This window comes from Dermacentor variabilis, chromosome 7 (genome assembly GCF_050947875.1).
Source record: "Dermacentor variabilis isolate Ectoservices chromosome 7, ASM5094787v1, whole genome shotgun sequence".
NCBI lineage: Eukaryota > Metazoa > Arthropoda > Arachnida > Ixodida > Ixodidae > Dermacentor > Dermacentor variabilis.
In genome coordinates, this window is record NC_134574.1 from 78104987 (window position 1) to 78248433 (window position 143447).

The following is a 143447-nucleotide window of genomic DNA, read 5'->3' on the forward strand; positions in this document are numbered from 1 at the left end:
CTCATCGAATTGGTGCACCATCTTTCGGGGACAGATAAATATGATCTTCATGAACTTTGCAAAAGCAATCGATAAAGTGTCTCACAATGAATTGCTACCAAAAGTTAAATAATGTTTATTATGCTATCATTACAAATGGTTCTTATCCTGTTTTCATTCTCGCGAGTAATATGTTGAGACTAGAGGCACGAAACCTCGAGTTTCAGCCGTTAAGTGAGGCGTACCCCAAGGTTGCGTTCTCGGCCCCTTTTTTATTTCTTTTATTAGTTAAAACATCCCGAATGACACAGACGTTCGCACCAGGCTCTTTGCACATGACTGCATCATATAACATAAATTATAAACACTAGAAGATCGGAAAACATTACACGGAAGTTTCCGGAAGATAAAGGAATAGTGTGGTCGATGGAACTAATCCACTAAATAGTGTAGTCATGACAGCCTCTAGAAAGAAAAATTACTTAAACTACTCTTACTACACTGATAATTATGAACTTTAAAGAGATGAGCAGCACAAGTACCTCGGCTTGATTTTCTCAAATGTTCTTCGCTGGGACGATCATATAGATTACGTTTGTTTTAGTGCCAGCAAGTCGCTCTGGTCTCTATCCTTCGCAGCGGTCGTCATAGAGCCGTCAACCGGCGCCATGAGGACGGCAGCGAGCGTGAGAAGTGCCGGAGTGGAACAAGCGGAGGAGGTAGCCATCGCCATGGCCATTGCCGACGCAGACGGCCACACGGTGCTGAGCGACTAAAGACAGGCGGTGCGAAACTTTGCCAAAGGCCAAATCTGCAGGGTGGCTGAGTGCGTACTGCAAGCGGTCAAACTAGAAGAACGAAAAGTACGACTCAATTGGTTCCCAGCACACGCGGGCGACGCGTCGGAACGCAATGGGAACCATAATGAGACGGCACACGCAGCGGCGCTAGCGCTAACCAACCGAGCCCCGGCGACAGACCGTCCGGCGTGGTTCGGAACCAAGGACCGCTTGAAGGATTACAATGAAATCACGAAGGCCTACCGCCTGGCTCACAGGACTCTCCCACCCCCGCACCCGAGACTGAGTCGAGCGGAGGTGGTAGTACTGAGACAGCTCCAGACTGGATCGCTACCAAGCCCGAGATTGATGAATCGCATGTACCCCGAGACATATTCGACATATGTGCAGAGTGTGCAGGACGGAGACCGCAGACTACACGCACATCTTGTTGGACTGTGTTAAATATCCAGAAGAAGCAAAATCGAGAGTGCTCCCACCGCGGCTCGAGGCAGCCGCGAAGAGCTACGACCGAGACGATCAGCTCTGGGCTGTCCAGCAGGTCCTCGAGGCGCTCGAAAGGCACGGACCCAGCGAGCCGACAACAGCGAGCGGAGACCCGCGCCGAGTAACGGCGACTAAGAGGATGACGTAGGCCCTCGTCGGGGCGCGCGAGCACCCAACTGCAGGCATAAATAAAGTTGCCTCCAATCCAATCTGGTCTCTAAGGCCTAATTTGCCCTTTGCGACACAAGAAACAAAATATTTAACGTATAAACACTAATTAGGTTAATAATTGAATATGCAAAGATTGTCTGGGTTCCTTTCCCTGCTACAGACATATAAAAAAAATATTCAACAAATACCGGTGGTCGGACTTTCCTTCCTCAATCGTGTCTACTTGCAGACCTACCCACATTACAAGGTAAGACCAACTACGAAAGCTTCAAATATGTTTATCTAATTATTAATCATGTTCACATAAAATACGCCAACTATTTTGAAATTCTTCTCAGTGAGACCTCTAGGCACGGCCATTGAATGTTAAATTGTGCTCCTGCCGTTCGTACTGACTGTTTTAAGTACAGCTTCTTCCCAAGAGCTATCAGTGAATGGAATTCTCTGTCCGAAGAAGCCATCTCATCCTCATCAACTGATTCATTCATAAAAGACATAGCTGACGCATTGAGTTGTAACTACTAACACAATTGTTTTTCTTGCCGATATGTGACTTGGTACGTGCTAACGATCGGCTTACTCGCTACTTGGTGCTATAATTGTGTCCCTTCACTTGCATTATTTGAATGGAAAATGTCTGATGTGATTGTTTCCAGAATATACTCGCGGAGAACATTCTGTGGCAATGAAGGAAAAGCTACGGAGGCAAAGCACGCACAGGTGAGAGCGCTTCTGAGAAGAGTGCAGCGTTTGAATCCAGGTTGGTTTAGGCTGGGGAAGACAATATATAAACACGTTATTCGCAACTGGTAAATAAGACAGAATACACCACTGAGTGTACAGTTTACTTATTTTGCTGCTTTTCTCTTCCGCGTCTGGGGAATCTTGAAACAGTCGCACGTGGAGACTGCGTCGACGCAGCGTCTGTTCCGGCTATCCAAAAGCGCTGTCAAACGCTGGTGAACTACTTGGGGCCGTAACACACTTGCAGCAGCGGTACACCCGTCGCATGACAAGAAAGAACGTACGATAATACTTTCTTTCTTCGTTTTTAGACTTGCATTTGCATTTCAAAGCTGAACACGTGTGTTGGGTTTATCAGCCCAGAGCTAATAAGCCGCCCTTGAGGTACAGTTCTGCACACTCAAAACACATAAAAAGAAGTATCGTACGTTCTTTCTTGTCATGCGCTCTTTTTAAGTCATGTGCTCACTTGCTGGATGAAGGCCATAGTAAGCAGGTGGCTCGTCTGGAAGCAGCGAACTATCCGAGACATCATTATCTTGGTTGCTGAAAGCCTGCATCGTCGAAGGAAGCTAACTTCACGCATGAGCGATGAGCAGAAAGCGGATGACGAAAGAGAGGAAAGAACAAAAGGACAAAAGAAAGGTGGCTGCAATTCCCTACTTTCATAAGGTTTCCCACAACTTAAGAAAGGTTGGGCCAAGGTCTGGTGTAAACGTTGTTTTTACAGCATCTAACAAACTCTTGAGATGGAGTGTGTTGAGCTGTCCCATGAGGAAACGAAAGCCAGGTTGCACCACCGCGCACAACGATCCTTTCGTAACATGCGCTTGCAACGTGGTGTATAAGATTCCACTTTCGTGTGGGAAGTACTACGTGGGTTAGACGGGAAGATGTTTAAAAGTGTGTCTGGCGGAGCATAGCAATAAAGTGGAGAGCATCGCAATAGATTGGCATCTGGCTGCCCATTGCAGAAAATGTGACGCGAAGGCACCATGCTTCCCTCTCTTAAAACAAACTGTTGTTGTCTATCGCCATAAGAATAAGACAACGATGGAAATTGTCGAAGTAGCTGAGATAGCTAGAGAAGGTGACGATTGTGTTAGCACGCCGTTTATTCTTTTATCTAAGAAAGAGCTTGAATTTTTGGGCATAGGAGTCACATGACTGCTTTTCCTCCTTCCCTTCAGTGCGTCTGTTGCAGTGGAGTCCCATTGAGTATATATATGCTCATCAGCTGCAATAAATAAACTATTGAAAGTTAGCGCTCGTCTCGTGCTCCTGCTTCGTCCTTGTGTTATTCTTCCACTATGTATCCAAATTTATATGTATCTGACCAACACGCTCAAACTTCTTCCCTCCCAAGGCACCTTCGCTGCACGCAGCTCATTCAATGGATACAGCACGCTAAATTGTCCAGGCAGAAACCTGTGGTGGAAGTTGACTAAACCACCATAACTCTGCAGTGACTGGACAACTTTGGGCCCAAGGGCATTCAGCACGGCCTCTCTCTTCTCAAGCTTATTTTGAAAACCCTCAGAGGTGACAACGTGGCCCAGGTACTCAACTTGTGGTATCCGGGGAGTGCACTTATGCAGCTTCAGCTTAAACTCAACTAGCGTCCGTCGGCTTAGAACTCCGCCCAGGTTTGAGTTTATTAGGCAGGGGGAGTGTGTCCAGTACGGGCTCCTCGCCGAGGCGTTTTAGAGCGCAGCACTTAAGCGCCTGTTCTTGCTTTGAGAGTCCGCGTGCCTCGGCGTTATACCTCGTAACTCAGCGAACGGGGAGCGCAGCGGCAGATGAAAGAACAGTGCGCGAAGAGGAAAGCGGAGGTATAGCGGAGTGGACACAGCCTGTGCATGCGCAGAGTTGGCGGCGGGCATGGTAGCATTTGATAAGGCTCGATGTGACCCTCCCTTGGACGTTCTTGCGGCTTACACTTGTGGGACGATATCCTCGCAATGAACGGCCTGCTCTTATCGTTGGTAGAATGAAAGCGTGCGAAAGAAAGCGTAGTACCACGCAAGACGAACTGCGCGGTGACGGGGGGTACAATATTGCACCCGAGTAGCCCACGTCATCGGTATGGAATCAAAACGCAGCATTAGCTGCAAGGCGGCTGCTGTGAGTCGCGCCCACGCGTCAACCACGTGCTGCCTCTGGTGATCTCCCGATCAGCGAGGCAATCGCTCCACACTTCGCTCCGTTTGGAATGTGCCACGCGAGACAGATTGTTCGCGCCAGCTCGTTACTCGCGGCGTTCGCTTCCTAATATAAAACGTCAACCTATATAATCATAATACAAAATATTGACATGCGAAAGGAAGACACGTTTAGAACTGCGCTCAAAGTCCGCATTAGGGGGTATCGTAATCGTCGGTGAATTTTTTTATTTACATGTTGGTGGCGCCACAGTCGACTTCATCTTAATGTGTGGGCTTGCGCGCCTGCCGGGCGCATGTCGGGTCGAAGACCGTAGCGCAACCCCAGGCTGGCCCTTTCCGGCCTTTGCAGGCTGAGACGAGCCGCCTTGGAGCCGGAGAAGAATGCGGCCGGGGTCACTGGCTGCTGCTCCGTGAGTAGGTCGACGGCAACGTGGAGGCCTGCTACCTTCACCGCCGTTGATCTCGCGTTTGCCGGGAGGTGACACAGTTCGCTCTTTTGCAGAGCGGGTGCTACGCAGGCTACCGTTGATAAGCCTGTTTCTGGTACCACCGAGCCGTCGACGAATATGTGGAGGTCGACCCCGCGCCTCTCCTGGGGGAGAGAGGCTGCCGTCCGCTGGAAGGAACAGCTTGGGGAGCGTCTCTTTGAGATAGCTGGTAGCTATGTGGTTATATGGACAGGTGGTCGTTGTAGTGGGGATGGATGTACTGCATTTGCAGGCGTGTTCCCTATGGCCTCCGCATAGCGGTAGCACAGCCGCCCCATCTGTGACAAGGGCCGGGAGTGTAGGCACACCGGAACGGTACGGATATCTGCGGCATAGTGTAGGCGGACGATGTATCCCAGCCCATGTTGCAAAAAGAGGAGAGACAAAGGCCATGCTCCTGCCTCCACAAGAGTGGCAGCCACCTTCGAGGTGCGGGGGAGTCGAAGGCAGAGCCGCACTGCTGACCTGTGCAGCATCTCTAGATTCCTCAGGCGTGGTGGTGGTAGCGCCACCAGTGGAAGGGCGTACCGCATGCGTGATGTGGCCGCGGCGACATGAAGCCATAGGGCCCACCTGGATGTAAAGCCCTGTTCCCGGGCAAGAAACTGAGATACTGCCTTACGGAACCGGGCAGTGGTGACAAGCAGCCCCTTGGCAGCGGGGAGCCACGTCAGCCGGTAGTCTATCCGTAGACCAAGGTAAATGACCGCCGTGATCCATGGGACCTGCACAATCTCCAGTAGCATGGCAGCAGTGTGGCGGCCAGCTGCTTTCAGATGGAGCGAGAGGGCCTTTGTCTTGTTTGCCGAGATGGTCAAACCAATGCTGCTCAAGTAGGCGGCGGGGGTGTCAAAGGCTCTTGGGAGCGTCAGGCGGGCCATGATGAGAGACTCCAGTGGTACACGCACTCACAGGGCTATGTCATCCGCGTAGACGGATGACTCGGCGTGAAAGGGGAGGGTCAATCAGCAGGGCTACGGGCAGCCAAGAAATGGTCAGGGTCAACAGGAAGGGAGTGACAACAGAGCCCTGCGGCATCCCCGCAGCCACTGAACGAGGTGAACGCCTGGATCGCCACACCGTACCCTGAGAGTGCGGTAATGGAGGAAGGATATGAGGAAACCCCGCAGGTACCCGTTGATGCTCACGAGGTCAAGGGCCTGCTGGATGACTGGGTGGTGCAGAGGCTCTCAAAGGCCCCCTGGATGTCGACCAGCACTAGAAGCACGACGTCACCACGGGCCTTGGTATCCTCCGGAGTAGAGATCACGTCCGCGATGCAATCCGCAGTGCCCCACAGGCGCCGGAAGCCCGTCTCTTGGTCAGACAGGAAGTCAAAGGGGCGGGCCACCCAATCCACGCGGACCATGACAATGGCCTCCATCACATAGCAGGAAGTACAGATGAGAGAGACTGGCCAGTAGTAAGTTAGTTCTGCAGCCGCCTTTTGGCTTTCAGGATGCGGGTCACGATAGATCTGCGCTATGACTCTGGCACCTGCCCTGATTGCCAGATATCCTTCAAGCAGGCGCTCCTGCTCTCCAGCGGCCAGGTTGTGACGCATTAGGCGGGGCGGGGGGGCTTGGCACCATCGGCTCCCGAAGCACTGCGATGCTTCCCTTGCCTCAGGGCTGACTGGAGCTCGTGGAGTGTAAGTGGCTCCTGGCAGATGACGGCTACCTGGCTTGCCGTCCCTTCTGGGTGACCCCGGCAGCCATCTTCTGCGACTCCAAGGCGGCTCTTTTCAGCCTGCAGAGGCCGGAAAGGGCCAGCCTGGGGTTGCGCTATGGTCTGCGACCCCACATGCACCGGGCGGGCGCGCACGCGCACTTATTAAGGGGAAGATGACGGTGGCGCCCCCAACATGTAAATAAAAAATTCACCGACGATTACGATACTCCCTAATGCGGCCTTTGAACGCCGCTCTAAACTGTGCAGGCAGGTAGGCAGGCTGGCAGGGAGCAGCCAGACGGTTATGATGGCAGCAGTTCAAGGAGCAGGAGGAGCAAAGTGGTCGGCCAGGAGCTCAGTAAGGGCCTCTTCGCTGATCCCCAGCGTAATGGCCACAGCGAGAGCAGGCTCGCGGCACGCACCAGTGTGCGTGCCGGTCAGTGATTTGAGGAGTCGCCACGCCAAGGTGCCCCTGGACCTGTCCTCGATGAAGGAGAGGCTCCTCCAGCTCCTGCATCGAGTACTCCTGCATCGCGGCTGCCGTCTGTAGCGGGCATCCTCTCACCTGAACATTGTCCAGTGCTCTGCCTTGCACGTGCGGATTGCTTTGCGCTTTATGCGGCGCTAGGCAGCACGGAGGTTCAGCAAATGCAGATCCGGAGCATGGTTATCTGGTTGGGCACATCACCTAACGATGGCTGCCCGAGCGCACTCTGCGATGCTACTCAGTAAGTCACGGCCATCGGCCACCTTGCTGCAATGCTTCCAGAAGAGGGACCAGTCTGTGACATGGTATGTTCTTGTCCTTGGCCTCTTCCTAGACACGGGTGTTATCACAATGGGGAAGTGGGCAGACCCCCACGTGTCCGTAGCTCTGGCCCAGGAGTAGGTCCACTGCTGTGTGGTGAGAATGAGGTCGATGGCTGTAATCAACCCACGGCGTACGTAGCTAGGTTCCACTGTTGAGGATGACAAGTGCAGCTCCGCTGATGGCGTCGGTAAGGTCCTTGCCTCGGCGAGTGCTGGCTGTGGCTACCCCAGTCTATGTGGTGGGCAGTAATGTCTCCACACAGGGCTGCCTACCCGCCGAGATGCATAGCCAGCTGGATGAGTCTGGAGGGTTCCCAAGTCTTCCCCGGACGAACGTAGACGGTCGCCACAGTCATGTCCTGTCTGCCAAGACGGACTAGGATGGCACAAAATTCTATGGGGCCATCGGCGATGTCGTACACGAGAACCACCACGTGAGCCAGGCTGCTGCGGATGTAGACAGTGGTCCTAGGTTTCTCGGGCTTGTGGTCACCCACCAGGCAAGTTGCAGTAAAACAGTTTCGGGTTAAGCAGGTGGTAGCACCCGAGTATCCGAGGTAGCCAGGAAGCCGCAGGTCTACGGCCACGGCATATACCTCCTGCAGTGCGAAGACGTCAAATTCGCACTGCAGGAGCAGCTCGCACCGCTCAGTGTGCAGCCGCCGCAAAGAGTTTGCGTTCCAGTGGAACATCCCCTGGAGACGGCGGCTGTTCGTCACTGAGATGTTAGCCATGTTGGGGATGTACAAGAGGCATGCCTCTTGCTTGAAGGCAGAGACCTAGCAGCGGCTATCAGCCGGCAGCAGATACGCGTTAGCTCTCAGGGTGTGCTGCAGACTGACGATGATCTGATAGCGTAGGTCAGGACAAGGCTGCACCAGGGGTGTCGTAGAGGCCTCTGTATCAGCCGCACTAGCAGCAGCAGGCGGCCGGTGACACAGGCTTTGTGGGGCTGGGGTGGGCGGCCGACCATGAGGCAGTACCATCGCCTGGGTCTGGTGCGGGTCACCAGGCGGCGCTTGTGCGTATGAGTAGGCGTGCGCTGGTGGTGGCGCCCTCGCCTGGTGTGTATCCTCTCTTACCGAAGAACAGGCAGCATGTCAAGGAAGGGCAGTAGGGGCTGCTGCCATGATGATCGCCACCCTTCGTTCCTCCTGCCACTTAGGGCAAGCGGGAGTGTTTGCAGGATGTCTGCCACCATAGTTGATGCAGTGAGCCGCATTGGAGCAGCTCTCCCTGCTGTGATGCGACCTGCCACAGTGTCGGCAGTTGTTGGCGTGATCACAGATGACAGTGGCATGCATGTATCGGCCACACAGTAGGCACTGCAGTGGGCGTGGCCTGCCACGTCGGACATGTAACTGGTGCTTATGGATAGTCACATACTCAGGGATAACCAAGCTGCCGCAGCGGAGCGCCACCGTGTTTAGCAGGTGCGAGGCCGCCAACATATTAACGCTCGACCCGATTGGCTTTAGCAGTTCCTCGTCGGAAGGCCGTCGACACTTTGCAAGTACCCTATACTTTGCCCATGAGAAGCAGGCATGGGGGTAGCTACTGGGATTTCCCAGAGCTCAGTGATGGCGAGTAGCTCCTGCAGGCCGGCCTGTGATGTCGCATCTGCAGCCACGATGTTCCGGCGGGTGTTGACACGCATCCAAGACACGTCAGGCCGCGATGAGAACGCAAACGCGAGCGCCATGCACAATTCGCTCTGGAAGGTGCCCCTCGGTGGAGATTGCCGGAACAAGGCCGTCCCCGCCAACCGATGGATTAGCAGGTGCGACAGGGGCTTGCTCCTTAGCCCTGGCACGTAGGCGGGCGTTCTCGAAAAATACAAGAATGAATCCTCACGAGCTCGCTCCCCAATCTCTGGGGAAGGAGAATCCGCGAGCAAGGCACCTGAAGCGGAGTGGTCCGGTCCAGCCTGCTGCGGTGCTACCGGTGCGGTCGTGGTAGCGTTCGCTGCGCCATTGGAGAGCACCCAGCTTGTTGTTGTTTCAAAACATGGCTGCTACCCACAGGGGCGATTGGTCATACTAGGTTGATTGAAAACGAATCGAATAAAAAGCTAAAATAGGGTAAAGGCATACATTCAAGACGGGGGTATGCTTGAGAAAAGAAACTGCTTGAGGGCCTATATGTCTCTTACTGAAATGAAAATAAAAGAAAGAGACATAGTCACCTTATAATGGTGAAGGCTACTCCTTTTCGCATAGCGGAAGTAACAATATAAAGATTATATGTGAGAAAATGAAAAGAAACCACGTCATTGGGTAAGAAATCCACAGCATACAGTAGTATACACCCATGAACATATCAATATAAATGTCAAATTCAAGTTGCACCACAATGAGTTTCTAAACATACTCACGAACACGCACAAGCGGCCGTGTTGTAGACTGCGATCAGGTTATAAACAGATGAGGAATTACACAAAATTAAAATAAGGCACGCATAGAATACAACCAAAAAATATAACACGTAATATACAAGCGCTAATAATCAGAAATAATAGAAGCAAGTTATAGCAGCATCGTGTGACTATTCAGTGTGATGTCTAGTAGTTAAGGAAGAACCACCTGCTTTAATACCCACAGATCTGCGCGATCTAGTCACCAGAGCACGCCTATGCGCATATCATACCCACAGATCTGCGCGATCTAGTCAACAGAGCACGCCTATAGCATATATAACAACACTTGTGATAAGAAGACGTGGACCAAAACCACCCGGTCAACATAAAAACAGTAAGGGGCATGAAACAACAACTTACAATAAAATGCGTTAAAAATGTGATGACAGAAGCGAATTATCTTTATCCAACAATGAAACAGAAGGATGGCTGATGCATTTTTCCTTTTGTTTTTCAATCCAGTGTGCTTCCACAATTTCTCTCGCGGTTTGATTCCTATGCCTGTATAAAATGTCGGTGCTACGTCGGTGCTACTAAGGCAAGGTGAGCAATCATGTTCTTGGCAATGCATTGCCAAATGCGTACTACGGCGACCTTTCAGACTAGACAAGTGTTCCCTTAACCTCGTATCAATGCATCTCGCAGTCTGCCCTACGTACACATGGCCACACGTCATAGGAATCTGATAAACAGCGATCTTCGCGTAATCAACAAATCGGTTCTTGCGGCGATGTTTAACACTAAATTCTTTCATTACATCATTCTTACTTTCGAACTTTTTAAACTTATAACGCACACTACCTATATTGTTTTTTGCTGGAAATGCCACTTTTAGTTCGTAACTACCGGCCACCTTTTTAAGTCTCTGTGAAAGGCCGTGCACACGTGGAATCAATGAAACCTTCAAAACTATATCCTTCGGCCTTTGATCCTTTCTGCATTGTTCTTTATGCTGTTTAAGTTTTTTAATTAGTGTAGCGCATGACGCCAGCATCACCGCGAGTGGGTACCCAGCCTTTCTCAACCTATCAACTTGCTCGAAAAATGCAATGTTTACAGTGTGGTGACACAACTTCAACAACGCTGACAGTAAACACAATATGACTATCCCATTCTTCACAAGCGTGGAATGGTTTGAGGCATAGTTCATTAGCGGTTTTCCAGCTCGGGGCGAGAATGAACAACACACATGCTCCAGTAGGGATTCTGACTACTTGACATCAAATTTTATGTCAGGTCGGAATTCCTACCGGAATTTACTAAACACTAATCTCCCTGCACCCCTTTCGGACGTGTTGAATGGACATACATTTTTCGCCACACACTTTTGTCAACTGGGGATGAATATCCACGGGTGGAGCCTCTTTGACGCGCAAAAAACCAATTAGGAAACGAATCTCGCATTTGGAGAGATCAAGAATGGGAACCTCTATATCGGACGGCTGCTCAGCCAAGAATGAGAGGCACAGCGAAGCACGGCCGGGGTGGGGGGAACCGAGATTGGGGGCAAAACAGCGCGCAGCAGTGTTCTTGGATTTCGCCTCACACCTTCCCTTGTGGCTGGAGCTTCTCGGGAAACTCATTTCTGGATCAACCCTCGTCCGTAGGTACGTTTATGTCTGCTGGAAGTACTGCTGGTAAACCTGCTAACGCTGCATTGAAGAAAGTTGGACTTAATGCACTTCCTTGCCGAATTCCTTTGTTTATGGTGTATGCATCGCTTGTCCGTCATTTGTATTTATATATACCTTTCTGTCTTTCGAGAAGTTAGCGATACATATGAGAACCCGGCCATGCATTGCGAGCGTTGAAAGTATAAGTAGAATATAAAGGTGACTGGCCGAGTCAAAGGCCTTCTCATCATCAATAAACACAGAAACAGCAACGTTCCCACGGCTAGCTAATCTCGTGATCAACAAACGTCATTAAGTCAAAGATGCAGTCCATTGTACATCTACGTTTTCTGAAACCAGACATTTGATCTGGTAGACAAATGCTGGATTTTATCCACCTTTCCACCATTGCAGTCAAATATCGATCATTTTTTACATCAGCTTTGAAACTGGTTAAACTCACAGGATGGAACAAGTCAAGATACACAGTAGCGTTTTACCAGGTTTTAGCAATACGACCACGATAACGATTGTCCAATTCATAAAAAACATGTGTTTCCTCCCACATCTTGTTGAAGACGTGTAGAAGAATGGACGTGCCTGTTGGGCCAAGGTTTTTCGAGGTGCAATAACAGATGCTGTTCTTTGTTGCGTCTTCGAAAGACATGCTGCAGTTCTTTCAGAAAAGAATATCCATCTTGGCATGATCTTAATTGCAAGCATGTTCAATCTGTTACTGCACCGAAAAAAATAAAATGATCTTGAATGGATATAGGCTGTGCGGAAGTTACTAATACTATAAATAAATAAATAAATAAATAAATAAATAAATAAATAAATAAATAAATAAATAAATATCCTGTGAAAGCGCGGCGCTGCCCTTGCATTTCTTCTTCTCGAGGGCAGGCCACGTGGTCACAGACGACGCGGATTTCTCATCGGCTGTGCAATTTCCCGTGGAGCCTCGTCATCGCTGTTGTAGCTGTTGTGGGAGCGTTTGCCGCAGGTCGAGTAATCGATTTCTTCGACGTGACGGTCACCAGCACCTTCGGGGGCGGCAGTAGAAGTGGCCTCCAGGGACTCAGGTACAGCACTTGTCGACTAATTTAATGAAATTTTTTTTTTAATTTGGGTTATCTGAGAAACCTGACACAAGCAACACTGATTCCACGTCATACATTACGCGTTGTGCGGTGTCGTCGCTATTCCTCACTCCTGCTACTGAATAAGAGATTAATGACCACCTGCAGAAAATAAAAAAAAATGATAGCGCATGTGGCATAGACGAAATCAAACTTCAGCCTATAAAAGCGATTTCTCACGTCATTGTTCGGCCACTGTTTCACATATTCAACTTCATTCTTTGTACCGGAACGTTTCCTGATAAACTAAAGATCGCAAGGGTGACAGCAATTTTCAAAGGAGGCGACAAAGGCGACCTTGGCAATTACCGGCTGATCTCAGTCTTGCCGATATTCTCAAAAGTTTCTGAACAGGCTATTTATTACAGGTTTCCTAAGTTTTTCCAAGAAAACAACATAATAGCGAAGCAGTAGTATGGCTCTCAAAAACAAAAATGTACTGAAGCGACCCTACTGGAAACAAAAGAGAAAATTATTGACAACTTAGAGCCCGAACTGCTAACTTTAGGCTTCTTCCTTGATTTCCGTAAAGCATTTAACTTGGTAAAGCATGACAAATTATTAGAGAAACTGTATAAACATGGAATTAGAGGAGTAGCTTTAGATCTGGTTGAAAGCTAACTGAAAAATCCCGTTCAATACACTGCCATTGACTTCAAATCTAGGATGGGGCATATGACATGCCGCGTTCCTCAGGGGTCAATTATTGGGCCGTTTCTTGTTCTAATTTATGTGAATGATATCGTAAATTTATCGCACACGCCACATTTAACGTTATATGCAGACGACACTAGCGCTTTCTTTACCGGCACGGAATTAAAATCATTACATAATCAGGCTAACGATTGGCTGCAGGAACTGTCAAAATGGCTTAAAATTAACAGTTTAGAATTAAACATGAAAAAAACAAAGTATGTTATATTTAAACCTCGTAATAAGCCAGCTCCAGGCGAGAACTCTCTTCACTTTCGTAATCAAGTACTCGACCGAGTCACATCGTACAAATTTCTTGGTGTACTTTTTAATGAATACCTAGATTGATCTGTGCATACAAATATTGTGCGTGCAAATGCGTCGTGAGGGATTAGTATTATATGTAAATTGCGAAGCTTGATTCCAGTGTGGTTAAAGAAACAGCTATAATGCACTTTGGAACGCTCACACATTCATTACTGTCTACTTGTATGGGGTACCCAGACAAAAACTAACATGGCAAGTATACTGGTGCTCCAAAAAAGAGTATTACGTATTTTTGGAGGTGAAGCATACCATTGTCACACAGCTACAATATTTAAAAAGCAACACATCCGGACTATTGGTAATATACTCAATAAGAAAATAGCTACTCTAATATATAACCAAATAGTATCTCATCCATCTGGTTTCACAAATAAATACCTTCGGAGAGAACACTGCGACGAATTGCGACATGCGTTTTATAAAAAGGAAAAGCTGCGCACAAACTACGGCACCCATAAGCTTGATTACATAATACCAGATTTCTTACAAAAACATCCTAATGCATTGCCCATTATCGAAAGAAGCATGTCTCTCCACGCCCTGAAAAAGAAGTGTGCATACCTACCTATTATGATTTCAGTAGGGACGAACTATTTAGGCAAGTGAATACCTTTGTTGTACGGAATTGTTGTAGTCATGTTTTCAGTGCTGTTCATTATATCGTCTAGTGTATGTATAATTACTATTGAAGTCATCATATTTTACATATATTGTGTATCCTTGCAGTTATATGTGGTTTCCACAATTTTAAGCTATGAATTGCCATTTTTTAATTGTTCTCTTTTTTTATTCTCACTGAGTGTTGGTGCTTATGGGTCGCTGGCGCTTTGTCAGACATTTATTTGCCTTTTCGCCAGCGTCCGCGGAAAATCTGTACATGAATGTCCAAAATAAATAAACTTCAACAACAAAAAAACGGCCTGCAGTGACAATGTCCCGCCTACAGTGGGCGAGACATTGCCAGCAGGGTGCTTCACGAGCCACGCGTCGGTGATGGTCACGTCTTTGGCCTGAATGATTTTGCGCGGGTGATCAACATAAAGTTACTAGGCAGCGGGAGAGCCAGCGAGGCACTCGCCGTGTGATGGTGGCCCTTGCCGGGAGGTCGGCGCGAGGGATCCTCAGTCATCCATGACAGTCGCAAAGCTTGCCTTTTAGCTGCAGCGCCACCGAGCGCTGAGCTCTCTGGCTTACAGTGGACGTGCGGCAGCGCGTGCTGTCTACAGGCAACGGGGCTGCAACGCCCAGCGACCTCCTGTTCCTATCACCGCTCACCACCCCGAGTTCTCCACAGCCTCTTCGAATTTAGGGAAGCGAACGGCAACGCGCCTACCGATAAGCGACCGCACCACGCCAGCCACTGCCTTCATCATCGGCCTCCTCCATGAACGGATGAGACTCCTGCTGCTTCTCCTTCGCTTCCCTCCCTCTCATCTTTATTTCCTGTTTCCACTTCCTCTGACGCTGCGCCATATGCTCCTTATAGGGCGGCAGATTTAAGCGTCATTTCCCGCATTAAACCACTACTACTACTACTACTGTCGGCCTCCTCTCCCTGCGCACCATGGGCCTGTTACACGTGCGACGGCGGTTCTCCCCTGTGGGCCGGTATGGTCTCGCTCGGCGTTAGGCTTAGCAAGGAGGGATCGTAGGTGAAGATGAAGCATGAAATCTAGACGAAAAACGCACTCAATTTTAAAATAGGCGGTATCTGCTCATTTCTGGTAGCCTGCCGATTCTGTCGGTGCAAGATGGAAAGAGTGAGTGGTCTTTTCCCTGAAAATGAGTGTAAGACGCAGGAGCCCATGTTAAGCACGTCAGTACTCCACGGCGCCCAAGCGGATTGTTCGAGATCAACGTAGCTTCCGCGACCACGTTCTCGCCCTTTCCGTTTGTGCTTCGACACCACCGTGCTCGCTGTGGATGTTCGCGGCGTCTCAGCGATGGGAGACCTTGCTGTCCAGCTCCGACCTACCGACCCACCTCGCGTTGGCGGCTAGGGGCCAGGAACTGCTAGACGGATATGGGACCTGAGAAGAAGGTTCCACCCCATCTGGTGCCAGCGCGCACCAACCGTCACTAAGAGCTCAGTACAAAAGTTGATTCTCTCTCTCTCTCTGCATGTGTAGCAATGTGCGCTCGACCAAGCAACGCCACCTATAGGAAAGCCGATACTCTACCTCACAAACTGGTTACAGCATTGTAGAAGCTACACGCATTCTTAGCCAGTAGAGAGGTCGAGTGCACTTCGAGATATGCTCATCCGTGGCGCGTCGTCAGCTCCGCGTCTGCTTTCCATCCTGTTACAAGCTCCATGGTTGGTGTATTAAGACAAAAAAAAATGTTTTGATGCCGTAACCATAAGCTGCTTTTACATGCATGCGACAGCAGGGCTTCGCTTTTCCAGTACTTTCCCTGCAGTTACCTGGCAGCCTCCATAGCAAGTAGTACGGGCAAATGCCCTTACAAATGTTCACCTGCGCCACCGCGTATGCTAGGCGTATACATGGCGTTTGTTTGCTACCTTCTTCACGTACCATGCTACCCACAAAACACAGAACCTCATTCAAATATATTGAAAAGGCTAGAAACAGCTATAGACGTCTTGGTCCACGATAAGATTTAAATTGAATTTGTTCTAAACATAACCTAAGCGCCTAAACTGTACTAGTATGTATTCTATCTGCGGTAACAGCCCACCCACTATAATGGTGTCGCCATAGTCTGGTAAGCGCATCCAGAACTTCTAACTGAAGAACTTTCTTAGATGTTTCTGTCTAAAAGTGCAAAAAATGTCAAACGGCCTGTTAGATGTACGGTGACCGTCGGCGTTAACGAACAAAAGACGCAAGAGGCAAACTCCTAAGAAGCAATATAATAAGCTGGCTTCATTGTTGAATAATTTGATACCGGAACTTCAACAATCAAAAATATATTAAAGTTTTCAATCAAGGATGCGCACACGACACCTGGAAACCATTATTCCATGCTCAAGCATGGAATAATGGCATGCTCAAGCAGCAGGTGCTGTTAGCAGGAGCGAAACGCCGGTGTCACATTGATCGCGGCATGACGGCTGTCACCGTAGTGGTGTCTCAGTGCTAGCCACCGCGTTACGGTGACTTCTGCCGCATTCATGTAGACAGGCTCGAAGTTTTTCAGGCATCTCATTCCATGCGGGAAACACTGGGAGGCAAGTTTGAAAAAAATAACGGTGGTTGGCGCACGCAATGTCGCTGTCGTGGGTTCGTACGTTATGCTAGTTGTGTGCGGTTCTAAGCTATTCTATGCATTTATTTGGTCTCAGCTGGAGTCATATGCTGACGCTGTTTGACATGTGTTTTGCATCACTGCTTTGTAACATCACCTGTGTTGTGTGTTTTCGCCGACGGCTCACTACCACAATGACGGAATCTGCGATCGCCGCAGTCGTTCTCGATGCGCCTTTGTGAGTCGCACGTTCGGAGCATGTTTTTCCGGTAAGTGAAATACTTCCCATTTTCTTTTTCGTGATTTCTTTAGGTGTCAACCGTAACGAGTATTGATGGTTGGGCGCTTCTGCCTTGTAGGTTTTCGTCAACCTTTATTTTTATACGAGAGTTCTGCTTGTTTACAGTCTTTACAGTTAACGCAGCATGAATTAACGGAAAGAAGTTCTTTGAAAGAGGACACGCTCGCCGTAATCATGAACCAGAAAGTACTCGACCTACTTTGCGTCCTTTTGTTCTTGCATAGGTTACAGCTTTGCATGCGTGTGAGCACGCATGTGTGACTATACGGCTTGTAGCATTCCCACTTTATAGCAAAACAAAAGATTACTACAATGCTTACTTGTTTTATACAATGTTAAATGCAATCGGCTGCTGATGTAAAAATGGCACTGGAGCTTTGTTCTAAATGAGCTGCAAACATTGTAGCTTAGTAAATGCCACCTCTGGGAGTGAAATCACGACTGCTTGTCATTGATTAATGGACACCTAATTTGTGATTGCAAATCTGTCTTTGAACTGACTTGATGCTCTCTTATTTTGTTCTTTTCACTGTATGGACGGTTGTACAAACTTCTTGTCTGTTTGCGCTAGCGGGATGACAGGACCTCATCATTATTATACGTGTAAGCCAATGTACTGTACTCTGTCTAGTTCTCACAATGCTTCGTATATCAGATAAGACCAGGGAGCACGTCGCGATAAAATATGTAGCACTTAGCAAAGGGGCAATATTTTGTACTAATCCATAATAAGCGGCCACTATTGTGCCCAGTTTCTCAGCACCAGTGTGCACAGGTTACTTCTACTACTACTCAGTTTCCCTAGACCTTACCAAACCTCATAACTGTAGGTAGTCAGTATAGTGTAAGAACTCACAAAGTAACTCTGTTGTGTCATGTTTCAGTATTTCTTACATGAGAAGATTTCTGCTATAACAGTGTACGCTGCGACTCGCATCCCTAATGCACGAATGTGTTCAAGTCAGTATGTGATGAGTTCTGTATTTTAAAAGGCTTTTTGTGTGATTTACATTCTTTACAGGAATTTACTGCACGGCATCAGCAAGGAATCTAACTGCCGTTCTTTGTGTGCGCTGCAGGATGTATGCTTCGCTGCTTTCATTGATAAAATATGGACTGAGGCTTCCATGCAAGAATGAATTTTAATTTGGCTCTACCGCCGTCGGCATTTGTCTGGCGCCTACCGAATGAATCATCTCAGATAGCTTGCGCAGACTATTATTTAACCTTACTCTGATGGGATCGCACAATGGTGTGTTGAGGCACATGCGTCTGAGATAGAGATTGTGTTGTCAAATGCGCCTGGAGAACAGACGTACATGCTGCTGCGGGTTCCAGGAGTTTGCAGAGGTGCTTAGCAAAAGTTTGTGATAAGTCTAATTTTTTCTGTGCTGTTGTTTTTTCATCTATTTCAATAATATCAATCAGACGTGTTATCAGAATTGAGGAACTCATTTTTTTAACCCCTGACTAGGCTGCCAAGTTTCACCTGTCGGTAGGTGGGCAATTATTCAGCATGGACCATTACTTGAATATATTTTTTTTGTGTAGTGGTTCTGTATTGCTAGACAGCGCAGATGCTCAAAATTACGAGTGGCATTTCGAATTACGAAAATTTCGAAAGAACGCTTCCTATCTAGATGCACTGATATCATAAATTTGCAAGCTCTACAAATTACTTTGCACTTTCTGGCGCATCCACCACGTTAGCACTTCAAGACGGGGGGCAATGTTCTTGTGTTCATCATGAGATACTTTTAATTTTGTATGACGGATCAGCCAAGGTGACACGTTATTGGCGTGAAGTATTGCCTTAAGCCAATTAGGGTGCGATGAAAATATATCAGTAAAAGGCATTGACCCAGCCCTAGAAGCGTTGCCTTGTGGTACTTTATCCCCAGTCCTTTGTATGCTACCTGCGTAACGTGTACTATGTCATGTTTGAATATGAAAAAAGGCGACATCTAGAAAGTTCAAAATGCCAAAGTTGCTTTTGGTTTAATATCAAACGCGATTTATCTTGTTAATGTAGCTAGCACCTTGTTTACTTACAGAACGGCTAACTATCTTAAACTCATTATATTTTGCAGAGAGGACTTCAAAGAGTTGTTCGACAAGTTGAAGTGCCTCCTTTACCCACGAAACACTGTATAATAATTTTAAGACACTTCTCTGTCTGAATCTGCTCTGCATTTTAATAATAATCTCCCAGAACTTATACTAGTCATTTTAAGCATCATCAGTTACACAGCTAAGATTCCAGTACTTTGAGAAAGGAGGACCAAAATTTATTTTTTATGTGAGTCAAATTTTGTGCATGGCACATATTGCTAATTGAAGTTCCAATTTGCACATTCTCATTTACTCCCTGGCCTTTTTCTCCTGTTTGCAGATTTTGCTTGCTTGTGTCTCGAAGAACTTTCACGCCTGACCTACGACAGCAAGCGCTTGTGGGCAGCCAGTACTCTCCTGTGACGGCTGGCCTGCTCTGGCTGTGGCAGTAGTGACCTTCAAGATCTATGCGTGGCCATCTTTGCTGCAATTTGCCACTCTTGTTAATTACACATTCGGCATCTTTCCTAATTTATTGGGTAATAACGTTTGACTAAGTAACATGGGGTGAAGCAGATATATTGCAGAATATTATCTTGCAATCATGTTTTATGCAACGCGCTGCACTAGCATGAAAAGCTCATCGTACAATATGTGTAAAAAAGAGCAGCATGTTCTGATTTTATCTTTAAGTTCCGCTAGCATGCAATAAGCAAGGAATTCACTAATGGATGAACTGTGTATTTTTATCCCACCACCACCACCACCACACCACCAGCGCCACTGCGCTGCCACTGAGCTCAAGTGTCCGCGCCGCTCGGGTGTCCGCGCGCCAAGTGAGAGACGCACTCCAACCACAGAAGTCGGCACACGGCCGATCGTGATTGTGTACCTATACGAGAATTAACAGTTGTATCTCAGTATAAAATGCGCAACAGGATGGTATGCCGAAGAACTAGTCATTTCTTCTGCATGATGCTCTACAAGCATATGGGATACCCACAAAATAAGTAACAATTTACTTTTAAATGAGGCACTGAGATCAGAAAAAAAATATTTATATTACCGGATAAGGTGGTGTGCCGAGTGTTTTTGCAGATGTGAACCATCGTTCATTTTTTTAATAATTGAATGTAGCACAGTATTCTGTGTCGTATACTCGTGTCATGCTATCCTGCCTGGTGTAGCTGAAACCAGGATGTTCTTTCTGCCTGATCCGCAGCATCACTGAAAAAACGTTTCCCTGCTAGAAACTGTTTCAGTACGCAGGAGACCCAGCAAGGCAAGGTTTTTGGACAGTGATGTGTTTCATGCAGAGGTGACATCTTTTTTCTGTCAATGGGGGCACTATTGACATCGGCCTAAAATACAGGTATGGTTTTATATACAAAATAATTGTGACAGGCGGTATTTAGTTTATTCGTCTAAGCAAAATATACTAGTTAACCAATAGGGATGTGCTACACTATTCCCATGGTTCACATCTGGTAAAACTACCTGTGCATAACTCTACCCAAAAACAATTTTTTTCTGATGTCCGCGCCTAATTCAAAGTAAATTGTAATTGTGGGCGAACCTCATGTTAATGTAACCGTTGTCAGAAAGATTTGAGAGAATGTCTAATAAATTCTTAAGTTGTTCTTGTCAAAATGCCCGTTAGCCAACTCTTAGCGTAACATAAGCAGGGCTTACTGAAGTACGTTTAGACGCCCACAGCTATAAAATGTATTGATCAACACAGCAACTAGACCTTTGAATGATCCGTTCAAGACATCTTTTAGGCATCAAATAGCTACTTCCGTGTTTCGTGGGTAGAGCAGGGTAGTAAATTATTCAGTGAACAATTAGGATTTTATAGCATTTCGCATCATTAAAGCATCACAATATGCTAATGCTGTTGCGTCATGAGCTAACAAGTAATCAAACCAGTTTTATAACTTGGTGGCGGGTCTGTAGTCCGAGCAGCACGATAACAAATAGGACCTGCCGTGGTTGCTCAGTGGCTATGGTGTTGGGCTGCTGAGCACGAGGTCGCAGGATCAAATCCCCGCCACGGCAGCCGCATTGCCATGGGGGCGAAATACGAAAACACCCGTGTACATAGATTTAGCTGCACGTTAAAGAACCCCAGGTGGTCCAAATTTCCGGAGTCCTCCACTACGGCGTGCTTCATAATCAGAAAGTGGTTTGACACGTAAAACCCCATAATTTAATTTTTTTTAAACAAAGAGCCAATCTCAATAATTACGACAAAGCATACCTAATAATTGGACCTCAGCTTGAGAGTAGACGTAGCGATGACAGATTTTACCGCTTGTGTCAGGCTTACAGGGCGGAGCGACAGTAACAAGCTCGAATTCGGATCGAAGTGGGTGGTCGGTACTGTATGGACGCTGCCATTTTGCCACGGTTAGCGTGGATATTTACGGTTACCGGCGGTAACTGCCACACTAATTCTCGGAATACGACCTGCATGCGCAAAGGTCCTAACGTGTCACGCATCGCTGTACCGTATCAAGTAGCGAGCAAAAGTAAAACGTTCTAGTGTAGCCAATAATCAGCCAGTTACGCCCGGAACTATATACTGCTGCGCAAGGATATTGCCTGTGTACGCCTCGTATCTTCGGCAGAGCTGCAGCCGGCTTATCGGATGTAGGTGGCGTTAAAGGTCGTCTCCTTTGGATGGGCCGAACACTGGTCTATGAAAAGCAAAACATTTCAGTTCTTTGCTGCCATTTTCCAATCCAGGTTCGTGAGGAACTCACGGAAAACATCTGCGGTCATCCACACTTTCTTGTTCCCCTTGTACAAACAAGGTAAACGTCCTGCCGATCGGAAGCACCTCGGCTGTTTGGACTTGTTTATAACGATCAGCTGCATTGTCTCTGAGCCGTTTGCACTCACGCAAAAAAGCATGGTCACTCTTTCTTTACTTTTTTCGCCGTCCTGGCAAGCCTGGCCCTTCATGCATAAGCTCCTCTCCGGCTGCAAGCTGAAAAAGAGGCCCACTTTGTCAGCGTTAAATACGTCGCTTGGTGCGTAGTCCGAAATCAGCGCCGGCAGTGTGTTGAGCCAGTCGCTGACAGCTGACTCATCAACTTTCTTCCCTTCTCCGCAAACAACTCTGTAGATAAGTCCACGCATTTCTTTAAAACGATGCAGTCATCCCCGGAAGCTTGTAAATTTTCAATTCCAAGGGAAAGTGCAATGTTATCTGCCTTCTCGCGTAGCACCTTGCCATCCACGTTGACGCCGGCCGCAGTAACTTCACGAAACCATGTCAGCAGGACCTCTTCCAGCTTTACTTGTGTAGCTGTCTTCACCTGCTTGACGTTCACACCGAAGTGCTGGGCATTCTTCAGCACAACGTCTCACTGCCCAACAATGATGCAGAGCATCGACGGTGCTATGCCTAACTTGTTTGCCAACTCAACACGTTTCTTATTAGGGTTTTCGTCAACCTTCTTGAGGATTTCAATAGTCTCCTTAAACGAAGCGGAGAAGGGCTAAGGAGGCGATGCTGTCGGGCAGGACGAGGGTAGGAGGAGGCGCGCTGGATTGACCTCCTCTGGCAGTTGCTATGGGTTTTGTGCGCGCTATGGACGTACCGGGTTCCTCTCGTGATCGAAAGGCCGAGCGCCGAGCGAAAAGGACGGAGCAGCGTCGCAACCGGCGGCAGGCCGAACGCGAGTCGACCGACCCCGAAGTCGTCGCCAAGCGCCGGCCGCGAGCTGAACAAGTCCGGCAAAAGGCGCGGGCTTGGCTTCCCCAGGAGGCTCCCGAGAACTGCGACAATGCATACATTCTACGCGCAATGTGCAAAAAGGAAATAGCACCCATACGCTCGCGCGTAACCCGCGTTCAGGGAGTGAAACGTTGTTGAATATTTCTTTTAAAAATTTTAGTCAAGTATCTTTCCAAAACATGCAAGATGACTGGCAATATTGGGCCTATAATTAATTTCATTCTCCTTCCCTTTCTTATACGCGCGCTTTACTACCAGTACCTTCTGTCTGTCCGGTATGTTTCCAGTACTTCCTATACCTAATATTAGTCAACATCAGAAAATCTTCCTTCAATTCGTCAAAGCTACAAAAAATTACCCTTGGCTTAATCTTATCCATGCCTTCTGGTTTATTGCTTGGTATTCCTTTCATAATATCGCCAAGCTCCATTTCAGTTATCGGTAGTAAGAAAGCCGACTGCAGCGATGACGTAAGTTCTGCTCTATCAATCATGCTGTCTTCTATTTCGCTTCTAAGGTCATCTTCAGAATTAATATAATGACTATTCAACTTCCGAGCTAGATGGCGAGCCTCAAGTCTGCCTTTAAAAGTTGGTTTAATTATGTGGTCATTTATTTCCTTTTTTGCCTCCTTCATTCGCTGAATACCTACCACGCGTTCTTCGGATTCGTTTTACTGTCCCATAAATTATTTTCGAAATAACGCTTCCTTGCTAATTCTAGCTTGGCTGCAATTTTGTTGTGCATCACTTTATATTCTTCTTTAATATTGCTACGGAACAGTATTTGCGATGACGAAGAGGCGAGCAGTGTGAAGATGACGACGACGATTAGAGGCTAGCGTGCGCTTTTACCTCTTGGCCAAGTACTGCGTATTTTCTGGTAAATATAATTGTATATAGATTTTCGTCTGCGTCTTCCTACGTAACATATCTGGTGGAGGGGGGGGAGTTACTTGTACCTAGTCGGATCACGGATCACGGATCCTCACGGATCTGATCTTCTTGTCGCGCCAAAACGTGTACGACAGACTTTGCTCTTTGAGATGTATGGCGTACCCACTGCAGGACGTATTGGGGTAACCCCCACGTACGACCGCGTCCGCCGCCGCTTCTATTGGCCTGGTCTTGCTCGCTCAGTCCGACGCTATGTTTCTGCCTGTGATCCCTGCCAGCGTCAGAAAACACCTCAGGTGCTACCTGCCGGTCATCTGCAGCCGATCATCGCCCCTGTGGAGCCGTTCTTTCGTGTTGGATTAAACCTCCTCGGTCCCTTTCGCATGTCATCGTCTGGGAACAAATGGGTAGCCGTCGCAACTGATTACGCTACCCGATACGCTATCACGCGGGCTATCCCAACCAGTTGCGCCACTGACGTCGCGGAATTTCTCTTGCGTGACATTATCTTGCTTTATGGCGCCCCGCGACAGCTGCTCACTGAGCATCGTCGTAATTTCCTCTCGAAATTTATCGCCGACATTGTGCGTTCCTGCTCCACTTAACACAAGCTGACTACCTCATACCATCCTCAAACCAATGGCCTGACAGAGCGGTTAAACCGTACCCTTACGGATATTCTGTCCAAGTGCGTTTCCAAGGACTACCACGACTGGGACATAGCCCTTCCCTGCGTCACATTTGCGCATAATTTTTCCCGGCACGACACCGCCGGATTTTCTCCATTTTGTCTACTGTACAGTCGCGAACCGACCATGACACTTGATACGGCACTTGCTCCTGCTGCGAGCTCAACAATAGAGTATGCGCGTGACGCCATTGCCCTCGCCGACCATGTACGCCAGCTTGCCCGTGCTCGTCTCAAACCACCCAGCAGCGTAAGTACAACGCCCGCCACCGTGACGTACAATTTTCGCCTGGTGTGCTCGTGCTCCTGTGGTCGCCTTCTCGTCACGTTGGACTTTCAGAAAAGCTACTTTCGTGATAACAGGGCCCTACCACGCGCCACGCCAGGTGACGCCTGTGACGTACGAAATTGCTCCTGTGAGTTCAACCTCGTCCTCTACTCTGGCATCTAGTGATACCGTGCGCGTCAGTAGGCTCAAGGCCTACTACACTGCTTCCGAGTCCGGCCTTTAGTCGCTCCGGGACGGCGCTTTTGCCGCCGGGGGTAGTGCTACGGGACAGCATTTCCGATGACGAAGAGGCGAGCACTGTGAAGACGAGGACGACGATTGGAGGCTAGAGCGGCCTGTTGACTCTTGGCCAAGTGCGGCGTATTTCCTTGTTAATATAATTTTATATAGCTTTTCGTCTGTGTCTTGGCAATTGCTGAACGTGAAATAGATGTGCGGACGCAGCAGCGATTTATTGACGCTTGGGCCAAGGTCTGGCTTTCATTAAGATACAATGCGCGGCATAAGTGCAGTATAGTACATCATAACGCATGTGTATATCAATTGGATTAAGATAGGAAACATGATGAAATTTCAAGAAAGAAATTCACGCGAATCGTTCTAAAGAAGAAATGAAACATGTGTAAACAGTTGACATCTGCAAACGCATCATTGCAATGTGGAAAGCACCGAAACGCACAAAAAATGAAGTTCGAGAGGCAATCGCCAGGTGACAGCAGAAAACGTCACCAAATAGGTCCTACATTGCTAAGTAAAGACAAAAATTAAGACAAGAAATAATGACATGCTAGTAACAAGAAGGCAAAGGAAGGAAAATGGGACGGGCTATGAAGGCAGGCAATTCAATTTTCCTACACTTTCATTCAAAGCAGACGCGATGGTATCCAACTTATAGATGAGAATGGGTTCAGATGCTTTTCTATCAGAACTAGGACCATTAGGTCGCCTTATGCAGCTGAATAAATAAATAAATAAATAAATAAATAAATAAATAGATAGATAGATAGATAGATAGATAGATAGATAGATAGATAGATAGATAGATAGATAGATAGATAGATAGATAGATAGATAGAAAACCGCTGAATAAGGGAAAGAATGATAATCGCAATAAAATGTTGCGCGTCGGCTTAAGAGGCGTAGAGATAGCGCTGCAGATCCGAGAGCAAACGGGGATAGCCGACGTTATCGTTGACAATAAGAGAAAAATAAATAAAATAATTAAAAATAATGAGGCTGGGCAGGCCATAGAATACGTAGGGTAGGTAATCCGTGGATCATGAGGATTACAGTATCGGTTACAAAGGAAGAGAAGCGCAATCCACAACGGCAGAAAATTTAGTTAACGTGATGAATTTATAAAATTTGCAAGTTCAAGATAGAATGAGCTAGCTGAAGACACGGGTAATTGAGGTTGGCTGATAGATCTATATATATTGTCACGTTGTAGAGAGGAAAAGGAATATTTCCAGAAAGGCAAAGGTTGACCTGAGCTATAGCTTACATCTGGCCTGCTACCCTACTCTTGGGCAAAGCGACGAGAAGCAAACGAGTTGATGAATGATGATGATGATATGAGGAGGAGGTGCGTATATAGAAGTTCACAATGTTGCGGCATTTCTAAAGCTGTGTGTGGAGCCCAGTGGCTCCTAGAATGGTTATAACGGCACTTGTTACCAGGAACGCACTTTTTGCACTACGCCAAGGACCTAAAAGAAACTCGTCTGACAGCGGCCTCTTTTTGGCACTTGCAATGAAAGGTACCAATTGCTTGGTTCTCTCGCGTTCGCGGGACCGGGACTCCATGCTTGTTTGGCTTCATTTGAGTTTGTGAGGCTTACAAAATTTCATTTCTGGGTCCCATTTATGCACTTATCTGTGTCGTCGATGTGGTTCGGTCCAGCGCTCCAACATACGGTCGCGTATTACGCCAACGAAGTGGGGCATTTGTGTCTTTTTGTGAGAACGGAATGCGTATTTCATAAAAATTACTTAAAGCAGTTATCGCTACAGCGTCTGCCTGTTCCTTCCTTATCACGCCATAGCCTGAAGGTATCCAGTGAAGGCGATAATGTGGCCATTTATATATGCATGGTCGATATTCTCTGTAATGTTTATAGGCACTAGATAATACGGGCTCCGTCTGAGGACACAGCTAATCGTTTGAAGAGCTGGCCCGGAGTCGCAGAATACCATCAATGCGTGAGGAGGCTCTTCGGAGATGAATCGAAGTACCTCCCGGACAGCAACAAGTTCTGTAGCCTGTGGTCTGTTGATGTTGACCTATGGTGTAGTTTAAGCTGCCGAGCGTTGATAATATGTGGGATGATGATGGCTGCAGTGTAGGAATAGTCTGTGATAGAGCCATCGTTGTACACGTATAGAGTATCACCATACTCTGCATAAATGTGAGACAGGGTAAGCTGCTTGAGACCAACAGATGCAACGAATCACTTTTTTGTAATTCCAGTGGTCTGTAGCGTATCGAAAGGTTCAGGAACTGAATTTATTGCTACTTTGGAATCATGCAGGGGACAAAATTCTCAGCAGCTTGCTTCACTCCTAAACACGCGAAGGCGAAAGCCTGTTGCAGACGTGGTAATGCATTAAGTTATACGATCAGACTGTTCAGACTTCTTGCAAGGCATTACGAGCCGCCGTGTGAAGCAAGAATATGGCGCTGTAGGTCGACCTCCTGAACGACACATGCGAGCACCTAATGCACTACCTAAGAGTTACTTAGTTCTTTCTTTCGTTTTCTCTTTTTTCCGTCTTTCTTTCTATCTTTGATTGTTTATTCCCTACGTTATTTCTTACTTTGCCCCTTCGTTCGTTCTGTTGCTCTTTCTTTCTCTCCTTCCTTCTGTCTTTCTTTTGTTTCTTAATTAAGATTCACCCATTTCATCTTTGCTCGCGTATGAATGGCTATCAGCAATTCTTGATGATTAGAAGAAGAAACTTTAACAGAGAATGATCCGGTAGTTTTTGTTGTGGTGGCCTCAAGTGGCGGCTCGGAGTCCTTGGACTCGCGCGGTATCTTCGGCTTGCCGGACGGCCTAGAGCTGGTCTGCCAACTCTGCAGTTTCGAGAGCCGCCTTCCAGTGGCGGCGACGCCAATGAAAAAGGTCCCCGAGGGCCCCCGAAACCGGGGCGGCGTCGGGAAGAAGCGAGCTGTGGCAACGGCCGCGATTATGGACGCGTCGCCGAACGGAGGTGGTTTCACTACCGTTGTTACCGACACACTCTCAGAGCATGTGTAACAGCGTTGCTCTCAGTCCGCAAGCTTTACACGCATCTGTTGGATATAAACCCGTGTAGCAGTGATGTAGGACGGTGGGGCTAGTGTAGGTGTGTGTCTGGAGCAAACGTAAAGTTACGGCCTCGTTCCTGTTCAATTTATCGTGTGGTGGCGGGAATGTGCGTCTTTTCAGTCCGTAGTGTAGGGTGAGGTCTCTGAACGTGGTTAGGCGATCGCCCCACGCCCACTGTGATTATTGTTCCTGCATTTCTGTCGTAGTGTCCCGATCCGCCAGATCCAATGCCGCGCTCTCGGGGGCGGAGGCTGCGGCCACATTATCTGCGGCGGCTCGGCATGCGAGACCTCGAGCCGTGGTGTGAGCTGCAGCGTTTCACGCGAGCGGGACATCGGTGTGTGCCGGGGTGCAGATGAGGAAGAACGTAGAATTTTGGAGTTGCAGGAGGAAGAACGTAGAATTTTGGAGATGCGAGGGCGATGACGAGTCGCCGTCATCCCAGATTTGGAGTATGCGGGCCGCTTCCCGCGAGACGCGGCTAATTTTTGCTTCATTGGACTAGACGCCACTTTTTTCAAGTATGAGCCGCTGCAACGAGCCACCTAAGGCTATCGCCCTAATAGTGGGCGTAATCATATCTGATGCTCCTCGAATTCGCTTTCGCATGCAGTCCACATTCTGTACACTTGACGAAAACACGACAGTGAACTGAAAAACTCGTAGCATATTTTGCAAGTGTATGCTTTCTATGATTCTGAAGACGAATAAATGCGACGAAAGTAAGTTTTCAGTCAACCGAATTAGGTGGCGCCTGAAAGCGTTAAAATTCCGCTATAGAATCGAAGAGGCTGCTATCACCTGGGCTTTTAGTAGAGGGACATGCTACTCTGCCAGCGACACGGCTGAGTTTGTGCTGGTTAGGGAGTCGCTCGATACGGAGAATGCTGTTGTCACCGTGAAGGTAGAAGCGAGCCAGGCCGGAACGGTGTATGATGGTGCAGAGCAGCTTGATAGTTGATAACGTGGTGTCTGAGGCAAGAAGGCAGCTTAGTCTGTGTAAACTTGCTTCTCCATTGCGGCGCCTGCTTGGTTGACCATCCTAGGCAGATGGTGGTGAAAGGGTCGCTGGATTTGTATTCACCACCTATTATGATGGCGTGGTTTCCGAGCAATTCTCGACCTTGCGCAGAAAAGCAGACTTCTGATGTGCTCGAAGATCGCGGCTCTCTTATGTGGTCGAACACGTTTCTTTCTGCTCGTCTCGACACAGCTCTCTGTGTCGTTGCGCCTCCGATGCTCTCGCAGTTTGTGGCACGCAAGACCAGCAAACATGCGCCGACCCAAACCGAAAGGTGACTTGCACCTTGTTACACAACAACTGTGCACATTAGATCTGTCCGCCAACATATATGTCCTCTGTTGGCATCACTCAGAACTACAATAACTTTGTAATAGCCATTCAGAACTGCTCATGCTAGAAGCAGTCCGGTCATTCTTTGGGCAAATAGGATGTAGGAGCGGCAAGTACATGTAAAGATGTCAAACGCGTGTGTATAAAACTGGCAGCGCCCGATTGTTTTCCGACAAAACATTTCCAGAGAAAGCGCTTCAGAGCCACACTTTTCTCTGTTGTGTCAAAGCGCCTTTTCAAGATATAAGAAAATGGCCATTGTGAATGGCTGTTTTCTAACTGCGGCTGTATATATGGCTAGCTCCAACGCTGTGTCACTTGACCACAAAGCTGCACTATTCAGATAAGTGGAAATCGAATACCGAACCATGATTTTATTGCGTTTACTCTTTTTCCTGATCTGCACAGTTTGCGTCAAAGGTAAGCCTACATGGTCGCAGGTTCACGTAATGTGACGCATCGATCACTTCGAGCTGTACATTTCTGCTGATTTTGTTCCTCGGGTGATTGTATTTTTACTGCGAAAGAGACACTTCAGCACGGCCTGGCTCGAAATTCAGCGCCTCTGTTTTCGGGGTAAATTGCGCCGTCACAAACAATAACTCCATCTATATTCGGCTCTTGGAGAGTGTACGCAATGTTAGGTACTGTTCTTGAGATAAACAGCGCTGTATATGCGTTCACAGCGGAAATCCTGATGTGGCTCTCTTAGTAAACGTTAGGCTCTGTTTAGTTGTACAACTTTATGTGTTCTAAGAAAGGTATTCGCAGTTAAACGTGCTATTCTATCCGATAATTCAAAGCTTGTTTTCACGTCAACCGTTACTTCAGGTAACTAGGTCTCATGAGTTATATTAGAGCATTCCCTCGCCATATAAAGGATAACATTACTCATCTAAGGATAATGCATCGCAACAGATCTTACTCTCAACAGATAGTATGGATGCATATGATAACGTTAAATTACGGGTCGAATTATATGTTCATTGTTCCTAGCTAGATTCGTAGTATCGAATAATAAAAGATGAATCAGTCGAGAATACTGACTTTCGATGATAAAAGAAATGCTAAGTTTTTTTAGGAACAGTTAACATATACTATTTCTTTTCAGGAGGCGGACTTTTTGGAAAGAAGCAGCCACCAATGGGTATCTTAACTGTTTCGTTTTCTCGAATTTTTAGAAGCCAGCAATTGTGTAAAGTAATACTTTGATCTTGTACTTGAGCCAGGAAGGTGCTTTTCAAAACGTTGTCGCCTTTAAGCTCTACTGCTCTATGAAAAAATACCGCATTTTTTCTAAAGCTGCATAAAATTTTATGACAGCGGGGTACAACAAAGTTCGTTTTTCTCAAGAAGGCTTGTCACTGCACTGTGTCTATTTAAAATAGCCAGCATTGAGATTCAATGCATGCGTAGGAAAACTTTCAGAAGAGACTTATTTCGTAATAAATAAGCAATTCTGTGTCATTTAGTCGATTTATTCTATCAGAGAGAACACGAAAAGCAAATTAGTATATCAATTGGTGATATGTGCTCGCCGAAGTTCGTGCGGAAATATGAAAAAAAAATAGCCATTGTTTTTGTGCCTTCTAGATTGCCCAAGCTGTGCATAAACGCTGCCGGTAGAAAGAGTATAGACCGTGGGCTCTGTCATGGAAGTAGTTGTTTTGGAAAAGGGCGGAAGTTCGCAGGAGTAATGGGAATTTTGGCAGAACGCCTATGGTCTTAGTGCGTTGCGCTCAATATGACGCGCGCATCTTGCAAATGAGATCCCTAACCTTATATACAGGTTGTTTGATTGTGCTTGGTTTTATATACAGGTTGTTTAATTTAGTATAGCCGTTCTGAAAAAAAAAAGGACGGTTCCTGCGGAGACATATTGTCAGTGGTGGCGACTATGGGGTGAGGAGGGACACGCGGTAAATAGTCGCCAATTAACAATAAATCATTCTTACTTTCTTAGCGTCTATTTTCAGAGGGCTCATTGTAATTAGGAGATGCAAGCGAGCTCTCTTTGCAAGCCATATCAACGTTTGAATATTGAGAAATTAAATTACCCGCGGAACACTGGGACGAAGAATTTTGGCTGTCAGAGCACGCGAATCGAAAACTGGGAGGCTGCAGCGAGCGTAAAGCCGCATCCCTCGAGGAGGCGTTCGGCTTACGTCTCCAAGCAGCGGCAGTGCAATGCGCTGCGACCGCGAGGAGCACTGAGCCCCGGCGCGCCAGCTGTAGCTGTCATTAGGCTGAGGCAGAAAACAAGGGTCCAAATTCGCAGAAAAACGTTACTCTATGGGCCTACGCAACACCACATGCAAGTCATTTGTGATGTAGGTTGCATTGTCAGCTATGGCGGCCATCTAACGGCCAACATCTTTTGTAGAAGGAAAGCTTTGCGAATACGGTCTCATTGTCATTAAACCGATTCTAAAGTCACCTGTCCGCTACAGTGTAGTTGCACCTTCACCTGAGAGAAGTTTCATTGGTGTTCATTGTATGTAGTAATACAAAGCAGTAATGATCTTTGGGCTAAAGTCGGTAAACTTGTGGCGGGTGAGGTCGTTTTGTCATTGGGCGACCGCCTCTTCTTATAGTCGTATTCCCCAGTATCGTGACATACGTATCTTGAACAATTTTAGCGAAAGAACTTTGTGGCAATGACAGGCTCAGGGCCTGTAAAAACATTACCGGGTTCAGGTGATGTAGGAGTTTTCAAAGCAAGATATCGCAACTCAGACGGAATTATAGAAACAAAGCAACGACAATAATCATCACGTGTATAATCCATTGAATGCTGAAACATTTTAATTTATGTTTCATTTATGTAGCAGTGAAGCATTGTAGCTACGCATCATATTGCCACCGCCTAACCGCATCATGTAAAAGGCGCGTGCTGAACGTGGACTACTTTCTCGGGCTTCCCTCTAGACACGCTGTGCCATCTGGCGACGCCGCTTCAAAGGCCGCGCCTAGTGTGTGTCTTAAATAGATTCAGACAAGGTTGCCTGATTATGTATAGGACACGGGTTCAATCCATGACAAACAACGCATTTATTTTAAAGGATTTTTTCGTCATTGAAGAGCTTAACATTACTTAAGATCGAGGCGTACCTAGACGACGGGGTGGCCCCGATTGTAGCGCCCAAAGTCTCCGAACCTCTTACATGAAGTGCGAAGGTTAGCAGCCTGACTTAGCCACACAGCGTCCCTAACAAAAACAGGATGGCTGCGCATACTAGTCAGGTTAGGATATGGCAGTGTAACTGCAGAGGTTTCCAACGCAATAAGGCACCCCTACAGCAGTTTATTCGCTCTCGCTCAGAGAAACGGCACGTTATTTTATTATAAGAAACGTCAATCTCTAACATCGCACTGCCTGGTCACCGGTCGGAAGTCAGGCACGACTACGGAGGAGGAGGAGGAGACGCGGTCCTCGTCAGCAACAAGGCCACGCACGTTAACCACGATCTGAAGATGACGGGAACCAAGCTAGAGTACGTCATGTTAGAAGTTATCCCAAATGCGGCCATAGGCAATCGAGACAGGCCATTAGTTCTAAACGTCTACTGTAGCCCTAAGGACCTGAGACAGAGGTTGAAGCTGCATGCTGCTGACCAAGGCGGTACAACTGGCCCGCAGCTCGCCCCTGGGGGTCGCCGGAGACTTTAATGCCCCCTACAACGTCTGGGGCAATCCCTCCGACACAAACAAATCACTGACCCGGCGCTCTCCATGAGGGGCTGCACGTCGACGAGTCGAGACACCACCCAGCCCCTGACCCTCGTGTGGGACGCGGTATCACTGCGCTGGTCCAACCTCAACTAAGACCTGGGAAGTGGCATATGAGCCACGAGCCTGCGGATCACACAAAAGAAGCTGCGCAAGTTCCAGTTTCTCGAGTGGGACGCTTTCCGAGAGACCAGAAAAGAAAGGGCGAACGAAGTAAACAAACCGAGCCTGGAGCAATGGACCGCGCAGTTGAGGGAGGACGTCGGCACCGTTACCAGAAAGGTGCTAACGGATCTTCCGGTTGAGAAGATGGACAGCTGCCTGGCGCATCTTATAGAAGTGCAACGATCCTTCCTATAGAGGTGGAAGGCTCAGAGATTGAACCGCCGACTGAGAAATAAGATCGCGGATGTCCACCATGCCATCGAGGAGCACTGCACGACACTCGTCAAACAGTGGAATGAGGTGTGCAACTCGATAGATGGCTGAATGCGAAGAGGGGGCACCTGGAACCTTCTCAAGTACCTGTTAGATGAAACCAACATAAAGTCAAACCAACGCAGCACGCTCGAGAAATTTTACAAACTGCCCAAAAAGAGCCCTCCGAAGAGGAGGTGATGGCTAGACGGGTCGAGAAGTACCTATCCGTGGAGAGCGGACAACGAGCGCCCTGTCCCCCTCCACCCAAGTACGGCGGGTCGGAGAATCCCGCCATGGATTCCGACTTTGGGACTGGAGAGATCAGAACTGTGATCAGAATCATTTCACTTTTCTCTTGCTTTCGACATCACGCCTTTTATTCCGACCGAGTGGTGCAAGTTGTCTAATAACTTAGGCCACTACGCATGTGTTCTTCTTCGTGATGCCTTTGTGGTCATCACATCGTCATTGTTCCAGTTTTGTCATCCGCCTCTCGTAATGCCGTCACCATCTCACCATTCTCATCACAGTCTTCATCATGCTGCTGTCGTAACGCTGTCGTTTCATTATTGGGACAACTAAGTAATGTCATGCCATTGTGATCATGTCGTCGTCGTCATACCTGCTTAGCCGTCCCATCAACATCATTATTTCTTCGCCATTTTATTGTAGTCATACTGCCGTCATTCAATCGTGATCAATCCGCCCTTGTCATGGCGTGACCGCAAAACCGTCGGTATCGGGCATTCGTTGTCATATCCCGTCGTCATGCTGTAGTTCTCATGCCATCGTCTTCACAGCAGTTTCATCGTCCGACTCTCGTCACCCCGACGTCGTCACACAATCGTCATTATTCCGCCGTTGTCATGCCATCCTCGCCAGATTGACACCATCATTCATCTGTTTTCATACCGTCATCGTCATGCCTCTGTGGCCGTCCCATTTTCCTCATTCCATCTTCATCCTCTTGTCGTCATACCATTGTCGTCACGCCAACGTCGGTACACAGTCGTCGGCATATTTTTCTTCAGTTGTTTATTTAAAGGTATAGTAAAGGCAAAGATTAAGAAAAGCTAAAGTCATAGATTAGTGCTCGAGAATATCTAAGGCGTCAATATTGTTACAGTATGGTACGTGTCGGCAGCGCGAGAACGCAGGGAGACGAGGTTGACTGTTTCCTGATCCTGTGGTTTGGAGCCCTGGTTATTGCGTTTAACTAAACACCGGTGGAGATTTCCTACGCCGTCAGATTTGGTGGAGGTGTTGGATAAGCTAGATAAAAAACTGCACTGGATCTCTGTGCTGGACGCCACATCGTTACGTCAGGACGTCCTAAAAGGACGCGACCCCGTTCACATCCACCCAGGCTTCCTCACATCTAGTGTTATCGCATCCTCGTGAACCAGTCATTTTACCGGCACATGTCGCACGGACGGGAATGACTGGCTCACCCGGCATGAACGCGTCCGCGACCATCACAGATGCGAGGCGACAGTCGTGCTTGCCAACGTAATTTTCTACCTCCAAGGCGCGGCTTCCGTGTGGTATGACGTGCACGAAGAAGATCTGACCAGCTGGGAAGTTTGCAAACAAAAGATGCATGACGTATTAGGAAAACCTTCAAGGTCGTCAGCTATCAGCCAAACAAGAGCTTGCAGCACGGGCTCAATCGTCCACAGAGTCACATATTTCCTATATACAGGACGTGCTGGCTCTTTGTAATAAAGCAAAGACATGTCGGAACCGGATAAAGTCGGTTATTTGCGAAAGGGAAGTGCAGACGAGGCGTTCAATTTGCTTTGGTGCAAGGATTGCGAGACAGTTGATGCCGTCCTTGAGGCGTGCCGACGCTTCCAACAACCTAAAAGCCGACGCAATGATGAACGATTTGGTCACCTGCCAAACGCGGCGGCTACTTCCTCCTGGACTAACGCTCCAGCGTTTAGTCAGCCGTCAAGTTCACCTGCCGTGACAGAGATCGTCCGTCGGGAACTGAAGGCCATTGGTCCAGCGATCCTTTATTCTGGATCGCTGGACCAGTGCGTTATCCAAATCCAGCTGAATGGCGAACGTCAAACAACCAGCCGATCTGTTTCACGTGCTGTCGCGTCGGCCAGATCTCTCGGTACTGCCGTAGCCACTAGTACTCATCTCCACGTCCCAACATCACTTTTGATCGCAGCTAGGCATGTAACCTATGCGGCCAATTTTATGCTTGCTCCAATCGGCCAAGTGGTGACATCGCCGCTCCGTCGTATAATCCGAGCCGTTCGCCCTCGTCTCAAGCTCGACAGTCCCGCTCCCCGCTGTGTCGACGTTCGCCGTCTCCATCGTATCCTTGTCGCAACTCGGAAAACTAAATAATGCAGCGCCAGGAGGTGAAGCTGCATTGACGACAGGGACCGCAAATCCTCTCTTGACCTCTGCTCTTTGGTGGAACCGTATCGACGTTCTCATTGATGGTCTGCTCATGACCGGCTTAAGTACACACGTTCCCAGATATTTGTAATGAGCTCTGTCTTCCACCGAAACCATAAGTACTCACAGCTAGCGCCTCCCCTGCCGTGCGAGTTGCCAATGGCAGCACAACGGCCATACTTGGCCTATGTACTGCATGTAATAACATTGCTGGCAGTGTTACGCCTGCCGTCATCGACCGCTGCCCTCCTGATCTGATTCTTGGTATTGACTTTCTGACACTGCAATCTGCGCTTATCGACTGCTCTTCCGTCGTTCTTCGGCTAGATCGACCCCACCATAGTGACGGCCAATTCTATCGTCTGTCGCCCTTTGCCGCAACATACCTCTCAACGGCGCCCTTCCCTGCTCTTATTGCGGAGACTAAGTGACATGTCTTGTTCAAGACGTTCTCTTAACCCGCCCTGTTACGTTACCCAACACCATTGATGCAGTTCAGAATAATTGAGCGTACCTTCCCATTCTGAACTTCAGTTCATGACGCAAGTTATTCCACTGGATAATGCTGCATTCCTTGCAGCCCTGTACTGTTTCAGCACTGGCACTCATCCTCAGCTTGAGTTGACTACTGCAGGGTCGACCTCGCCAACCTGTGCTCTCGCACTGCCAGCACATACCATACTATAACATGAATTCCCGGTCCGGGGCTTACCGACATGTTCGCTACTCATGTGTTGGAAGATCATCAGGATTCGCTTATAACTCTTCGCGACATGACACTGCGCGTTATTCACCTTTCTGTCGTTTGTATAGCAGCAACACACTCCTGCCATTATAATAATTGCTTCCCACGGATTCATCTTCGACTCCATCCTACCCTCTGGATGCAATTGCAAGCACTGAAACTGCCCTCGCATTGCCCGTGACGACCTTGTAGCTTCTCAGATTGCTCATAAAACGCTTTGCGATCACCACCACCGAGATGCCCACTTGAATCCTGTCTCACTTATCCTGCTCTGGTGGCCTTCTCGTCCCTTGGGCCTCTGCGAAAGGCTGCTGCTCCGTTACGTTGGACCCCATGAGGTTGTCCGCCAATATACTGTCTTGACATACGAGGCCTCCCCTGTTGTTGCCCCCCTGTGTCTGCGGCCCCGGCTACAGAACTTCTACACGCATCGTGGCTCAAGCCCCACCACTCGGACTAGCACCATATGCCTTAGGCAGCCTCGGGATGGCGCTTTTGCGCCCGGGGATTTATGTTACAGCGTGGAGTGTGCCGGCAGCACGAGAACGAAGGCAAGGTCTACTGTTTTCCTATAGAGTGGTTTGGAGCACTCGCTGTTGCGTTTAATTAAACACCGCTGCATATCACCTACACCGTCACAATATTACCACAAACGGAACCTTAGTAATAGAGAAATTTAGGTGAATGAGGGTGTGCACGATTAGAGACTCCCCCGGGGCATTCACTGCTTGCCCGATGATGAAGGCACTCCTCATTTAAATTGTCACTAGTACACAACCACGCGTTACAAGAACATCTTTGTACCACATTACAAGGGAAAGAAAATGCTAATGGTCCCAGTTCTATTTCATTTCTACAAAAAAGAGCTGTTTGACTTGACAACGACGCGGGTGATCGAACGGTTTCGTTTTCGCTCGACTCTTCCCCCGCATTATTTCACGTTTTGGTAGTCTCGTTATCGCGTAGTGCTGCGCTGGTTTTGATGGCTCGCGAAACTCGCATAAACTGCAAGTAGCAGAGAATTCCATTTCCATTTGGTGCCGTCCATGCCACTTGATTCACAGCTGTGTCGTGCCTCGGTTTCTCCATCGCCAGGCGTTTGTGTTGTGGGCGAAACGCCGTAACGCCATTTGTTAGGCGCCGTTTCGCTCATGACGCGCGCAGATGGCGGCGATGGCGTATGCAACGTCACTGCTCACCGGTTGGGTGCCAAAAGATTTGAATTGCGATAGAGGTACTCGTGCCCTTCAGATACAATTTTCTCGTAAACTAAGCATTTTATTTGGCACGAAACAAGCGTTGCGAGGTTTCTGGAATGGCACTTACACAGACCACATCGAGTTACTACTTGCCTTTAGTGTTGCTTTAAGAGAATCTTAGAAAGAAGGCCTTGGGCGGCACGGCCAAAAGAGAAAAATTGCCTCACAGGGCCATAACACCACTGCGGCTCCAGCATTAAGGCAGAAACAAGAAAAGCTTGCGCTTAAAATGTGGGGTATTTTGCGTATTCTTTAGCCGTTCATTTGAAATCATTGTACCTAAAGACATTTTGAGCACTCGCATCTTTTGAAATGTGTCAAGACATATTACAGCAAGATCATATTGGATAATACAATAATGTAAAGCTATGAAATACTACATCTGTAATTGTTTTAGTACTATTTTAACCCTTCCAGCACATCCTTCCTAAATTTCTGAGCAGATATTTCACATTTTATCAGCTCTAGTACCAAGATATAACGATTTAGGATTTTGACAATTGGGGAGTTCTTTTACTTATATCACGTTCTCGACCTTGGCTTACATATCATATGCATTCTAAAGTTGTACGTACATTGTTTAGTGAGTATTTCGATAAAAATAATAATTAGTACGTTTCGTATTGTGCTAATGCCTCCAGCATTAGTCTGCGTCTGCAAGTTCTTGCGTCTGTTATAGTATGGTGCAATCCATTATCTGCGCCTTACGTTACGTATAGCCCGTAGTGCCCGATTGTGTATTGTTTTTAACGAGCCTAGATTTGTGTCGCTGACGCCTACACTAGAAAGAAATAAGAAAAGTGTGATTATGTAAGTGAATGTTATATAGAAAGCTTTACTGTAAATGGAAGAAGATGTCGCAACCTGTTCAGTATTCCAACAGCACCTGAGAGGTTGGTTTTCAGAGTGTCAATATGCGGTCACTACGATAGGTTCCCCTGAAATGTGATTCCAAGAAATCGAACAGTTGTTACGGTTTGATGTCCGGCTTGTCTACGTCTACTTCTTTCGCCGCCCTCTGTCCCAAATTCGCGCTGATAAACTTGATTGATCAACACCAACTAGTCCGGTCGCGCACCTGGTTACATAGGCGGAAAGTTTTAATTTTCCAGGGGGAGCCTGGGGCCTGTCTAGCATTTGACCGCAGCGAACCACGTTAACGATTCAGAAGCATGACAAGAGGCAGCTTGAAAGCGAATGACAAACTAAGCTCAAGATACATTGATCCGCATTTAATTCAGAAGAAAGAAAAGGCAATGGAGGCAGCTGAGGTACTCCATGGGCCTCAGTTCGATGAGACACTCCATCGTGTGATCAAACATGGCAGAGGTAGGATTGCCGTGAAAAGGGTCACAAAACGCAGCGTCGAGGGCTCTCTTGACTGCAGTTTCCGTAGCGCCGCCTGTGCAGCGCATCACGCCTGCGGTCGCTAAGCGAAAAAGTACATTATTCCAGATTTGGGGGCCAACATTTTCATAAAAGCGCATCAGCCACGGCAAATGAATCTGTTATTCTGCTAGCTACACAGAACTCGTGTGTGCAGCATGAAGAATATAAATACGAAGAGAGGCGTCGATATGCGCCATGTCGGTTGTAATGCATCGTTTTGATGTTGACACGTTTGCATATGAGTCATCGGATTCTTCGCGCTAATGCTAGACTAAAATTTTTCAGCTCTTCCGCCAGAGCTACAAGACACCTGCCACAAACGACCGCATATTGGTACGTGTCAGCCATTGTACGGTGCCTGGTATTTCGACCCTCATGTAGGACGCTGTAAAGAGGTCACTGCTGGAGTTTGCGGTACTGGCAGGAACCTGTTCCTCAAAAAGGAGGCATGCCAGAAGTTTTGCGAACGTGAGTGACAGTATATTTCACGACCCTCTTTTTAATTAACTATATAAAACTATGGGAACGTGCTTTTTGAACTTGCCCTCTATGCAGTATGCTTCATTTTGCAGGTAACAATCGTGGTATATTGGGCACGCCTCTTTAGTGGAGAGGTGCATTTGGTTCTGAGCGGGAGAGGTCTCGTCGAGAAAGTGAACTAGTGCTATTGATTGTCAGCTGTCACTGGTGTACTACTATGTACGTCACACATAAACTTGCAGGCTCGATTACGTAAATTTCCAGCGTTCCCATTTAATTTGGTGTAAGTTATTCAGTTGCTCCTAATTACAGTCCCTCTGAAATTGAAGAGTAGGTACATTATGCAGATTTTTCAAGACAGAAAACAAGAAAAATGATGCCAGAACCCATCTCACGATGACGGTCAACGATAATGCGATTACCATAGAAGTATTGCAGTGACACATCTTAGTAATGAAATGACGTCTATTTAGAACCACGATTGGCCCTTAGGGCAATCCCATGGTTTCGGCTATATGCGACATGCACTGTCTGCGGTACCGGCCCACTTTGCTACGGCATTCGCATGCCAAGATAACTCAGAAGCCCGACGTCATGACGACGACGACTGTATGACGACAGCGTAGTGATGACATTGTAATAACAAAGAAGGTATCATGTCAACGTAACGACAAAAGGAGCATGGCGGCGACACCATGACGACAATACGAGCACGTTGATGAAACGATGGGGTGTAAGGGTTATATCAAGAAAATGACAGCCCGATGGCAATGGGATCACAACAAGTGTATGACGAGGACTGCGTGACAACGATAGTTTGACGACAAGCGAATGAGAAAGCTAGAATAATGACTATGGCAAGACCGCGACGGCATTACGACGGCTCAATTATAATGACAGCCTGACAATGGCGGCATAAACACGATTGAATGACAACGATGGTGTGACAACGACTGCATGACGATAGTCGGGTGAGAAAGCTGCAATGATGATGATGCAAGGGGTAAGACGACACCACAGCCACAAGCTCATACCTAGTCGCCAAAGCTGGTAGACGACTTGGGCCACTGCAATGGCGTGAGAACGTAGGTACATGCATACATAAACTGTCTGTACGCAGGTATAAGCATAGATAGATAGATAGATAGATAGATAGATAGATAGATAGATAGATAGATAGATAGATAGATAGATAGATAGATAGATAGATAGATAGATAGATAGATAGATAGATAGATAGATAGATAGATAGATAGATAGATAGATAGATAGATAGATAGATAGATAGATAGATAGATAGATAGATAGATAGATAGATAGATAGAATTGAACCTTTATTTTATTGCGTCGTAGATGAATCATGGTGGGAGTAAAAGGGTGCCCAATACCAGCTTGACTAACTCCCATTACCTACAAAAGGGCTGCAAAGCACTGACATCTAATAGTAAACAGACCGTAAGATATCAAGCAAGAGATGTGCTCATTATTACGCTAGCAATAGTTCAGACTTATTACGAGACAATGTTTAACAAGATACAATAGGTATTGATCAGGCATCACAAAATAGAGGGGAACATATACACGCATGTTCAAATGGCAGAGAACTGGATTACACTGAAACAATTGGGTAAATAACACGTATAATGAATAGTTGTGTAACTTAGCATTAAAATTATTAGAACCATTATACAACATCTTCTTAAGTCATATTTTCTATGTTTACATCAGTGCAAATACGATAATATGAAAACTTTAGAATAACAGTGCGAAGAACCTGGTCGCCATACTTTGTACGTGATCGAGGCATTAACCAACCATTATGCCGGCGTGTATTATATTTATTGACAGTGGGATTTAGGTTGGCTAGCTCAGAAATTATTGCTCTTTGTTTAGGTTCCTTTTTTTATCCCTTTACAAATGTTGTAATTGTAAAGATTCTGCCTGCCTGTGAACCTATATTTTTGTTGCGTATAACTAACATAATGTATAAACCCCTTTTTTAGCAATAATTCATGCAATAAATTTTGAAGTCTTGTAAGCTTATCAGTGTTTGCATTGTGTCACGCCATACGAGAAAACAGCAGTGAGCATAAATTAGAAAACGTATGGTAAGTAAAAAGTATTGTCTTCAACAGAAGTAGATAACGGTTGTGATAAATTATACCAAGTATACGCGCCGTTCTTGTTACTAATTGCTCTACTTTTGTGTACCATATCACGTTATTTGAATATATGACACCTAAAGTTTTAACTTGATCGACAATTTGCGTTATGCTATTATTAAGATAGAGAGAAGGAGTCATATGCACCTGCTTGGCTCTTCCTCGAAAAATAAGCGCCTTAGTTTCTGTCTGCAATAATTACTAGCCCTTTGGAGCAAGCCCAGTCATTTCACTTCTCTAATATAATTTCCTCTCTGAATTAACTGCTTAATATCTTTCTGTGTAAAAAATACACTCGTATCATCGGCCTAAACGACGAACTTTGTTTAACAAATATATATATATATATATATATATATATAGATATATATATATATATATATATATATATATATATAGTAATATCTGAGAAGCCAACAAACACTGACACCGAGGACAACATAGGGGAAATTAGTTGTGCTTAATAGATGGAATGAAGAAACGATAAATAATGGAAATTAAAGTGGATGAAAAGTAGTTTTTTCATCCACTTTAATTTCCATTATTTATCGTTTCTTCATTCCATTTATTAAGCACAACTAATTTCCCCTATGTTGTCCTCGGTGTCAGTGTTTGTTGGCTTCTCATGATATTACTAATAAAAATCGGGCCCCTCGGTTAACCCCCTTTCTTCTCGTTTATTACATAACGAGGGTCTCGAATCCGGCAACATTGATGCCTTCAGGTAGCATATGTGGGTTTATTGACCAGTTGCCTTCACCCAAAAAAGATCACGTTCTCGTGACGCCTGTGGCAACAAGGACGTTCCACGTCCGCCGCCAAGGTCTGTGAGTGGTGGCGCTGGCTAACACCCCCAGGGTTTACTAGTACACATAAATACCCAACAAAGTGGATGGGGAAACAGCGCCGCGGTAGCTCAATTGGTAGAGCGTCGCACGCGAAATGCGAAGGTTGTGAGTTCGGTTCCCACCTGCGGCAAGTTGTTTTTTCATCCACTTTAATTTCCATTATTTATCGTTTCTTCATTCCACTTATTAAGCACAACTAATTTCCCCTATGTTGTCCTTGGTGTCAGTGTTTGTTGGCTTGTCATGATATTACTAATAAAAATCGGGCCCCTCGGTTAACCCCCTTTCTTCTCTTATATATATATATATATATATATATATATATATATATATATATATATATATAATATGAGAATTTGCTTTAATCGTGGAAACCAAATTATTTAGACATATATATTGTTTCCTTTCGCTTATATACGCGTTAAAATACCTAATGGGACACCCCGCATACACCGCGTAAATCTAGCTTTTGTAAAGCAAAGTTCAATTCAGAGAATGGAAATCCGTGCTGAAATCAAAGAAAACGTCAAGCACTAATTCTTGACATCTTATGCGATTTATCATGAACTCTTTCTGGTAATTTAGTACAAGTTCAGTAGATCGATTTTTTCCAAAGCCGTATTGTGCGTCCCAAATAGGTTGTGTTTGTTAATTCATTCCGCTTACTGTGAATGAATATTTTTTTCAATTATTTAGAATATGCCGAGAAAATTGATATGGTCTTGTAGTTTGCTACGTAATTTCAATCGACGTTTTTATGCAAAATGCACAGTTTAGCGGTTTGTAATATAGAGAGAAAGGTTGCTGTTCACTCGCGAAGGTTAATAAAATCTGGAAGTGGCTGTGCAATTATTTCGGAAACGTGATTATTTGGTTTGATTTGAATCAACATAATTACAGCGGTTACTATTTTCACGCTGCATGGTTGTCTCATAGATCTCGTTTTCAGAAGTAGGCCTTGACAACATAATACTTGGGCATTTGTCCTTCATGTATGACGTAGCGTGATCAGATGTTCCAGCAATAACTAAGTTCTCTAGATAATCATTAAATGTATTACAGAATTGACTGCCACTGCAACGTTGTCGTTGTCTGTAAGTTAGTTAACTAGGCTATTTGATTTGGGTGTTCCTAACCCTTTATTTATATTTTTGCAAGCGGAAGAGGAATTACCCTATGAGTCCCTAAAATGTTATGAAGTAGTTTCCTACCTTTTATAATATTATTCTTTAAGTCATTACGAAATGTTCAAGGCTGCTCAATAGTTGTGGGTCACGACAAGCTAAAAATGTATTCTACGTTACATTCTCTTCGTAAATATTGTGCAACAGGTCTCGTGCGATCCCCGCCTTCCTCATTTTTTTAGATGAGCAGTAGATAATTCGAGGACAATTATCGTATGTTTGTTTGAACTTTTCAATAAACGTATTGACTGTAATCTTTGCGTTGTCTACTTTTAAAACGTCATTCCCTGACGTGTGAATTAGTTCTTGACAAAAATTATCATGTGTAGGGAATGTAATAGAACGCATTGATATAGATCGCCGTTTTTTTTTTTTTGCTGTTTAGCAACTAGAAATACAGGTAGGTGATCGCTAATATCGAGTGAAATGTTCCCTGATCTAACATCCTCAGAATAACCATTCGTGAGAAAGACATCAGTTGCATGCACCGGTTATATGTCAGGGAGGTTTTTCTTTACAAACAGGGAATTACCTGTGGTAAGTGTTATACTAAACGACGTTGGCTCCAAAATTAAATCTGTCAGCACAACTTAAGCAAGACCCATGCAGCGGTGAGCGCAAAACATAATTTTTTTCGAACGGGTGCCGCGAAATACGCAGGACCCTGTTTATGCGGACGCGTTTCGTCAGGCCTACAGACACCCGAGTCGCCGAACGAACGTAGAAAATAGAAGCTCTATGCGCTCATAACTAGTGTTTCAGGTGTGTTTCGACGAAGTGAAAATCAGATCAATAGTTACTGGGGATCAACGAGAGTGAGAGCATTGCCATCACAAGAATTCACGGTGAGAATGAAATACCCACAACCATGTAAAGAGCTAAGCAGACAAGAAGCAGTAGGGTGGAGACTACTGCAGACAGGCGCTTTCCCCAAGCTAAACAGCCTTAGCAAAGCTTACCCCACGCAGTACGGTGACACATGCCCGTGGTGCGGAGATAAGCCAATCCCCTTCTACGTAACATGGGCCTGTCAGAAGAGCGATCAGGTATACAGAGTAGGAAACCCGAGTTAGGAACAGTGGGAGAGGATGCTCTCGAGCGACAACATGGACATCCTGCGTGGATTGGTGCGGCAAGCTCACTGGACAGCAGTCCTCAGCGGAGCCCTGTACTAGGGGAACCGACCCTGTCTGAAGAAGACGGAAGACGCCAAGAAGGAAGAAGCCGTCTGAAGCCCGAGAAAATTACATCAATTCAAAGAACAATAAATGTTTTTCCTCCTCCTCCTCACGGTGAAGTGGGAGCAATGCGTGCCGCCATTTTCGGCAACACTATTTCGTAGCATCCGTACCTTGCGAGTGTTAGCGTCTCCCGCGAAATTCCGAAAACAGCGCAGGCACGCTACACGCAAAACTGCTATAGCATTCTGAGCGTCCGCAGTTTGGCCCCGCTATATTTCGGTGATTAGCGTGGTGCTACCTGAGATATGCTAAGACTCTCTATTTTCGCAAATTGGGAGGCGATATCAATATTGCCACGCGTGTTTTACGTGTTCATTTCATAATCATCATCATCAGGTCCGGCGCCCATTTTCGAACTGGTTGTGGGTAGAAGACCACGTGAACGACGTTGGTTGCTCTGGCCATTTCAGCAAAGACACCGTTCGCTACCAGCGGGCTTCTCTTGCCTTTCCTCTCGCGACAGAATGATGGAGGTGCTGGGTAGACCTAGGCGACACCCTAGGCGATCTGGAGACGAAGCTGCAGACTCCACTAGCTTTCCAAACCCAAGGCGCCCGACAAAGCCGTCGCCAGCAAGGGCTGCCACCTGAGTTCCATCTGCTGGCAAGTCCATCGAGAAGAATGCCCACCCATACCGCAGGCCGAACACAAGAGACCCAAACTGCTCCTGTCCCGTTTCATTGCATATGCGCCATATACGCCTCGATCTTTCCAATGCAACGCATTCGACGACGTTGAGGATTGGTGTCGCGACAATATACACTTGCGTTTCAGTGAATTTTTTCTCAAATGCATATAAAGGCGTTTTGTCAAACAGCGGAACAACATCGCATTTTTACCGCAATTCTGGCCTGCGTGATCAATTTGTCGAGCAAGTATTGTCCACATCTTTTACCAGTCCAGGTCAAAGTTTCAATGTCTTCTGTATTAAAAAATTGCGTCCTTAAAGAAAGAAAAAAAAAACAATTGGTTTAGATATTACATACCCTCGACACCACCCAACCTTGTCGGCTTCGCGACATTTCTTATTGCAAAGAATGAGCATCTCAGGCATGCGTTGTGCACGATTATTCATCTAACGAACTAGTGCGCCGATGCGCTCGGTTCCGGTTCTTTGTCTTCGAAAGTGCAGCTGCTACAACATAAATATGCGCGTCATGTCTGGCCGTGATAATGAAGTCACGTTCGCTGTATTCACTGCGCTCGCCGCTAGGAGAAGCTGCGCAGTTGCTACGCATCATTTTCAGCCCTTTTCACCTTTCCTTAACACCTGCTGTAGCCTAAATCGAGCTCACAAAGAAAACATGAATATTCCTCAGCAGTCACGACAGTGCATAGCCTGGATTCCATGTTTTTTAATGTGAAACTCATAGAATACTTATATCGTGCGCCATTTCCCTAGCACAAAGCGATCCGTTAGGACTGAAAAAAGCGCAGTTGGCATGCTGCACCACTTCGTCATAGCCGAAGATTGCGGGTAGTGCTATAGATATTGTCACGTATAGTTACGGTGAAGGCAGCAAAACTGTGATTGACGAAACTGGCGTTTTAGTGGGCGAACCTGCGCCCTCAGAACGCTGGCTACACTCAAGGAACAGCGATAGCGGCAAACACAGTCGGCGATCGTCGAAAACTCTGGTCTGCCGGTCAAACGCGTCGGCTTTTATACATGAGCCGTCAAACGTTCTAGAGTAATCGCTGGTGCCCGCATATTTTCCAGAACATTTAACACCATTCGCATCACCTATACATCCAGTCAGACTACACAAGGTTCGGTAACAAAAGACAGCTGATGGAACCATCGGTAACGTTCTAGAAACTTCCCATACATGCAACCCCGTCCCGCGCTTAGCGATAACATTTGTTAGAGGGTGAAAAGCGCTCACCCGAAAAAGATAAATAAGTCCACGTGTAAATGCCCCCTCCTCACAACAAGCATCGTCCCGATGCTACAAACAGGGCAGCGAAACACAAAAGGACACATCTAATAAACAAAGTCCAAACTAAAAAAGTAAAAAAAAGGAACTCCGAAGTTTAGTTATGCAAAGTCCCAAAGTTTATTAGCGCTGGTAGAATGGCTTAAGTCGCAGAATGTGAACTATTTCAGGTCGTGAGCGGCGCCGCTGTGATAGCGGAACGCCGTCTGGTACGACCTCATAGTCCAGTGCGTCAATGTGTCGGATGATCTTGTAAGGTCCGAAATAGCGGCGTAAAAGCTTCTCCATAAGTCATCGTCGGCGTATAGGGGTCCAAACCCAAACACGGTCGCAGGGCTAGTACTGGACGTAGCGTCGTCGAAGGTTGTATGTCGGCTGTCGGTCCTCTGCAGGTTCTTGATCCGCAGGAGGGCGAGGTGTGGGGCTTCTTTGGCGTGCTGGAAGTAGGTGGTGACGTCAAGATTCTCTTCGTCGAAGACGTGCGGCAGAATGCCGTCGAGAGTCATTGTCGTGTTCCTGCCATTAACGAGCCTGAACCGCGTGATCTGTGCTGTTTCTTGCACTGCCGCGTTGTAAGCGAAGGTTACGTACGGCAGGAAAGCATCCCAGGTCTTGTGTTCGACGACGGCGCACGTTGCTAGCATATCGGCGAGGGTCTTATTCAGGCACTCCGCAAGACCATTCGTGTGCGGGTGGTAGGCAGTATTCCTGTGGCTTGTCTGACTATTGCAGAATGGCTTGGATGAGCTCCGTTGTAAAGGCCGTACCTCGGTCAGTGATGAAGAACTCTAGAGCGCCATGTCACAGCAGGATGTTCTCGGCAAAGAATTTCGCCACTTTGGCTACGCACATTTCGGCAGAGCTTTCGTTTCTGCGAAGCGGGTGAGGTAGTCCTTCGCCACGACGATTCACTTATTTCCAGATGTTCACGTCGGAAAGGGTCCCAGCAAATCCATCTCGATCTGCTGAAACGCTCTGCAAGGAGGCTCGATCAGCTGTAGTATTTCCGCCGGCCTTGTCGGTGGTCTCTTGGTGGCTGGCAGCCCCGACATGTCTTGACATAACGGCCAACGTTGGTGATCAGGCGCGGCCAGTAGTACCTTTCCTGTATCCTCGATAGCCTCCGGGAGAATACGAGATGTCCAGCAGTCGGACAATCATGCAGGGCGTGCATTACTTCTGGACGCAGCGCTGACGGAACAACAAGAAGGTAGTTGGTGCGGACTCGTGAGAAGTTCTTCATTGTGAGTAGGTTGTTTTGAAGCCAGAACGAACACACTCCTCACCTAAGTGCCCTAGGGACAACGTCAGTGTTCCCCTAGAAATACTCGACGAGACTTTTTTGCTCCGGGTCTTCTGGTTGCTGTTCAGCGAAGTGTACCGCGGTTATTATTCCAATGAAGCGTCGTCATGATCGTCATCTTGCGGTGGCGAGTTAATGGGGGCGCGTGATAAGCAATCGGCATCAGAGTGATTTCGTCCGGGCTTGTAGGTTACAGTTATGCCATTTTCTTGCAGTCTGAGGCTCCACCGCGTCAGGAGTCTTGAAGGGTCCTTTATATTCGCTAGCCAACACAACGCGTGATGGTGGCTGACGACTTTGAACGGCCTGTCATATAGTTGACAGCGGAATTTCGCTGCAGTCCAAATGACGGCGAGCTGTTCCTTTTCGGTCGTAGAATAATTGCCTTCCGCTTTAAAAGCGGCCGGCTAGCGTACGCTATCACCCGTTAAAGCGCGTCTTTCCTCTCCACTAGAATGGCACCGAGGCCTAGGCTACTGGCGTCAGTGTGGATTTCTGTATTGTCATCCTCGGGAAAGTGCCCAGGCACCGCTGGCGACTGCATGCGTCCTTTGAGTTCTTGAAATGAGTCGGCCTGCAGCGTTTTCCGCTTGAACTCGATATGACGTTTAGGTATATGTGTCAACGGCTCAGCGATGCGTGAAAAGCCCGTGAAGAAGCGCCTGCAGTAGGCACACATACCAAGGAATCTACGCACTACCGTCTTGTCAATGGGCTGCGGGAACTTTGCGATGGCGGCTGTCTTGTCCGGGTTGGGGCGGACTCCAGATCTGCCAGTGAACTGGCCCAGGAACAGAAGCTTATCGTAAGCGAAAAGGCACTTTTCCGGCGTCAGAGTAAGCCCTGATAACCTGATGGTCTCTAGTACTGTTGCAAGCCACCTAAGGTGATCGTCGAAATTTCTGGCGAAGACGACGACGTCATCCAAGTAGACAAGACGAGTCGGCCACTTCAACTCTGCTAACACCGTATCCATCACGCGCTGGAACGTTGCAGGCGCCGAGCATAGTCCGAATGGCATGATCTTGAACTCTTAGAGGCCGTCTGGCGTGATGAAGGCGGTCTTTTTGCGATCTCTCTCGCCGACTTCTATTTCCCGGTAGCCAGACTTGAGATCCATCAACGAGAAGTATTTAGCGTTGTAGAGCCGATCCAATGCGCCTTCTATCCGTGGGAGAGGTATATGCCCTTAGTTATCTTGTTCAGTCGACGATAATCGACGCAAAAACGTAGGCTTCCGTCCTTTTTCTTCACTAAGACAACAGGTGATGCCCACGGCCTTTTAGACGGCTGGATGATGTCGTCGCGCAGCATTTTGTCGACTTGTCTTATGGCTTCACGTTCCCGCGTCAAAACTTGGTCAAACTTCACAATAAGTCAATAAGTCAAACTTCACAATAAAGGAGCTGGCATTATCTCAGATCTGAATGCGAATTGTCTAAGTTGTTCTATGGAATTTGCTAAAGGTTCCGTAAGCAACTTCTCGAAGCGTTCTATGGAGGTGTACGGGGGGGGGGGGGGAGGGGCGGTGGGCAACATTTTCGAAGTGTGGAGTTTTTTTACAGGTAACTCAATTTATCAATGGAAGCATTCTGAAGAAACGACTGCGCCGACATTTTAAATGTGATACCGCAAAGTCAGACAAGCATACTGTATCTTCTTGCGCTTAAGGCAAATATTAGCTGCGGCTAATTTTTGATTGTAAAAGGGGTCAAATGAAGTCGAAACTTAATTTTTAGAGAGAATAAATGATAGCTAAATATGTGATTATTAAGTTCTGCAGTGCGTATTAACAAAAACACTTGTCGCAGTTCCTACTAAGGTTAGATTTAGCCGAGGTAGACCATCAATAATGAGACTGCCGCGCGCGGTAGTGATCACAAGCTTTGTCGCACCAGTGCGGGTTGCTCTCAACACATTGGCGTCGTGCAATTTCAAAGCCACCTACAGTCAAATTTTACTACAACTTGCGCAGTAACTTAGAGACAGCCGCTCCGAAGGTGTGGTGATAGCAGTGTTTCTCGTCCACATCATTCTATTGTGCATTGTGCATTGTACAAAGCCTAGACTTACAACAACATTTACAGCAAAGTTGTTAGCCTCTAGTTGACCGGGATTTCTTGCGGCATTGTTCTCTACGAAAAGAAGAGAAGAAAACATTCAGCTACTGAAGAAAAGTGCATTAATTCTTTGGTATCACGCATACAGCATACATTACACCATGCGTTTCAATAAAGAACAAGCACGAAACACTCACTAATCCAAACTGCATTATTGATGATAAGGCGCTCCTGTTTACAATGCGAAGCACGTAGCGCTCCACGCACACGTTTCGCGGTAAAGATTACTCTAGTTCTTTGTTGTTAGAACTCTTGAGGAGCAACGGGAACACGAGCCGTGGCAAGCGGAAAAAAACATGTAAGAAAACTGAAATACGGCCAACGTTGGCGTGCTGCCGCTGGTCGTATTGCAGTGGAATTCCGGCGCAGGGGAAGTCCGCACGTCCACATTATCCTGTGACTGAATAGAGCAGTGGAGGAGGAATTGAGCAATGAAGGATTACGTAGCCCCCCCCCCTCCCCACCGCCCTGAGCACTTATAGTTGTGGTTTTCAACAGCTTCGCTGGAAATCCAGTTTCGCAGGGCCGAGATGGCGAGTGGCATGTTTTAAATAAGGACTCATCAATCTCTTAGTCAATATTTCTGGGATGTTCTGACCGTGCGTGTGACTGCAGTTCTTGTCTTTCATATTTGAGCCCAACGAACACTTAAAAAAATATGCAAGTGCTAGGTCTAAAGAAGGAGCGAGTGATCAGGTTAATATTCTCGGCCGCTACGCCAAGCATCGGTTCCCTAATGCGTGATGTGGTGATTCGGCCACAATTCAGGGGCCAGCATTAAAACAATATTGTCCTTGTCGCTTCTTCTTGCGTTCCGTGTACACTCTCATGCTGCGTGCATGATTATGCATTATAAGCTAGCCCGGTCTCACACCTTGATTAAACCAACGTCTTACGCTTAAACTGCTGGTAAACAGCACCCGATAGCTGATCGTGCTGGAGGACTGATACTTACCAAAAATGTCTGCAGCGTTACAGGTCCTTTTCCCCGTCACACGAGCGTTGTGAGCCACCTGATAGCTACCAGGGTGCTGTTCCTTCTGCACAGCAGGAGTTGTCTTGCGTGCTGTGTCACGCCAGCGTAGTGCATCCACATATACTCGGAATACCATTCCATGAGTTCGCGAACAACGCCAAACCTTGCCGTTGCTGACAATGATTTCCTTTGTAAGCGAAACTGCCACTCTTTTTCATGATAGGTTACGGCAAATTTAAGCAAAGTGTCGATATGTAACAACACCCTTGAGGATGGTTTAATAAAGCGCACACTCAGGGCTTTATAATTACTACGTGTAGTACATCGGTTTCACCGCGCTTATTTGATCCGAATGCAGTCATTCTTGCGATATTTCCATCAACGTTTTATTGGGATAACCCTCATATAGGCTCTCCTGGCGCATTTCCCTAGTGGGCTTGGGCATCGTCGTTGTGTTCCCTGTTGGCTCTTTTCGTGGAGCAGTTTCTTCTAGGGAAACGAGATGGCGCTTTCGGCGGCACCCCACACGTGGCCTCAGCGCCAGCGCACGATTACGAAACAACTACCACTTCCACCTTTGCTTCTGTGCGATCAGCTGTCTAAAATGTAACTGAGTTTTTGCTAACCCACTGTGCTCCAATCACGCTGGATTGAATCATGTGGATTGAACACGTGTGCAGTCATCATCATCATGATCATCATCATCATGTTCTATGTCTACTGCAGGTCGAAGGCCTCTTCCTGCCATCTCCAATTACCGCTGTAATGCGCCAACCGATTACAACTAGCGCCCGCGAATTTTATCGCTCCACTTAGTTTTTTGTCCTGCTCGATTGCGTTTTCCTTCTCTTGGTACCCATTCTGTAACCCTAATGGTCCAACGGTTATCTAACCGGCGCATTACATGACCTGCCCAACTCCATTTTTTCCTCTTAATGTCAATTAACATATCGTCTATACCCGTTTGCTCTCTGACCCAAACCGCTCTCTTTCTGTCTCTTAAAGTTATGCCTAGCAATCTTCGTTCGATCGCTCTTTACGCGGTCCTTAACTTGTTCTGAAGCTTCTTTGTCAGGCTGCAGGTTTCTGCCCCATATGTCAGCAATGGTAAAGTGCACTCATTGTACACCTTCCTTTTCAATGGTAATGGTAAGCTTCTACTCAGGAGCTGGCAATGTCTGCCGCATGCGATCCAACGCATTTTTATTCTTCTGTGAATTTCCTTCTCATGATCAGGGTTTCCTGGGATTAATTGACCAAGGTAAACGTACTCCTTCACACACTCTAAAGGCTGACTGGCGATCCTGAACTCATGTTCCCTTGTCCGGTTATTCATCATATCACACATTCCACATCATCTTCCACATATTAATCTTCAACCTCACTCTTACACTCTCTCTGTAAAGGTCCTCAATCATTTGTTGTAACTCGTCTGCATTGTATCTGGATAGAACAATGCCATCGGCCAACCGAAGGTTGCTGATATTCGCCGTTGATTTTTACTCATAAGCCTTCCCAGTATAATAGCGCGAATACTTCTAAGCGCGCAGTGAAGAGCATTGGAGAGATTGTGTCTCCCTCTCTGACCCCTTTTTATATATAAATATATATATATCTTCCTGCTTTTCTTGTGTAGAACTGGGGTAGCTGTAGAACCTCTGCAGATATTTTCCAATGTATTTACGTGAGCGTTCTGTACTCCTTGATTATGTAATGCCCCTACGACTGCTGGTATCTCTACTGACTCAAATGCCTTTTCGTGATCTATGAAAGCCATATAGAGAAGCTTACTGTACTCTGCGGATTTCTCGATATCCTGATTGATGACATGGATGTCATCAATTGTAGAGCATCCCTTCCTGAAGCCAGCTTGTTCCCTTGGTTGACTAAAGTCCAGTGTTGCCCTTTTTCTATTGGAGATTATTTATTGATATAATATTGGGACTAGGCTAATGGGCCTATAATTATTCAATTCTTTAACGTCTCCCTTTTTGTGGATTAGTATATTTGCGTTCTTCCAGTTTTCTGGTACCCTTGCAGACGGTAGACACTTCGTATCAAGAGTAGCCACTTTTTCAAGCATTAGGTCTCCTCCTTCTTTGCTTAAATCGACTGTTATTCCATCTTCACCTGACGGTCTTCCTCGTTTCATGTCTTGCAAGGCCCTTCAGACTTCATCACTAGTTATAGGAGGTGGTTATGTGTCCTGTTCATTACTGTTTCTAATTGAAGTATTCTGACTCCTCTGGGTACTGTGCAGGACAGTATAGAATTGTTCCGCTGCTTCTACTATCTCTTCGAGATTGCTGATGATCTTGCCTTAGAGATGGGTCGTCCAGGAGCGATCCGGATGTTTTGAGCCGCTCTTCTAAAAGAGCGAGTGAGCCTGGCAAATCATTGGCAAAGGATGGCGCAGTTCGTTGACAGCTGTTGTTCGAGCGATGTCTCACGACTCCCACCGATCGTGCATCGTGAGTTGGTGCAACATTTCGCAGTTATTAGTAAAAATACCTATAACACGGCTATTCTACTAATGCACATATCGTTTTTTAAAGCCAAATAACCAGACTCTGTAGCAGAGGTTACAGTGTAACCTGCATTATGAATTCTACTTATTTGACTTTCATGAAAAAATTGATATATGCATTAGTAAAATAGCCGTGTACTAAATTTAGGCATGATCTTTTCCTTTTCTTAAGAGGGGAACAGGGCCTCTCCAGGGACTATGTGAAGATGGGTACGATTGACGAATGCAGATGATGAAGAGAGGAAATATATTTAGATAAATGTAGAAAGGCAAACTGAGCTACAGAAGCAGAGTCACACAGACGGCCGAACTAACTGTAACTAAAAAAAGGTAATTCTGACACAGAGAACACAAACTACAAGACCTTACTTATCGATCACCGTTACAGAATTAAGTGAGCCGGTGAGCCGTTCAAATGAGCCGGCTCATTTCAGTGAGCGAAGCCCTTCTGAGCCGCTCACTGAAGTGGGCCGTTTTGCCCATCTCTACCTTGCTTATCTTTCAGTGCATACATCTTGGTTTGTCGTATGCCAAGTTTCTTTCTCACCGATCTCAGGCTGCCGCCATTTTTTACGGCTTCTTCAGTCTTTCTTACGTTATAGTTTCGAATATCTCTTATTTCGGCCTTGTTGTTCCGTTTTGACAGTTCCGTGAATTCTATCCTATCTCTTCAGTTGGACACTTTCATTCTTTCTCGTCTTTATTAGGTCCTTTGTTACTCGGGAGAGCTTGCCTACTGGTTGCCTTGGTGCCTTGCCTGCCACTTCAATTGCTGCCTCTGAAGCCAACCTAGTTAAGGTTTCATTCATTAGCTCCATGTCATTACCATCTCTCTGTGTTTTGTTCATCCCAGGTCTTGTGTTCGACGACGGCGCACGTTGCTAGCATATCGGCGAGGGTCTTATTCAGGCACTCCGTAAGGCCATTCGTGTGCGGGTGGAAGGCAGTATTCCTGTGGCTTGTCTGACTATTGCAGAATGGCTTGGATGAGCTCCGTTGTAAAGGCCGTACCTCGGTCAGTGATGAAAAACTCTAGAGCACCATGTCGCAGCAGGATGTTCTCGGCAAAGAATTTCGCCACTTCGGCTACGCACTTTTCGGCAGACCTTTCGTTTCTGCGAAGCGGGTGAGGTAGTACTCCGCCACGACGATCCACTTATTTCCAGATGTTCACGTCGAAAAGGGTCCCAGCAAATCTATCTCGATCTGCTGAAACGCTCTGCAAGGAGGCTCGATCAGCTGTAGTATTTCCGCCGGCCTTGTCGGCGGTCTCTTGGTGGCTGCCAGCCCCGACATGTCTTGACATAACGGCCAACGTTGGTGATCAGGTGCGGCCAGTAGCACCTTTCCTGTATGCTCGATAGCCTCCGGGAGAATCCGAGATGTCCAGCGGTCGGACCGTCATGCAGGGCGTGCATTACTTCTGGACGCAGCGCTGACGGAACAACAAGAAGGTAGTTGGTGCGGACTGGTGAGAAGTTCTTCATTGAGAGTAGGTTGTTTTGAAGCCAGAACGAACACACTCCTCGCCTAAGTACCCTAGGGACAACGTCAGTGTTCCCTTACAAATGCTCGACGAGACTTTTTTTGCTCCGGGTCTTCTGGTTGCTGTTCAGCGAAGTGTACCGCGCTTATTATTCCAATGAAGCGTCGTCATGATCGTCATCTTGCGGTGGCGAGTTAATGGGGGCGCGTGATAAGCAATCGGCATCAGAGTGATTTCGTCCGGACTTGTAGGTTACAGTTATGTCATTTTCTTGCAGTCTGAGGCTCCACCGCGTCAGCAGTCTTGAAGGGTCCTTTATATTCGCTAGCCAACACAACGCGTGATGGTGGCTGTAGAATTTGAACGGCCTGTCATATAGATGACAGCGGAATTTCGCTGCAGCCAAAATGACGTTGAGCTGTTCCTTTACGGTCGCAGAATAATTGCCTTCCGCTTTAAAAGCGGCCGGCTAGCGTACGCTATCACCCGTCAAAGCGCGTCTTTCCTCTCCACTAGAATGGCACCGAGGCCTAGGCTACTGGCGTCAGTGTGGATTTCTGTATTGTCATCCTCGGGAAAGTGCCCAGGCACCGCTGGCGACTGCATGCGTCCTTTGAGTTCTTGAAATGAGTCGGCCTGCAGCGTTTTCCGCCTGAACTCGATATCACGTTTAGTTATAAGTGTCAACGGCTCAGCGATGCGTGAAAAGCCCGTCAAAAAGCGCCTGTGGTAGGCACACATGCCAAGGAATCTACGCACTACCGTCTTGTCAATGGGCGGCGGGAGCTTTGCGATGGCGGCTGTCTTGTCCGGGTTGGGGCGGACTCCAGATCTGCCAGTGAACTGGCCCAGGAACAGAAGCTTATCGTAAGCGAAAAGGCACTTTTCCGGCGTCAGAGTAAGCCCTGATGACCTGATGGTCTCTAGTACTGTTGCAAGCCACCTAAGGTGATCGTCGAAATTTCTGTCGAAAACGGCGACGTCATCCAAGTAGACAAGACGAGTCGGTCACTTCAACTCTGCTAACACCGTATCCGTCACGCGCTGGAACGTTGCAGGCGCCGAGCATAGTCCGAATGGCATGATCTTGAACTCGTAGAGGCCGTCTGGCGTGATGATGGCGGTCTCTTTGCGATCTCTCTCGTAGACTTCTATTTGCCAGTAGGCAGACTTGAGGTCCATCGACGAGAAGTATTTAGCGCTGTAGAGCCGATCCAATGCGTCTTCTATCCGTGGGACAAGTATATGCCCTTCTTCGTTATCTTGTTCAGTCGACGATAATCGACGCAAAAACGTAGGCTTCCGTCCCTTTTCTTCACTAAGACAACAGGTGATGCCCACGGCCTTTTAGACGGCTGGATGATGTCGTCGCGCAGCATTTTGTCGACTTGTCTTATGGCTTCACGTTCCCGCTTCAAAACTTGGTCAAACATTACAATAAGTCAATAAGTCAAACTTCACAATAAAGGAGCTGACGTTATCCCAGATCTGAATGCGAATTGTCTAAGTTGTTCTATGGAATTTGCTAAAGGTTCCTTAAGCAACTTCTCGAAGCGTTGTATGGAGGTGTAAGGGAGGGGGGGGGGGGCGGGCGGTGGGCAACATTTTCGAAGTGTGCAGCTTTTTTACAGGTAACTGAATGTATCAATGGAAGCATTCTGAAGAAACGACTGCGCCGACATTTTAAATGTGATATCGCAATGTGAGACAAGTATACTGTATCTTCTTGCGCTTAAGGCAAACATTAGCTGCGGCTAATTTTTGATTGTAAAAGGGGTCAAATGAAGTCGAAACTTAATTTTTAGAGAGAATAAATGATAGCTAAATATGTGATGATTGAGTTCTACTTTGCGTATTAACAAAAACACTTGTCGCAGTTCTACTAAGGTTAGATTTAGCCGAGGTAAACCATCAATAATGAGACTGCCGCGCGCGGTAGTGATCACAAGCTTTGTCGCACCAGTGCGGGTTGCTCTCAACACATTGGCGTCGTGCAATTTCAAAGCCATCTACAGTCAAATTTTACTACAACTTGCGCAGTGACTTAGAAACAGCCGCTCCGAAGGTGTTGTGATAGCAGTGTTTCTCGTCCACATCATTCTATTGTGCATTGTACAAACCCTAGACTAAGAACAACATTTACAGCAAAGTTGTTAGCCTCTAGTTGACCGGGATTTCTTGCGACATTGTTCTCCACGAAAAGAAGAAAAGAAAACATTCAGCTACTGAAGAAAAGTGCATTAATTCTTTGGTATCACGCATACAGCATACATTACACCATGCGTTTCAATAAAGAACAAGCACATAACACTAATCCAAACTGCATAATTGATGATAAGGCGCTCCTGCTTACAATGCGAAGCACGTAGCGCTCCACGCACACGTTTCGCGGTAAAGATTACTCTAGTTCTTTGTTGTTAGAACTCTTGAGGAGCAACGTGAACACGAGCAGTGGCAAGCGGAAAAAGACATGTAAGAAAACTGGAATATGGCCAACGTCGGCGTGCTGCCGCTGGTCGTATTGCAGTGGAATTCCGGCGCAGGGGAAGTCCGCACGTCCACATTATCCTGTGACTGAATAGAGCAGCGGAGGAGGAATTGAGCAATGAAGGATTACGTAGCCCCCCCCCACCCCTCCCGCCCTGAGCAGTTATAATTGCGGTTTTCAACAGCTTCTCTGGAAATCCAGTTTGGCGGGGCCGAGATGGCGAGTGGCATGTTTTAAATAAGGACTCATCAATCTCTTAGTCAATATTTCTGGGATGTTCTGACCGTGCTTGTGACTGGAGTTCTTGTCTTTCATATTTGAGCCCAATGAACACGTAAAAAATATGCAAGTGCTAGGTCTAAAGAAGCAGCGAGTGATCAGGTTAATATTCTCTGCCGCTACGCCAAGCATCGGTTCCCTAATGCTTAATGCGGTGATTCGGCCACAATTCAGGGGCCAGCATTAAAACAATATTGTCCTTGTCGCTTCTTCTTGCGTTCCGTGTACACTTTCATGCTGCGTGCATGATTAGACAATATAAACTAGCCCGGTCTCACACCTTGATTAAACCAACGTCTTCCGCTTAAACTGCTGGTAAACAGCACCCGATAGCTGATCGTGCTGGAGGACTGATAGTTACCAAAAACGTCTGCAGCGTTACAGGTTCTTTTCCCCGTCACACGAGCGTTGTGAGCCACCTGGTAGCTACCAGGGTGCCGTTCCTTCTGCATAGCAGGAGTTGTCTTCCGTGCTGTGTCACGCCAGCGTAGTGCATCCGCATATACTCGGAATACCATCCCATGAGTTCGCGAACAACGCTAAACCTTGCCGTTGCTCACAATGATTTCCTTTGCAAGCGAAACTGCCACTCTTTTTCGTGATAGGTTACGACAAATTTAAGCAAAGTGTCGATATGTAACAACACCCTTGAGGATGGTTTAATAAAGCGCACACTCAGGGCTTTATAATTACTACGTGTAGTACATCGGTTTCACCGCGCTTATTTCATTCGAATGCAGTCATTCTTGCGATAATTCCATCAACGTTTTATTGCGACAACACTTATACAGGCTCTCCTGGCGCATTTTCCTAGTGGGCTTCGGCATCGTCGTTGTGTTACCTGTTGGCTCTTTTCGTGGAGCAGTTTCTTCTAGGGAAACGAGATGGCGCTTTCGGCGGCACCCCACACGTGGCCTCAGCGCCAGCGCACGATTACGAAACAACTACCGCTTCCACCTTGCTTCTGTGCGATCAGCTGTCGAAAATGTAACTGAGTTTTTGCTAACCCACTGTGCTCCAATCACGCTGGATTAAATCATGTGGATCGAACACGTGTGCAGTCATCATCATCATGATCGTTATCATCATGTTCTATGTCTACTGCAGGTCGAAGGCCTCTTCCTGCGATCTCCAATCTCCAACTAGCGCCCGCGAATTTTATCGCTCCACTTAGTTTTTTGTCGTCCTCGATTGCGTTTTCCTTCTCTTGGTGCCCATTCTGTAACGCTGATGGTCCAACGGTTATCTAACCGGCGCATTACATGGGCTGCCCAACTCCATTTTTTCCTCTTGATGTCAATTAACATATCGTCTATACCCGTTTGCTCTCTGACCCAAACCGCTCTCTTTATGCCTCTTTAAGTTATGCCTAGCAATCTTCGTTCGATCGCTCTTTACGCGGTCCTTAACTTGTTCTGAAGCTTGTTTGTCAGGCGAAGAGCGCATTACTGGGCGAGTTGGTTGAGATACATTCCGAGCAAAAGAGCGCTCGCAGAGCTCTGTAGGTGTTGTCCTCCCTTTGGGTCGTCCTGCGGTGTTGTGTCTTCCTTGTTGTCGTCCGTTGTATGCGAGCGCTGTTCCGCTCAGAACCTGTCTTCTGGCAAATTATTGGCAAAGGATGGCGCAGTTCATTGACAGCTGTTGTTCCAGCGATGTCTCACGACTTCCACCGATCGTGCATCTTGAGGTGGTGCAACATTTCGAAGTTATTAGTAAAAATACCTATAACACGGTTATTCTACTAATGCACATATCGTTTTTAAAGCCAAATAACCAGACTCTGTAGCAGAGGTTACAGTGTAACCTGCATTATGAATTCTACTTATTTGACTTTCATGAAAAAAAAAACGATATATGCATTAGTAAAACAGCCGTGTAGTAAATTTGGGCATGGTCTTTTCCTTTTCTTAAGAGGGGAACAGGGCCTCTCCAGGGACTATGTGAATATGGGTACGATTGACGAATGCAGATGATGAAGAGAGGAAATATATTTACATAAATGTAGAAAGGCAAACTGAGCTACAGAAGCAGAGTCACACAGACGGCCGAACTAACTGTAACTTAAAAAGGGTAATTCTCACACAGAGAACACAAACTACAAGACCTTACTTATCGATCACCGTTACAGAATTAAGTGAGTCGGTGACCCGTTCAAATGAGCCGGCTCATTTCAGTGAGCGGAGCCCTTCTGAGCCGCTCACTGAAGTGGGCCGTTTTGCCCATCTCTACCCTGCTTATCTTTCAGTGCATACATCATGGTTTGTCGTATGCCAAGTTTCTTTCTCACCGATTTCAGGGTGCCGCCATTTTTTACTGCTTCTTCAGTCTTTCTCACGTTATAGTTTCGAATATCTCTTACTTCGGCCTTGTTGTTCAGTTTTGACAGTTCCGTGAATTCTATCCTATCTCTTCAGTTGGACACTTTCATTCTTTCTCGTTTCTTTATTAGGTTCTTTGTTACTTGGGAGAGCTTGCCTACTGGTTGCCTTGGTGCCTTGCCTGCCACTTCAATTGCTGCCTCTGAAGCCAACCTAGTTAAGGTGTCATTCATTAGCTCCATGTCATCATCATCTCTCTGTTCTAAGGCGGCATATTTGTTTGCAAGTACCAGCCTCAATTTGTCTGCTTTTACCCTTACTGCCTCTAGGTTGACCTATTGCTTCTTGAGGAATTTAGCTCTTTCTCTCTTCAAATTGAAGTGAAAACTAGCTCTCACTAACTTATGATCACTTCACTTTGCCCTACCTACCACTTCTGCATCCTGCACTATGCTGGGATCAGCAGAAAGAGGTCCACTTTCTGTTGCGGCGCTTTCTGAAAAGTGCGTTCATTATTCGAAGCTTATTCCTTTCTGCGAATTTTACCAGCATCTCTGCTCTTGCGTTCCTACAATTGACGCCGTAGTTGCCAATTGTTCACCAGCCTGCTTTTTCCCCACTTTTGCATTCAGGTCGCCCATTACTACAGTATAGTGAGTTTGCACTTTTCTTACCGCTAATTCAACATCTTCATAAATGTGATCTACTTCCTCATCATCGTGACTGGACGTTGGAGCGTAGGCTTGTACTACCTTTGATCTATACCTATTATTAAGTTTGATTACGACTACAGCTACTCTCTCATTAACGCTATAGAATTCGTCAATGTTGCCCGCCTTATGGATGTCAATGTCCTTATGGATTAAGAATCCTACCCCGTATTGCTTCTTATCTAGGAGACCTCTATAGTGGAGGCATGTCCGTTATTCAGCAATGTATAAACCTTACCAGTTCTTCTAATCTCACTAAGGCCGATGATATCCCAAACAACGTCTGATAATTTCTCAAAGATTCCTGCTAAGCTTGCTTTACTCGAGAAGGTTCGAGTGTTGAACTTGCAAGGGTCAGTTTCCATTGGCGGCATATGCCAGTAGGACTGGCATATGCCAGTAACCTAACCTTCACACCTAACCTAACTAACCTAACCTTCACAGAAGGTACTTCAGTCCTGGAACATCGGCAGTAGTAAGTACCGCTCATTAAACAATAACAAAGGAAGTAGCGCTGCTTCCTGTCATAGTAAGTTTGGCGCACAGTATCTATACACATCTACCCAAACTGGCACGGAAACTTACGCCCACTTTACCGCCAACCTGTCACTGCGTGAATGGGCGCATACTTGAACGCATGCACACCATTACAGCACACTGTAGCACCCTATACGCGCAATAAATGGCAGACTACAGCGATAGCGCACAAAGGGTCAAACCTGAATGTTCCGTAATGGTCTACAAGAGTAAGTGAGTTACTAGCGATAATACATCTCTGCTTCAAGGTATGGCAACGTGCAAAACAGCTACGTTTGAAGCCTTGCGCAAAGCAGAAACAAGTCTATGAGAACTGAGCACACCCGCTAGCGATTAGGCAGAAAAGAATCAGGCTAGTGACCGCGCCGAGGAAATTTACTGAGTCGGGAATGTGACAAGCCGCTGCTTCAACATATTTGCCAAATAAGGAACGAAGAACAAAACACGCTAATCCTGACTCAAATTATCAGCAGAAAGTTTGGATAGCTTGGAATACATATTTGGCCCCGCTTATAGAGCATGCAGCACACACGCTGCCTGCGCCGTTTTGACATAGCTTAATCAGCTCCAAAAGCGCGTTTGCATGCTTTCTAAAGTTGTTAGCAAAGCTTAGATTATGGGGTTTAACGTGCCAAAACCACTTTGATTATGAGGCACGCCGTAGTGGAGGCCTCCGAAAAGTTTGACTACCTGGGATTCTTTAACGTGCACCTAAATCTAAGTACACGGGTGTTTTCGCATTTCGTCTTCACGGAAATGCGGCCGCCGTGGCCGGGATTCGATCCCGCGACCTGGTGCTCAGCAGCCCAACACCATAGGCACTGAGCAACCACGGCGGGTGTTACCAAAGCTTCATATCGTTCATCCAGTCACCGTCTACAATATCTCCCGCAACAGGTTTGCTAAGCCGCACCGACGTCATACACAACCCTCGTAATCGCGGAGGTAGCTGAGGCAAGCAGTGGACTCATCACCACGTGATCAAACATGGCAGCGCCACGTGATCGCCACGAAAAGAGTCAATATGTTTATGTATACATACGGCTATATGTCTTCCTATGTTGTAAATGCAGGGTAGTTAAAATACCACTGAACTGTGCAAGTTGCTGCCACAAGGTCTTACTTTCTTGAGTGAAATCTTCCTGTGAATTTCTATCATTGTAGCACGCTAAAAAAACCAATAAAATATTTCATCGATAGCGCATGCGTTCTCTCTTAACGGTGCTCGGAATATTAAAAAGTGAATAAAGCCTCTAAAGCTCTTATTGCTTAAAAATGGAAGGCGGTGTAATTTCGCTGGCACCGGCCTTTAGGGGTCGCGCAGTGGCTTCTGTTCGATGCTATTAAAGACCCTACACGGCATGCTAGAGCATTTAACGGTGCCAAAAGTTTTAGCGCCACGGACATATATCGCTTTCGCCTTCAGTCGCAACCCGCTTATGCTTATGCTTATGCAACACCACCTGAGGAGGTCAAGCGCCGCGCAAAACCTGGCTATCACGTTTAGTGCTTGACTCTTCCGGAGAAAATGAATCGTTTTTCTACCGCGTAACACAGTCATCGTTTGCCAGATGAATTTCAATTCCTTAGCATTATAAACGGACTGCACACATTTTTTAGGTATTCATCTGCAACAAAACTTAAGCCAGTCGCGCAGACAGTGCTTGAACTGACACTGCTTGAACTCCTCATTAGAGTACCATCCAATGCATGCAGCACATCGGGCAAGTGTTCGCAGAGAGCTTCCTAGGCCAGAAATATTTGGAAGAGGATGGGCTATCCAATCATGATGTGAGATTTATAAGTTGATTCGGACGTCCACTGGCCCGAAGAATAGCCCTGAGAATCGTGCTCTAGGTTGCAGACTACTACAACCTACTACACATGCCGCCATAGAAGACGTAATTTGAAAGTGAAACCGCATACTTCGCGACATGCAGGATAGAAGCGCTAACAATTATCTTGAATGGCAGATTGCTCTTCTGGTGATGCAAGTTTATTCGATATATGATCATAAAGATACGTACTGTTTGATGAATCACCTGTGTGTATGAAGAAAGTAAAATTTGATAACGTAAGGGGGGGGTGCTTTCTGAAACTGTGGATCATGCTCAATACAGAATAATCCTTTCGTGTGACGAAGTTGTCCTATGATAACTTGAAATATGTTGCACCGTTGTAACATAAAAGGTCGATTGAGTGGCTGGAGTCATCTGCACTTCGTTTTTTTTAACAAACACAAGGAAAAGAAATTACGGCAGAACCCATCCGATGATTACTCTCAATGATAATGCGATTAGATATTGAGCAGCGCACCGACGCAGCGTATTTTTGAAATAACGCGTATTTGCCATTTATAGGAATAATTTTGACACTTCTTTTGGTTCAACTGTATGCGACATACTCCGTTATCGTCCCTCGATGATGTGACACGCGCTTGCCAAGGTTGTCTATGACCATGGCAGCATGGCGACGACTAAACGACGGCGACGCAGTTCAAACGATTTAATGGCGCCGATGGAACAACAAAAGCGGTACGACTACGATAATACGGTGGCACAAATGTTCTTAAATAATGACGATGGTATAGCAAGAAAAACGTGACGACAACGAGACGACGATAATGGTATGACGACGAGTGTATGACGACAGTGGTTTGACGACGACGGCATGACAGGTGGATGACGAAGCTGCAATTACGGGGCTGGTACGATGATTACATCACGACGACGACGGCATCACAACGGATGCATGTAAATGACTGTCTGACGACGACACAATCACAAAGATGACACGACAACGACGCTTAGCCGCTGTAGAAATACAGCAGCATGATTAAAAATGGTTGCAATGGTTACAATGCTTACTGTGTAAATCGTTCCTACAGTCGAGGTGTTTGCTTGCTTGTAATATAAGCTTTTCAATCTTAACTCCTAACAGATTTTTGCTGTTCAGAACCTGATTGTGAGATGCTGACAGCTGTCCTTAACAATTACGTCATCTCAGCCGTGTGTCAGCCACCCCCCCCCCCCCGCCTCGGGTAATACTTCAAACTTTATGACTTATTTAGAAAATCTTTTTCCCCATTCGGTGATGGATAGATATGTATTTGTATGTGTCTGTGATATTAAAAATGACATGCTGTCTAATGAAACTTCTAAACATGAGCTGACGTGTTTTGATAGCTCTGGACTATTCAACACAATTAACCTGCCAACAAGTGTTACTGCCAATTCATCCACACTAATTGATGTCTCTGTCACGAGCGTTAACGCTGACGATGTTAGAGCAAGAATCATTTCATGTGATATCAGCGACCACCTACCTATATTTCTAGCTATCAATCAAGAGATAAAGAAGAAACGTGTTCAATATCAATGCGTTATATAACATCCCCTAAACTTGAGAATTCTCGCCAAGAACTAATTCACTTTTCATGGAATGACGTTCTAACAGAAGACAATGCAAACATTAGTCAAAACATTTATTGAAAAGTTAAAAGAAATATATCATCCTAATTTTCCTCGAATTGCCCATTGCCCACCTAGAAAGAACAGGGAAGCCGACCTGTTGCACAAAATTAACGAAAAGAAAGCAATGCACAATAGAATTTTAGCTTGTCGCGACCCACAACCATTTAGTGAATTTAAAAATGCTCGTAATCGCATAACTAATGACATCCAAAAGACTAGAAAGAACTACTTTGATAATATTTTGTCCACTCATCTCGTAATTCTACTTCCACGTAGAAGAGTATTAATATAGTTTTACGAACACCCAACTCAAGTAGCGTAATTACAGAACTTACAATTAACGGCAGTGTTGTTAGTGGCAGCCCCCAGCTAATTAATACGTTTAATGATTATCCAGTTAAAGGGACCCTGAAACGATTTTCACGATTTTCTACAAATGTACTCAGTCGTTAGAGCAGGTCCTTCTGATCATTAATTGACACACCTAAGTGCTCTGCGTAAAGCGTGTAATTTATTATAAGGTTTTAAAAATGCACATCGCTGCCGATCGCAGCACACTGCTCGGCGGAATTTTAAGCCGCCCCTACCCATATGACGGAAATCGTCCATCCCAGGTAGCACAAAAGAGATACGTAACGTTTTCGTAGCGTTTATCCGAGACGATAAAAACGGGTTAAAGAAGACACGAATGAGAGCACTTCGTTGGGAAAACGTCGTATATGTCTGCTAATGTCCGGCTTAAATACTCTCTTGAGACGATCTAGAACAGGTCTGCAAAACGTTTTCGAAAAGCTGGTCTAGAAATAGGATTGGGAAAGACACAAATAATCCCTTTGCCAAAACTATTCGTAACCAATTTCTAAACGTTTTTAGGACGTTATCAAAAAGCTGGTCTAGAAGTGGTCTTGAAAGGTTTACGATAATCTGAAGCGAATTTTCGCGGGTGCCAGGGGCGCGATCGGACATCGTTGTTCAAAACGCGCGTTCAGTTTTGCCTCACGCGACTGGCCTATGCCGCGCCGACGTCGTCAGCCGCACCCGTCGGCACGGCCTACGCCAATCGCGTGAGGTGAAACTGAACGGGCGTTTCCAGCAACGATCACCAATCGCGCCCCGGATGAGTAGAAGCGTCGGCGATGACTGTAAGAGCCATGGCGCAGTGACAAGTACTGTTGCCCGCATGGCCGGCGCATCCTATACCAAGCCACATAATAATGAACCTGTTAGGAATAATGAATCCGTAATAGCGCCTTTAGTAAGCTGCGATGCTTACAACCAAAATGGAAATGACATTCTGCAAAGAACAAATGGCCACGTCTTGGCAGGCGGCCTGACCAAGGCATTCATGCCAAGAGTGCATGAAATGAGAACATTGTGACCAAGCAAAAACACTTTATTAAAATGTAATGCTTATGCAAGGTTCAAGCAAAATGTGTGAGAAATGCAAATAGAAGTAAAAGTACATCAACAATGACAAAAATCGCGGAAAGGATTTGTAATGAACTCGAAAGTGAGCATTCACTAGTACATAAACAAAATTCCAAGTACACATACAAAAATGAACAGAAAAACATGAAGTGTACTAAAGCTTCTCATTTATCATAGTAAAGAGCACGTGATGGACTAGAGTTATCCAGAAGTGACATCGGAGCGAATGGAAGAAGTAAACTGAAAAATGCAAGAGCTTGAATCGGATGGTAACTGCATGCCTCCGAGCAATGTTACCAATAAGCTAGAAGCTTGAAAAGAGCACAATAAGAAATACCACCGCATACCATCATAAAACAATCCTGTGACAGAAATCAAACAATGGGAATGCAAAATTGGAAATATTGCCTTTAGGTTATATCACAGAAGGTAATGGCTAGAAAAAGAACTCTACAACAAAAAAAAGCAATGAAGTAAACTAGTACAGAATACTTAAACGGGGGAGTCAGTGTAACAAGTAAGCACTACTGTAGTACGGTGAACGATGAGACTGAGTAATGCTGCATCTTGCCACTCCAGAACGTGAGAAATGAATATGCAAGCCTCATATTAGAAACTTACATAAACATGGAAATAAACTGGAATGCACTGGAAGCTGCATTTGTGTAACAAAGAAAGCAATGGTCATAATAAATAGTAATTGGTTTATCTAAAAAGCCCCGTACAAGAGGCAAATTTGTACCACTCTGGCAAAAACAAAGTTGCAAAGAATAATTTGCAAACCAGCAAATAAATACATTAATTAGCACACTGACATGTCACACTTTGCGCACATCTCCAGTTCCTAAAGTAAAAAAAAAGCACTCTGAATGAGAAAAACGTTGAACACATGTAGCCCAGAGCAGATTCTTTGCCAGTTCACTCACTCTTTCACATCCAAAATATTTGCCACAGAGTCCAGGCACAGTTCCACTGATGTTTACCAGTTGACCCCCACTTTCACGTCCAAAAATATTTGGCCAACAGTCCGGGCAGAGCTTCATCGAGGAACAGCTTTAGAGCACACTACTGAATATTCTCCAGTCCCGCTGGAAATAGAACAGCCGCACATGCTGGTAGTGGTTTCAATGTAGCCACACTTGCTGCCTTGGACAGGTAAGCCCAGATATCTGCACTGGTGCTCCATATTGTCGAAATAGACAAATTGATGCACTACACTGATAGCTGAAAAGTTTTGAATGCACAAGCATTGGATTCACCAGAAAGACTTGCCCACATACCACCGCTGGCATATATATGCACTTGCTCTTCATTCAGTAGCATTGAACTTAAAGTGTTCCCTATGTGGGAGCCACGTGTAATACCGGTGTCACACAACCACTCTTGATCGCGATCAAGCCCGATCCGGATCGAAATGATCGATGCGATTCCCTCACCCGCGCAGCTTGTGCAAAGGAGCCAATCACGACCGAGAAATTTGATTTGTAACGGACTGGATCGCGGTCAAAAGGGCCCCGTGTGAAACCGGTATCAAATAATTCACATACGTACGCTAGGAAAATGTGTTGCACAAGGACAAAGAACTTCGGCATGCCCTGTTGTGCGAAGCGCGCAAACAGAACACAAATCGAAAAAAAAAAGAACCGCGCGAGCTCTTCGCAAACTCCATGCGCACACATGGAACCCGCACGAACTCGGCAGGCGGCCGACTAAGTAAAGCGCGAAGGGCGCACAGCGTACAGTCCGACACATGTCCCAAACTGCAAACAATCGTGCTACCTGGAGCATACAAGTTATTTTATACCAAGGGCATACCCGACTCACGTACGCAGTATCCACAAGCGAGTTATGCAGCGTACATGCTGTATCCATTCGTCAAGTAGAAAAATTGATAACAAGCACAAAGCTATAAGGGGCTCACTATATTACTACCATTTGAGGCGTGAAATAAAATTGAACTTGACCGTTTAATATATTGGACACAAGTTCCTCGTAAGACCATGAAATACCCATCACGTGGGTAAAGGGAGCGCAAACACAATCGAGAAGCTGAAGCGCAAACGATAAAAGCACGATATATATGGTGCACGCAAAATTCTGTCAGTGCGCTGAAGCGCGAGGGAATAGGGCGGGCACTTGACCTTACCTCTTGGGATACCGTACTAGTACTGAATCATTTAAAAAAGCCCATTTGTACAAGTTCTATTGTCTGCAACACTCTTGCTAAACGGGAGACTAAAATGCCACCACGACGGCTCTATTGCGGAAATCGGCAAGGTGCGCAGAGACAGCAATTCTGCCGCCTTGCTTAACATTCTGCAAAATGCGACTTTCTTGTTAGGATCACGCATAGCGGCCGATCCCGACGCTAGGGACACACAAGCACGATTTCGTCCCTCTAACTTTCGTCCTTATACCGCCCTTAACTTAATTACAGCGTTATTGAACAGGCGCCTCACATAACATGACAATGAACTTGAAGAGCTGAATAGTGTCCTCCACTCGGCGCCCTCCCAATTGAAAACACTACTGATTTCCAAATGAAAACCACACAAACAGATCGCACAACCCAAACTAATCACAGAATGTCGTTTTCTTGACGGCAAAACACTGCAACACTCACATGACAAAGGGCAGTGGCAGCACATTCGGAACAGCCGCAAACAGACCACAGCGCAATGCGAGTGCGATAACGCAACTATGCCCGGCTTCACGAATAACGTGGCCGCCTAGGTCCCATGCCAAATGAAAACACTATCGATTTCCAAATTAAAACCACACAAACAGATCGCACAACCAAACTAATCACAGAATGTCGTTTTCCTGACAGCAAAACACTGCAACACTTACATGACAAAGGGCAGCGGCAGCACATTCACAACAGCCGCAAACACAACACAGCGAAATGCGAGTGCGGTGACGCAACTCTGCCCGGCTCGCCCGCCCGGCATGCTCATGCATGCTGCCCGGCCAAAGGCATTGGCCCGGCATCACGAATCACGTGGCCGCCTTGGTCACATGATGTGACGACGGTATCGCCACCTTGCGCAAGGTTGGATCGCGTTGTTGGGTTGTCGAATATTGTACAAGCCGCTAAAGAGGCTGACGCGCCGTGGTGTGGCGCCTTGGTGTGCGCGTCTTGCGTGTCGTGTGCATTGCGCTTTTGTAGTTCTCGACCCGTGAATCATGTTGCGCAGAGCCAGACGCCGCGCGCTCTTCCATTGTTCTTTAGCCACTCCATCTGCCGCAAGAGTGGCGAGCTGGAAGTTGCCACTGGGCGTTCCGCAAGGCCTTTCAGTTTCCTGTCTCATTTCGGACGCTTTCCGCTTTCAATGCCGCGTCATTGTGGTTACAGCATGTTAAAAACAATCGCCGCTTCTATATAGGTGCGATCACACCACCCTCTGCGCCCAAGCGTGGCGAGCCTATAACGACGAGTTTCAGAAATATTAAAGCGAATAGCTTTCTGTCTCCTCCCCGTCGGATGTTTTCTTAGTTCAGTCGTCGGTGGTCGGTCGTCGGACTGTTGATCTGCAAGGAAAACGCTCGCGCGCTCGTTCGTTCGCTCTCACGCTAACTATATTTTGCTCTCTCTCTCGCTCGCTTTCTCTAGCGTTCTTTTGTTCGTTCGCTCGTTGGCACTAATCGCTTGCATTAACAATCATCGACGATGGTTTCTGCAAATTTTTTTATGTGCATTCTGCTCACAGTATAGAATTCGTTGGCACACTTCCTACGAAGCACCGTTACCAGAAACGACTGTACCGATGTGACCCTCCGTTGGCACCAAAAGTGATGTTCGCTTATTAACTCGATACTTTTATTTATGCTGCATGTGACTTGCATGATTTAGCGCTCTGGAGCGAAGCTCCAAGTTGTTCATGGGTCTCACGGGGAAGCGCGTTGTTAGATGAATAATGCACGCTTACTGTATTGCATATGCATGAGATATCACCTACAATTTTATATGGAGTTAAACAAACACATACACACATTATATATATATATATATATATATATATATATATCCAAGTGCTCGGACTGTTTATATTAAAACCGCAGTTTTCATTATTCAGACGACTGGGCACACAATGTTACCTTTATACCCACGAAAACTGTACAGCACTCGTGCCTCAGCCGTAAAAAAACATTGCGCTGTTCAGCGGTAAGGTATTCACATCACTTAATTGTGAATAAGAGGAAACACGGCAAAGCTGCTTTGTCCAGCGGGAATTTTGAAGCATTCGCATGCGACGCTGCTCATTTTCCAGGAGCTCGTTGTCACATTTAGTGATGACACCTTTGATATGCCAAACACACTGGAAGGAACCGGATAGTCATACAGATCTTTCTTCCTGTTGAAGGCTCGGCCGGCTACCATTGCCGTAAGGACGGCTTCGATGTTTCTGTAGTCGCGCTCCACTTCCTCCTGGCGCAAAACACTTCTCCTTGGAATGCCACGTTCATTTGCAATCCTTCGTCTTTTCTGACGTGAGGTGAACACCACAAAAGAATTTCTTTTTCTTGCCGCACTCATTCTGATGTAGGTCGAATAGAGGAGCAATTGACACGACCAGTGCTGTTTGACAAGCGAGGAATTCTCCCGCCAAAAACGGCGCTGTCGAAAACGTACCCGGCCGGTAGGCTTGATAACTAAACAGATAGAGCGAGTTATGTGAAGTCGTTTTCAAAACGTATTCACCCCTCCTTTTTAAGCTGTTTGGCTTTCAACGTTTTCAATACGTATTCACCCCTCGTTTTTAAGATGTATTGTTTGGAACGTCTTTGATGCGTCGATTTTGGTCAAAAATCCGTTTCAGACGTTGAATCCCTTAATACGACGTTTTCAAGACTTTGTGTGCTACCTGGGATATGACGGCAGTGGGGTGAGCTATCCGATTGGCTGACCAGGGCACGTGGTCGATAGTTTTTCCAACTTTATGGTAAACAAATTATGTTTGTAATAGTTAGAATGTTAGTTAATTTGTTTTTGTAAAAAGAAAGTGACATAAAGGGAATGCACAAGAACAATTTTTCAGTACACCTAAGCACTTCCGGCACACACCAAGTGTCGTCTGCTTGTGTTACAACGTGCTCCGTCTTTGACGAGAGCTCCGCCATCAGTGTCGGTTTGCCTTTTCGCGAGCGCTATGATTCGACTTTGTTGCGTTGTGGACTGCAAACGTAGCGACTGGCAATATGTCAAGCTGCGACATGATGTCCTTCTGCAAGCCAGTAGACGAGCGGACTGGCTGCAGCTGCAGCGCATTGGACAGCCGCTATACGATGGGCGCCAGGATTTGCGCCATTGCGGCCGTCACTTTACACTGGAAAATTACTAACGCAATAGCGTTTCGCCAGTCCGGTATTAGGGCAAACGCAAGATTAAGGGGACAGGGTCTGGCCGCTTGACTGTGCCGTAACGGGACGAGCAGAAGTGCAAATGCGAATGGTCTGCACGGTGCAGCCACCTGGTGGCACAGGGCTCAACCATACACAGGAGCAGTAGCGAAGTGTATTCTTCTTTGCTGCTGGTGTGTATTTTTCGAAGGCGTGTAATCGTCAACACAATTGTTTTTGTAAATGTTTAACATGTTTTACACTTGGTTAGAGCAATATTAGCTCGTTCTTTGGATGGTTAAGCTCTGCGCCAGCGGGTGGCTGGACCATGGAGACCGATCAGGCAGCTCCCGTACGTCTACGCTAAAGTTCCTTCATCAGCTTGAGTTTATGCCTTCACCGTTCCGTCGAAAAATTCTGCTAGTGTGTGATTACCGGAATACCAGACACGTTCAGCGCTACGACAGAATGCTCGCAACGCACGCTGCTTCGATAGCTCTCGCTTGGGGTTGACGGCCAAACCGCTAGCGGAGACGTTTCGCGCGGGAGGGGGCGGGCTCCAAAACAACCGGAAGTGTACGATGTGACGTCGCATCGTGACGCCGAACCAGTGAAGGCGGAGCTTAGCCCCGATCGCTCGGCGAACGAGTTGAGTGGGAAAAGCATGGCTAGGGAGGAGGGTAACTTGTAATCGCTTGTAGCTCCATTAATACGTAACGCTTCACTTAAATTGTGGTGCGAATGTTCTACTTAAGCTGTACCCTACGCGTCTACAAAATTTGTCCGAACCGTTTTAGGGGCCCTTTAACTTAATTTTTACTGGGACATCTGATGATGGCACGTCATACATCAAGGACAAATGTCCATGTATTGCGTTTATAAAGCCTACTTCTGAAAACGAGGTCTACAAGACAATCATGCAATTTAAAAGTGGTAACTGCAGTGATTATTTTGACATTGAAATCAAACCAATTAAATACGCTGCTGACATAATCCCGCAACCACTTTCTCATATAATTAACCTCTGTCTGTCAACAGGAACTTTTCCCTCAATATTCCTACATGCTTGTGGTATTTGATTGTTTGAACGAGGGCCGCCGGTGCGAGCACTCGAGAAAAGAGGAGGAAGAACGAGCTGGGCTCGCTCTTTGAATCTAAACAGTCAGCGCTGCAACCGCTGTTTTAAATATAACATGTAAATAGTTGCTCATCTTACTGACTCGTCCTTCGCGGAACATTGTGGTGGAGGTGGGACGTTCCGCGTCCTCGTCACGGAGCTCAGCTCCGAAGCGGCCGCACCACCGTCTTCTCAGCCTTGGCTTCCGATGGAACCACCCTGTCACCTACAGCTGCGGCGCCAACCACAACGTACGTTACGGTTCTTAGTCACCGTGATCCTGGGACATTCTTCGCCCAAAATGGCATTGACGTCGACGACTGGCTCAGTATGTATGAGCGTGTTAGCCAAAGCCACCACTGGGACCCTACCATCATGCTTGCCAATGTGATCTTTTATCTGGACGGGACACCGCGTGTCTGGTTTCGCACCCATGAGATCGAGCTCTCCAGCTGGGACATTTTCAAAGAGCGGCTTCAAGACCTATTCGGCAACCCGTCAGGTCACCAACAGGCTGCGCGAGAAGACCTTGCCACCCATGACCAGTCTCGACCACATCGTATGTCTCTTACATACAGGAAGTGCTCGCGCTTTGCCGGAAAGACGACGAGCACATGGCCGAGGTTGACAAGGTCGGCAACGGTATAACGGTAACGGACAACGGTATAACGACGTTTCTACCAATGGCGCCATTGTCAAATAATGCCGCCTCTTCGAGGTAGCCAAAAGCCTCTGCGTCGTCAAACACCCCTGCCAAACACCCCTGCCATGTCCTTTGCTCCGCTCTTACCGCCACACGACCATTTCAAGAGAACGTCAAACGTATTGTTCGCCGTGAGATTGAAGCGGCGAGTCCGGCCCCCTTCATCCACGACCCCCTGACGGTACCTTTGACCAAGTGGCCCCCACAATTTCCGTTATTCAAGCAGTTGTGTGGCGAGAAATTGCAAACCTTGAAATCCCTACCGCCTGCTCTGTCTCCCGACCTGATTTGGCACCCATTCCCATGTTCACAACCTGTAATGACCAGTATTTCACTCCCAGACCACGTAATCTTGCTGAATGGCGAACGCCAGACGACAAACCGATCTGCTTCCGCTACCACCACGTTGGTCATGTGTCACGCCACTGTCGCACCACCTGGATGCCGCCGTACTGGAGCTCATTGCCTGCTGCTCGCCTATGCGCCGACGCTCGCCGTTATTCACCTCTTTGTCTGTGCCCTACTTCTGGTGCGCCTGACAGCCTCTCCTCCGTGCGATCGCCGTCGCCTCAACGCCGTCGCTCCCCGTCACCCTAACCGCGCCGCTTTTCTTCGCCAAACCGGCGGATGGAAAACTAAGCCATGTACCTCTTGAAGGTAGTGCTGCATCACGTACGTCCTGTCCAAATACCCCGTTGACACTCCTCACCAACACGAACCTAGTTGAAGTAGACGTAGATGGTGTTCCGTTGACAGCATTTTTATTTTTATTTATTTGATACTGTCAACCCCGTTGTTGGGGTCATTACAGGGAGGGTGATGTGTCAAGAATACATGATACATAATTTTCTTTCTATGTAACATACAAATGCACTGGCGCTCTTGGAAGTTAACAAAGCAAATAACAGTAGTTATACAAAGAAAAGTCAACGAAAGTGCTCGCAGCAACAATTTAGTATACATTCTCGTAAAAGAAAGTATCCAACGCATTTTCAAATTCGGCAGAGCCCTCGTTGCTCACAACTGCATCAGGCAATCTGTTCCACATTTCAATTGTGTCAGGAAAAAAGGAGAAACGAAAAGCATCAGTACGTGTTAAATAAGGTTGAATAGCTCTGCTATTGTTTAGACGATCGCATCTCCGTCCTGGGGGTTGTAGATATAGATCCTTGTTTATTTTCGTTCGCCCACTCATGATTTTAAAAAGAAACTTTAGCCTATGCTTACTTCTGCGTTCCTCCAGAGGCTCTAGTCCACACGATTTTAACAAGGCTGTAACAGACTCCATGCGTCGGTATTTACCGCATATGAAACGGACTGCCAATCTTTGTATTCTTTCTATTTTTGCTTTCAGGACTTTCTGATGAGGGGACCACACAACACAAGCGTACTCCAAGACTGGTCGTACAAAAGTTTTGTAGGCTGTTAATTTCACGTCCCGTGTAGCGCATTCCAGTTTTTTCTTTAAAAAGTATAGTTTTTGGTTTGCCTAAGAACATATATTATCAACGTGTGAGTGCCATTGCAATGTGTGCATAATACTGACTCCTAAGTATTTGAAAGAAGCTGCATTATTCAGAGGATGGTTTCCGATGTGGTATATGAAGGAAAATTTGCTCCTGCTTGAGCGAATATGCGTAAATGTTGTTTTGCTATAGTTTATTTCCATGTCCCATGTTAAACACCACTCGTCTAATGCCTGTAAGCATCTATCGTCATCTTCGCAACCTATTGGCGAATAAATCAAACAATCATCAGCAAAAAGTTTCATTTTAACAGGCGGTTCGACTAGTGCACCGATATCATTAACAAACAACAAAAAAAGTATTGGTCCCAAAACGGAACCTTGGGGAACCCCAGAGTACACACGCAATGGAAATTGAAACAACCGAGCATTATTTGATACTGGAGCTCAAGTGTCCATAATGAGCGCTAACGTTGGTCGTCGCCTCAAAAAAGTTCTTACGCCTGCGAAAACTCAAGCCGTACGCGTCGACAATAGCGCACGGTTGCCGTCAGTGGCATGTCCACTGCTCGCATAGTAATTGCTGGCCGCCAAGTTCCAGTCGTGTTCACCGTGCTGACCAGTTGCCCTCACGACCTAATCTTCCGGCTCGACTTTCTGACGACGCATTCTGCCCTCATCGACTGTTCCACTGGTACGCTGTGCCTCGAGCTTCCTCTTCTTTCAGGCGTTCGCACCGAACAACCGAGCACCCTCTGCACTACAGCGTCTGTTTGCTTACCTCCAAAAGCCCTAACCTTCTTCGAATTGGCCTCGATGGCAACCGTGCCTGATGACGACTACATCGTCGCACCTATTCATGATGTCCTCCAGGCGCGCGACATATCTGTGCCACACTCCGTCGTAACCGTTGCCGCTAATCGAATGTGTCTCCCTGTTATCAATTTTGGCTTGACGAAGCAAGTGTTATCTGAAGGCATAGAGGTGGCCACGCTACGGTCAGCGACATACGACCACGTTACTACTTTTACAGCCGACGAGTCTCCAAATCCTCCTGATTACCAGCAGGATGCCTTGAACCTCGACGGCCCATTACGTCCCTTGGTCGCTCAGGACCTCGCACCTGACCAAGCAGCCGCCCTATATCGCCTTTTGCTTTCCCACCGCGACATATTTGACAGTGACAATCGACCACTCATTAAAACGTCCCTCGATAAGCATCGGATAAACACTGGTGATGCTGTTCCCATTCACTGCCAACCATATCGCGTGTCCACGGAAGAGCGGCAAGTTATTCAGCACGAAGTGAACAAGATGCTCGCCACAGGCATTGTTGAGCCATACTCGAGTCTTTGGGTGTCACCGGTCGTGCTCGTCAAAAAGAAAGATGGCACTTGGCGTTTCTGCGTTGATTACCGCCACCTAAACCGAATTACTAAAAAGGACGTTTACCCTTTACCACGAATCGACGACGCTCTTGATTGTCTTCACGGTGCCACATACTTTCCGTCCATCGAACTTCGATTGGGTTATTGGCAGATTTCCGTCGATGAGCAAGATCAAGAAAAGACCGCTTTCTTCACTCCAGATGGCCTCTACCAATTCGAGGTTATGCCGTTCGGTTTATGCAAAGCCCCCGCCATGTTCGAACGGATGATCGACTCCCTGCTTCAAGGTTTCAAATGGTCGACTTGCCTTCGTTACCTCGACGACGTCCTTGTCTTTTCTCCTACATTTCAGACACGCCTTGAGCGCGTCGCAGCTATCTTTGACGTCTTTCACAAGGCTGGGCTCCAATTAAACTCATCGCAAGTAAAACTCGGCACAAGTAGATCAGGTGGTCACAAAAACGGCACGCCTACTTGCTATAATTTATCGCCACCATTATCTACTTCCGTTGAAATTAATACGTTTTATCTACCATTCATTGCTTCTGTCCTGTGCTCATTACTCTATCCTAGCGTAGGGTGACAACGCAAACAACCACTGATAACTTTACAAGACTTCAAAATGGATTCGTAAAGTTGTCGCTAAAGAAGAGTGCAATCATTATGTTTGTTATATACCAGAAAAATATAAATTAATGGGTACGCAGAATCTTTAGAAATAAAACATTTGTAAGGCTATAAAAAAGGAACTGAAACAAAGAACAATAATTTCTGAACTGGCCAACCTTAAGACCACTTTAAATACATATGATACACGCCAGCATAATTGATGTTAGTGCCTCAATAACGCACTAAGTACAGCGACCAGATGCTATGCACTGTTATTCCAAAGATGTTAAGTTATCTTATTGGCATTGATGTCAACATAGAAAATATGACTTCAAGAGATTTTATAGCATTTTTTTATAACCTTAGTGCTAATTTGCAGCAGGCATTCATTATACGTGAGATTTATTCAATTCTACAACAGCAATTTATTTCTATGTCTTTTCAACAGGAGTGTATATTTTGTCTGCTATTTCTTATGCTTCAGCAATAACTTTTGTATCCTGTTAAACTTTGTTTTGCAGTAATTCTGAATTATTGTTGTAATAATTATCCGATATCATGTTTGAGGTGTTATGTCTAGTATTAGATGTGAATGCTTTGCGGCCCTTTTGTAGGTAGTGGGAGCTAGTCAAGCTGCTTTTGTGCAGCTTTTACTCCCGCCATCCTTCATGTACAACAAATGATAATAAAGATTCAATTCACTGACAAAGAAGGAATGACGTCGATAGGTCGACAAAGGCGGTATCAGAACATCGGGATGACGCTACCGAAACAATGACGATACTAAAACGGCAGCCTGACCACGCCACCACCACGACAATGGTATGACAACGACTGTTTGATGACTATGGCATGACGACACAGGCTACACACCAGCAATTGTCTATTCATGCCCAATTCTGGCAGAAACCTGAACCAACGCTGGCATATTGGCAAAGTGCAACCCATCTCAACGCTGCTCCAAAGTTAAAGTGAAGTTTGGGCCAATATTATGCCAATGCAGCAGCCTTTGTGTTCCTAGCGGGGTACCAGCGCTGAGTCATATCATTGTCATTATGAATGCCAGCTTCGGGTCAATGCGTTCTGCATGAGGAACGTTTTAAATTCCACTACTCTGGAGTACGCAGCTATTGTTACCGCGACCCTTTTGCTAGTGGCATTTTCGATAGCAATTTCCCCATACTTTGTAGCTAGGGAAATGTGACAGAAATATATTTGGTGAAGAAGCGACATTCCTCCACATATGCAAACAATAACAAAAGAATACTGAAATACAAGTTTATAATAGTTTATTTCCAACTAATAAAGCTCGAAGAAGCATTTTCCGTGGAACTTAATGGGTGATGCCGTGTTATGTCAAAACCGTTTATTTAGAAGCAAGTGCCAAAGAGCCATTTCTTTTGAAGCTAGCTGGATGACGGTGGATTAGGCAGCGCTCTGAGGACAGGAACCGTTAGAACTTCAACAGTAATATACGCACAAATCGTGGAACTGAATCAACAAGGAACTGGGGTCAAGTAGTCGGACACAAATTTAAAGGCCTGAACTTTCGTTCATTGAAACAACCTTACTTGTAAATCAAACAACTTAATGCGCCGTTTCCTAATTCATTCCATCAGGAGCCTCAGAAAACTGAGATGTGCAAAGCACACTCATATTTGTAAGGTACACATTCCTGTATTTCCATATTCATGCCAAATCGAAGACGCTCGCCACCAGCGCTGACTCCTTCATCATTTGTTGCCTTTGCTTATAATTATTTCTAACGGTCACGAAAATCCATGGCCACTTTACTGCATGTTTTAAGATGTAGGGATGACCACCAGGAGTGCTGTGCACCGACAAAAACGGACAAGCACTCACGCCTCACAAACGGTATGCTAACTATGCATGACAGGAAAGGGTGAATGACGAAAACGGCGTAAACGCCACACTCTCCCTCGCAGGACCTAGCCCCACCGCGTTCTTCCGGCGGCAGCTACAGAGGGATACAAGAGAGAGAATAGTGACCCCACCGGCATTCTCCTCTGCCTGCGCGTGCTGCCAGTTCTAAAGAGCAGCATGTATCTTAGCTGCCTGAGTGTTTCATTCATAGGACATACCAGGCCCACCAGGGTGTGCGGAGAATGGCGGTGAGGAATGGACGACAGAAAATTAGGCGGAAAAAGCGAAATTGCGCTGTGCCAAAGACAGGCAAGGGCACGAGGCTGTTGACACGGACAAGCGCAAACTTTCGACTAAATTTTCTTTCTGCCATGGGTGTCCTTACAAGAAGCTTACTGTACATGCGCACTGAAGTAACAAACAAGTAATACTATTGGAATAGGTGCATGATGATTACGTCTCCGCAACATGCCATGCTGAACATTTTTTCGCAAATAGTTTCATAAATACATGTGCTCCGTCTCGAGGCAATATAAAACGGTTCCATCAGCTCTCCGGCAGGGCAATTCTTAAGCTGCCCTGAAGTTTGACCCTCTAATTCCTCAGAGCGTACATACGAATACTACAATGCGCAACTAAATGCGCAATACCGTTGTTTCTTATCGAACGCTCATGTTCCATTTCATCATGAATAAAGCAGCTAGATTGCCAGATACACGATTTCATCTTCTTGATACATAGTGCTTTGGCTTTTCTTTTTTAAGGGGGCGCATTTCGGTGAGGGTGAATTGCGAAAGCACCCTTGTACCATGCAAGAGGTGCACATGAAAAAACCACAGGTGGTTTAGGCACGTGAAGTTCCAGATTTTCAGTCTGTATCGATTTTCGTAAACGTCGGTTAAGCTTAGTAGGTCGCACAAAAATATATTAAAATGTTAGGAACAACGAATTTGCTTACTACAAGCCCTGTGTTGTTACAAGAAAGCCAGCTCAGCAAATCTGTATGGATGTCGGTCCAATGATTCCCACTAATGTTGACTGTTGCATGTATAAACAGGGCCAGCGTTGGATTTGTATCAGACTGTCCCAGCCGATATTCGATCCGCGCTCTTAATCTTACGTTATCATTGGGCCAGGAGTGAGAATGGCACAGCCGATGTTGTAACCACGCTGTTAACCTCAGGTCGTTACTGGGCCAAGAACTGCCAATAGGCATCGAACGCTGAGCCGGGCTAACGTGCCACCTGGGGAGAGTAAGATGACGAAGTTCAAATGAGGACGGTGGAATGACCGCTACGCCATCCCTATGACGCCATGACAATGAATGCATGACGACGATGGCATGTGTAATGACAAGTGTAAGATGACATTAGTGTGAAGATGGTTGTATGACGAAGCGGTGCAACGACGTCACCGAACCGAAGTGATGGCCATCGCACAGCCAGGAGGGTATCTCGACAACGGTATGACAACGGATGCACGTTAGCGACTGTCTATCGCCGACGCAATGACGACAATGGCATCACAAGGGCGGCATCATCATTGTTGAATGGGGACACCATCATTACGGTACAATCACAAATGATTGACGTTGAGGGGACGACAAAGATGGTAGGATGACGGCATTGGGACAATGGAATGAAGGTACTGAAGTGATTAAGGTGGTAAAAACGACAGTATAGCGACGAAAGCATTACGATAGTAGGATGACGAAGTTGAAATAATGCCAACGAAACGAATGACTACAAGGACATTACGACGATGGTATGACAACGAATGCTTGAAGGCGACTGTATGACGGCAGCACAGAGTCGACGGTGGCATGTCAAATATATAAGGGCATTGGCATGACAAGAGCATGAGGGCAATGGCGCTACCACGACTGTATAACGAAGCCTGCACTGCAACTAGGGCGTGGCGATAACGGCACAATATAAGTCGGTTGACCAAGCTCTAGATACGACGTTGGAATGACTACAAAATGATCACGAAGCAGTGTGGCGAATGTATGACGACGGTGGCGTCGCCACGGCTGTATCACGAAGCCTCTATGGCGTCTATGGCGTGATAACTACGGCGTGGCGGGAGTCAGCAGACGAATGTAGTGATGACGGTGCGACGACCACGAAGGAATCGCGGCAGCATTCTGAGAACGTATGCATCACGACTGTAAGACAAAGACGGCGTGACGACGACAGCATGATAGTAGTCAGATCACTATGGGGAGATGGCGAAAGTTAAACGACCACGACGGCATCGCGATAACGGGCAAACACCTAGTCGCCTAAGCTGGAAGACAATTTGAGCTACTGGGTTAACGTAAGAGGCTAGATGAATGCTTGATGTCGGGGGTCAGATGACGAAGCTGTAGTGACAACGGTTGCATGACTACGAAAGAATGACGACTGCGCTGTGACAACGATGACGTCACGACGATGGCATGACGGGAATCACGTCACAATGCGGAAATTGCGACGATAAGATGACCTCGGCGGCGTCGTGACCGAGAACATATGTATGCCTAGTGGCCCAAGCTGGCAGACAACTTGTGCAACTGGGTTAGCATAAGAGGATAGATAGATAGATAGATAGATAGATAGATAGATAGATAGATAGATAGATAGATAGATAGATAGATAGATAGATAGATAGATAGATAGATAGATAGATAGATAGATAGATATGTTCAAGACAGCTAAAGTAGGCAAGGAATGCTTATTGCATTAAATATATGTGGATAAATGCTTCGTCTTTGTTAGTGTCGCTGCCAGGTACACCAGCATTCAGCAAAAACTTGAACGAAATGACGTGAATTTCAAAAAGTGGAACTGTTATAATTATTTCCATCAAGTGATTACACGCGTTTTGAACAGTGCGATTTCTTATTCTCGTTGATACTCTTTCAGCCCGCGTTGGAACGAGAGACAGCTTATGCAAGACACCACCGACGATTGGCAGCTGCAGGCCAATATTTCGGGCCTGGTACTTTGATCACCACAGCAGCGTTTGTAAAATGTTCAACTACACGATTTGTGGTGGCGGTGCAAACCGATTCGTGTCAGAAATGAAGTGCCAGGAGAGGTGCCGGCGTGAGTATAAGTAAATCTCATCCATTTAATTAGCCCTTCACGTTCAAGAAATATTAACTATATGTCATGCCCTTTCCTCAATTATTAGCTAAGTTTCATTTATTAAGATTAGCTGGAAAAAGATAGCATTAGGTTTTGCGAACACTCATTGATAGGCACATATGATGAGATCTAATGGTTCTTGAACTGGCAGCGCGTGGCATAAATTAGGTTTTACATGAAAATAAACCACAACAATAAATGTAAACAGGAGGTGTTCGAAACGTTTCAGCCCGTTCTATATACAAGGTGTTTCTAGGAAGACATTGGGCATTATCTGAAGAATCGCCTGTGGGAGATAACACAATTCTCTCCTTGAGCTGCTCCACTCGAAGAGGCGGACATTATTCGTTTGACGAATTGGACCCCAAGATGGAACAATTGTAACAAATATACATAATAATATTGTCACCTCAACAATATATGTGAATTTCCGAATTTGTATCCAGTGAGCTTGCAAGGCGTATACACTTAGAGTGAATGCTAATGAGGGCAGCGGTTTCAATATGCGCTGTCAAACTTGAGGTAACGATGCAGAGTTGCTCAAGTTACTTTCTTAATAAAACGTCATTTTATGCATTGAAGCACAGAAGAAACTGGGACGCGCATGTATTCCTTCCCCAACTTCGGGAATTAATATCTCTAAACTGGTGACCCCCTAAGATTTTGTTTTGATTGAATACGCTTCTTGAACTCACCGGTTACAATTCCCAAATTACAATATCCGCCGTAAAGTAATTCAGTAAAAAGTTCAATAATAATTTTTTGTTACTTAGTTGGATATGCATTCAGATTTCTCGTGTAAGTAATGCCTGCCTATTCGAGAAATCTAGCTCTAGGTTTAGAAGTGTTGTATTTGCCACAAGGGATCTTCAAGAATTGGTTAAGTCTTCGCATAGGACCTGATATACTACACGCAGTCGGCAGTGGAACATGAACTAACATTCCTTTTTTTACGCAAAGTTCAGTTGAAGTGTTAGAATTTCGAAATAGAGACCATAAGCTCAGTAAAATCACGTTTAAAATATTTCATCAATGTTAGCAGCAGATTCATAGAGTGATGGAAATCGCCAAAGCGAATATGCTATATCTTGGTTACCTCGTGGTAGCTTCATCTACAGAACACCTCTATTTCTACTGAGTCGATTGCGGAGAGAACTCTACCTGAGAAAATCACAAAATGTGAAGCAAATGCAAATACTCGCGGCGTAGCACTACGCAATCCTCTACGCACTACGCACTAGCACTTCTCTTTCGTGTCAGTGATCAAGCATGGCAGTGTGCCTACTTCGGCTCATAATTGCTCACCTATTAATGCATCTCAATCGACATATTATTGGGACCATCGGGCAAAGCGTTTTACAAGCACAGCCGAGCAGGTCCGCAATACTTTTAAACAGTAGGTGCGAAGATTTTGGAAATCACGTGACCCTCTGAAGGTCAGAGGCGTGGCACAGTCGAAATACTGAAAGTAGCGGCCACAAGGGACGTCCGAATTGTTCCAAGCGCGCGCATGGTCCTCTATGACGCGGTTGCTCAGCGCGCCATGGTTACAAGCGCGAATGTTCGCGGTCGGCTCTACCGAGCTTTGGTCATGTTTGTATTTGGATGCATTACACTACGTCCATTTATTTTGTAAGGGAATGTTTGCTGCCATTTAAATCGTGCATAAAAGTATCAGTCTCGCTTCTTGTAATACTCTTTATATTTTGCTATCTTTGTCAATGAGTTGCTTTTCGGGCAAACTAGTTTTTTTATCATCGCCAAAAATATTGAATTCGAACACTTTGCGCAGTAGACGTCAAAGTGAAGCAATAAATAGAAGTATTTCTTCCGTAGTCTTAAATGAATCTTTACTGGTTTCTATTTGGCATCTTTTTATTCGATAGAATGCTGATGTTGCTCATGTTGCCGGTACAGTATTTCGCTTCCTATTTGTATAAAATGAAGCACCTAGTGGCCTCCACAGCTTTGAAATTTAAGATAAGCTAATTTTATTGATAAATAATTCAGGAGAAAGGCAGAGAGAGGCATTAATTGATTTATCATATCACGTGAATGCGATGTGATTTGCGATAGCTTTTTTGCCTTTTTAATGCTTTTATCCGACAGGGTCAAACTGGTCAACCTGACATTCATTCTTTTTTTTCAGCACAGCATGATACGAAGCCATTTTGCAGCCAGAGACCCATCGCTACAAGGTGCTGGGGCAGAAATGGCCGTTGGTATTTTCATGATCAGCGGAACACCTGTCTGACTTTCCTAAATGGACGCTGCGGAAGCAACAAGAACAGCTTTTCAACTGTGACACGGTGCATAGAAAGATGCAGCTGTAAGTCCGGAAGTTATCAGCATTCAGTACTTCAGTGCTGTGACCATTTATGACATTACCGAAAAATTCGTTAGGTCGAAGTCATGATCGCTACGACGTTAAGTGCTGCAGTCATGGTGCTCTGATTAAATAGCACGTAACAGAGAAAAGCTGCACGCGGCGGATAACCCTCACTGGGAAGTTACAAAAAGCAATACCTTCAATTAAGATAATCATCATTATCATCATTGCGAGGCCATTCTATATCAAATGCAGGTCGGAGGCCCCTCCCGCAGATCTTAATTTTAATTTTACTTGCATCAGTTTAACTCCGTGGATTGCCCGCATATTTCGTAATCTGAGGATACCACGTTATCCTCTGCCGCCATCGACAGCGCTTTCCTTCGGTTCCACGAAACGAGAACTATAGAGGAGGTGTGGAAGAAATAGGTAAGGTTACTAACACCGACACTTAGAATGCGCACATGCTTTTCAGGGGGGTTCACATGAGTCAAGATAGGCATCATGGGGTTCTTGGTGTAGGAATGCCAGTAGATAGTATATGGCCTCTTAAACGCCAAAATTTCGGGAATTGAAAGCAAGATAGGACTTCGTGATAAACAAGGCAATAGCCAGATAATCGCGTTTTCTAGTAGAAATGTTAAAACTCTGGAGATGAGAGAATTAAGATGGCTCTGTAGACAACTATGTGGCGTAGGGTACGCTCTTATTTTACATGGACGGCTCTACTCAGTGAAGACATACGCGAGGACAGACGGATCGTAATTAGTGAAGTGAATACAGTTGGAGCAGTGTAGGTTGGGAACAAGCATTGAAATGGGGAAAAATTGGAGGACGCTTAAGCTTCGCCTTCAAGAGTGGAACGCGACAGCGTTCCCGTCGACCCGCCAAGGGGTATTGGGCTACGGCGCAGCGACTACGCGCCCCGCATCGGACGCGGTGAGCGTCGAGCAACGCAGCGTTCGGCGCGACAACGAAATGTGCGCCTCAGCAAGCGACGCACGCCTGAGCCTTAGAAACAGCTCGTTTCTAAGGTAACCCCGCGTTCACTAGAGGCGCTTTTGTACCGCTTCGAAGCATCGAACTCGTGGCTCAGTGGTAACGTCTCCGTCTCACACCCCGGAGACCCTGGTTCGATTCCCACCCAGCCCATTTTGGAAGTTGCTTTTTATTTATGAAGTGCCTGCCGTGATTTATCGCTCACGGCCAACGCCGCGGACGCCGACGCCGACACCGACGCCGACGACACCGGCTTTTCTGCGACACGAGCTCCTTAACGCTATCGCGTTAAAAAGTGAGAGGCGGACGTACGTTGCATCTTGCAGCCAGAGTTCAAAGGTTCAAGAAAGAGCTCAAGGGAAGGTAATGGTCAAGAAGGGTGAATGGTTCAGCATATAAAGGATTTCAGGAAAGGAGTTCAGGAGAGAGCTTAGGAGCACTCTAATAACACCCACGTCACCAGAGCACGAAGAAAGTTCTAACTGCAGAACTCCTAGGAAACCAGCTGCTTAGACGATGGGCGAGCAGAAATGAATTCCGATAATTATCTCATTTGGGAACCCCCTCCCGTGTGTCAAAAATGGTTGATGTACAGCGGCCGCGAACTTTTTAACGTGCTGTGCGCAGTTCATGTACAGTACGTGCGCTCGGACATACGTATACATTGCTAATATATCATGATAATTGTTGAACTACCCAAAAATCTTTGGGAAACTGCATTACTGGGATCACGAAACACACGGAAAGTGGACCCATACCTCCATGCCTATGCATCATTGTGTGTTGTCGCCCAGCGCTCTAGCTTCCCTATGATTAAATACCCACCAGCCTAACTAGATTGCTACTTCTGAGGTGCCGTCATTGACACTAACTACTCAGTGGATCTAAATGGTCTGATAGTAACTACGGCTTGCTGATGACGGCGTCATCGCAGGCGCATGGGAAATGCCAACATAAGCGTAAATCAAACCAACTTTGCAGCTTTTAACTGCTGTCGCAGTAAAACAGTTACTAGCCCGTCATGAATCCAAACGCCAGTAGCGTTGCACCGTCCATCAAATGGAACGCGGGATTTCAATGCCGAACTAGGCGTGGCTTCACCACAGGGGTTGAATTTCGGTGAAAATCTGGTAGTCAGCGCGAGACAAGGTGTAAAGAGTAGTATCTGACGTTGTTTAGGTTGTGGAGAGGGGTGCTGTCTATTTCCAAGCAGCGCAATCAGCATTACACTGCTAAGGACGGGGAGACGGAAGATTTGACGCTCGTACCGAGTGCCTTCGGACATGACAAATCCGAGGGCATGTGAAACAGACTGATCAGGCTTAATGGGGTTAGTGTAACGTGGTTGTCGGGTTTCTATAGGCGGCAACGATTACTGGGAAGAGTTGGTACGATGCAAAATTACTATAGGAGCTTTTGATGGTTAGGTCAAACTTGCGACATCATGACAGACCCTATCTTGGTAGACTCTGAGCTCCATCAGGTTGTGCTTTTGAAGTTTCGTTGCTATTCTCATGTTTCCTGGCATAAGAAGTGTTCATAAGAGCCAGTGCCGTCCAAATGTGATGTTGGACATATATTGAACGAATCCCAATGCTTGAGAACAGCTCTTACTAATGTTGCGCCTCAAACAGGAAAGGGCATTCCTTAGTTGCTTCGCAATAGGTGGCTTCCTTCATCAGCACTCGCCCAGACATCGACGCAGCCCTGGGACTGCTGACGCGCAAACAAAGGAGCTCAATTCAAGGCGACAACAGCCGTCGCTCTCTGTGGAAGCGGTAACTACTTTGAAGAACATTCTCCTGACCCTGACAAGCTTACCGTCACGGAGAGCCCAAAAATTTATGAAAGGGGCCAACGTCGAAGACTCCCGTGGGAACTGCGTCGATATCGGTTTCCCAGATAGCCACGAACGATTGGTTTATTGAAATTGGTCGAGGCACAGTCGTCAGATTCCCTAGTCTAGTCACCTCAGGAAGAAAACTGCTCTAAAAGGGGATGCCTTTGCTAAAGTGAATGTGTCCTGACGTCTGCTGAAAAGTCTCTCCTCACGTGTCCTGTTGTGTGCTGAGGCTTGTAGTGAGCTTAATATATAGTGTTCCTACATAAAGTGGGCTTGGATATCTGGAGCTAGAGTAAATATTGCAACATAAATCATATTCTTTCGCCCCCCGTCGCGCACGTACTCATTCGTGTGGCTGGAGGATTGCTGGCCCAAACGCTACCCCGAGTCACAACAACTCATGGTCGCGGTGGGATAGAAACTGCAGCCAACGCCAGTCGCCAACTAATGGTTTGCCAAGGACTGGATGGCAGTGCTGAGATGGAACCTGCAGCCAACGCCAATCGGCAGCAACCGGTTCGCGAGCGGCTGGATGAACACATGGCATCATGACTGCACAGTACATGTTTAGTGCCTGGCTTTGTGCTTGAGATTACCAGATCTTTTAGCCTAGACTAACTAAGAGCCAATATAGCGTATACAACTGCCGATAATGATACTCTGGTTGTAGCGTGTCCCAGGAGAAAGCAGCCTTCAGCATAGATCTCAACCAGCTACTAAAGCCCGACCGCATACCTATGCGGCAGTAATCAGGACGTGCATATCGACTGTAATTCTATTCAAATGGAGGGGACGGAGGACTTGCGACTTGCAATTAATTCCATGCGGTAGCGAACACGGGGACCGGTGCTACTTAGCTGGATACGCGTTTAGTTTCTGCTAGATTTTCCAGGCTTCGAATTCTCTCTGCAAAACCGGATTGAACCAGTGGTAGTTTTTTACATGCACTGCAATTTGTGCGGGTTTCGCAACACGTATCGTGGAATAGCTGAGCCAGAGCCTAAAGTAGTGACCTGGGAGTTAATGATTTTGACGAGAGCATGCTTGTCGCGGTTGTGTTAAATGATCTACTGAGAGGTAGAAAGTGACAGGTCTAAAGTCGTAATTCGTAGAGCCATTTTAGAGAGCAGCAATGATCAGGAATACTTTGAATACTTCGGCGACTTATTTCTAAAGGAGCAAGAACAGTGAGCAATTAAGAATGACAGACTTGAAAACGCAGGAATGGATCAGGCAACAAGAGAAGCTATAGAAGCACTAAAACAAGAGATTGAAACAGTGGAGCAGGCGAAGCAGCAGCGATGTTAGGAACCCGTAAAAATACCGCACGGCAGGTGCGAAGAAATAGCACGCGCGGTTGTACCGATAGTACAAAGAGAGGCTATGCATCGTGAACGTAAATGTACGTTCATCGGTGCTGCCAGATTCGCAGACCATGCCGTAGGAAGAGCTGCTAATCCCTGTGACCCTAAATGTATCTTCATGAGGGATGCTACATCTGTAGACCATGTCGTAGTTGCTGAGGAGCCCCTTGATGGGAATTGGATTGAGCACCTACGAGATACTGTGCCACTAGAATGCTAGAGCCGCAGCTAGGCCGTCTGTGGGTGATTTAACGCAGCTATCGAGGGAGCACGTCGCAAAGGTAGCTCTTGCAGAATTCCAAAGTCATCAGGCCAGAGCAGCAGTGCTGAGTTCAATCGTTCGGAAAAGTGCTCTAGAGCACAATGTCGGCAGCGCAGTGGAGTTTCGGACAGCTCCCAGGTATACGAGCAACGTCGCGCAAATGAAAATAGCTGCATTGTCCCGAAGTGTTTGAAGCTATCAGCCAGTCGAGGTAGTTATGAAGGAATGATTTACCCGCAAATCATTCCCATGTGCGACTGAGAAGGCGATTGTGGCCGACGATATGAGTGCCGGTCAGCCCGCAATGTGAGCGGAAGGCTCGGAAATGAGCATGAGACAGCGCGCTAAGAGAAAGAAGCATCACAGAGTCACGAATGTGTCCGAGATCGTAACGAGGCCAAATAAACCAAAAGGTGTTATATTATGTGGGGAGCGTAGTGAAAGGGTTATAAAGGCGCGTTGGTCACATGGAATGTACCGCACGGCAGTGGTTAAAATGTTTTCAGTCAGAGAGAGTCAGAACCACCCGACGAGACAGAAAAGAAAGCGACGTTCAGCGCGAGGGTGGTCAAGTGCCAGGGGGCAATTATGTTGCCCGTCATTAGGTTCTTTCCGTGGTGTACTATGTATGACAAAGGAAAGCGACATGGTAAGAAGACGCGAAGTGATCTTACAGGGAAGCGAATTCATAGTGCGACGCCTAGAAGGCACGTTGCCAGTACATAAAGTATCGGGGACCTGCATAGGATATCTCACTCATCAATTATTTAGAGCATTTTCGCGTATTCTACCTTTGCTCTCTTGCAGCACGATGATCTGCTTTTGTTGAGCTCAAAGGTACATGAGAGCTTACTTTGGTGGCACAAAATCTTGCGTCCAAATTATTAAGTCAAGCGAAGCCCTCTGGATTTGGGCGAATTCCGGAAGTGTATGGGCCATGTGGTGCTTTGTCAGTTGGAGTGACCCTTCCGTGTCGTAGGTCGCGAGAAGGTTGAGAATCCTAGTCTAATCTCAAAATTGTGGGCTTCAGTGAAGGTTTAGTGATTTGATGGAAAGGTGGGCTTTAGCAAAGATTTTCTAATTTAATGGCTGCTTTGGTGTTTTAATTAGATAAAGCCGGTGCATTAATTTTTTAGCCAGACCCGATGACTCTTGGCGCGAGCACAGTGCTTTCCTGTGCCCTGTGGCCGTGTGTGCTTGCGTGTTTCCAGGGTGAAGGTCACAACAAAGCGAATGCTCGGACTCCAAGCTGAAGGGTGTCAAAAGCCTTCAAATATGTGAGATCCCTTCGATCGCGACTAAATATGGGCGCTTCGTACTACCTAACAGATGGTCACCCTTAGGTGGAATCTTAAACGAGAAAGGGCATTCCTTAGGTGCTGTAACACGAGGTTGCCTCCTTCATCAGTGCCCGCCCTGATGTCGACGCAGCCCTGGCACTGACTGTTGAGGCGTGAAGGGATTCGCTTCAAGGCGACAAAAACGGTCGCCCTCCGTGGAATTGGTAACTACCGTAAAGGCCACTCTCCCGACTTTAGCAGGCTTACCATCACGGAGAGCCCACTAATTGCTGAAAGGGGTCAGCGTCGAAAGCTCCCGCGGGAACTGCGTTGATATCGCTTTCCCAAATTGCCACGTGGTTGCCTCGTATGCGAGGTCGTTCGCGCAGCATTGGAGGCACAGTCCGGCGGAATTGTGCGACGTCGTGGGAGAGATTTTTCTGACTTCGACGATAGTCTAGTAACCTAGCGAAGCCGACTGCTTTAAAAGCGCCTGCCTTTGGTTCAGTGAGTGTGTTCTGACGGTTGATGACGTGCGTGTACTGACGTCTGCTGACCTGTGTGTCCTAACATGTCCTGATGTGTGCTCCGGCATCTAGTTAGCTCAGCAGATATAGTGCTCCTACATGGAGTGGGCTTCCACATCAGAAGCCAGTGTAAATATTCTAAACTAAACCCTTTTCTTTCTTACCTACTCCCGGACTTACTTATCCCCGTGGCTGGAGGATTCGACGCCTAAACGCTACCCCGAGTCGGAGCACTGACATATAGATTTGTGAATTCAGCCCTAGTCTTGGAAAGTTTAGAGAGTAATGGAAGTTGCATCTTATATTGTTTACGACTGATAGTGGTTATGTCTACAGTATTGACGACTCATATAAAGGACGCATATGCTTCCAGGAAGCGAAAATTATGTTCGTAAGGGGATCACAGCGGAGTGCGATCGCCTTGGCAGCATGAGTGTTACGCCACCATTTAGCCTATTGAAAGATACAATTGGTGATGATTCACTCTAAGGCAGGAAAATTTCTCCACAGTAGCCGTCAAGAGTCAGCGAAGTTTATACTTTTTGGGAAAACTCAGACGCGGCCTACCTCTTGAATGGCATCGTAAAAATTGTGGCCCCGAGCCGCCAATTTGATTGGAGGAGGCGTATAACTAACGATATTCGGGCGCAAGGTGCGAGTTTAGCTGTGCATGATTCAATTAAACAGACATATGGTGGTGTAATCTTTTTCGTGCGTTTCGAAAAAGAATCTCACAGTATGACGCAGATAGAAGACGTTCGCAAGCAGGAACGCTAGATTTCATCGTTTAATTTGCGAAAACGCTTATTCATGGCCAGTCAGAGTTCACCGTTTGCACACTTTCTTTGATCAAATACCAGCCGGTCATAAATGGGCCAGTGGATTACTGCCGCTGGTACACAACCAATTGCTTTGTAGCTTGTTTTGCTTGTAATTCCATGCCAGCGACCTTGTTCTTACCAGAGCAACCCCACAGCCGCTATGCCAGCACGGCGCGTATATTTATTTGCATGCCACCACTCTTGCAACAAAAAAAAACTGAGAAGCGCCCATTTTCATAACTTGTATTGCCGAGAAAAAAACGTTGTTCCACTGGTGCAACACCTCGAGTGGCACAAAACACATAAAGAAAGGTCATAATACAGTTATTGCTAACAGCGAAGTGCTGATTGTCTGAAGTTATGTAGGTACACAGCAATAAAGTTTTTATAAAATCACCTACGATGAATCGCATTCTTATCGTTGCTCTTGTGGTACTTGCTCTTGGTTTATGTTATTTGAGCTTGATGACAAATTCCATTACACTGTCCTCGTAGTATGTATTTACTTTATCTGCTGAAACCATAAGCAATGATTCTTCAACGAAATGACCACTTTTCTATGAAAGACCGCTGCTGCAGTGGTCGGCGGCTGGATACCAAGCTACTTTTTCATCCACAACATCGTTTCTTGATAGTTTATTTTCACATGGGCCACTATTTTTGCGGCAAAGTCAGGTATAAAAGGAAATAACTCGTAACACAAATTGCTCAATTCAGAACATAGCACAAAACGCAACTATACAAGTAGAACCACACCTTAAGTGCACTTATTTCATTAAGTTGGCACGCATATTTTCACTGGCCCTAAAAGGGAGAAGTAAAGGCATGCAGGATAACCAGAAAAATCGTATATAAAAGCAGAAATATATGAGTATATTCAATCAGCTTTACGCGTCAGGTAAAGCAGGTATGCATTACAACCCTCCAAAAAATATCTCACGCGTCTGAAATTATCAAGCGCACCTTAGACAAAAACAGTTATATGGGTCTGGAATCATTATGACAGCAAAGACTTCCTACCTGCTAGAATTCAAGTTCGAAACCGCGGATCCTTCTGGGTGAAACACTCTAGGGGGCCTTTGGCAATTGGAAAATAATTTTGTGTACTTTTGAACGTTTCTCTGTCTCATGCATGAAGGCAGGCTTTCGAATAAAAACAAATGTCTAATATCTTAATAATACTTGCAGCAATAGCTGGAATCTATCTGTTTATGATTTCTCGATTGTGTATTAATTTGGTCACGTTTATTTTTATTTCTCTTTTTCAGATGTTAAATCATAGACTGATGTGCCAGCGTTGGGAAATATGATTCAGAAATCACACCCCTGCTGTCCAGATATACACTTGCGCTGGGCCTTATAGTGAACAACGTCTATCTGTATTTCTCGGACACCTAGAAAGTTTGCTCTTAAGCATCCTAACGATACTTTTTGGTGCATTTAGCGCAACATCGATGCTATGAATTCTGTTAAAATATGTATCCTAGTAACGTTTCATTGTGTGTCCTAATTGCCAATAAATGTTGCTTGTGAATAGGCCTACGGACTTGTGTTACCACGTCACGCTATGCCATAAGAGTAATAATGTAGAGGAAGCAGCGTCCCGTTAGCAATGTTAGGTGCTTCAATGGCAACAGCCATCATAAATCAGTCATGGGGAAGCATGTGCCTGTGTTTTACATCAGGAATAACCGTAGATTTCAAGAAAGACTAATTCTCACACGTATCGTTGCTCTACGCAACTACGCTGTGGCTTTGTGACCTGATTCGCGGAATGCTATAGAACCTCGCTATTTAAACACTTCAATGCTGTGCTCGACTGTGTAGACACAGTGCTGTTTGCGTGCTGTAAGATTCATTGTGTGATTTTATATGAAACACTTGTCATCAGAAATAATAATAAACCAGCAATCTTGATACATGATGTAAAACAGTCTTACGAGACCTTAAAATAATATTAAAAAAACTGCGAAGCATTGTACAAGTACATTTTCAGAGGACATATAGGCAGCCTGTGGCTTTTTGTCAGAATATCTCATTCATAATACAGATAATTGCATGTGGGTAGTATACATAAGGAGGTCCCATAGTCAAAGACTGTATCGGGACCTCCTTCTAAAGACACTTATGATGTTATACAAAGTTTAAAGCAACAGTAGTACAGATGAGAGCGAAGAGTAATATCAAAACATGTTTATAGCATATGAGTGATAAGAACACTTGTAAAAGCAAGACGGTATAAAAAATACGGAATAAAATTAAAAAATAAAAAAACCTAAAAAAAACAAAACGAAAAAAAAACAAGGAGAGTTTCAGTATTTATTATGAATGATTTTAGTTCTCTTTTAAATTGGTATAAATTTTTTGCATTTTTGATGATAGGTGGTAGAATATTCCAAAGCGATATTGCGGAAAATTCCGCAGTCTGTTTACCATAGTTAGTTCGCACTTTAGGTAGAAGAAAATTATTATTGACTGCAAATCTAGTGTGACTATGAGCTATTAGGTCACAAGGTGAGAAGCAGATTGATGGTAGTTCCTTAGTCATATATTTGGAGAATAAAATTCCTAGATTATATTTGGTGAGTTCTGAAATGGTTAGGATGTTGTTTTCATGTAAAAGGGATTTTCCATTAGCAAAGCGTGAACTCCTTGTGATTATTCTTATGGATTGATTCTGGATTACCTGGAGAGATGCCAAATGGGTGTTATAAGTGTTACCCCAGCATAGTATGCCGTAGTTAATATGAGAGTGAATGAATGAGTGGTATAGCGAGATTAATGTGTTATGTGTGAAGAAGGGACGAGTTTTAATTAGAACGCGAATACCGTATGCTATTTTCTTTTTGATGTGAGAAATGTGATCTTTATATTTTAAGCTACAGTCAAGAGAAATACCAAGAAAAGATGAGCATGGACTGGGAGAGATGGAGTGTGAGCCGAAAGTTAAAGGGGAGAATGCCGAATGTTGTTGATGTGAGGAAAATACAACAAATTTAGTCTTGGTGGCATTAATAGATAACAGGTTGGCATTACACCAACATAAAACATTTTGTAGATCAGTATTTAGTTTGTTAATAAGAAGCGACATGTGTTTATCAGAGGAAAATATGGTAGTATCGTCAGCGTACAGAATGCACTTAGTAGAGGTCAAACAGTTAGGTAGGTCATTGATATAAATCAAAAACAGTAGTGGTCCTAAGATGGATCCTTGAGGGACGCCAATGTTAGTGGTTTGTTCTCTGGAGTAGACGTTAGACACAGACACTATTTGAACCCTGTTTGATAAGTAACTTTTTAATAATGAGAGCGCAGGACCATGAACGCCGATAGCCTCAAGCTTAGCAAAAAGAATAATATGGTTTAAGCAGTCGAATGCTTTTGTTAGATCAATGAAAACTGAACCTGCGAATAGACCATCGTCAATTATTTTTTTTAATTGGTCAGTTAGATGTATGAGTGCCAAATCTGTGGAGTATTCATTACGAAAGCCAAATTGGCATGAAGCGAGAATATTAAATTTAGTGAGATATTTGGTTAGACGCAATGCGATTAATTTCTCTAGAACTTTGCCGAAAAAAGGTAAAATACAAATAGGGCGGTAGTTATGTATTAATGTACTGTCACCTTATTTTAGAACTGGAATGACTTTACCGCGCTTAAGCTCGTTAGTAAACACACCAGTCTTGAATATCAAATTAGTAATATGAGACATGATATCAGAAATTAGGTGGGCAATCATTTTAATGGTAGCAGGTAGAACTTCATCTATTCCAGCACTGGTGGGTTTTAGGTGACATATAACGTTATATTTCTTCTGGCGTTGTGGGGAAAATAAAAAATGTGTGAGGGAGACGATTAAGTTGAGTTACTTGTGAAGGAGAGGGTGTGTCATTATCAAAAAAATAGGAGCTGAAGGCGTTGGCTATTTGGTTAGGGGAGTTATACTCTGAGTTATTGTATATAATTTTTGATAGCTGTTCTGGTTTAGAATTCCTGTTTAGAAAAGAGTTGATCTCTAGAAACCAAGTTCTAAGCGTTTTCGCTATAAAATATTGTCCAAGCCTTAGCGGTTAACTATTCTCCTAATGCTGAAGCCTGCATAAAAAAATTAGGCGACTTGCTGGCCCACAGAACTGCGGACAGCGTGGTGCTGCGGAAAAATGTACCTGATAGCGTAACAATAATGTTACTGTAGCAAGTGTAGGTTTTGAAGGCCTGTAATGTACTAATTTTTCTTTATTTCTCCAGAGAAATCTGGGTGGTCTTGATGGCTAAAAGCTGCTTTGGGCAGCTTGACTGGGACTCTGAAGACCATTACATTCACAGAATGCAACGTTCGCTTTGCACCTACACAGCCTAGAAAACAAAAATAAATGATGTAGCACTTAAAATTGATGTTCGTACCTACTAGGAGACCAGATTTATACTTTGATGCACACCAAATATTTAAGATAGTATAAATAAACTGATCATTTCACTATACGGACTCTATATGCACAAAAAAACACTAATTGAATATAAGGTAAAGTGTACTATGAAGATTACAAGATCTGGAATTAAAGAGGCATATTGTGTCATAGTTGAAAAGACCGATTAATACTATGAGGCTTGGGCTGGGCGCAGGAACGCTAGCATAGTAGAGAAACGGTTTAATGCGGGTTAATATTACATATACATTATAACACACCGACTGAGCACTGCGGCGGCAATGGCTTGACTGACTCACCCGCCGCGGGCAAACAGCAACAACAAGGCGAGGCTCTCGGAACCGGAAGCAGGAAAGGTAGGTGATGATGTAGGCGCAACTACTTGCTGCGCAGGACACGTTGCGCCAACCGTAGCAGCCCACACCAACTGGGCCAAATACCTCATGACTCACATTCCACCCCCGTTCGGATGAGCAAGTCCCTTGGTCTAACTTGACATCCACAGGCACTCAAGCACGAAGTCTTGCAAGTGACGGGGAAGGGGGCGCACACGCTGTTGGCGGTGAGGCTGTGTCTGGTAGAAGGAAGTTTTATCATCAGGGACTGTAGTGGAGGATGTCTCGCCTTCAAGGCTGGATGAAAGGTGTTCCACAGGAGATGACGGAGGCACGTACAACTTGATTTGCGAAACATGCACAGTTCTTGGCTGGTTAAGCAGACGAGCTGTCATTCCTGACACACGCAAAACCTTGAATGTGGATGCAGTCAACTGCTCAATGAGACGGCAGAGCCCTCTGAAGCGCGGTGCCATTTTCTCGTGGGGCACTGGTGCTTGACGTATGATCCGTACTAGTTCACCTACTGTCAAGCTATGAGCGCGATGGGTACTATCATAGTGGCGTTTGCGGGAAGCTTGAGTTGCTTCTGAATTGGCAGATGCCTCTGAACGTTGCGCTGTTACGTCGAGGACGCGCTCAACAAGGCCGGTTTGTCGGAGAGGAACCTTAGGCACGTACTGAAGAGTAACTGGAATGGGGAAAAGCTTGTGCTAGAACTCACCGAAGTGTTGACTGCAAAGGCTGCTACATGAAGCTTTGCAGACCATGATGACGGTTCCAAACCACATATTTTCCGTAACACTGTAAGTAATATCCCATTGCTACGTTCGACGAGGCCGTTCCCTTCAGGTCGGTAGGCTGTTGAAAAGTGCAGCCCAAATTTCTGCAGACGCATGAACCGCTTGAACTCTGTCGACTCAAAGGCCGACCCATGGTCCAAGAGGAAGTGGTCAGGTGCACCATAGCAGTAAAATACATTATGCAAAGGCTGAACAACTTCGCGTGCCGAGGTTGAGGAAACAGCTGCCGGAGCAAGAAAGCGAGTCGCAAGATCAATCACGTTCAGTATGTACCGTGATGAGTTGCTGGGAGGCATAGTTATGTGGTCGATAGCAATGCTTGAGAATGGAACATCTGAAGTCGGCATTTTGCCAAGAAACCCAACACTTCTTGAGGTTCGATGGTTATACTGCTGGCAGCACTGGCAGAATGACGCGTAGCTGTTGACTGCCTTTTCCATATCTGGCCACCAGTACCGGTCTTGCAGTTTCTGTAAAGTTCACTTAACGTCGAAGTGACCTGCACCGTCATGTAGTGCCTGGAGAATGGCGGGGCGCAATGACGATGGCGCTACAACAACATAGGTTCCTGAAAGTGCCCGGTGGTATAGAATGCTGTCGACTAGGTTGAACTCTACCAGGGCATCTCCATAACCAAGGCTTTGAAGAACTGGACTGCATTGAGGGTACTTTTTGGAGCGGTAGCCAGCGTTTGGGCGGAGTGTGTGACTGCGCACGAAAGTCTAGACAGATGGTCAGCTATAATATTCTGCCGTCGAGGCAAATGTCTCACAGATAAGTCAAATTCAACAAAGTTCATGAGCATGGACGTAAATGTGCTAGATGGTTTCACACACTTGGTCAAGTAAGCTAAGGTCCAGTTATCTGTAATTAGGACGAACTTCATTCCGATTAGATGCTCACAAAATATCACTGTTATTGCCCAATGTACTGCGATGCCTTCCCACACGTTACTGCGAAGTTTGCGTTCGTCTAGTGTCAAGGATCAGCTAGCATAGGCATGAACCCCTTCTTTGCCATCCTGAAATTATGACAACACTGCTTCTATGGCTTCACCAGAAGCATCAATGGTTACTGTTGTTGCTGCAGACTGAATCAAATGAGCAAGTAGTGGTAACTCTGTGAGGCCTGAGCGAATAGTCGGAAAGCACTTTCACATTCTGGGGATCACAGACATGTGGAAGACTTGACGAGGGCTTGAAGAGGGGCTACCACTTTAGCGAAGCCCTTGATGAATCGACGGTAAAACCTGGCTCTCTGTATCCAGGAAAGGACTTCCTTTTGGTTTAGGGGAGTTGCGATACGGTACATGACACCTGCTCTTTCTGAATCCGGTGATGGCCTTCACTTGATATGATGAACCCAAGAAATTGGATGCAAGCGGGACCGAAGGAACATTTGTCAAGTGAGGCCTTAAGTCCACTGGTATGCAGCAACTGGAGGGTTTCTTCCATCAAGTCTGCGAATCTGGCGAATGACTCTGCGTAGACAAGGATGTCATCGAGACATACTCGTATACCACTTTTGTCCGGGCGAGGCTGAAGGTCTTGGAATACCAATTGCATGGCTCGCTGAAATGTGGATTGTGCATTGTTTAATCCCAATGACATTCGGGTCCACATGTCCACATTTGAGTCTTATAGTCCTGAGGTCTCGGCTGACTTGCCATAGACGCACTTAATGTCCATTGTGGCGATGTAGGCACAGCCAGCGATGTCCTGAATGACGCAATCCACCAGTGATAGGGGGTGCACAACCTTGGTCGTACGTTCATTAAGTGGAATGTAATTCACACACAAGTGCTTCTTTCCACTGCGAGACACTACAATGACTGGGCATGCCCGCGGACCCTATGCAGGGAGGATTATATTTTGAGCAAGGAGTTTTTTACTTGCCTTTCCAGAAATTGCCCGTCTTCTACCGTATATCTGTAAGGGCTGTGGCTGTATGGCACAGTACTGGACAGCAAATCAATGCGATGTTGAGTGTAGGTAAATGACCAATGTCATCTTCATGGCGAGAAAAGACATTGTTCTTGGCCAGTATGTCAGCAATCACGGACTGCTGTTCAGGGGAGAGCTGGCTGCCTAAGCTGGCTGGTGGAAGTTCGGGGTGGATGGTTACAGGCACCGTAGTGCAGACTTGTAGTGTGGCAGTGCTGCTGTCGGACGGCATTGTCTTCGCTGCCAAAGTTTGCCAGCGAGACTCTTCTGGCGAAGGTAAGGCTTCTCGTTGTAGACAGACTTGTTACGTTGCTTCTGCCGGCGTAAAATGCTTTGAGCCGGCTAAAATGACCGCATTGGCCATTCGCGTTGCCGAACGCTGGGTGGCCAGAAGCGTTACACCTGTGGCTGGTTGATGCAGCTGAGTGGGCGCTGGTGGCTGCAATATCAAGCAAGCTCGCGCTGCCAAAAAGCAGTCTTCACCTAGAATAAGGGGTAGGACGTTGTTCTCCGAAACTGCTGCCTCAACCACACCAGTGATAGGGCCAATAGTTATCTTAAGGAGGGCGGACCCAACTGGTAGCGCTGTACCACCTCCAAGGACGGCAAGAGGGAAATTAGTCCATGCCAAGATCATTGCAGAAGGTAGGATGGCTTTAGAAATCAATGTCACGTTCGAGCCAGAGTCCGGATGTGCTTCGTGTTCTCCGACTCCTGCCACGGCCGCCGTGAAAAATGGATATTGATGCTGGGAGGCTTCACGTTTTTCAGGCATACTGTGAAAGGCCCGTGGCTGTTGGGCATCAGGGATGGTTCACGACGAGATTCGTGGTGCCCTGTTGCTACGCGAGGGACATGCCTATGTGAAATGCCCTAAATCTTTACACTTGTAACGGAATGCTTGTGCGATGTCTTGACCGCTCCGATATGCTGGGGCCCCATACTGTGCAGAAATGGCTTCGTATCTTCGTTCTTATTGTTCCTTGGGAAACTCGTAAATGCGCTGTCTCGGCTGTGCTGTTGTAGCTGTTGGCGAAGCTGGTGGCTGGAAGTTCTACTTTTGACGTTCTGAATTGCCACTTTGAAATGAACGAGGGGGTGGCTTCTGCGGAAGCACCGGTTGCTTTACGCTTGGCCTGTCGTGGCATTTTGAGTGCAGTTGTCTAGGCTTGTGCATGTGGACATGAAGTCACGCACTTTTGACGGCCTATTAGCCGCGATGGCTGCAATGACATGTGGTTCTTGAAGACCTTCTTGTAGCTAATCAATTTTCTGGGCGTCGGTAAGAGTGACGGGGCAGCTTTCAATCACTCGCAGCTTTGCGTAAGCGTACTACTGTAGGCTCTCGCCCGTGCCCTGTCTGATCTTTATGACTCATTCCTGCCACTCGATGAGGGTCAGCTCCGATGAAAATGTTTCCTTCAGGGTGGCGCTCCCCGTTTACCAGGTTGATTGGTGATTTCCAAAAGCGAGGTGCCGATTCCGAGCTATGCCTTTCACTTTACTTGCGGCAATGAGACGGATGGTGGCGCCATCCAATTAGGCAAGCTGCTGCACCCAGCGGACGTCATTGAGCCAGACATTAACATTTTGTGCTGGACACTCATCAAAGTAAGCGATCGATGACGACGGGTCTGGCAGTGTGGTAAATGTAGTAGAGGGGCGTGGCCGCTGTTGAAACAAAGGCGTCAGACACTCAAGCATCGTGGGATCAAGGGTCAAACCTGAGTTGCCGGTGGTACCCGCCCCCTCCACGCTTGACCAGGCGCTGCCTCACGACGTTGATGAATGTTGGCTTCGAGGCGCTGAATGAGCCCTTCCTTAGAGCCGCTCCTCTCCAACTCGCGTCGGGCCAATTCTTCGTGGAAAAAGTTGACTCCGAGTCGCGATACCGTCGTTGAGTCAAGCTTCTCCCAAATAATTCCTGGCATGGTGCACCGCAAAACGAAGCTGGGCGCACGGGAGACTAGGCGAGTGAGCGCTAAGCCACAGGTTATGCGCGGGATTCAAGTTAGTTCTGGGCTAGTTGTCAATATTCATGGCACTCTTCATATGACGGCCGTGCTTTTCTACTGATGCGGAGTGAACACAGACGAGCGGTAAAATGGCAGAAGTATCTTTAGGCGTGAATCTTCTGCGGCGTGAGGGCGTGAGTACAATGACGAATGCGTTTGAAAAGGCGTAATGACCGTCGTTCTTGCGCTGCCGTGGCTGAGTGGCTTGGCAGAGGTTCGGGGTTGACTGCGCCAGGTGTGACGCTTGGGCTGAACGCAGGAGTACTCGCATTGTAGGGAAACGGTTTAATGCCGGTTACGGTTACATACATGTATATTATAACACACCGACTGAGCACTGCGGCGACTATGGCTTGACTGATTAGCCCATAGCGGGCAAACAGCAAAAACAAGGCGAGGCTCCCGGAAACGGAAGCAGAAACGGTAGGTGACGATGTCGGCGCGGCTACTTGCTGCGTAGGACACATTGCGCCATCTGTAGCAGCCCACACCAACTGGGCCAAGCACATGGCATCACTCACAACAGAAAAACACAAACATGGTAAAAGCCCTACGAAAATAAGGCATAAATGTGCCATTCCAATAATTGCAACATGAGCGCCATTGTTCACAACACAGGTACAAACTATCGGCAGGACTTCCGGTGTGTAGCGGCCATTATCTGTGGAAACTCATTCAAAATGAACTGTAAGTTAAAACACAGTGCTTGTAAATTGTAGCTATTTAGAAACAAGGCATAAAACATTACGCAGTTTGTCCCATATGCATATTGAGTTATTAGGTTTTAGGCATGCCATCGCTGCTAGGGATTTTTTGTGAGTATTTTAGGAGTAAAAGGATTGTAAAAGCTAAAATTTATACAAGTGCCGAACACGTATGATATTGGTATCTTGAGAAACCGATTCAGTTGAAGCCAAGTGAGGAACGTTTGCAACACGTTTAAGAATCATCTTTTGCAATAGCAAAACTTGATTTATAATCTGTTTAGGTGTAGCAGTCCAGACTAGGAGGCAATAATTTAGATACGATGCGAATAGCACGTAATATACTTGGAGCTTTACCTTCGAGAGGAGTAAGTGCTGACATCGTGATGACTCTCCAGTAGTGGATGAAAGTTTTTGCATAACTCTTCTATATGCGAATTCCAACTTATGTGAGCTGAAAACGTAACGCCGAGTATCTTGGGCCCGCTTACTATTGAAGCGTTCTGACCTTCATATAAAGTAATGTTTAGCAGTTCAGGTGGTTTATTTCTTGCACGGAATATATTTACGTTTCATTTCAAACGAATAATACTCATTTCCTTTAAGCTGGACCTAGTGGAGAGCTTTAAAACTTCACTATTATATTTGAATGCCAAATCGTCGGCATCAAGCCCAGGAATTAGTATGCCGGCGTCGTCGGTACAGATAATAAATTTAGCTGTTTAGGAAGAAATGACGACTACAAGCCTTGCAAGCATGCGTACTGGTGGTGGTTGTGTAAGACTTCAGCAAACCCAAAAGATTTTTGCGAACACCGCACACGAACAATTTGCCTGCAAGAACGTAAGGACTGAGAGAGTCGAACGCCTTTGAGAAGTCAAGAAAGAGGTATAGCGTATAAATGCTGTTAGATATATTTCGTACTATGCTTTCTTTCAAAGTGTTTCTGTCGACATTTTCTTTCGAAAGCTAAATTGTGCATCTGATAAAATATGTTTGTTAGAAAAAAAGCCTGTTATACGAGTGCACTTAATTGTTTCTGAGCCTTCTTAAAAAACAGGGGGAACAGAAATTGGTTTGCAGCTTTTCATAATCTGCTTGTCGCCCCCTTTATGTATTACAGAAATATTTGCTTTCTTCATTTCTTTAAGAAAGGTGGAGTAGTGCAATATCGAATGTATGCTTTAGCGCAGAAGCAATATATGTAATAACGTATTTCGCAGGTTTTATTTGCATACGGTGCTTTGCTATACTTGAGCCTCATGAATTTTCTGAAGCTTTCCGCTTCATGTGCTGGCACTAAAAAGAAGCGGTCGCTGATGCTATGTTGGAGGAATTGTGGATGGGATGCATTACGACGCTTTGTCTTAGATTCAGTCACGCCAGTATTCATCATGATATGCATTGAAATGTTAAGCCAGATTAGTGCCAGTAACACGGTGACCGCTTACCGTAATACTTTCTTGAGTGAAATGTTTCTTGTCATTAACCTAAACCGGGTTAATTACTTTCCATGCAGCATCTGGACGTTTCATATCTGAGAAAAGGTAATGATGATAAGCAATTTTCACCCGCCTTAGCTACTGTTCACTTTGTTTTGAAACATCTTAAATTCTTTAAGAAGAGACGGCCACCGCGTACGCAGAAACAGATTGCACATCTTTTAGGGTGCTTGCTTTTATAATTTCGAGAAGCACACGTGTAACCGATGGCTTTCTTATCTTTTTAGGCTGCTTACTGTTATAAACAAAAAACACTTAGTGCATACATGAAGAAACGTTTCAAGAAATGTGTAACACGCTTCTTTCAAACCATTATTCTCCTGATATGTGCCAGTCACACTTGCTTATTTCATGCTTGAACGACTGCAAAGCTGTTTGACACAAGTACTGAAGAGCCCGAAGCTCAAATTGAGTATGTGCAGAGTTGTGTATAAAGGACGCGGACACAAGAAAGAACGATGGGACACACAAGTCACAAGGCCCATAGTTCTTTCTTGTGCCTGTGTTCTTTTTAAACAACTCTGTACATACTTATGGCATACGAACAGGTCCAAATACATAGCTTAGCTGAAATAGAATTATGTTGTCACATCTATTACTATCAAATACAGCAAATAGAGTTAAGGTGGTAGCAAGTGTCACGAAATTAGGAGTATTAGGTAAATTAGTGAAGCCAGTAGAGTGAAGAATTCATTTGAAATATGTTTTTCAAAATGTTTATACTGAAGTCGCCAAACTAAAGAACGTTAAAATTCTGAAAACAACACTAAAACAATTTTACAACTAATAGCGCAGAAAACGTTCAAAGAAACAGAATAACTGATATGCGTTACCACGCGGAGGGCACTACACACCAGCTTTACATTCTGTGTTATACCACAGTGCTGATATTTCATATTCATTAGTAACCGTTCAAAAATCTGGCGCTAAAAGGTACCCACGTAGCGACACCAACGCGTCGCTGTTGAGGCCTATTCAAAAAGCTGTTGTAACGAAGTAAACTAAGCATATTATAGCCATCGCTAAACTACGTTGTTGTCATCAGTATAAGTGGAAATCGGAAAATACATTGACTAACAAAATCAGGTACTTCGTCACGTTTAGAAGCAGCGGGACATGGATTCAAGTGCACGTAGAACAGACCTACGATTCAAATCACCTGGGTTAACGTGACGTACAAGGCGAATTTGGGATAATCCTACTTGCAAGTTGTTTGTACTCGGGAGTAACAACTATCGTATTTTATATGTAAGAGCTAACGTATTTCATCAAGGTCAGCGTCGTCGGCGATATAAATCGCCACAGCGTCATCAGATTGCCTCGCCAATATCTTGCCACCAAATGCCCACACAGATTTCCACTTGTGTTCATGTTTGTGCTGGATTGCCAGACCGAGAAGGCGTTTAGAAACACGGCATAAATGCCGGACACGCCAGTCGAGCAGCTCAGTCCGACATCTGAATTAGTGTGCCTTGCCTCCGCGTTACGTCATGCTTCGCGCCAGATTTAATCTCGAGGATGATAAGGTTTATTTTCTCGCAATTTCTTGTGGAGACACAGTGGCATCACTCGACATCGGAAATCGTAATTAGCTCACCGATGAGAGAGAGAAATAAACTTTATTGTGAGACCAGGCTTCTTGAGGCCAAACGTGGGTGGCCTCCTCAGTCCATGTAGCCATGGCTCGCTGCCGCCGCCCGAGCCCTGTTCACCAACCGCAGCTGGCTGTCAGGGTCTTGCGTCACCAGCAGAGCCTCCCTCTGGTCTCCAAATTCTTCTTCTGAATCCGCCTCTTTCTGCATGTTATCGCCTGGTGATGATGATGATGGTGGTGCTTCTCGATTATTCCTGCATGACAGCAAAAATTAGTGAAACAGTGTCAATGACTTCAAACAGTGTTAATGACTTGTTCGTTTACTTGCTTCTGGAAACAATGGACTTCTAAATTACAGTTCGTCGATTACTTTTCTTGACTTCTGACACGTTTTTCAAGTTCACTAGCATCGTTTCGAAGGGTTTCACATTTTTTATAGGGTTTTTCTCGCTCACCAAGTCAACAATTTTTGCAATTTTTGTATCCAAAATCTTCTTCTTTTCTTTATAGCAGTGTGTCAGAATCCAAGGTTTTGAGTCATGGTTCTTTGCTCGTTATGGAACTCGCAAGATTTGTTTCGCCAGTTTCTCTCCAACAATTCTCGTGATGTCTTTGGTTCATCATTTAATTTGCTATGTGCCCCCTCTAGCTCTTCTTTTACCTTTGTGACATCCTCTGGCATTGCATCCACACAGTGCTATAACAAAAAATTCAAAAGTTTAGACCTGTCGCAAAAAGAGACAAACAGTGCACTGTGACATTGGAATCAACGGCGACGTGTAACGAAGTACGGAAATATTGTAAGTTCTCTGAGCGCTGAACTGCAGCGAAAATCTACAACGATTACACGAGATGCAACGTCGCCGTCACCACGGCCAAATTTGAGCGGTAGCAGTCCTTATGCGTGCTTCTTTCAAAGTTTATTCTCGTCGCCGCTAGTCGTCGCAGGCTCCAGGAACCGTTATCAAGTGTAACTCCCGGCCATAGATTATCTTCACTCGTTGCTAGGAGGCAACAAACAATGATGCGCAAAATTCAAAGGGCTGAGTGCAGCTGTGCGTACGGAGACCTTCAGCAAAAATCAAGAGCGATTGGGCCAGATGAAACGCCGACTTCACCACAGACGTATCTACTGGGGGGAGCCTTACACCCCCCTCCTACTGTCAGAAGTGGAGGTACAAAGTATGCCATTTGCCCCCTCCTCACTTTTGAAAGCGGGCACTTCAGGCTGGATGTCGAAAAATCTAGCAAAGCAACAGCTAAGGCCAAATTTCCTTTGTGAGTATGTCACGTAAGGATGTTTTCTTTATTACTTATCCCATGCTTGGGCAGCAAAGATTGCCTTTCGTGTCTCGCCGCTAATATTTGTAGCAGACGACCAACCGTGTGCGCCGTTCATGCTAGTATTTATTATGAAATAAATAATCTCTAATGTCATCGCGGAGAAGGCTGGCGCTGGGCACTTCGCGCCATAACAAATTTCGCGTTGATCGTCTTGCATAACGTCGTTCTTTTTTGGAAACGCAATAGCATAATTGAACAGAAAAAATTTGCGTGGTATAGTTAACGTAAGGGCAAGGGATTATAATATGTCTTAATGAATGAATGAATTCTTTTTTGTTAAGAAAAGGGAGGGCCGGGGGTCGCTGGTAGGGGAGGAGCGACATGCGAAGGAGAGGCAGGCACACACTTAATCAGCCGCGTCTAACGATGGTGTGTCCTACGGCATGAAATAATTGGATTACCAAATACCGGAACCATTCAATATATATATACATATATATATATATATATATATATATATATATATATATATATATATATATATATATTGATGTCCCAGCTAACGTTAGCCGAGCTATTCATTCAAAAACTAATCAGAAAAAGAAACATGCAGCAGCATACGATCTTAAGATCTACTGCGCTCGGTCTTCAAATGTCTTGCGACCGAGCACTGTATAGGTTTTATAATTGTGTCTTGCGCGGTGCTTTACAAACCCCTTTTTATTTCATGAACAGCTTGGCTAAAAATACCTGGAACGCACGGTGCACGTCCACATACTGTCGAATTTCAGTGTGCGTTCACCACTTATTCTAGATAAGCTCGTGAAAACCACCTTCAGGAATGTCGACAGTTGGGCGAGTTGGCGACAGATCATATGGTCAGCGGTTGTCTTGGGGCCCTATAACGTAAAACTACTCCAATATGTTTTTATTCCTATCTCCTGACGTCAAAATTGCGTAACCGCCGACGCAAGGATCGGGGGGTCACCGGCAGGGTTTTCTGAACGGACCAATCAAACGCTCCCCTCGTTCATGGGAGGTCCCTTTTGTTTGCTTGAAAAACGAATAACATTGCCTACACTGAACGGCTTGTCGTATCTAATTGGCTGACAAGAGGCGAGGAGCACGCTGAAGTGGAGAGGGATTCAATGGGGCCGAGCCACTGCAATGAAAATCGATAACCGGATCAAGAGGGAGGTGCCGGCGTCTGCGGTTGGTCCACTTTCCCTTACTTAGATTGCGATGGCTCGTCGAAAATCGCGGCGGCATGCAGCGGAAGCCTAAGAATGACGCTGGAACGAATCCTCAGCAATGAAGAGTTGGCAGAACGAGGTCGCAAACGTGCAGGAAGGGCTCGAAAACGTTACACGGCCACGCAAAAAGCTTTATTATACGCAAAAAAACCCATGCTATCCGGCAAGTGCGAGTTGCCAGTGTCTGAGCGATCGGCGGCAGCCATCTTTTATTCCTTTCGGAACGGGGCAGCCTGCGGCTATTCAGAAGAAAATTCAGTTTTGTTCGGCACATTAATGCATTTTTATCGCGTACACGTCACTTTGACGCGGTGAGTTTTCACAGTTTTGTGACGCCGCGTGACAGGCAGGCGAAGTGCGAGCAGCCGAAAACTTTTGACCAATGGCCGAGGGCTAATGGCGAAAAGGGGTGAGAATCACAAATGACTATTTTTCCTTTGTTCGATCAAATCATGCATAATCAGTATGTATACGTCACATCAGATGGGGAGCTATCGCGGTTTTCGTGACGTCGCCTGAAAGACACGTGACGTAGGGGTGGTCCAAAAAAGTTTTTGGGCCAATCCTGGAGGGCTGATTGCCGAATTTGAATAGAAAACTGTTGAATAGTTTTAGGTTATAGTGCCCCTGTGCCGTCTCTCTGCCTTTTTGTGTCGTGTTTTTCTTTTGTTCTTCGTGCATTAAGAGGAAAAATCACACACTTGAATGTGCAGAGTAACTACATTACCATTACAACACTGCCTTGAATTTCTTTTTCTATTGGCATGTGTGATTTCTGACGTCTGTACATGTTATTTTCAGGCTGATTCAATATAAGAACTATACTAGCGCACGCTCCCTGGCAAAAGGAAAAAAATGTGGTGATTTCCTATTTTGAGGAAATGGGGAGCACTTCTTTTGAGGTATGTAAACACAACGGTGGAACTAAAGAATGCCTGCTTTCTCGCACTTTTATGCATTTTACACGGCATTTAGCTGCTTCTCGTGATTTCTTCGGTAAAGCACGCGATTCAGGGTGTTTATAGTTCGCTGAAATAGGAATCGTGTTTGTATTGACGAGCGATAAATGTTTATTCTGTTTGTGTTCATTGCAGCCTTTGTAGAAAGTTGCTTATTCAAGCGGTTCAAGGTGGTGTGCTGCCGCTGCTCGAAGTGTTTTCCAGACTGCTAAACCAACTGACGTAGAACTTGATATTTCGTGGCAATAGAGATAATTTTTTTTTTGCGTATTACGCAGCAAAAGATTCGTATAGTTGATTTAAATGTAACGTGGTAAATAATTACTGAACCCTCGTCTTCCCACTACTTTCCTTCGTCAAACTAACCTAGCAGTTGGTTTCTCTGGGGCCTTCGGTGAACTAAACAGGGCACCTTGTTCATATTTGGAGAACGCTAGCAGCACATTCCGGCTAATGTGTAGCCAATGTTCGAAGTAGGTGGGTGTAGTAATGCGGCTTTTTACGATAGTTTACATATGCAAGTGAACCAGATTGTTATTACAGTGTGTTTTACGAGTGACGTAAAACTTACAACCGATGCCCTAGCATAATTACAATAACAACCGAGGTCAAATTTTGCGAACGTACGGGTACGGCTGCGCCTAGTTTGTGTGCCATGTTAAATGCGCGTTGATTAAATACTGCTTCTGGAAAAAAAAATATTCTGTGAAGAAAAATCTTAAGCAAGCGTTCGAAATTGTCAAGTTGCCGTTATCAGCTAGGTTTCCCAAATTGACAAGATAACCCTGCATTTCACAATCTTTATAGTTACAAGAAATGGGCGCAGCAGAAGTGGAATATGTTGCGTAGCTTCAATGTTCGTGGCTTACTTAGAACCGTCATGAATAATTATTGGACCTTCTTTTTTGAGAGGTATTTAATGTGTGATATGCATATTTTGTTCAACTGGTGTCCTCTGTGAACTAAAGGAGGCAGCTTCTTTATGTATTATGACAATAAGTTCGAGGTACTGGATGTTGTGTAGGTAAAGTTCAAAATTGGCGGGTAATTGATGCTGTGGTAATATATCACGTGTCGATTTGCCTTGAAGCGTTATGAGCGTGTATAAGGAGTGGGGCTGAATTTAACCCGTGGCATTGTCCGAACTATAAATGGCACCGAGATCAAACTTAGCGAAAATGGGTAGAATGCTACGAAAATTTTTGTGCGAACGTAGACTAGTCGGGTAAAACTCATGCTTTATTTTTAAAAATGTCTTCGTCAACTTTTAAAACGTGCGATAAGGCAGCTATCAACTATGCTTCCCATTGTCTCGACATAGCTGTAGGTTAGATTTTGATATTTCGTGGAAATGGAAGGTATGGGCATAGTAAGTTCCATGTCTGACCTATTGTTTACGTTCTTGGTCCAGTTAAAGGTGTCGCAAAATAATTACGCAACCTTCGTGTTTTTTCCTATTTTCATGCATCATGACAACTTCGTAGTTGGCTTCTGCGAGGTTCTCTTTGAACTAATGCAGGTAGCTTGGTTAGATATGGCGCAAATAAAGGGAAGGTTAAGGTAACTGTGTAGGCTAAGTTCAAAGCGAGGTGACAAATTGCGACATTTGCGGTAAATGTCGAATGCAAACGATCCCGAACTTTATCAATGTGTTTTACAAAAAAAGCACATTTCTCTGCTGTGGGAGAAGTGGGAACAAAACTGAGATCAAGTCTAGCAAAATTAGGAGGGGAAGGGGGAATGCTTGGCTTCTGTTCTTGAGAATAAAATATCTGCTGGTGAACTACTGGCTTTCAAAATTTCTAATTTGCGCATGAAAGCGTTACAAGCGGGCGACATTTCAAACGGAACCCTCATATACGAGAAACTCTTTAAAGTGTCATTACAGGAAACTAAAACTATTATTTCAACTGATCGAAGAAATAGCTTCACTGGAAATTTATGTTTAGTTCTGCAAGATCTCCGGTATCTGCTGACGTTTTCTTCTTTTTTTTTTCTTGTGAAAATTGTAATTTAGGTTGACTGTATTTTGTTGTGCATAACCTCGGCAATACTATTGCTTAGCGTAGCTATTAAATTTGTGCTGTGTAGACTTATACTCCAGTAGCGTTATTTGTTGAATTATTAGCATTGTAGCAAATGTCCAAGTGTAAATACGCTGCAGTGCTGCTACTGTATGAGGTCAGAGACATCTGTCAGGCATCAATTGCCGTTTGTCACGCATTATTTTGACATTTATTATAATTCAGAGAATATATTGAAATAACGTTTCGGTCCACCATAGTGCTCCATGGGTGCATATATATATATATATATATATTTATATATATATATATATATATATATATATATATATATATATATATATATATATATATATATATATATATATATATATATATATATAAATACGGCCGGGTAAAAAACACCCGATCGTATTTTTGCCGCTCTCTGTGAGTTCAACTATAACCCAAGTGTCATGATAACAATTGTGACAGAAATCTGGCTTAAAAGAAGCAGCCGGCAAAGAATGACCACGCAATACTGTTCAATGCTGAAAGAAATTACTTTTTTTTTAATTTTTTCTGCGTGCACACATTGTCATGATCCAGACAGGACCACACTAAAGACGTCGAGTAATCCCACCATTTTTGGATGGCTTATAGCTGCTGATATGTTCCCAAATCGGAAAGACTCCTAACGCATTTATTCTTTTGGACGAGCTGAGCTCGCCGAAACAGTACTGGTTATTATTATTTTTTTTTTGGAGCGAGCTGAGCTCGTCAACGCAATCGTCCCGTTAAACTCCTGAATAGTCGGACGCAGTTCCAGCGTTTGAAATCTGCAGTTATTTCGTTTTTGTTTTTTATTTTACCCCATAGATGTCAGCACTTTGCCAGCGCCTCGAAGGTCGCGTCTTCGTCTTCTACAACGCAGATGGCAGCCGTTTCGGCGGCGCTTGTGGGGTGCGCTTATTGCGGTGTTTCTTTTCTATTACATAGATGGTAATACTGTGCCATTGCTCAAAGACCGCACCTTTAAAGTCGGGTGAAATTTGTGCCAGATGGAACTATGTTGTTTTTTACTCATATCTCGCCCGTGAGGCGTGCGTGCACAATAAATCTTTCCTTAAAAGTACCAGTCTGGACGACAGTCTTTCTTCGGGTAGGAACTGTGCTAAGAAGTATAGTTTATCATGAAACACGGTAACATCAATCATGTTTCTCCTTTTTACCTTTTTTAACTGTACCGTTTATGCCGACGACAAGTACAGATATATTCCACAGCGAAGACATAAAATGAGGTCCTCACGCTTGAAACATGAAGCAAATTGGTTGAGAAAGCGTTAGACGGGTTTTCGAGGGAAAGAAGCTTGAAAATGAGACCCAAGAAAAGCAAAATATGATTACTTTTGGTCAAAATAAATAACCAACTTACGAGGTTAAAGTACTACAGGCGTATGTATGCACTGAGCTCGATCCGCGAGACGTCGACAGCGCCGCCTGGGCAGCCGCGCCATGTTTACGGTCGCGTCGGTCGCGGAGCGTCGGACGACTGCCAGCGGTCTTTCTCGCGCGAAAATCTGATCACTGCCTTTGGGCCCACCCTCCGCCTTGTGCACTTTACCCGTCGCTGATATATCAGTTTTTCGTGCGCAGTGCTGTTGGTATTTGTTTATTGAACAGTTCTACGTAGAATGTTGCGGATCCGGACAGACTATATACGCGCCGTGGCCGTACGTCAACTGAACTTCAGTGTCATAGCGAACTGTGCTGTGTTTGGCTGCAGCAATGACATAACAAACAAGCTCGGCGATAGGCATGTTGACCAGATTGGCTTCGCATCAACACCTAGTTATCTCTCTTCCCTACAACCTCAGTGTAGAAGAGCACAGCAGCTATGGGTGAGCATGCCATTGCCAGGCCTGCCTTGCAGGTTCGCGAAGTCGGCGAAGGCCTCGCCTCGGCAACAGGATCGTTATGTATGTGCGTGTAAAAGGCACTTCCACCAGTGATAGAGGAGCGTTCGGTCACATGTCCCAAAGGTGGGTTCCCCCCAACGTCATCGATGGGTGTTGCCTCCAACGCATCACGGGCAGCGGAACACACCTATTGCGTACACAGAATCGTGGAAGTTTTGCCGCTGCGCAGTCATTCTCCGAGTTTCCTTTCCTGAATAATTGGTGACTCGGCCAAATGCCGCCGCGCCGAGCCAACCACATTGTGCTTGACATCATGGCGCGCATATTTATGTACGGCAGCGCCGGGAGCGGTCGCTCGCTCGCTACGTTGCTGCGTCCCCGGCTGCGCAAGTGTATGCTTATACAAAGATAGCAAGCACTCGAGCATCGGAAAGTAGCTCAATGGCTTAACGAGAACGCTATGGCGCATTCTTTAAACTGAAACACCACGAAGGAAGCAGAGGCTCCAGACCCACAAGTTATTCCGCGAGCTCGCGATCGGCAGCAAAAATGCCTAGCCCACACAGCGGCTAACGCGTAGCTTTGCACACTCGTAATCGGCGTGTCATGTTTTTCTCGGACAGAAAACAGTACAATCATACCGGCAGTTTTCACAGGTGAAAAAGTGGCTTCCGTAGCCGCTAAGACAAAACTGATGCGCGATTAACCAAACGTTGGGCCCCTTGTTTGCCCTTATACTTGTTCGTCTGCGTGGCGGAGTTCCTGTGACGCTCATCAAGATGTCAGCCCTCTTATACGGTGTGTACGAAGGTTCTTTACATTCACCAAATCACTGAAACTTATCACACATCAAAGGAACTCCCTTGAACAGCTTGAAGTCTTCCTGTGGTCATAGGCAAATTTGCGCGTACGCTTCACAAATGGCGCCTAATATTCATTTCCTTCTGTTTTCCAGCAACGACACGATTATTCCACTAATGATTTTTTTTCTGCACCTCCTGCACTGATTTTATTGATGCGTCCTGGCTCTGCAGTTAGAACAACAGAGAGCTTCGCTGGTACGAAGCATTAGACGATGCAACGACTGAAATGCCGCATTTACTCGATCGTAACGCGTTTTTTTCTTTGACAATTTTAGTTGCTTGAACTCGAACCTCGCGATACATGCGAATAAAGGCCAAATTCATGCTTTTAAAACAAGTATTCTACATTCCGCGGATATCAAGGTTTCGTTGGTAAGCTGTACCTTTACGTCTCCACTCAATCCGTAGATAATTCGACCGAAGACAAAACTTGTTTTCTTGGAGTCGATGCCATATTCGCTACGCTTGTGACTGGTGTTACGGTTACGGTGCTGCATTAGCCTACGGCCTCTCGCGCTTAGCCTACGGTCATTCGCAATGTCATGGTGACGCAAAGCTTTCGGTATGACCGCCTCTTCGAGAGACGAGTAACTTTGATGGCCAAGGAGCTGGAAAAGTGCGCCCCGGCGCGGTAGCTCGACGTCAATAAGTCGACGATTCTCGGATGGTAGCACCAATGGGAGGCGCTTTGTAAATGCGGGGTTGGTCGGACGGACATAGTAGTGGACATGTACTGTCCGTGAATGAAATGGTGAAAATTATTAAAATTAAGATGAAAATGAAACTACTGGATCTCAAGCGAGCTCGATGGCACGGATGCCTTGATTCTCGGGTGATGTCATTCCAGAATAGTTTCACTTTCGCGAGGCTTGACTTGTTTCGCCACCGAACCCCTCGGAGTATACGGCCGACAGCGCTTTTGCCACTGATAGTGTGCTTGGCACAGTGCCGGATACACTTGTCAGGGACGCTTTTGCTGCCGAGACACGTGAATTTTCGCGAAAGTGCTACTATCTCACATTGTGTTCGCTCGAAAATACCGCCCAACGAAAGCTCCGTCTCCTTCTTAGACAACGATGACAAATGAAGAGAACTTGCTTTCGAAATGTCTCTTTGAATAAAGGTACCATTTTTCTTTCCGCTCGCCTCGCGCTACGTTCGCATTTTTTTTTCTACTTCGTGGGCTGAAAAGTCACATCAACACACAAGCCACATCGATTGTAGAAATGGAGTCGCCTAAATGTTGAAAGAGCAGCACAGCCCTAAACTGGCGCGGCTACGTAAATTTGTCTCGCACCAACAAAGCAGAAGGTTGACAACACCAAAAGCTTTAGATACAGTTCACCATCAAGGATTCCAACTGGCAACGCCAGCTCTCCGGATGTCTATTGTTCCAAGCCTCTGTGCAGAATAAAATGAATGGCCACTTGATAGATGCAGGCGTTTGTTTCGCGCATATTCTCTTACAACACTTCGAACCCTTCCTGAACACCGAAATCAACTCTCTACTCAAAACGTCAACTATAATATGAAGTGTAAGTTAAGCCCGACAGAGACTACAATCATCTTTTGGAATGTAAATAAAATGTTTATAGCGGAATGAATGAGACTCTGAGCTCCACAATAAGCTCTGCAGCATTAAACGCATCTTGAGCGAATGGCAGAGTGTCAGAAGATGGGCACGGTTCTACGAGGTGGTCCAGTGCCGTCCGGGAATTTCCACACACGCTTAATCCATAGCAACCTCTTAAGACCCAGTGGCCTGTGAAGTGTGCTCCGAACTTATCGTCTATTCATTAAGATTAGTTTTCTCTCACGCTCTCTACGGAAATCCTTCATTTCTCGCCTGTGTTTCCTTCGCCACCCTCACGTAGCAGCTTGTTACGTATCAGTTCCGGTGCTTATTGTTCTTCGACTTCGCATTCCGAAAATATGTCAACCAGAGCAATTGAAACTGAATTGAAACCCGCCACCAAGCGTCGGAATTCCAACCAGCGCGGGACAAAAAAATTCACTGTGCCATCGACATCCGGAATCAACGTGGCCAATAAACGCGAAGACTCAACAGGCGATGGGCGCATATTCCGTGAATGATCGATGTCACTCCTGCTTTCTTCACTCAAAGCTACGCCGGCGTTGTCGCTAGAAGCCACCTGTAAGGCCGCTATGGGTAAATCCGGACTTTTTCGCCACGGCCGCCAGAGAAATAGAAAGATGAGAATTTTCTCGAACGAACTCGAAGGCCCGAGTGCCCACGGGCGCGTCCAAGAACACGGCACAGGCCCTCCTCTCCCGGTGACCTTGGCGACAGAGCGCGCACATGGACAGACAATTCGAGAAGGCTCGAGTTCTTTGAAGGAGACAAGGGGGAGAGAATATACTTTGCGCACACTGCGATGCCTACTCCCTTTCCAGCGCCATCGCCCATCGCTAGAATTTTGAGACCGTCATACAAGACCGGGCTCGGCGTACTATATTTCGCTATTTGGTTTTTAGGTCTGATTTCTAGCTGTGAGCTAGGCAACCCCGGCTCATCCAAAGCAGTGAAGTGTGAGGGTTTAGCAAACGTGTTAAGTTTGTCAGCTTTGGTAGCTGAGCAACAAGTGTTCAGTCAGCGTTGGTAGCTTAGTACGAAGATTTTGTTACTTCTGTGTGTGTTACTGTGCTGTTTTTGAAATGTTATATAAATCATGTTCTTCTGTTTCTCCGTGTGTCGCCTGTCCATCGTCTGCAAGGATGTCTGCGACACGTCCCACGCCAAATCGGTGTGCACTTCGAGGTAGGTACAGAAGTGAAGTATAAAGAACCATGACCTTCACTCGACCTCTTGGTTCTTTTTACGTAGAGATTGCAACACGGTTAACACGAACAAGCGATTGGCACGCTTTTTTAAGTTTTTACAGCGAAGCCGTTTACCTTTAAACCCGTATAAATAAGCCGCATGTGTGCTCTCGTAGAGGGGGGGATGGGTATAATTTGGCTGGCTAACGTCCACGTAGCGAACAAAAACGTCTCGCGTCAAAGACAGCTTTACCGCGAATGCTTTGCAGAAAACGGCTATATCTCTTGTTTTATCAAAACTATCCCCTCAAATTTATATGACGATTGGCTGCTAAGACGACTCTATCATTACGCCGAGTTTCATTTACTTTTCTTGATTAAGTAATTCACAGTGAAGTTGTAAATGTTGTGGAATTCCCGTCTGCTGTCAATACATGGTGTGGTCCTGGAAGGAAACGGACAGCCACATGTTTGTCTTTTAGGATGAAACTCTTGTCTTTCCAAGTTTAATTAAGCTAATTAACTAAGAAGTATGCTCAATCGCAAATTACCAATAAACTTGTTTTGTTTAGTGCACACGTTTGGCTTTGCTGTCCAACCACGTTCACACTATGGACTGGGGGCGAATTTGGGAGCACAACGACAGCTTCGCTGGCGTTCCACCTTCAAAGACACGATTGGCCCCCAATTTTTTCTCTTAAATCCGGCACATGCTTTTGGCACTCCATTGTTTGGCACTCCATTGGGCGTGTTGGTTAAGCATGATCTCAAGTGAAGGATCGCAACAACGACGGTTGACGAAGAGAGAACACACATAGGGCGCCACTTCCAACGATGTTTAATCAGGAAACAACGCCCCTATTTTATACAGGGAGCGCAATCACAGTTTCTCAGTGCGCATTCGCGTTCAGTTAAATAAGTTCTTTGCGTGATAGTGATATTGATGCTACACTTACGCAATTTTCACCTGCCTCAATGATCCTTTTGGCCTCAAATATTAATCGAACCCATTTGTCATGGCTTCTGGCAACCACAGCGCAGGCGTAGAAGTGTGGCTTACATTAGCAATCTCTACAATGAATTGCCAGTTCGCCCTCCCTCCCAATGTTGACAGATAACTCATCAAGAAGAACAGACTTCCCAAAGAGGATGACGAAAGGACACGCAATCCACACAGCATGGGACCTACAACGTCTGTTTCTGTACCTACTTAGATTTATTGCCTTAGCGGCACAGGCTCAACATCTGCCACTGTAACGACTGCCTCCGCGCACGTGCAAAATGTTGGTGAGAATCCCAAACTGTAACGTTAAAGCACAACAGAGACGTTACCAACCAAGCTTTGAAACATGCGCACAACTAATTTTCGCATGACGCGTCATTGGACAAAGTATTCTTTTTGAGACCTGCCGCGCTGCTTGAGAGGTGAACATTTTTCTTCAAAATACTTCCAGGGATAAAGACTCTCACTTGAAGTTTGTGTAAAATGGGATTTCTAACTGAAAGAAAGCTCCTATAAGATTTCAAAGCCATGAGGCTTCGAATGTATATCGTTCACCCATGAAGGAAACTGCAGCTGCGAAAAGGGGGGTGAATGTAGCAACTTCTTGTGTAATTGGGAAGCAAAAGGAAATGAAAGACGCAAAAAAGCGCTAATAGCGACATTATTTTCGTTGCATGACTTAGCATGCCAGGGGCTGGCAGTACATGGTGACCATGATGCAGAAAGTAATCTAAGACAGCTTCTGGAACTTCGCGCCAATGAGATTCCAGAACTGCGGTCATGGCTTTCTCGAAAGAAGCACAAGTGGCTCTCCCACGACATTTTAAACGAAACGTTCAAAAGTTTGACTCATGACGTTCTTCGGTCTTTCACAAATGAGCTTCGTCAAGTGGGGCACCAAGCTGTGACCATGGCTGAGACAGCGCACATATCTGTCAAGCAGCATGTGTCGATTGGCTTTCGTACATAGTCCAGAGGAACTTCGAAAGACGTGAGCTCATCTATGTATTTTAAAACATTGCGAACACTACAGCGGCCAGCATTTTGCCCTTCTAAAGTACGTCCTTTTCCGTTTTAATCTTAGCATTGACAATTGGCGCGGGCAATCCTAGATGGCGTTGCAGATATGAGAGAACAGCACGGTGGGCTTGCAAGCCCTCATACAACATGAGGAGCCGCTAGCACTGTACTTACATTTCAGGAAATGAGTCATAAAGTGGAAATATGTCGCGATTTCCTGGGCATGATATTATAAATAATAAATTTTGTGGCGTGCTCTCCAAAGTGCCTAGATATGCTCCAGGCATTTCAGAAAGAAGATGGGAGGGTAAGCTTGCAGAATATTTGTCCTACGAGACGGAGGTTATGAACAACTTCTCTGAAGTCAATTGTTGAGAAGTATAGGCACCTTATCTCGTTTTTCACGGCCTAGCACCAGAAGAACGGAACGACGGCGTGGCGCTGTCAAGATTCGACACAAGCTTGGTCCTCAAGCTCCTGATACACGCGTTTTCGCGATGAGTAAGTAAGAAACAGTAAGTGCTGCGATGCAGAAAGTAGCACTCGCATAGGATAAAGCAGAAAAAAATGGTCAAGGCCATCAGCGGGTCTCTTAGCGGATTCAGGGAGGCAGAACATTGCCGATACTTGAACGGGACACACACAGAGGCGCGTGAATCGGAACTGAGCGTAAAAAAGAAAGGGGATCCTGCACGAAGACAAAGGAAGACTGCACGACGGTATGACAACGGATCTGCATCTCAAGTATTTTGCTTCGACCAAGCACACGTACCACTAATTTTTCTGCGGCGTACTGGACACATTGATTTCTCGCTGGGGAACAGGTATCCACCAGAAGTGCGGCAGTACGTGACACAGATTGAGCACCTTTTTACTGGGAATGGTGACAGCACGTACCTGTAGAAACTCTTTGGGCAAAAACTTGAACGGGTTCTGAACGGAGCTAAGCGGTTCAACGTTCGCCTAACTATGCTCATAGATACAGCAAGGCAGTGCAATACACCCTTGAAAACTTTTCAGGATTTTGTAAAGATGCTTTCGAGGGATAACTATGAGCAGTTGCACGATATTTTGCTCAAGATGGCTAAGCTTGTCAAAATTGCTTTGAACATCTCCCAGTCCCGTCAGGCACATCTGATATCGATTCACTGATTGAATATTTATTGGTTTATTGCCATACATACGATGTGTGGCGAAGGAAGAAGGCAGTCAAGGATGGCTTGAGCGTATCCTTCGCCCCCAGACTGGCAGACAGCCCCAGAGGTACACGCATATAAGAAAAGAAATATGGGTTTTGCGTGTCAAAACTACGATCTTCTTATGATGCACGCCGTAGTGGGGGACTCTGGAAAATTGGACCACCTGGAATTCTCTAACGTGCACCTAAATCAAGATACACGGGTGTTTTCCCATTTCGCTCCCATCGAAATGTAGCCGCCGTGGACGGGATTCAATCCCACGACCTCGGACTTAGCGGCCCAACACCATAGCCAGTAAGCAGCAGTGACGGGTGGCTCACGCATTTTGTTTACATTATCGTACACATTGACAAAACCTTGAAAGGAAAGGCATCACTAGATACGGCCCCAAATAGAGCGTTATGCATTAGCATTCATCACTTCACATCAGCATCAGACACCAGCATAACACTTCATTACAACGTACGCATTGCTGTAGTGGCATTTAACAATCTAATTAAATAATAAACAAAGATAGCGCTAGAGGTAAATTTTAAGCTAGAAAGAACGCGTACAAGTCAGACAATTTACCTCGAGAATATAAATTTGTTTTTAATATGGTCGTTTAGTAAGCGCGGAAGTTGGAAAGCACTTGTCGACTACAGCCAGTGTGACGAATCGTTTCGATGCCTCCGTCGCGTCAAAACGTACCTGAGGTGTACTATGGGACAAGCGCGGTGAAATAGCATAGCAGTTCTCCATAGGCACAAAGAGCTCGCCGGCGAAATAAATCTAGGTGACGTCGCGGACGGCTTTATTTAGACGCGAACTGTCTGTCGAAACACATTCTCAACTGTGCGGTAGCCTTTGTATAAAAGGACAGTGAATTTCACCACAGTATAATGAGCCAGCTTTACTCAGGCTGTCACAGCACCTGGTTCTAATTTATCCTCTCGCATAAAATCTGCATTTTTCCACTTCGTTATTAAAGCCCTTCCAGAATTGCTCTTGCCGTTTTGTTTTGTAAGGATTTTCGTACTTCGCTTACATTTTTGAAAGGGGAAGTGTTTGCCATTCTTCTTTCTTCTTTAAATTTAATACCGTTAGCTCATTTTGTTAATATTTGTATTCCCATTGTTATTTAGACACAAGGAGTTTAAAATGTCTTCTTAATTTTTGAATTAGTGGAAATGCTTGTATTGTTCAGTGGTTCTTACAATGAAGGGTTTGCAATGAGTCTAATATTCAAAGTGTTTGCTTCTTGAGGAAATGTTGGCGTTGCCCGGTGTTTCTCTGTAACTTTGACAAAGGGCGTTATGACAGTCTGCCAAGAGTTCCCGTGTTTTTCAGTTCATATGTTCATTTGTTTATTTATTATCTTTAGAATAATGTGTTCCTTATTTTTAGCACATTCACACAACTTTAGAAATAAATAAAACTTATGTTCACATATATTGCCTCACCGCCTGTGGATATCTCTAGCCAAGCAGCATTCACGCGGTCGTGGGGAGGGGATAATGAAGAAAGAAGAAAGAAAGGAATTAACACAGGCTTCCAGATTACGCGGCGCACAAGTCACATCCTTTGACCTGGGCACGAACGCTGCTGTTGTTGATGAGGATGATTCATTGGCATCCCCTTTGAAAGGGGCCGATGACAAATAGTCACCTACCCTGCTGGACTTAGCCAGGCCCAACTTCATGCGCCATACAGCAGATACATGCAACCGCTAAATACATGTCGGGACACTTGCTGGAGTACCAGGCCACTGCGATGTAATGTTTCAACGTATCGACGTTACGCGTCGTGTGTATCACACCGCGTGGCAAATGGTACCATACGATGGCAATGGTTATGATGATGATTTATCGGCATCCCCTTTCAAAGGGGAAGGTGACAGTCACCTAGGCTGCTCGATTTAGTAAGGTATGTGATATGTGCTTTTCATTATAGTATATTTGTAACATCTCCTCAATCATAATTTTCTTTGACAAACCTTCTCCATCTACCTTGTGCCACTACCTATGCAGCTGCTACACGGCGTGCCACCTGGTGCAATAATATGCAACATCAAGAGAAAGCGGTTAGTGTTCCTGTATAGACGTCAGACTCTGGAATTTTGCAAGACGCGTAGCGCCACCTGCCGGTGCGAAGAGGCAGTAATTGAGTAGTGCGAAGCCCGACTCCATCGCTAAGTTGACTATGTAACTAGCGACTGCAAAACAACGATTTAACCAGAGTTCGGTCTATATTGCGAGTGTTTTGTGCATTTAACACCCCGAAAGAGAGCTATGAATTTCTACGCTAGTCGGACGCGCCGCCGAACTGCCATAAAGCGCTTGCTGGCTCTCTCTTCAGACTGATGGCGGAAACGACGGCAACCGCGATAGCTACGCGCGCTACGAAGAAATGCCGCAATCGACGCTACTGTTGTGTTGTAAATTGCCATGAACGTGAAGGACCGAATAAGAACGTTCAGTTTTACCGATTTCCGTCGCGATCGTTTGAAGGGGAAAGGCGAGAGAGCTGGATGTGGGCCGCTCAACCTGTTGGATAATCGAATTACTTGCATTGCCCACAACGCAGCGGCTCGCATGAGAAAGTGCGACAATTTCGTTCTGCTGTAATCGCGTTGCGTAGCCCTGACGGAGGACCGTGGTAACCAAGCGAAAACTTAAGAATCTGCAGCCGCCACTTCGTTGGCAACAGAAAAAACAACGTTGCGAACAATCCTGCGTATGTGCGATTGATATTTCCACCTGTTAACAGACGTCCGCCTCCGCTTGACTCAACAATTGGAACGGATATACTTGACAGGCCAGTGTGACCAAACATCTTGGTTCGTTTATGAATTCAAATTTCTATTCTAGAGCATCGTTGTATCGCGAGCTCATTTCTACTTTCGGTATTTTGTATGTTCTGTGCCGATACAACAAGCACATTTGGCAATGTGTTGATCCTGCTCGACTGCGTTTTTCAAATGTGAGCAATAAAGTTGCCGTAGAAGCACTGGGTGAGTAATTGAGAAGTAACGCACGTGTGTAAAAGAAATGTCGCGTTTATTGACATTTATTTGTGCGCGCTTGCTGCTCGAAGCGTCTGCGAAAATTTCAAAGGTACTGAGCGATGCTGTAGCTCCTGCGAGAAAGAAAGATACGGCGCGTAGGCACTGTAGGAAGCTTACTTTCGTTATGATCGCACGCTGTTTGCTGCCTTGGAAAACGTTTTCTGTTTGCTGCCCTGAAAAAGGCTATGGAAGAATTTACTCTCCGCAAATAATTGCGAGAAAAAACATTACGATAATAACGTGCATAAAAAGATACGAGATACCTAAGTCTTGTGTTCAGGACATTTTTAATATGAACCAATTTGAAATGCTTAGATTTTTATGCCGATATGCCTATAAAGAAACCTGATGCTCTCTGTACTTGCGAGCTGCAACACGCCCAAATAACACCTAGCTGAGATTTCTTTTATATTGTACACGTACTTCGCCCTGCTGAGCTTCCTCACTTTCCGAAGCGTGGATGGGCGGAAGAAGCTTTCCAGTTCCTTGATTTCTAGGAAACAGTGCCTCAACACAACCGAAAGCGGAGGGTCCGTTGTGGCCTGTGCACCTTGGCTTGTGGACAGCTCTTTTGGACTACTCAGTTCGCGCCAAGTCTGCGATGGGGGCGCTGGTGATGGGGGCGCTGGTGGTTTTTCCGCAGCGCCGCCTGGGCAGAGTTTGAGGTCTATATGCTCTCGCAGGGAGCAGAGTGGCGCGCAACTTCTCCGGCGCCGCTCGCACCACTATTCGCCGAGCGATGTCACGTGGTGCAAAATGACGTCTTATGTTCAACTGCGCCGCTGAGAAGCCAATTTTATGGACGCGACGCCGACTCGCCGTTTCCGTCAGTGCCATCGACATTATAATCAGCGCACCGTCGAACGTGCGTTGCATTCATCGGCTCCTGGCCGTGGGTTCAGTATTCGACAATATAAAGTCAAGGACCTTGGTGAACTGATACGAAACGCGTAATATTGACACTTGTATACCAGTATGACGTGGTGCAGGGTACCAAAGTGCACAAACCACACGGACAGTGGCAAAGCTTCTTACGCGGTGCCGTGCGGACCGACAGACGTGCGCTGGCGACTATATATATTATGCAAAATAGAAGTGAGGCGTGCAGACAGGACACAACAGTAGAGAAGTAGACAACACGACCTAGCTTATTGGGAGCAGTGAAAGCAACATTAACATCATATCTACTAGCAACTTTTATAATAAGCTAGGTAAGATATGCGCTGCCGTACAGAATAAAAAGGAGCGGGTAAAAGGGAAAAAATGAACAGATATATGTCCAGTGAAGCACAATAAGAACAACAGTTTTACTCACTGTCGTATGGGTGTGGTTTATAAAATTCCCCTCAGCTGTGGCCAGTTCTACGTAGGGCAAACGGGACGGTGTATCAATCAGAGGCTAATGGAACATAAAAGGTCGTTAACCGGTGGATCGCCTTCTAATCTTTCGCTACATTGCCGAGATTGTAACTGCACGCCAGAGTTAGATGAATGCGCGATATTGTACAGGCACAAGAATGAAGATACGCGTCTTATGGTAGAGGCATGGCATATCTACAATGGTGGAAGTGCGTGCGTGTGTCAGCCTTCGATTACTTTACATAAGGAAGAGATTAAGTGCCTTAACAGTTATCTCTCACGTAGAACGGCACGTGTACCCGATTGACACGTGGTGTTACCATTCCTGAGCATGCGCAGATGAGTTTTGTGTCTTGTTTCTTTTTTCGCCTCAGTGCTTCCTTCAGTTGATAGTTGGCTTTCGTGTTTACTTCTCTACTCTTGTGTCCTGTCTGCACGCCTCACTTCTATTTTGCATAATGAATCCTTACCAACTAGCTCAGCTTTCTGTCGTTCTAAGCGACTATGTATAGTTACTGTGTATGCGCGGAGACTGGCCAACTTCGAAAGGGACCAGGAGATGCGAGGTGCGTTAGCCTTGTTTACAGAGGTGAGACTAAAGCAACATTTAGCAACAATAAAGCAACAAGTAAAACCTCTATTAACTCTCAGATGAGCTCACCTGGCATGAGAGGTTGTTGTACGATTTTTTGGTGTATAGGTGCAGCGCGACAAAGGTGTCGGAGAAAGAACTAACGACACGTCTGTGACGCGCTCCACATATGTGCCAAGAATGTTAACTTTCCAACTCGTCCAGTTCGCTGTGCTGCCTGTAGGATTGTTCTGACTAAGCAGGTATCGAACGGTGTGTTCAAAACAGAGTAAAAATACTAGCATATACAATTCGCCCGTAGCACCCTGGTTTGTCTGTCATATTTTATTTCATTTTTGTCGGCGTTCTAATTTTCGTGTAACGTCGATGTGCTATCGTTCATTTTTGTAGTACGCGAAAACTTCGCACGCTCCCGCTTATGAGACAGCTGTGAGAGCTTGGGTATTTACCGCTTGCAATATTTTGTTAGATCGGCCCTAGGCGACATGAGGAATGTAAATTTCGGCCTGCATGCTTAATAAAGGCTGTGTTATAGTAAATTGACCTGAGTAGTATAAGGACTTCAAGAAATATGTATTCTCGTATTACAGTCTGCAATGTGTGAATAATTACTTTGCAAGTTTACCATCTTGCTGTGATTACTGCAATAAAAATGACCTCTTCTAACTGTTAATAATCTGTTTCCTTTCCAGTTGCTTTGAATTCTGGCCCCCAAGGCTCCAAAGGCCAACAACCTTACCCTGGTGCCAGCAGCCATTGTAAACCATTCCCCTGTACGAAATAAATTTCATCTACAAGCTCCTGTATCTTGAATCTCTTTCTACTTGGAGATTTCCTGCTACAAAGTAGCTCTTTAGTATGCGATTTGAATGAATCCTAAAAAAAATAAGCTTTGCATAAAATGTGCGCATGTGAACATTTAAAATGCGTTCAAATCTACGTGTCCGCACCGCATGTATGCAAAACCTGCAACTGCTGTGAACGAAGGTTAGGGATAAATGACGCTCTGTTAGCGGTCACTGACATATTTGCATGCACGATAGTTCGCTTGGTGACGATCATTAATCGGCTTACCGGTCGCCAAAATGCGCGCACGTAATTTTCCACTTCACGTGTGTAGACTTTTCTTTAAACATCCTTTAAGACGTTTCTTACCTTCCAACCCCGGCGAGAAAACTTTATATGCATACTAAAAAACATTGCACCGCTTTTTGTTGCAAGGTAATGCGCGTTTGCACGCGAACTTTTGAGCAGCTTGAGCCACGGCCGTAGTTAGGATCTTATTTTGGGGGATCGAGGGGTATCCTACCCATTATATGCAAGTTCGTGCGTGTGTTTATATGTACATATCTACAGTGTGTCCCAGCTAACTTGGACCAAGATTTCGAAAAACCTATGCATTCTTCAGTACAGAAATCGCGTGGATGTTGTTAGCGTTTATCTAAACTTACACTACCACTTTTGCTCGGCTTTTTTTAATAATTAGCCGAGATAAATTAAATAAATCTTTAAATATAGCTTGAACGTTCAGTCGTCAAAAGGAAAGTTGTGGATCTTGACAAATATTGCCCAACCCAGGTACTTCCAACGAGCTTTAGCATGGCCGTTTTTATTCGGGAAAAAACGAAAGCCCGCGGAGTTGAAACAACACCGCGTGACAGCGCGCTCTGTGCGCCCGAATATGCCGCGATTACAGCGCTGTCATGAGTGATTTGTAAAAACATCGCCACCGCCGCGCCTTCCCTTCACTTACAAGAAAGGGCTTCAACCTTTGGTCGGCTGTGACATTGCTGGCAGTGGCTGGCGACGGCGCTTCGAAAAAGCGCTTTGTCAGCAGCCGCTCGCGCCTGTCGCCGAAGAACGCGCCTTCATCAGCCGTTTATTTCAATATGACGAGAAGAGCTTTTTTTCAGCGTTCAATTCGATGTGGAAAAGAAAAAATACACACAGAACATGCACCATACATCTCAAACCTCTGCGAAAGAGAGCATCATTTGTTACAGCGCCGCTTTTCTTTGAAGCAGTGCCAGTGGCTAGATGCATGTGAGCTCGACTATCTATTACTGTCGTGCCGCACAACCGTTTAGAAAAATTTATTTGCAGTGCCTAAAGAATTGCCATACTCAAGCGACCTGAAGGGACACCTTGGGAGCGGCACGGGGCGACAAGAGGAAAGCTAACAAGGTATACGAAATTGGCAATATGGTTGAAGACCTAGCGCGAACACAATCATTAGGAGTTCCTTGACGCTGGAAGAAATATGTAGCTTCAAGAAGACGCGGCGCAGAAAGGGGACCATCAGTCAAGCGGCTGAAGGAGACATTTTGGCTTTCATGAATGCAAACCCTCATTCCAGCGTGCGTGATGTGAGTGGCGAGGTCGGCATTTCAAAGTCTTCATTGTCAACAGTTCTTAGAAACGCTGAAATGCATCCGTATCATCTCCAACGTCATCAAAAGCTGCAAGAAAGAGTCTTTCAACGGCGGCTTAATTTCTCAAATTGGATCCTTGTGAACAGTGACAAAATACCGGATTTTGATGACAAAGTGCTCTGAACAGATGAGGCAACCTTCTCCAGAAATTCTCAAGTAAACATCCATATTGCGCATTACTGGAGCGATACGAATGCGCATTGGGTGGCGTATACCGGATACCATTACCAATGGAAATTCAGGGTGTAGTGTGGTATGTTAGACGGAAGAATAATTGGCCCCATATTTTTGACCACATGCTCTCTGTTCAGCGGTACGTGAACGACATCTTGGAAGCCCCAGTCGAAGATTCTCGCTGTGATCTTCCTCTTGCGTTTTTAAAGCGAACATGGTAAGCACAACGATGCACCAGCTCACCGCACCAGCCTTGCCCGAGCCTGGCTTGACGAAGCCTTCAAACGTCAATGGGTCGGGCGGCATGGACCAGTGGCATGGCCTGCAAGGTCACCGCACTAGACACCTCTTGACTTCTTGTGGGGACATGTCAAAAAGCGAGTGTACCGCAAACCTACAACTACACCAGAAGCGCTAAAGGCAGAGATGACTGAGGCCTGTAGCGAGATACCGTCCTGGAGTCATCAAAAAAAGCTGCATCGAAAGTGCTGAAAAGGTGCCAATACTGTATTATTGCAGAGGGCGACTTGTTTCAACACATTCTTTAGTCAGACATCACAGCGAATAAATTTGTACAACCGTTATTCTTGAAGAGAGCCATCTGTGGGAAACTTTTGTACGACGTGGAAAAGGCACGTAAGTAATATGAAATTACAAATTCTCTGCCGACAAGGATGTGATGTGATCACTTTATTTAGAATCCGGCGATTGTTAGGCCCGGGCATGGGGCCGCCTAGATGGCCACTGGGAGCTGCTGCTCCCGTGCGGCCTCAATGGCTCGCTGGATGGTCCAAAGTTGGTCTTGGAGTTTTGAGCTGAGCAGCGCGGCAGCACACCGCGTCCGTAAATTTTCTGGGAAGATTGCCATTTTATCTTGACCTATTTCACACCCCCAGAACATGTGTTGAAGGGGTCTCTAATTGACTTGCATAGCTTGCACATATCGCTCTCGTATATATCGGGGTAGAAGCTTTTTAGTAGCATGGGACTCGTATAAGTTTCTGTTTGTAATCGCCTCCAATTACGGGACAGAGCTATGTTCAGTTTAGTGTGAGGCGGTGGTAATACTCACCTGCGATTATGATAGAATTTGGTAATACCGCTGAATCTTGCTAATCTGTCTCTTTCTCTCAAGATCTCCTCCCCCGCGTTCTCCTGACCGATGGAAGTCACTCTTTGCTCAGCTCGGCGAGTAAGACCTCGAGTTTCGCGGTGTGCTACTTTGTTGAGGTTGATTGCGGGAATGCCTAGAGTCGTATGCGCTGGAAGCCAGAGCAATTGCCTGCCGTTCTTCTCCACGTTGGTCAATTTCGCTTCATTGAATCTGTGATGTGCCATGCCTCAGGAGAGATCCTACCTTTTGCATAATTTCTAATGGCCGCATGAGAATCTCTAATGAAGTACTGAGCATTCGTGAAGACCAATGCTAGTGCAATGGCTACCTCTTCTGCTGTCTCAGAATGTTTGGTATTAACTGATACGCTTGTAAGGGGTTTTTGGGTGTGATGTACGATTACTGCTACGTAGCTATTTCTGGGTGGGTACTCAGCCGCATCTACGGAAGTTGCTCTGTCGTCTGACCCAAAGCTTCGGATCATTTTCTCTGCTCTACTCTTGCGTCTGCCGTCGTTGTAACCTGTGTGCATGTTCCTGGGTATATTTGGGACTCGGAGTTTGTCACAAATTTCTCTCGTTATCGTCCTGTTTTGCCCGTATAGATTGTGGTAATTCATTCCTAACTTGGTTAGTATAAGGCGTCCCGTTTTGGTTTTAGGTAGTCTTTCTGCGTGAGATGTTTGTTGTGCTTTTATGAGTTTGTCCAGTGTGTAATTGAGCCCTAACTTTATCAAGAGATCCGGACTCGTATAGCGGGGAATCGCTAGTGCTAGTCTGTATGCCTTTTTTATCAGGTTGTTGATTTTAGCCTTTCCAGCTGCAAACCATTCTTTTATGGGGTTTTACGTGCCAAAACAACTTTCTGTTTATGAGGCACGCCGTAGTGGGGGACTCCGACAATTTTGACCACCGGGGGTTCTTTAACGTGCACCTAAATCGAAGTACACGGGTGTTTTCGCATTTCGACCTCCCCGCCCCCCCAAATGCGGCCTCCGTGGCCGGGACGCGATCCCGCGACCTCGTGCTCAGCAGCCTAACACCATAGCCACTGAGCAGCCACGGTGGGTAAACCAATTGAGGAAGGCTGCTATGTATGTGATCTGACTGATTACGAATGATTGTACCAGCCGTATGATACTTGCTTCCTTTAAACCCTGGTGCTTGTTAGTTATTCGTTTGAATAATCTCATGGTGTTTGTCACCTTTGTGTCTAACTTCTTCATGGTTTCCCCATTTGTGCCTTTGTTCTCGATTACTATACAGAGTAGCTTGAGCTGGTCGACTATTCGGATATTCCTCCCGTCCTTTATGTGTAGCTTGATTTCCTCATGAGCTTTGTTTGTGTCGTATCCTTTGGGAGGCCTGCCCGTAAATGTGGGGCGGTACAAGAGAATTTCAGATTTCTCTGCAGAGCATGTGAGGGCTCTTCCTATGAGATGTTCCTCTATGGAGTTAATTGCAGTCTGGAGTCGTTGCTTTATTGATCCGTCGCTGCCATCACAGGTCCAGACAGTAATAATGTCCGCGTAGATTGTGTGATTCAGCGGCTCTACGCGATTTAATTTTTCCGGGAGTCCCATAAAGGCGAGATTAAACAGCATCGGGGAGATGGCAGCGCCTTGCGGCATGCTGCCCCTGTCGATCTTGGGCGACGTGAACCCTCCGACGGACATGACTGCTTTCCGTTCTTATAGGAAGCTCTTGATGTAGTTATACGTCCGTTGCCCTAGTCCTATTCGTTCGATGTTTTTCAATATGGTTGGCATTATCGAAAGCCTTTTCAAGATCAAGGCCCAAGATGGCCCTTGTAGAGCGCGTTTTATAATCGATTATCTCATGCTTAAGTTGAAGCGTGGCATGTTCTGCCGAAAAGCTTTTGTGAAATCCTATCATTGTATCTGGGTATATGTTATTATCCGCTAAGAAGTTATCTACTCTGTTTAAAATTACATCTTCCATTAATATTCTGGTGCAGGATGTTAGCGAGATTGATCTGAGGTTGCCGATCTCAAGCTTCTTACCAGGTTTTGGAATGAGCGTTGTCGTCGCTTTCTTCCATTGAGCTGTCACTTCTCCCTTTACCCAACACTCGGTTGTGTATTCTGTTAGTTTGGCTATCGATTCATCATCGTGGTTCCTGAGAGTCTTGTTGGTTATACCGTCCGGGCCTGGGGATGATTTGGTGTTTAACTCTTGTAGGCCCGCGAGGATTTCTGTCTCTATGAGTTCCTTGTCTAATTTTGCGTTTGTATTCCCGTTGTAGCTAGAATAGCTACAAGCGGGTGCCTGTGTTAAATATTCCTGCTCTAATTCATTGCGAAATTCCTCTTCTGTTCTCTAATATGCGTGTATTAACTTATTAATGGCTTGCATGCGGTTTTTCTTGTTATTCTCATGGTCAAGCAGGAACCTGAGCAGCCAGGTTATTCCGGTGCTTAATTGTCCGTCCATGGAATTACATATCTCGTCCCATTGTTGTTTGGTAAATTGCTGAGCATTTTCTTCTATTCTTTTAGGAGCGCTATGCGCTTTCTTAACTTTCTGTTATGCTTGTGACCGCTAAGTCTATTGTGAAGCGACTGCTTAGCTTCCCAAATGCGGAGAAGTCTGCAGTCGCATTTCTCCGAGTTAGATACAGGTGGTGCTATTTTTGTGGCAGCTTTGACGTCATTGCTACGCTCCTTTTTCTATTGTTCTACGTTTGCGAGTGATTGTTGCTGTGTCGTCTCTCGCGTTCTAGGAAATAGTTCACAGTCTACTAATTTGATCTGTCGTTCCTTGGGTCTATTCGGCCCTTGTCTGACGTGTCACTCCTATATACGGTGGCCGCTACCCATCTCTTCCAGTGTGTTGTCCCACGTCGCCTTTTCAATATTCTTGGTAACGGCTAGGTCTGGGGTTGTGTCCCTGTTTGGCACCGTGCCTACATTGGTTGGAGTAGCGGGGTATGTGATGACCCTGAGGCCTAATTCTTGCGAGTCGTTCCATACGTCCCTTCCTTTTGCTCTGATATATAAATATCCCCACGTGGTGTTTGGGGCATTAAAGTATCCTCCTATAACTACCGGATTTTCTCCAGCAAGTCTTAGTGTTTTCTGGAATAGGTTCTTGAATGGATTTATGTAGTATGGGGGTGCTATAAATGTTGAGAAATGCCGACAAGGAATGGACAGGAAGCTAAAAAGCAACCTTCCGTGTCAGTTTACAATTCTTCCTTTTGTGACAACCAGCGTAATTCACACGACGCTATCAAGTTATAATGCGTGTTTGCTTGTTGGGGTCTTGCTCCCAAATTCGAACTCACGAGCCTCTCATTTTTCCTCCTCATGCATTCTGCTATCGGGAGAGTGCAATTATCGCCGTAGAAACGGGAGCCGCGCTGTATTTAAACTGCCGCCCGAACCCACTGCCGCCCGAACCCACTCGGAACCAAGCACAACGCGAAGCTCTGTCGTTGGCAGCATGTTTTTACGAAGCGAGCGTTGTTTTTTACGAAGCACGGTTGAGGAGCGCTGTAATCGTGGCGCATTCAGGCGCACAGAGTACGCTATCACGTGGTATTTTTTAAACTCAGCTGGCTTACATTTTTACAGAATAAAAACCGCAACGCTAAGTCTATCTCATTGGAAGTGTCTGGGTTGGGCAATATTTGTGGAGCTCCACAACTTTCCTATTGACACCTTAACGTTTCAAGATATATTTAAAAAGGTAATTAAATTATATCGGCTAATTACTAAAAAAAAAGACGAGCAAAAGAATGGTACTGTACGTTTAGATAAACGCTAACAACATCACGCGATTTATGTTCTGATGAACGCATAGGATTTTTCAACATCTTGGTCCAAGTAAGCTCGGACACCCTGTATACACGCACATATACAAACTAAAAATATTGGGCGCTTGCAACCCTACCTCGCTCCGACTGTGCCAATGGCTGGAGCCTGTATTAAATGGGGCCATCTTGCTCAGCACATGCGAACAATTGCCGCACGTAGCTCGCGACCAGGAAACAAAAAAGCGAATGGAACACCGCGCGGCATTTGCCTCGTGCGTGCGCGAGGAGTGGCTTCACTGCAGAGCTGCAAAGTAATGCCGGACCTATGCGCAACTCTGCTCCCTGCGGAGGCATATACAGGAACACTAATCGCGGGTAAAACCTCTAAATAAAAGGGACGACTTTTTCTGAACTTTGCCGCTTTCTCACTCGCCTGCAGCGCCTCCAGAGGGTCGACCCTCCAATTGGTCGAAGCGCCGTGGTCACGCACACTTTAGGTCCCTAGCAGATGACAGCGCGATTCTTGGATATCGAAATAGCGCTTCCGTTGGTTTCTGGCGGCGCGGTTTTGGCGGGAAGCGTTTCGCTAGTGCTGGCGCCATTTACGTATTGCGGCGTTGCCTAGTCTATGGTGCGGTTATGGGTGTAACAACCGAGGAAGCTAGGGCAAAATACTTTTCGTTATTCTATCCGGAAGAAGGAACGTGGCTCGCGGAAAGATTTGGCTGCACAGGATCGGCCGGGCAAACATTGAAAACGCGCGGGACTCCCGCCTTTGTGAGTAAAGTGGCCGTTCATCAGGAGTCACTCGTATCTTTTCGGACGATACTGTAAGAATCCCGAGCGTCTACAGCCCTTCTTAGCACTAAATAACGTTGGGCATGGTTGTAGTTGGAAAGGTTCACTCGCTGCTATGAAATCCGCGCTTCATGTTGTCTGAGCCTCGCCGTTCACGCTTCCAGTTCGGCAGCCTTTATTATGCTGCCGCGGACATTGCTTGGCGCACTCGTCTTGCTGTGGTTGAAACCCCTGCTGGGGCTCAGGCGCGAAATGATATGTTAGTTCGGCCCCGCCGTTCAGTGATGCGTATTGCGTACTGAAGTGACGCGTACTGCTAGACGTATGTTTCTATTTTTTAGCTGGAATCCGCTCACGAACTGGGGACTAAAACGGCGTTTGTCATCGCTTGAACCCCCGCTGTTCATGCTACTCGCGGTGCAAGTCTAGCTTTTATGTAGCGCGCATTGCTGCACGTATATGAATTTGCGCGGTTGTTACCAAAGTCGCCAGTCACTGTGCCTAGGAACAGCAACGGCAGCTATATCTTGAGTACGCCATATCTATGCGCATATTAAATCAGGATGCAGACATCCGCTAAACACAGCCGAAAAATATATCGGGTTCAAAGATGTTGTGTAAATCTAAGCACGTTGAAGCATTTTAACGAGGATCGGTCGGGTAAAAGAAACCTCGAACGAAGCGGCGCTCAATGACCCAGACCATTTTCAACGTTCAACGTTGATAAAATTGTTATGGCCACGCACACAGCGGGCTGACATATCCAGTTCTTTTTTTCGAAATCATTTGTGAAAACCACGGTGTATATTTTTCTCCCGTGCCTTGTATTATTTCTCGAAAATTTGTGCCCTACCAAATCTTTATCTATACTTTTTAGGATCACTACACCGAAGACCAGTTTCAAAGCTCAATCCTTCGGATTTATGGCATAAAGAATATAAGGCCACGTGCATTACCAAGCCTTCTTGTAGAACAAGCAAACGTGCCTTTGGCAGAACATATTATGGAAATAGTACACCACCATTGGTCCATATAAAGCCTAGGCCACACGTCTGTCTCTAAAGAAAGTAAACAGTGAATATCCACAAACAAAGCGTACGTTGTTCTAGTGCCTCTTGGCGGCGTTGAATTTCAAATGAAACTGATCAAAAGCCGTCGTTCAAGAAAAGAACACTCCGTTAGCTCGCTTGAGCACGCCACCTCTACGTTTACACCGCAATCAAAGTGACCGCAGTGGAAGAAGCTACGCTAAAGCAGTGCAACGCGGGTCCGAGCAGTTATGGGAATAGCTCATTTATGAACCTCTCCTGTAAAAACGCAACAATGATATTTTTTGTTTCGGTGTTGGATATGAACTGTTACAAGTCATTACAATTATCTAGAATTGTAAAGTATAACTCGAGGAAGGGATGGGCATTAGGGATAGTTGCTTGGCATTGACAATGCAGCTGCAGCCTGAAACAGGGACGTGGCATAGAGATAAACGCGGTCCACGGCTTAGTAACGCTGGACTCACAATTCATCTTTACTGCACATGAATGCACATAAAATACAGTATTAGGACCGTGACCATGACAACGTTTTCTAATCATCGGCACGATGTCTTTCTAAGGTGTCACTTCAGGCATAAAGGCCATTAGAGGAGCCTTCCCTGTTCGTTAATGTCGCAGACGCCGCTCAAAAGACGCCGCAAAAGACGTCGCGGAGACGTTATGCTTGTCACTGCGACGTATTCTCCGTCGTTGCCTTGTTTCGTGCTGTGCTCACAATGACAACGCCAGTTCCCTGCGCGCGTAACTTACCATACTCTTGCTGCGTCTTCGTGTTGATGAACAGTGCGTATATACGCTAGAGGTTACTATTTGTTGACGTTATTTTGGACATTAAAGTAACAAGATCTATTGCTAATCTGTGACAAGATATTCCTTAAATTTAAGGTCGCTATACTTTGTTAATAAATTTCACAAAGGAACTAATTGCGAGTTTATGTTAAAATTATATTCGTAGAAGGCAGCATCATTTTTAATGAGGTCTAATCTCTCAACACGTGCCACTATTGTGCACTTTAGCAATTGTCTACCTCAGGCGCCTGAGGTGCGATGCAGGCATGGTGAATGTTAAAAAGCGCCTTTATCCCAATTAAGAGAACGCGTCAGCCAGCGCACAAATCCGCACCTACGTAAGGCGCAGCTTTCTTAAATCGCATCAAATGTATGTTGCAGAGAGATATGTGTTATGTGTGCAATTTTATTTTATTTACATCCTGTGTAATTTTTTACCCAGGCCGCAGCTGTTTGGCAGACCCCTCTGCATAGGCCTACTCGTTGGAACACCAAGATCCGACGCAGATTACGGAGGGAGAGGCTGGGAAGCAAGATCCACTTCCTGCACGTGAGCGACTGTATTGCCACAGCATTATCAGGATTGCATTGCCTTCATGGTTGGCTCAAATTAAAGGCCACGTTAAACATTTTGTGAGGGTGCAAAACTTGTACAAGGGCAGCGATTGACCCTTCAAGTCGTATTTAGTTACACAGCCTTCTCAGTATCTCAATTACCAGTCCTATTCATCACATGTAATTTACAATCCAACATAATATTTATTGTTGCTGAGAGCTGACGCCTTACGCCGAAAACAGACAGACTAGTTTCGATTACATTATTTCCAGGATTTACTCAGTTTATCCCGCAAAACACCGATCGGTGGCGCCAAAACACGGTCGAGTAGGTAAAGAAATCTTCGCTTCAATGCACAGGCAACGAGTCAGAAATCTCTCGAGAAAATAGACTGCACAGGCCAAACATGACGGTGACCCGTCGATGCCACCGCTTTCTTGCTGTCGAAAACATTTTCCGCATTGCAGTATTGGAATTTACACAAAACCTTCGAATTCTGAGGAATTTTTTGCTCAGCGAGAAATTACTTCCAAAACAAGATAAACAGTACTATCGATCCAAAATTTTCACAGGCTACGCTCGAAAGCAATACTTGTGGCACGTGACCGCAAACATAATTTTCACCATTTTCATATTCGAGGACGCTCGCAATAGCGAACGCAAATATATTGGCCTAAACCTGCTCGTGAGCCGGCGGCTTCCATCGTTCAAAAGGTCAACCATCGTTCACGGCCAGAGCACAGAACTTCATTTTTAGCTGATGAAATTTAATTGGAAAACACGTAGCACGAACGCTCGACGACAAAGTTCTGCGTCAATGTTGGCATTTCGATAAGGGATGCATTTAGAACAATCACATTGACGCTGGTTGGCTGAAAAGTAGACGTTGAATATTTTATGCTTGAACCAGTGTCACTTCTCTTCTCACGAACGGCTTAGTTACCGCTTTCTAATGTGTCAGGTGAATTTTGTTGTTTGCCCCTGCACACGCCATTTACCTTTATCATGAATAGAGACCGACGCTGTTGAGTTCTTGCGACAGGAATCAGGTGTGCCTTTTTAAACTATGGATGCGTTTCGGTTTTCAGAATTACTACTAGAAAAGTTTTTGCACATGTGCTCCCCTCCAACTAATTGGCACATCTGGACTTTGCTTTTCATATATATCAAGGTGCATAGTTTAACTAAGAAAAATACTTGTCTATGTTATGAGAACGAGGGCGTTACCAAGAGATGCAGTTCGTTGTGATAAATGAAAGGTTGGCGCTATTCTCTGCAGCCCTTGCGGGAGCGCGGCCCCGCGCAGAAGCTGTTACCAAGGCGTTTTATTTTTTATATGCCTGGAATAGCTGCCACCTGCTGACGCTCCCTTTCTGACGTCAAACATAGCAGCAGCTGGGGCTATGCGAGAGTAAATGTATTTTCATGGGTGCTGGCTCGACTACGTAGTACAAGACGATCACCTGTGGACTATGTTTGACTGGGACTGCGGATATATGCAAGACTGCCAAAGCTTAGGCTCAACAACACTTCGTTGCCTACTCAGAAACATACCCATTAGATTCTGTGGCAGTCGGGCAAGGTCACAGTACGTCATGGATCTGATTGAAAAAGCCCTGTGCTATTTAGGTGGTGTTCGATTAGCTGCGTCCGTATTCATGTCTTTTCTCTAAGTCGCAGCCGAGCGCGCGCGCAGCACTTTCTCTCCGGCTCCAAAACGGGTAGGTCATGAGTCCTACGTAGTCCTGAGGAGCGACAGCTTTCGATCAGCAACGCCGCGAGGAAAACCGGGAACGAGCTCGTCTACGCCGTGCCGATGCTGCAGCGCGGGCACAAGAACAGACTCGTGCAGCCGAGCGCAAGGAATAATATTACTAAAATCCTGCAATAAATATTACTAAAAATCATCTGTCTGGAGTATTCGAACACATGACATCTAGCACAGCAGCCAGACGAAGAGACCATTATGCCACGGACGCACGCATCGACAAGCAGCATAGAACACACTTACGAATTTATGGCGGGCAAGCAAGCGTCTTGAGACGGTTGGCGCGTTTCAATTTGGACATCTCCAATGCTGCCTCGCTTCGGACGAGGGACTCCGAAATTGCTGAGCAAATGGCTATTGCACTAGCCCTGCTGGATATCTCTAGGAATGTCATCTATAGTGATTGAAGGTGTGCAGTCAGAGCATTTGAAGAAGGCACCGTTTCCAAACAGGCCCTCAGACTTCTTGGCGGCAAGGCAATCACGCACCACTTCATATACTGGTTTCTCGCACATCAGGGTCAGATAAACGGTGCTCCTCCCAACCTCAACGAGTCAGCTCACGGGGCTGCGTATGAACTTGCCCACCGCGCTACCCTCGACCAATCAGAAGTCGACTCCCCAGAGAACCAGGACACGCCATCCACCTACTACGACATTACTAAACACTACGATCTCAGCCATAGAAACTACTTTGTTCCGCATTCGCGGCTCAACAGAGGCCAAGCGCTACCGCTCCGTCTACTACAAACAAACGATCGTTCCCTTGAACGAGCACACCTAATCCTTCGAGTTAGGTGTGTTCGTTTGCTAACGAAGTCAGAACCATTACTTGGCACGTAGACAAGCGCTCAATTTTTTTTCTGTTCTTTCTTTCGCCTTGGAGGTGATGCATGTCAATACGCGGAACATTGGTGACCCAGTCAGCAAACAAAGTTGAAAACTCAAAACTTCGTTATATTTGTGACTTAGCCCTGTCACGTGTATACTGGCGCTATTGCCACAAAAAGAAATCCCAAGTGTACGTGCGAAAAACACGATATAATTACGAGGCACGCCGTATCAGGAAAGTCCGGAATAATTTTGGTCACCGGGGGATCCTCCACCGCGAACCTCAAACTAAGCATACACGAGCGATTGCGGCAGGTTTCTGTGCGCGGATTATGCTACGTCTTACTCCACACGTGCCCTAACATGACGGCAAAACGAGCAGCCAAAACAGAGTCGTTATGAGCATGATAGGCGTTTCATGCTTGCAAAACGGCTCACGAAACGACAAACTTTATACGGCCCGCATATTTCGAAGCATAATGCGTTTCTGACACATTGAACAATCCAGAGGCATTCCACGTATACATGACGACGTCGATGTAGTGTGAGTACGTCTACAGAAAAAAAAGCGCATTTGCAAGTGAATACGCTCCAGAACGTTTTTTTTTTCCAAGCCTCGTACATATTCAGCCGTCATGTCCAAATCAGTAAAGGTTGTATAGTTGCTCCAAATAATTTCTTTTCTCGCCCTATTCAAGTCGCAGCAATAGCACCGGAGCACCTCAGATGCTCGTCGCCGCGTGAAAAGCATGTAAAAGCGTGCAGTTGCGATCGCCGCGGTGCGGAGGAGGAGCCGGCCATGCCGACCACACTACATACCTTCTATCTGTGCGTTCGAATGGGACGGCCGACGAGAAGTTCATTTGAGGGATCACCAACCGTTTGTACACAGACGCGAGTAAGAGCGGGCGCGAGAGTGGAAATCTGGCGGCTCCTTCTCCTTCAATATGACTCTGCCTAGGCACTACGGAGGAAGCTTGTTAGTTCGTGTTATACGCGTTTGTACTTAGGCGTGCCGGCATTGCGGAGTAAGGTCGAGTTTGTTTACGCTCGGACGCTGGCTGGCTGCGCAGTAAAACAGGTGAAGCAGCGGGCACTGACGCTCTATTTGGCAACCGCTGGGTTGGACAGACCGTCTCCCACCTGCGGCGCTTGTACTAAGTCAGTCGTGGCGCATCATAGCTTTCTCTCGCTTTACGGCGATGTGCCTTGTAAATAACATCGCGGATGTTTCTGTGGGAGTAGTAGCAACCGCTTTAGCAACGACTGTTGAACGCAAGTGGCTGAAAGACCGCTGATGAGGATCACTGATTCAGCACCAGCGCCACAGGCGCGAGAAAGTCTGCCCGACGTACCTTCAGAGGCAAACTTCTGACTGGTGTTGCAGAAGTCGCGGGGTGGGGTAGGGCTGAACTTAGCGTCACACGTTGACGGCTGAACGTAATTATATTTATTCAATCGTGTTTTCATTAATTGTAACAATGCGTGATTCACAATCACATTGACGCTGGTTGGCTGAAAAGTAGACGTTGAATATTTTATGCTTGAAACAGTGTCACTTCTTCCCTTTTCATAAATGGCTTAATTACCGCTTTCTAATGTGTCAGGTGAATTTTGTTGTTTGCCCCTGCACACAGTATTTACCTTTATCATGAATAGAGACCGACGCTGTTGAGTTATTGCGACAGGAATCAGGTGTGTCTTTTTTAATTATGGATGCGTTTAGGTTTTCAGAATTACTACTAGAAAAGTTTTTGCACATGTGCTCCCCTCCGACTAGTTGGTACATCTGGACTTTGCTTTTCATATATATTAAGACGTATACTTTAACTAAGAAAGAGAAATGCTTGTCTATGTTATGAGAACGAGGGCGTTACCAAGAGATGCAGTTTGGTGTGAGAAAGGAAAGGTTGGCGCTATTCTCTGCAGCCATTGCGGCAGCGCGGCCCAGCGCAGAAGCTGTTACCAAGGCATTTTATTTTTTATGTGCCTGGAATAGCTGCCACCTACTGACGCTCCCTCTCTGACGTCAAACATAGCAGCAGCTGGGGCTATGCGAGAGTAAATGTATTTTCATGGGTGCTGGCTCGACTACGCTGTACAAGACGACCACCTGTGGACGACATGTGACTGGGACTGCGGATATATGCAAGACTGCCAAAGCCTAGGCTGAACAACACTTCGTTGCCTACTCAGAAACATCCCCATTAGATTCTATGGCAGTCGGGCAAGGTAACATGACGTCATGGATCTGATTGAAAAAGCCCTGTGCTATTTAGGTGGCATCGAGCGCAAGGCCGAGCGCATGCAGCAACTGCGTGCCGAGGATACGGCAGCCTACTAAGCCGTCGTTTAACGAATCGCTGGGATTAACCCAGTGGCGAACCCCTGGTTTGCACGTCTCAGCTTCGCTGATTAACCATCTGTACGGAGTGCTTGGCTGGGGACTTTATTTTTTACAATGCCCGTGTCTCACCGCTCCCTCGTCCTGTATGAGGAGGCAAAACAAACTAGTAAGGCATGTGCTGACGCCTGACATAGGAAGGCTACGAAACCAGCCAACAGATAGTTTCCTAAACAACTCAAACGATAGTGTTTACGGGAGCTGCAATCAGGGCGGTTTAGACAGCATTGGAATCATGGGAAGTAGAGGGATTCACCTAAGCTTTGTCCTTCTAGCTTTAAGCGTCTTTGCAACTGTGTAAATTTGTCATTTGCAACAAGTAGTGCGTATCAAATACTTAAATTCCAAATTAAAACGCGTGGACGCCGCCTTGCCCGCAAGACATTGATAAGGAGATTCTGCGCTGCTTGTCGATGCGTGCGTCCGTGGCGTAATGGTCTCTAAGTCTGGCTGCTGTGCTAGAGATCCTGTGTTCCAATCCTGCAATAAATATGTACCTTACGTACCTTATGTACCTGGCGGTGGAGCAGGTTTTATTAGAATGTGAAGATATCTACCCAGTGGCAAATATAGGAATCACTGATCTCCTTGAAGCTCTTGAGTTCAGCGAGAGCAGGGGTAAAGTAAACATGTCCGCAATAGAGATTAGCAAGAGGCGATTGGAAGATTGGTGGAAGAAAAGTAGGGTACCAATAATATGTACCTTGTAAATAACATCGCGGATGTTTCTGTGGGAGCAGTAGCAACCGCCTTAGCAACCACTGTTGAACGCGAGTGGCTGAAAGGCCGCTGGTGACGATCACCGATTCAGCACCAGCGCCAGAGGCGCGAGAAAGTCTGCCCGACGTATCTTCACAGGCAAACTTCTGACTGGTGTTGCAGAAGTCGCGGGGTGGCGTAGTGCTGAACTTAGCGTCACACGTTGACGGCTGGACGTAATTATATTTATTCAATCGTGTTTTCATTAATTGTAACAATGCGTGATTCTATCGCATTATTGGCGGCGCCTCCAGGACACCAAACCGGCAACGGGGACACCAAAGCTAGAACTCGGACTGGTCCGTGGGTTGAGGCTCGCCGAGGCCTGCGCGTACAAGGGGTGTATAAGATCGGTTGGCCGCTATCGCGGACAAACAAATTTTTAATGTGAACACCGCCTGACACGCGTCGGCCTCCGCTGCCCCAACCAGCCGACCGCCCTGCTTCCAGTTTTGATTGCCCCGTTACCCCTTGGGTGCCCTAACGATCCTGCGCCGCCTGCTTTATTATAACCTAGGTGCTCTCCTAAGGCCTTCCTTTGCCGGTTACATGGTCTTTCCTGGAGCACTGCTTGTAAAAAATCAAATCTATCGTCGCGACGAAAAAAGCGACCCGCGACTTATAATCACCAATCAGAACCTTGCCGCTTCGGACACAGCAATCCCCAAATCAGGCATCCGTGCCCACTCCCTCACAGCGCGGGCAGCCAACGGCGGAGCGTAAACAAACTCGACCGCACTCCGCAATGCAGGCATGTTTAGGTGACGAACGCATACAAAACGCGCTACGAAACCTCCTCCGTAATGCCTAGGCAGAGTCATATATTCAAGGAGCAAAAGCCCCCAGATTTTCTCTCATGCCTGCTCTTAATCACAACTGCGCCCAAACGGCAGGCGATGCCTCAAATCAACGTCTTGTGGACGGCTTTAGCAAAACCTGCCGGCGCACGTATATCTGGGAGGCCATGGCGTAGTCGGCGAATATCCCTCTCCCGCTGCAGTGGCGCTGGCCACAGAGGAATACCGTTTGCGTTGAATGGGAAGGGATCAGGAGGGAGGAGATAATTGATATCAACAAGGGACTGAGGCAGGAGTGCCCCTTATCCCAACTGCTGTTTATGATGTACATGGTGAGGATGGAGAGGGTGCTAGAAGAAGTAATATCTGCTTTAAACTCTCATACAAACAGGCGGGTACAGTAGTAGAGCAGCAGATTATGGCTTCTTTTATGCGGACGACATTGTGTTCCTAGCTAACAAGCAAAGTGATTTGCAACTTCTGGCTAACATCTGTGGACAGGATGGCAACGATCTAGGTTTGAAATTTACTGTTAGAAAATGAGGTGTTACGGTATTCAATGAAAACAATGAACAGACAGTGACGATACACGGCCAGGAAGTACCTCGCCTAAAATATAAATACCTTGGTGTATCGATAAACGAAGGCAATAGATATATAGAAAGACAGGAAAAAACGATAATCGCAAAGGTAAATAGCAATGCGGCCATAATGAAGCACAGAGCCCTATGGGGATACAATAGGTACGAGGTGCTCCGAGGCATGTGGAAAGGTGTAATGGTTCCAGGACTTACATTTGGAAATGGGGTTGTTTGCTTGAATTCAGGGGTACAATGAGGACTCGATGGGAACCGAAGGTCAGTGGGACGCCTCGCATTGGGCGCTCACGGGAAGACTACAAATGAAGTGCTGCAGGATGACATGGATTGGGTAAGGTTGGAAGTGAGGGAAGCTTACAGTAAAATTAATTATGAAGAACGACTGAGGAATATGGCAGAAAGTAAATGGGCTGGGAGAGTGTTCTGGTATTTGTAGAGGAATAACATTGATTCACAGCGGAGGAAAAGAACTTGGAAGCTTACCAGCAAGTATGCGGCCTTTCTGGTGAGCAACATGCAAGGTCAAGAGGTAAGTCAGAGAGGCTTAGATAATCACAATGGTAACGGCAATGGAAAAGAAACCTGCAATGAGTAACTACTTAAGAAAAAGAAAACAACATCAGGAAAGAAACGATTTATAATAACTCAAAGGGAAACTCATTACTTTTCGAAGTGACATCACGATGCTTTGAACGCGCAGTTATAAAGCGAGATATAATAAGAAAGAAAAAGCATGTGCCCGCTGCGATAAAGCTAGGAAGGCGGTAGAGCATGTTTTATTAGAATGTGAAGATATCTACCCAGTGGCAAATATAGGAATCACTGACCTCCTTGAAGCTCTTGAGTTCAGCGAGGGCAGGGGGAAAGTAAACATGTCCGCAACAGAGATTAGCAAGAGGCGATTGGAAGATTGGTGGAAGAAAAGTAGGGAAACGACAAAACGGAATCGTACAAAAACACAGTTCGCAATAAGGGGTCTGAAAATTTGGTTAGGGGAATTCATCGTGTGTTTTTTTAACATAGGTAGGACATTAGGCAATAAAATAACAAGAGCTTGGTGGCGCAACCGACCGGCCCGTTCCAAAGGGGACGCTCATGACATCCATCCATCCATTCATGGC

The 143447-nt window shown here is 46.0% G+C and overlaps 1 protein-coding gene across 4 annotated transcripts; it reads left to right on the plus strand.

Annotated features, from left to right (window-relative positions):
• The first annotated feature begins 29627 nt into the window (after positions 1 to 29627).
• LOC142586856 (amblin-like) lies at positions 29628 to 93410 on the plus strand. Of its 4 annotated transcripts, none has more exons than XM_075697727.1 (6): positions 29628 to 29771; positions 30463 to 30498; positions 39597 to 39779; positions 82221 to 82403; positions 84595 to 84774; positions 93139 to 93410. In XM_075697727.1, the coding sequence occupies exons 1-6, from the start codon at positions 29720 to 29722 to the stop codon at positions 93150 to 93152; spliced, it is 648 nt and encodes a 215-aa protein (XP_075553842.1). In that variant the 5' UTR covers positions 29628 to 29719; the 3' UTR covers positions 93153 to 93410. The 4 variants fall into 4 exon arrangements, with proteins under 4 accessions (XP_075553842.1, XP_075553845.1, XP_075553843.1 ...); XM_075697729.1 differs by lacking the exon at positions 29628 to 29771 and adding an exon at positions 29793 to 29927; XM_075697730.1 differs by lacking the exon at positions 39597 to 39779.
• The last annotated feature ends 50037 nt before the right edge of the window (positions 93411 to 143447 follow it).

Bases quoted from the DNA above. Each gene is read 5' to 3' on its own strand.
- LOC142586856 (XM_075697727.1), top strand. From the start codon at position 29,720: ATGATTTTATTGCGTTTACTCTTTTTCCTGATCTGCACAGTTTGCGTC. The intron at 30,499-39,596 runs GTATCTTAACTG...AAAATTTTTCAG, and splicing joins AAAGAAGCAGCCACCAATGG to CTCTTCCGCCAGAGCTACAA. The intron at 82,404-84,594 runs GTGAGTATAAGT...CTTTTTTTTCAG, and splicing joins GTGCCAGGAGAGGTGCCGGC to CACAGCATGATACGAAGCCA.